Source organism: Opisthocomus hoazin, chromosome 6 (assembly GCF_030867145.1).
Source record: "Opisthocomus hoazin isolate bOpiHoa1 chromosome 6, bOpiHoa1.hap1, whole genome shotgun sequence".
NCBI classification, from domain to species: domain Eukaryota; kingdom Metazoa; phylum Chordata; class Aves; order Opisthocomiformes; family Opisthocomidae; genus Opisthocomus; species Opisthocomus hoazin.
The window spans coordinates 34,435,247-34,577,187 of NC_134419.1; the positions used below are offsets into that span (position 1 = coordinate 34,435,247).

A 141,941-nucleotide genomic window follows, 5' to 3' on the forward strand; every position below is an offset into this window, starting at 1 on the left:
TCCTCAGCACTGACAAACAGCTGAAACTTCAGGAGAATTTCAGTCATTAATTCTGACTGGTTTCATTCTAAAGAGACAAACTTATCAGAATCTCTTTTTCTGTTCTGTACCAGCTTTGAACTATAACATTTAAAGAGCTCAACACAACCCACTTCAGAATAATAATTCTTTTAAAAAGCCTAATCAGGAACAAAAAAGGACTGTTAAATCCTGCCCCCAGTTGACTCCCTTGGAGATTTAGCTGAGACATTTGATCACACTTAGAAAACAGAGATGTTCTTGCTAACTACCTTATCAAGCTCTTGTGAGGATTTAATTATATAGGTTGCAGTGTAGGTCACAAGGAGTGTGGGGGAGTGAAAGCTGCTACAGAAATATAGTTACTTCGAATGATCAGGAATAACTCGACATAGGCTAGAGTTTCCTAAAAATACGTAAAGTTTTACAGAGAGAGAAAAAAGTCCAAACCTGGACTTTGTTAATATTCCAATTATGAGAATATTAATTGTAAAACTCTAGGAAAACTTAAAACACTCCATACTGAATTACTTTAAATACTCCATATTGAATAATCTTCAATGATGTTGCTGCATCATTAATGACTGAAGTATTAATTCAAATTTCTGTCTCACCAGGTGCTCTCTGTTTGCTTTTTACTTGCACCAGATTTAATTACCCTAAGCATCCTGCTCTGCTTTTGCTATGAAGCAGTTAATGACGAGACCCATACAGGCACCACTGAATACTCCAAGCTCACAAAAGCTCTCCTAGCAAACATGAAAAGGCAGACAGGGGAAGACAAACGCTTACTTCATGTCACGACCACAGAGTGGACCGGAGACACGCCAAAGGATCCAACGTTCCTTTCTATATCTTAAATACAAACGCACCGAGTCTCGCTTCAGCTTCGGACCCTTCTCCAAGGAGCGTGAGCACGGCGGCACACCTTTACGCCGGGCCCGGTGCCACGCCGCCGCAGCCCCTTGCTCCGGCCCTGCCGCGGGCCCGGCACGTCACACGGCCTACGAATGGCAGGCACGTTGGGCTCGTCGGGAGGGTGGCCGAGAGCAAGGCTGGCCACGAGCGGCGGAGCTCCGAGGGCTCGGTGAGGGAGCAGAGCCCAGCAAGGGCCAGTCAGAGTCCATGGCGGGCACGGTGAGGGAGCAAAGCCCAGTCAGAGCCCATGGCGGGCACGGTGAGGGAGCAGAGCCCAGCAAAGGCCAGTCAGAGTCCATGGCGGGCACGGTGAGGGAGCAGAGCCCAGCCGGAGGCCATGGCGGACCCGCCGGTGCCCTTGGTTTCACGGCCTCGCTCCTCGGTGCCGCAGCGGCGCGGGAAAGGGGGCGGCAGCGCTGACAGGCGGCGTGAGGGGAGGGAGGAGGGCGCTGGGCGGCCCGGTCTCAGCAGCCCCCATCCGCGCTCCCCCCTGCCCAGCCCCGGCCATGAATATGTAACTCCCCTCTGTTTCCCGAGCTCCATTGCGGAGGCCGCTGCTCGCCATATTGCGCCGCTGGGGCTGCGGCTTCACCGCCGGCGAGAGCGGGCGGCGGGAGGCGGCGGCGCGCTGAGGCGAGGCGCGGAGCCCTGCGGGCGGTGAGCGCGGGCTGGGGGCCGGGGCCGGGGCCGGGGCCGGGGCCGGGCTGGTCGCTGCCGCCGGGTCTCTCACCCGGTACGGCCGGGGAGGCTGCGGAGCCGCCGGTTGCGGCGGGGTGCCCGGCCCGGCTGCGGGGTGTGGCGGAGGAGGGGCCGCGCCCGCCTGAGGCTGGGGGGCTCTGAGGGCAGGAGCCGGGGCTCCGCTGGCCCCGAGCCCGCTGACAGGCAGCCCCCCCCCCCCCGCCGGGCTGGGCTGGGCTGCTCGGCCCTGCTGCCGGCCCCGGGGGCTGGGGGGGTCGTGCCCGGAGCCCTGCGGGGGGCCGCGAAGCACGGAGGTGCGGGAACACGTCTCTCTCTGTGTATATGTATGTATATGTATGTGTGTGTGTATGCGGGTGTGGGAAGCGCGGGGAGAGGTGCCGTGCCCAGCTCCGTGTCACGGCCGCGCACGGCAGCACCAGCCCGGAGAGCCGGGCGCTGCCGAAAGCCTTCACTGGGAAGGGAGAGCCGGTTCACCGCCTCGCCAGCCGTTGGTGGTGGTTTAATCAGTTGCCCCTGCTTAAAATGCTCCCCTCGGTGTGGTTTGTGGCTCCGCGTTCCCAGTCTGTCGCGGCTCCCGGAGCCCGAGCGCGTCCCCATGCAGAGCAGCGTTCGCAAGGTGCGATGCACTCTTGGGCGAGCGTTGGCCTTCCCAGCGCGGCGTCGGGGAGACGGGCGCGGGCCGGGAGCTGGGGATGCGTGTCCTCCCTCCGCACTCGCTCTCGCCGCTTCCCACGGGGATTCGGCACCTATTTCTTGCCGGCTCTTACACCCCGCGGTTGCTGGCTCTGCGGAATCGTGCGCCTTCCTTGGAGCCGCCCCGCGGCATGGTGTGTGCGTGAAACGGACACTCTGAGCCATAGCCTTCTTGGGGATTTTGTGAAGCTGTTTCTTTTTCAGACCCTCTTCTATGGCAAGTGATTGGATCAAGTGCCTGATTCCGTAGAAAAGCAGCGGACAGCTGGTAGAGAGAGATGATTGCCAGTGTGATAAATCATAATCCAGTCCTCTCTGGAAGCGGTTGCAGCTCTGTGTAATAACTATGCGTTGCACGCAGGCTTTTAAGGATTAGAGGAAATTGCTTGCATTTGAGAAAATGTGACTGGTGTGCGGGTGAAATTATTTTTGCTTGGGGAAAATTCTTTAATCAAATATGTCATTCATTCAGTGACAAAGACTCGATTTGTCATAGGAGTTCCCTGCAGAGGTACTCTAGTTTGTATTCATCTATGTTTTCATTAAAAACTTTTGTAATGAGATAATTTGACATTTTTATACATCACGTCAAGCTCGGAGCTGGCATTCAGCTTGTCAGCTAAGACAGAGGCACTCACTTTGGAAGCAGCGGGTATCGATAAGCAGTACCTTTTGCATTACAAGATAGACTTGTTTGAAGGATTATCGTTTTTGGGAGGTGGGAGGGATTTTCTCCGGACAGATGTTGGCGTGAGCCGCAGTGTCAGGTCGCAGGCTTTGTGGCTGGATCTCGCTCTGTTACGGTGCGCTTCAGCGGTGATACTTCAATAAGTTTAGAACAGCTTTAGACCGTATTGACCCTGTGAGTTGTTATTTACAATGTTTAATAAATGCCTGATTATTTTCTGCGTTCAGCTTCATAGCAGTAGTGGGACACAGATTTTGTACTGGAGGAGGTTTTTAACTTCTTCAGTAGCCAAAATTTTGACCTGTGGCAGCAAAGCTTTGAAACACCAGACCCTGCCGCAGCAGCCAAGGAAAACACTGCCTGTCATGTCTTAGAGCTGAAATAATACACAGGGACCAGTGAAATATGTTGCATGGGACTCCCTTTATCAGTGCCACTTTGTGTTTTAAGAGTGATCCGTGGTAGCATGTTGAGTATAAGGACCTGGTTGGGCATCTTGGCTGATCAAAGCACAATTCTGGCATTTTCAGGGCTGTGTGATCGTTACATAGAAATATGGTTGGCACCTATAGGAAAGCTGTCAGTCTTACACGTGATGTAGATGTTGGAATAGATTAATTTCTTCAGCTTCCTTTAAATGTTTCTCTTTCCCTTGCTTAACAGGAAGAATGCAATGGGGAAGAAAAAATGCATGGGGAAAAGGGAACCTCAAAAATGAGACATAAATCTGCGACTGCTCAGTTCTGTTTTTCTTAAAAGGAGCACTGGATCTGCTGTTAGCGAAGCATCAGTTCAGAGAACATGCGTGAAAGAAGTATCCACGTAAAGGGATTCCTTCCACTTTTTTTTTTTTTTTTTGCTTTAATACCCTTATCTGTGTTTTAATGGATAGATCAGCAGTTTAATAATGATGCAAACAGAGAGGAAAAAGATTGGCGAAGGGATGTTGTTGACCCTGAACTTGGTTCTGCTTGTTGGTGAAAATAACTGGCCTTTGAAGCTGACCTTAAATTCTTAATTTTCTGAGGAATGAGCAGTGTTTGGTGTTACGGAGCTGTTTAGACTTGTTGCAGTGGAGAAATATTTTAGGAGTTATCCCCGTCTGCCTTCCCACCACTATGGGATTGCGGAGCTCCCTTGTGAACAGCTGGGAGTTAGCAGTAGTATTCTGCTAACTAATTGAAAACCTAATCTGTTCTTTACTCTTTACCACTTGGGGATAAAAATTCAACTATTTTGGATGACTGCTGGGTTTAAACTGTGTAAGTATTGCTCCTGCAGTACTGTATGCAAAATGCACAGTTTTATTTGAGAGCTAGTCCTTAAAATACAAACTGTCGTTAGCTGTCGCCCGGCTTTAGATGAAAGCTGCCTGGTTGCCAAATTAACAATTTTGTTTCTCTATATTTATTGTAGGTATTAAGTCAATTGTACGTAAGATGACTTGAGTCTTTCTTTTTGTCTCTCAAGTGTTGTGGGGGGGGGTTGTTTTCTGTTTATTAATAACCAAGCTGTCTTTTGCTTTCATTAAGAGCATTATATCACTATTGGTTGTGGCAAGTTTCATGATCATAACTGGTAAGTGGGTGAGAAATTTTTGTGGCTATCTAACATAGCTACGGGAAAAACTGAAAACTAAGGATATTTCTTGATCTGATATTTTCAGAATTTCTCCCACAATAGAAACTCATTAGAATACTACTGCTTACTGCCATTTGTATTAATAAATGTGATGGGTAGTAGGTATGTTGTATGCTTTAGAGAAGGATAACGAATGGTTTGCTTGATGTAATCCCTGTAGCCCGGGGAGAGCAGTACGCTTGATTTATAGTATATTTGGCTTGAGCTTCTATGATGGTTCTTAAAATTTGCTTAGGAGCATCTTGGATCCTGTAGCAATGCAGCCAGAGCAGCAGTCCAAGAAGCCAATGAGCAGGCTTTCGTGTTTTCTGCTGAGGAAATGAAAAGTAACAAGCCCACGTTGGTTTCCCAGTGGAAGTGGCTCTGTGCTGGCTCCTGACGCATTGCAGTTCGGGGTCTAGCGTGGTCATGGCAGCGTGCCTTCGGTTTTACACCCTCTTGGCGAGCGGGCGGCTGGCGAGCTGCCCTGCGTGGGCTCCCGAGGGGCATCTCCAGGCTGGAAGAGCCTCCGCGCTGCGGGGGGGAGCAGGAGGCGCAGCCCCAACCGCAGCTCCAACACGTTCAGCGTGAACATGGTGTGTCGGGTCTGTAGCTCCTGGTTGTTGAGATCCCGCTGAAGCTACCCGCCTGTTTGCAGCTGGACGGAGCGGAGGGTTTGATGTAGGCGTGCCTGCACCACCACAGCTGCTGGGAAGGAGCCGGGGAGCCCTGGCTACGCATACCTCCGGCAGGACGGGCTTTAATCTGGGTGAGCGCTGTGTTGTGTTGAGACTGCAGAGTCCTGAAGGTGAAGCTGAATCGCTGCGTTTCATTATCACCACCAAAAGTGGGTTGGGCTGTTGGATAAAAAACAGCTGCGTTTTCTGTTTCTGGTGTAACTGTAGCTATAGAAGTGGTTTCTACCAGCACTGTCATAAGCCAAGGACTGCATTTCTCCGCATTCCCAATGGAAACACTGAAAGGAGAAGACCAGTTTTCCAGAGACCTAAGCTTTGCTGCCAGACTAGTAACAGCATTGGTGGAGATGCAGAAGATCATTGCAGTGCAAGTACGTTCATAGGATTTCTGTTAAAATGTACGGCAAACTAAAAGGCTCACAGCAGAAAATCATCTGAGATCATCTAACTTAACCTTATTCATTGGAGTGGTCGGTGCTTCATTCGGCAGCTGTTATTTCAGGGAGACAGCAAGAAATTGGTTAGCCTCAAAAAATGTGCCGGCAGTGAAAGGCCTGTTTTGTAAGAACAAAAGCGCTGGTTCTGAAGCGTGAGTCTGTGGCGAGGGGCCGCGCTGCACAATAGCAGGGTACGGGGTATTTCGATACAGTCACACCCACTTAAATGTGGTCTTGTACTGCAGTCGGTGAGGGCCGGTGCACTGCAAACCTGCGACTGACCAAGAATTTAAAAAAGGAAGAAAAAAAAAGAAACCCCAGAGTAAGTCTGGCTAAAGATACCCTGCGGCAACGTGTAGCATTCCTGGCCCGTCTGTATGTATTTAGTTGCTGTGACAGATTCGACTTTTCTGGAGTTTGAAGGTTTACTTTTGTTTGTTCCCGAAAAATTTCAATCCTTTATCCCTCCCTACTCTGATCTGACGCAGCGCTGAAATGAATTTTAGGCAGGATTTTAGAAAGGCATTTTTGCCTTTCTCCTTCACAGTTGGTCATTAATTCTGAAGTCTAAAGTTGATTTAACTGTTAAGAGCTTAAGAACTTAATGAAGAGCTACAGTAGCATGCTTCATAATATGAGAAACTTTACATAAAATTTAACAAATAACAGAGAAAATGGCGATTCTACTCACTCCCTCACAGAGTTCTGCTTAATATTGTTGCTTCACAGGGCTAAATTATGACTTGGTAATGGCCTTTTTGCTTTTTATATGAATTGTTGGCAAAGGTCTCGGCACGTTTGAGGTCTGATCTATTGGCCCACATCAAGAGTGAAAAGGTACCGTTCCTGTAACAGTTTTGTCTTCACTCCTGGCAGAAGGAATTAATGTTGTATTGTGTTTTAATTCTCACTTTGGACAAGATATAAGTGGTGTTTAAAGGGCAAGTACCTTTTTTTTTTTAGCTTCGATGATTAAAATAATCCTACTACCTGTTGCATTGGAACAGTGGGCAATGTTTGCTTTTTTTTTTTTTTTCCCCTTGGTACCAAAAGCTGAATTATTTTTACTAATCCCCCCAAGATAAACAAAATCTAAGCTTTTCTGTTTAGGAACAGCCTGATTTTGAGATGTGATGAGTTTGAGCGTTTGTCGGCCTGACAGCTAGAGGAAGATGGGTGGATTCTGGACTCCCTGGAGACAACTGGCATTTTAGAGATGGAGCTCTCTGCAAGTGTTGTGATTACCTTGTGTAGTCCGGTTCTTGTGGCTGAGGAGATGTTGTCGTCCAGGAGGGTGTGATACAGAACTGTAAATAAGAAGTTGAACGCTGGGGACTGAGGTCGTCGAAAGCAGTGGAGGGATGCAGGAGGCAGTGTGGAAAGCCCACTGATGTCCCTAGCAGAGAATACAGAACCCATCAGAATAAACTGGAATTTGAGCGTGAGCATGTAAGAGCAATGTGCATGGACATACAGTGCTTATACGCTATTATACTGTACTGCTGTAAATATATATAAAAAAATATATAAAAATAAAGATATAAAAATAATTATAAATATAAATAAATAAATATAAATCAATGTCCAAAAGTACACAACTGTCCTTGACACTGTGATTAAACCACCTTGAGTATGATCCAGAGTTTAATTTGGTCCTTTTTTTTGTTAAAGCTCTTGACATCTGAAGCGGGGGATTATCTCTCTCTGGTTACTTCTGCTAGCGTTGCAGTCGCTGCGTTGTTCCGCAAGTGCACATGTGTGTGGCAGGCGGTTTGCGTGCGGTCACAGCACAAGCGTTTTGGGAGGGCAGGGTGAGCAGTTTGACGGCCAGATTGGAGACGCTGCCGTGCTCCACGGGTCGATTCAGCTCAGGCCCCGTGAATTGTCAGTGTCAGTTAACTGGAAGCGCCCACGTCTCCAGGCACCAGGAAAAACCACTTTCCTCCTTGGGAGAATAAATACAGTGAAGCAACTGTAGAAGGCCACGTGCTAGCGAGTGTGGGCATTTCAGAAATGCCAATATTAATTTTTACCCCCCCTATGTCAGATGTCATCTGCCCAGTAGCCTGCTGGACGCTTCACAGTGACAGCATTAGGTGTGGTTACTTGGTTTTCAAGGAAGGATTTTATTTTTTTTTTATGTTGAAGAGAAATGCCTCTTAAGGTTGTGGGCAAATGGGAGTTTGGGACTAGTTACCAGGAACACTAAAACTCAGCACTAGTGTGATTGAAAGGGACAGTCATGTTGGGAAAACACCTGTAGTGTTACCAACTGTAGGGGCTGTTAAACTGTGCCGGTGTCTCAGATTCCTCTGCATTCCTCAGTTTTATAGGCTGCTCTGGGACATTTTTGAGTCTGTGGTCTTGAATTAATTATACAACTTTTTTTTTTTTTTCCCCCCCCTTTTTTTTCCGCCTCCTGGCTGGTAGCGCTTTAGGGCAGCAGTGAGGTTGTCTCTCTTTGCTAACTGCTCCTTATAGAGTGACAAACTTTGGACTTCTCAGTTTGACCATCTGAAAATGCCAAGCTTTATAACACTTGCTCTGGGAACAAACACAGCTTCCCTAATTTTTGTGTCCTTCCAGTGTTGAGTGCCATAAGGTAACTTCTCGTGAGTCGAGTCTCCTCTAGATGAAAAGCTTTGTTATTGAAAGTCATGGGATAAGAGGAAAAAGTATGACTCTTTGTAGAGTGACCTTTACAGTGGATTTCTATGAGCATCGCATTTTGAGAAATCTAGACTCAGTTTTAAGTGGCAAATGAGAGAATCTGACAAACCGTCTTGAAGATGATGTGCTTTCAAGCAGCCTGTAGAAACGCATACTTATAACTTCTCCTGATGTGCATTCTGGTGACACAATGCTATAAAGAAAAGGAGAGGATGTTATTTTTTCGTACAGAACAGGCTGGTGTTATATTTGAAATGTAGAACTTGGCACAACCTGGAGTGTGGGGAAGATCTGGCACTCGTGTATGTACAAAAGGTTTTATTGTAGTCGTAGCTCCTTCGTTGTGCCAGTCGATCGGTTTTCTCATGTTCGGTGGGAGTTGGGTGTACGCATCTGAAAGTAAATTTTGTGTTCCATTTTAGTATTAGTTTTCTGGTTTTATTATAATTTTTTTTCTCAGCCATAGTGGGGCTATATTGATATAATTGATTGAAACATTTGAATGGTAATCTCCTTATTTACTTCTGTAAATAATGTAGGAAAATGAGATGACAAGGAACCACATACAAACGTTGTTAAAAGGGGATTGTCAGGATGGTTATCGCATTGCATCTGTCTCTCAGCTATCCTTCAAGCATAACTGAAATTGGAATGGCTTGAGGTAGGGAAAGGGTAGACCTGCCTTCAGTTGCTTCATCGCATTAAAGATGACTGTCACGTGCACCACAGTCAGATTGCTTCCATTGACATACATTATTATTATTTACGGTAATGTGTGGCCTCAGGATAGTCTCAGCCATTCTACATTTTCACAGATTTTTGTTCAGACTTAGTTTCTGTGTATTTTGTTTAGCTCAGAATCACGTTTCCAGGTTTGCTTTTTATGAACAAAATGCAGAACCCCTTAAAAATGGACCGTGGACAAAAGGAGAGAGGATCCTTAGCTGCGTGAGTGCCTCAGGATGGATTGTGAGTTGGCCTCCAAGCAGTCATAGGTGTGGTTTGTGCAGCACTACTCAGTTGTTAGGGTTGTGGTGATGCGGGTGGTTCTAGACACGTGCTACCAAAGCCCAGTTCAGGATCTGAGGATGATGCCCTGCCAAGAATCTGACTCCTTGCTTATTTCCCAGCAATGCTGCTGTCCCTGGAGCTGCTGGCGTGGTGGTTTCGTCTCTTCCACGAGGCACAGAACAACAAGCTGTAGCCAGGTCTTTTCTCCCTCGATTTTTTTCTGATCCAGTGCTTCTGTCCCACAAATATAGTCCAAGAATGTGTTTGTTTGCAAGCTTATGTATTGTAGGGGTGGAAAGCATAGTGTAAATACTCATTATTTCTTATCACATTTGACTTCTGGAGCATGTAATTGCTATTTGAAGTTTCAGCTCCATAGTTTGTATTAATTTGGCATCTTTAATAGTCTTTTAATTGGCTTTGATTGTGCTTTGCAGATGATAGACTTCCAGTTCATGTGTACAAAAGCATTTTAAACCCTGGCTTTGTGTAAGCATTGCTAACCACTCATTTTGAAAGGTAGTAGGAGCTCACTTACATTACTGTAGAGTATTAACCGACAAGGTGATTGGTAATAATTTTGACATTAGCCCATGAATGTACTTTTGGGGGTTCTGTGATAGTAGCTGAAACTATTCACTTGATAATACTCGTTTTGTAATCTATATCCGATCTTTGTGGGTTTGCAGATTGACGACTAATCTGTCACCACTTACAGCTCTATTCTAACAGCTACAAATGTTAAATTTGGGCAGGTGCCTTCAGCTCTCAAGAGGCTGCTTGTCAGGAGGTAATCAAAACCCAAGGCATTTTTGCTTGCTGTTGGTCAATTTAAATGTACGTAGGGGGGAGAGAAACTGTTCTCGGAAAATACGTGTGGTGTTTGGAGGCTTATTTGTTAATTTTCCAGTTTAGACAAAAATACCTAGTTGTGAATTATACTGCTGATTCCACACGTTTTCAGAAGGTATTTAATGAAAGTGTTCTTTTTCTTAAATATGCGGTTATATCCATCATGTGTTTACAGAGAAACTCCCACCTTGCTGGCTATTTTTAGTAACATACTAGGTGTGTGAAAGCCCAGTTCCCTTGTTGCTGTTTTCACACAGTTCAAACAAATGGATTCTACTTTATACAGAGCTCGTGGTCACTGTAGCCCCAAGAAAGCCTTCTAATGTTACTTTTGTGGGTCAGGAGGATGTTCATGTAATGACATTCAGCCACATAGATTGTAGAAGGTGTGTGCGTGCAAGCGTTGGGTAAGAGAAGGCCTTGTTCAGGGTTCTTCAGCTTTTTACTACGGCAATGATTAGTGCTAGTTGCCGTTGGCTTTTTTTGGCTTTCCTATACAGCAAAAAGAGAATGATTAGGGTTGGAAGAGACCTCCAGAGATCACCTAGTACAAACTCCCGGTGAAAGCAGATGAGCTTCTTCATGACCACATCCAGCCAAGCGTGGCTGTCTCCAGAGTGGAGATCCCGCAGCCTCTCTGAAGTGACCTTTTGTTAGTGGTTCTCTTCCTGGGGCTTGGTGCTTTCCGTACAGCATTAGTTTCCCCTGTGAATTACACTGCTCGGCACTTACTAGTGTATTCTGTCTGTCTGCATGCCTTTTGTCATGGCAAATCCTTGCTCATTTTGGCTTTGGTAGCTTTTATGTAATTTGGCTCGTGGTGTAAGTCCACAGCACAAGCTCCTAAAGATTCTTGATGAGGTTTAAGGATTGTAAGAGATTATGATGGGTACAAAATCCCACTTTAGCTCTTTGATGTCTGCAGGACTGACAACTTGAACTTTGCACACAGAGACGTTGTGTTTTGATTGCGACTCTCGACATGGATCGATGAGCTTGCATTTGTTGTTAGCATAGATCACGACTGATTGTGTCAAGAGAAGGGGACTGTAGGCATGGCTAATACAATCTTGAATTGGATTTGCCAATATAAAGAAGTGAAAGCCTTCCCAGTAAGGGACGTTGTGACATCAAAAATTGATGTTGGGAGGACAAGACCGATAGCTGAATGAACTAAAAACGCTTCAGACAGACGTTCCTCTTTCGAGTTTATCCCCTTTTGAGATCAGGATAGGATTATAACGAGCGCAGTATGAGCGTGGCGAGGGACAGTTTGAAGAGTGGTGCCAATGCGAGCAAACAAGCAGGAAGGGAAGGGGGCACGGACAGATGCAGCAACATGCTTGTTCAGAGTCATCGAGCAGTGAATTTCAGAGCTGGGAACAAGATGAGCTCCAGGCCAGAACCTGATTGGGCTGTCTCCCAGGGGGTTTGGGATCCAGAGATGGATAAAACTTCCCAAAAGAGTGAATACTAAAAGTCCTGGATTGTCATCTAGTACTAGTTGTCCCAGATTGCTTTCCGTTCGGTTGTAATCTGGCCTGCCGGTGAGCTGCAGTGAAGATTAACTCCTTCAAATGAAGTCTTTCTAGAAATTTTTTTTCCTTCAAATCAAGCTCTTAGCCAGAAAGTAAAAGCAGAAAAAAACCCTTACATTTCATAATGCTTTAATTGAATAAACTGAAATGAATGATTGAATTGAATACTTTGTCAAAACATGCAGTTTGTCCCTAACGCTAGTTACAGTCTCAGAGAGAGTAAAACATCGAACTCTAATCCTGTTAAGCTTCCAAAGCAACTGCACTGTGATACCTGTTTTGAAAAGTCCTAATCCTTTGGGGAAAAAGAAGTCAGAAGGGTTGAAGGTGCTGTTGAACTTGGCATACCAAACAGAGGTCTAACTCTCTTACTATTTTAAGTCTAAATATTTACCTTTTAAAACTTGGAACAAAAATCAGTTGATTTCTAAGGATTTAATACTGTGTAAAAATGTGGGCATAACTTTTTTTAAAAAGCCTCATGCTTTCCCCCCTCCCCCCCTCCCAAAAAAAAAGTGTTTTTTCATGAAAATATCAGAGATCAGTATGGTGTTCAGAGTTAAAGAGCAGCTGGTACGGTTATGGCCTCACCTGGGCTGGGTTTGGGGGTCGCCCGTTCCCGCTCCTTGGTGCCATCCCACCCGTTCTCGTATCTCAACGTGTGCCGACACAGCCACGTGTGCAGTTACTCTCTAGTCTTTGCCTGGGCTAAAACAGGCACTGCGAAGCATTCTGGAGAATAATTCAGGTTGTGAGGAATCTCTGGTGGCATCTGGGAGAAAGTCCACCGCTCCCTGGTTAAAGCAGGACCGCCATCAAGGTTAGTTCCAAGCCAGAGCTAATCAAGTCTTACATTTTCACAGATGACAAAGTTTGAGAAATCAGACTGAGGACGATTAGACGTTGGTGAATCTAAGGGCGGTCAGCCTCGGAAAAGGTAAAGCAGGGCAGAGCAGGAGCGGTGACGCGCTGCTGCCGAGGCCTTCCCTCGGCTGCCCTGGGGCCAGAGCAGCCAGGCTGCCGCAGCTCAGCGTGCTCTGACGCGTGCCCGTTGCCAGCTGGATTTTAATCTTACTGGGCAGTTTCAGGAATGGGATACCCCACTGCCCACCCTGCTGCGACTCGCGAGCAAGTAATTCACTACAGGAGCTTGTGAAGTGGAGGTGATGTGTGACAAGCGTGGACGTTGCTCTGCTGGAGTGTTTTCTAAGCACGCTGGAAGGGCTCTCCAGCGTAAATTTCCGGGTCGGTAAGCAGGCAGGAGATCAGAGGGGCTTTTCTGAGGGGGTCTTCCATACTGTTTTTTTTTCCTAGAGCTGTCTGCCCGTTTTCCAGCGCTTCAGGAACAAAACTTGTTTTGTTGTTATGTTTTTAAACCCCAGCCATTGTCTTCAAGTTTGTTTTGGAAAATAGTCTACAGATGGATGACCACAAAGAGCAAGATTGCATAAGCCCTGTTTTCCGAGGAAATCGGGCTCCAGTAGCAAGGCTTTCCCACGCAGTGACGCGGTGTTGCCCTGAGGCTGGCAGGCCCATCTCCCACCTCTAGCTAGGGAGCTGTTCAGCTTCTGGATGACGTTTGGTTGTATAAAATCAATGAAAAGTTTCCGAAGCTCCTTCAGAACAGCACAGGTGGGTTTTGTTTTCTTTTGTTTTTAATGTTTCTGACATTGTGGAGAACTGCGAAACATCCTGGGTAGAAAGAAATCAAACTGATGTATTCTGACAATCTTCAGCGATCTCCCTCTCGCATCTTCCAGTTTTCTTCTATGAAAGACACAAGGCAGCTAGGCCAGTTTGATGACTAAATACGAAATATTAGCTAGTTTGTCTTTTTTCAGATGCTGTTGGGAACTGGGGAGTGACAAAGCATCAAACCTAGAGAGATTTGTAGCATTTCTGGTTCTCAGATTTGTAGCGCGTTCTTTTGGCTTTACCAATCCCAGAATGTTCGGGGTTGGCAGGGACCTATGTGGGTCACCCAGCCCAACCCCCTCCCAAAGCAGGGTCACCCAGAGCAGGCTGCACAGGACCGCGTCCAGGCAGGGCTTGAATATCTCCAGAGAAGGAGACTCCACAACCTCCCTGGGCAGCCTGGGCCAGGGCTCCGTCACCCTCAGAGGGAAGAAGTTCTTCCTTGTGTTCAGCTGGAGCTTCCTCTGCTTCAGTTTGTGCCCGTTGCCCCTTGTCCTGTTGCTGGGCACCACTGAAAAGAGTCTGGCCCCATCCTCCTGACCCCGACCCTGCAGATATTTATCAGCATTTCTAAGGTCCCCTCGCAGCCTTCTCTTCTCCAGGCTGAACAAGCCCAGCTCCCTCAGCCTTTCCTCGTAGGACAGATGCTCCAGTCCCCTCATCATCCTCGTAGCCCTCCGCTGGGCTCTCTCCAGCAGCTCCTCATCTTTCTTGAGCTGGGGAGCCCAGAACTTTGGTAGGGGCAGCTCTGTGTGCACACTCGGTAATTACAGAGTTGGTGCTTCAGAGATTTACCGGGCTTGGCGACGGAGTCAGTCTGAGGGATTGCAGGTGTCCTTCTGATATTGGTTGGGGCCAGGGTGTTCTTAGTGACTGGCAGGAGTGGCCCTCTGGCTATCGCATCAGTCGTGACGAGTAGCTGTCGGCGGCTGTCAGAGAGGAGGATTTTGATCTGCCTGCAGGAATGTGGCCTCTCCACAGCGCCGGGCTGTCCTGTGACTGGTTGCTTTCCTCTGACACCCAGGGGCTACAGACAAGTCATAAAGGTGAAAACTCATCAAGAGTAGAAAGTCGTGGTGTGTTAGAAGTTGCTTCAAAAGCCTAATGATGAAAAAAGGCTCACAGGGGTGTCTGACTTCACAGTGTTCCCAGCGCTAAGACCTGCGACCTGTGAAGAAGAGATCTCATTTTTGTTTATGAAGTGGAAAAGGTCTGAAGTGTTGGATAGCTGAAAACTTCAGTAGATATTGTTGTGATGAAATCTGCTTCGTATTTTGAGTTGGAAAAACGAGCATGAGAAAATCGTTGTGTAAGACTTAAAAAAAAAAAATGCTGGAAGGGATGCAGAGGAATAGTGAACTAAGCGGAGATCCAGCTTACGAGTGTGAGATTTCAGTGGAATGAATGTCAAGACTGAAGAATAAATGTGAGGTTTTAGATTAATTCTGTATCTTTTTCAGCATGTTTGAGTTGACCACGTTTCCACTGTTCCTCAGACTTTGGCTTCGTGCGTACCAGGGGCGGAGGAGGTGTTTGCTAGCGACAAAGCGGAGTACGTGGATCTCTCAGCGTTCAGCTAGCTTGAAGGCCAGTGCCTTCCCTCTTGCAATCTGAAAGTGCTACCGCTGCAGCCCTTAGGGTGAGAATGAAGCACTCGGCACCTCAGATCAGAAGGCTTTAGAATAAAGCTGGTCAATTATTCATCACGACACTGGTACCGTGTCTTCTGCAGCGTAGCCTCGGGCTCGTGGGCGCAGTTGCAATATGAGCGATGGTGTTAACACCCTTGTTCTCCGGATTGAGAGGTGTGCTGACAGCGCGGCACCCGGGGAGCTGCCGCTCGGCATTAGCAAGGGCAGGCATGCGAGTTTAGGCAAGATGCTGCTTGTGCATGCGATGATCTCTTTACTGTGGGGCCACTTCGATGAGTGACGGAGCGGCGCGATGTTGGGAGCAGGCTTTTCTGTGCGGAGAGGCTGGGTTTACCAGGCCTTGGCTGTCCGTGTCTGCTGCAGTCTGTCTGTCTGTATGTGCTTCAGCAGGCTTCGAGCAGGCTATGGAAGATTAGCGGCTTCGTGAATTTCAGTAGTTGAAATGATAGTTAATTAAATGTGTCAGCTTTAAAAGCACTCAAGAGTAGTATCCCGTGCAAACACAGAACAGGAATGTTGGGTCTGTGTTAGACCAACCGACTGGCAGCAACACGTAAGGAAAATCCTTACCCCGGAGGGACCTGACTTTCTGTCCGCGTGGCATTACCTTCAATGACAGTGGAGATTAGAACCTAGAGAAATGCTGTTTCCTTTCTTTGCCACTGGTACTCTTTTCAGCATTGCTTCTTTGCTGAGATGTGTCACTTAATACCATCATTTAAATTCATAGCTCTGAATAATTGAAATAAAATACCCAGAATCTTGACAGGCCAGGCCAGTGCTTGGCTAGACCGGGAGCTGACAGTCTGCGCCTGGGTCGGGGAGGTAAGGTCCTGACTGGACATCTTGCTTTTCTGATCCACACAGAGGAACATGTCTCTTGCGACAAGTAAGCTGTATCAGTAGGGCAGAATATATATATCATAAAAATTGGAGTTGATGCTTTGTCATCTCCAAATTGACACCTCTTCAGACCCGTATTACTCACTAGGCAGAACAGTGGATGGGGCTGCTTGATGTCAGGCTTTCTTTCCCCCCCTTCCTGTTTTCATAAGGTGAGAAAACTTAATTTCCGTGCCTGCATGAAAGTAGATGCAATAATCTTTGCTGCACTGCTTCTCTTGCTTTTCCCTCAACAATCAATTAAAGCTTATAACGTAGCCTTGCTCTCCGGAGAGGCTGGCCCTTTTCGTATAGAACTTGATGAATTGGAAACTGGATTCTAATGTACTGGTAGATGCCAAGAGAATCTGCCTTTGGCAGCTCATTTGAAGGGTCTGGAAATACAAACCAAACCTGGATTTTATAAAAAGCCATAAAACAAAGGAAGAAAGAACTTCTGCCTTTTCCACTTAGTAGAAATGTCTGCTGCTGCCATCTTGCCTCTTACATGGTTACACTTCTTTTTTTCAAAAATACCACACAGTCTGGGATAAGTTTTCCTGCTTCAAGGCAGGCATTTTTTGAGAGATGGGGAGGATTCCCCCTCTACCCCAGGGTGAAGATACTTTCTGTTCAGAAACGGCGTTTTCTTCTCTCCTTTTGCCCCGACTTCCTTTCACATGTCTGCAGGGACCACGTGTAGTAGTTTTGCCTCATCTCCTATAATAACCCCCAAATTTTGAGGGGAAAGCATTGCAGTTTCTCGGCGGCGTTTTTTTTATTTTGGTGTTTGTTTCAGTTCTAGGTTTTTTTTACTGCAGGGGTGATGTGTGCCTTTGCCTGTAAGCGAGTTCTGCAGCAGCGGTTGCGGAGCGCATCAGCCGCCTGCGGAGCGCGGTGATTTTTATCCCTGCCTGTGTCCAGCAATGCCCCTCTGCCACCGCTGACACAAAGAACGAGCAACGCCGTGCTAGTGCAGGTATGGTGTGGGTTTCTGAAGCTCCGCAGCTGCTGGCTTCCCTGCAGGTCATTGCAGATCAGGTGTGCGTCCGCTGAAGCCTGGTGGCACTGCGCTGGAGAACGGGACCTCTTGACTGGAGTGGTCTGGGTTGGACCTGGTCTCCCAGTACTCGCTAAAATTCTGACTGGAAGCCCCGAGCGAGGTGTTTTCAGGAGGAGAAGTCCGGCATTGTAGCGTGCTGCCAGCGGGCACGTTCAGCGGGTTGTCGGTGTGCGCGTGCAGTTGGGACCTTCTGCTTGGCGGGGAAGCAGGCCCTCCGTGACCCGTCTGCGTGTTTGCAAGGGGCTGCTTCAGGAGTATTTTCCCCTCAGGTGGCATTGGCAGCTTTCGCACTGCGCAGCCCAAGTTTTACGGCCTTCAGTTCTATGTCACTTCTGTTCAACAACCTGCATTGATTGTTGCGAAGTGTTCGTGGCTGGCTGACTCCTCGATGTCTCGGGCGCGGTGCAGAGCAGGGGACTGTCCGTGTGTCACACGGCGCAGCTGGTGCTGGAGCGAACAAGCGTTCCCCTGCGCTTCTGTCTGTTCGGACCCGGGGACGTCTCCCTCCCAGCGCAGCCCGCTCGGGAGGGAGCGGGCTCCTTGTGCCGGAGAGTGAAACTGGTTTCTCTTTTTCCTCCCAGCCATGTCTCAAGCCGTGCAGACAAACGGGACGCAACCTTTAAGCAAAACGTGGGAGCTCAGCTTGTACGAACTGCAGCGAACGCCTCAGGTGAGACAGGTTAGAGAGCTGCCCTCTCTGGCAAGGCTCGTCCTAACAGAACGCGGAGCTTGGGGTTGAAGACTTTCTTTTTCCTTTAGGAGTGTTAACTGCCTATTTTAAATGATAGGGTACGTTAAAAAAATCCTCCCAAAACAACAGCTGTCTTGTAATATTAGAAAAATAAATGGATGTTGGATCTTTGTTCTTTTTTCCTTCCTTTAGCAGTATGTGTGTGTCTGATGTGGTTGTGTGTCTTGTCTTTCTACTGCGTTTCTCTTTAGAAGAGTAGAACACGCGATCTCGGTGAAGAAGATACTAAATTCTGTTAAAGAACTTTTACTGTATTTTACACTAGGAAGCAATCACTGATGGCTTGGAAATAGTGGTGTCACCCCGGAGCCTGCACAGCGAGCTGATGTGTCCCATCTGCCTGGATATGTTAAAAAACACCATGACCACCAAAGAGTGTTTGCATCGCTTCTGTGCCGACTGCATCATTACAGCCCTCAGGAGCGGGTGTGTAAACACGGTTATGGGGCTTTCACTGAAGACGCAAACGTGAGCAGGGAAATCCTTGAAGCCCTGGGTGTTGGTGTGGAACAGTTCCGTGCCCGTGCACTGCAAGCTGCTCAGTGTGTAGCAGCACACCTCACGTATTGCGTTCTCGTGTGCTCAGCCGTCTGCGGCAGACCAGAGCTGGTCCTTCTCCCCTCCCTGTCTCCCCTCCCTGTCTCCCCTCCCTTTTTCCATGCTGTGAGTAGCTATTGCTGATAATGGCAATTACCTGTGTTCAGAGCTCACACTTGAGTTGCTGTGCCTGTGTAAATTTTGAGGAATAATTAGCAAAAATACATTAGAGGGAAGCAGGAAAACCACGAGGAGTAAAGACGCCAGTGTTTCAGCTAGTGAGGCCTCTTCCTCTTACAGGAAAAAAATTGTGTGAACCTGACGTTTTAGTTAAATGAGAACAAAGTGGTAGGAAGGACAAGACTGTCTTAGTTTTCCCAATAACCGGTGCCTGAACTGTAGAATCGGTTCTCTAATCTTTGGTTTGTCCTGTGAGAGCTAGGAAGACAATGCCTTAGCATAATTTCCGCTAGACCTGGGTTTTTTCTAGGTGAAAATCCAGCCAGGGGGTTAAGGGAAGAGCCGGTTGGCAGGGTGGGACTTTTTGAACTCTGCAATCTAAATACAGTTTGCTTAAAAAAAAGAAAAAAAATGGAAAAAGCAGCAGGGAGACAGATGTTTGGGGTTTTTGTTTAAATATCTGGAACTGCCTGATCTGTCACAAGATGGAAGCCCCGCTCCAGATTTGCTGTAAACACTGAGTCTGGGCGAGCGCTTTGCCCAAGAGTTGCGGCATTAGGGCAGACCTGTGTTACTGCTGGCGAGTTAGTGGTGTTTTCTTCCTTCTCCTTCATGTCCAGCAACAAAGAGTGTCCCACGTGTCGTAAAAAGCTCGTTTCGAAAAGATCTCTGAGACCAGATCCCAATTTTGATGCTCTCATCAGTAAAATTTACCCAAGCCGAGATGAGTATGAAGCTCATCAGGAGAGAGTGCTGGCAAGAATCAGCAAGCACAATAACCAGCAAGCTTTGAGTCACAGCATTGAGGAAGGATTAAAGATTCAGGCCATGAACAGGTACGTAACCCACGTCACTTGTCCATGTGCAGCCTTGTTTGCCTTAACGCTAAAAATACACTGTCTGTCCTCACTCCCTGTGTAGGTGGAGATTCCTCGTCTCTCCTCTGAAGTCTGCCAAGATAAGTTTTAGCCTTTGGCAAAATAAGTTTTAACCTTTTGTCTGCTAACAGAAACCTGTGTACCACTCGCTACCGCTGCTGTGGCAGCCGGATGTAGACAGCAGATTCCAGCTTCGTTTTACCAAATTCTGGCCATCGTGTGTTAGATGATGAACTGCACTACCATGAATCCCATCCCAACAACCACCACTGCATGCACAGGAACGCACATGGTGCCAGGGCTTGGGTTTTAGTTGGGACTTAATTCCCAAGGCGGGAATACGCGGTGCTTACTCAGCAGTGAAACGCTGAGGGTGCATTTCCAGCCTTGCGGGCCTGTACACTGGGTGAATTCCCAGTGCGGAGCAGCCTGTGTTTCTGTCTACTTCTGACCAGGTTGCAGAGGGGCAAGAAACAGCAGATTGAGAATGGCAGCGGAGCAGAAGACAATGGGGACAGCTCACACTGCAGCAATGCCTCAACGCACAGCAATCAGGAAGCGGGGCCTAGCAACAAGAGGACCAAAACTTCGGATGATTCTGGGCTCGAGCTGGACAACACCACCACAGCGGTGGCTATTGACCCCGTAATGGATGGCGCTAGTGAAATCGAGCTGGTCTTCAGGCCTCACCCGACCCTCATGGAGAATGACGACAGCGCACAGACAAGGTATGTCTTCCGTTCCTCTTCGTGTATTCTGCTGCTGTTGCCTGCTGCTTTTGTTTTCGGTCGCTTCTTGGGGCTTTTAAAAATCCATTCGCCCTGGTGATGCCACATCCTGTTTAACCGTGTGCTCTCTTGCCCCCTTTCCACTGCAAGTCAGGTCGATGGTGCGGCTCAGCTGTTAGCAGGAGTACAGCAGCAATCTGTGTTACGCCTTTGATCACAGGTCGAGATGTTTTTACAGGTTTCTGGCATTGCAGTTCACAGTAGGTACTAGGGTGATGGTAGACTGTCAGCCCCTTTTTACTCTTTCTGAGATTCTTTGGGAATAAACAAACCTTGTGTAAGTGGCAGCAGTTTTCAGAGCAGCTCTGTGTCAGCGGGATTTGTAGGCTGGGAAACTTTTCCTGGCATTTTTTTCCTTTCATGATCCGGTCCAAGCACAGACTGCAAATTTTGGATTACAGCGATGAGCAGTCTGGAGTTCTGCAGCTCTCTTCCTGGCTTCCTCTCCTGATGGGACAGGAGTCTCTTGTAGAGCCTATAAATACATTACAGGCTTCAGCCAGCTTTTCTTTCTGGTTTGGAATTGTGAGGTTGTTCTGAGGGTTCTTCTGAAAGGCAAAAAGGCGGCGAAGCTTCTGGGAGAGGCCTCTGCAGCCTTTGTGTCAGCCTTTAATTCTCGGAGGAGGAGTTGAAGGGAAAGCAGATAGTGAGACGAGAAGGAAGAGTGACTGTAACAGGGAGCAGAGGCGCAGAGTGGTGCGTGTGTAGGCTCTTCAGCCTGTGGCTGTGCTTGGGAGATTTCAGCAGTTGTGAGCAGTCCTCACACCCCCTTGACAACCTGTTATCAGGGGTTTTATTTCGAGCAGATGACAGGGCAGGGCTGTTCTCTCCACAGCGAGCAGGAGGGCCTGTGGGAGAAGGGTCAGAAAGATGTGAGGGCACTCTCGAACAACAGAATTCAGTGAGCTGCTTGTGTGTCTTGGGTGAAAGCAATTCAGGTTCTTGTTTGTGAGCAGTCTTTGAAGGCCTTTTCCCACTTGATGCTTAATATTTGGGGCTGTTCCAGGTGTCTTTTTCCCATACCTGCAACTCAGATGTCTTTGTTTATCTTTGTGGTTGTTGCCACAGGTACATCAAGACCTCAGGCAACGCCACCGTTGATCACTTGTCCAAGTATCTCGCTGTGAGACTGGCTTTGGAGGAGCTGCGTAGCAAAGGAGAATCAAACCAGATGAACCTTGACGCGGCCAGCGAGAAGCAGTACACCATTTACATCGCCACCGCCAACGGGCAGTTCACTGTAAGCACAGCTCCTGTCCGAGGAAAGCTGCGCGTCGGTGCCCCTGTGACGCAGAGCCGAGTGAAGTGCACTCAGCTGGACGTCTCCCGGGTTGGCTTAGGGGAACAATTCGTAGCACCAGGTGGTTTATTTAGAAGCAGATCAGTTCCTTTGCGGGAAAATGTGTACGGCAAAAGCTTGGTTAGTAGAAAGGGAAGCATATAAGTTACCTGGGAAAAATCCAGTGATGCCAGCAGCTACTAGCTGACTTAAGCCACTATTTTAAAGGTAAAATTGAAGAGGAAAAATATTACTTTATCTGAGAGTCTTGTTTCCAGAGCAGATAGCTCTAGCAGCAGGAAGTGTCTGTTGTAAGGTGGTGTTTCTCCACCTCTGCACAGGCTTCTGATACGCCGCTATGAAACAGCCGCGAGCACGCTTAGGGAAGAATCCCTCCTGCCACTGGCTGCCTTCAGAACACTCAGGCACAACCACAGGGCAGTATCGCAGTTAGACTGAACTCTGAGCCTGCCCTCACGCTTGGGCATTTACTGGAACGAAGCCAGCCTTTTGGTCAAGGGACAGGCACGCGCGCTGCAAGGAGAGTCTGTTCCGAGCAGCTTTAAAGCACGACTGCAGATTGTCCCTTGGCCCAGCGCAGAGGTGCTGCTTGTATAAATACACATCTGCTACTCCCTCTGGGCAGGGAGACGAAAGACAAAAACTCCCCTGCACTTTATTGACGACTGAAGTGTTTTTCGGTGCTGCTTTAGTGAGATCTGCAGGAGCTCCAGACAGCTTGTGTGGGTGCTTTTCGATGCCGAGTGGTTAGCTAATACCTCGTTACACATTCTCAGCAGCTTCTTGACGTCGGCGCGCTCCTCTGATGTAAGGAGCTGTCTGTTGCTGCAGTAGTACCTGCGCGAGCCGTCGGATTTCATTTCTGTTCTGGTGTTCTCTTCCAGGTATTAAATGGGTCATTTTCCTTGGAACTGGTCAGTGAGAAGTACTGGAAAGTGAACAAACCCATGGAACTGTACTATGCGCCAACAAAGGAGCATAAATAAGCTGCGCTGGAAAACTGCGACGGGACGAACTCTTTTCATAGCTGTGACTTCTTTAATATTAAAAGAAGGCACCACCGTTATCTTCATGGACAATACACGTGACGCCTTCAGGCTCTCTCAGTGTACTTATTAATATGATTAGACAGTATTCTGGGTCGTATTTAATTTAGTCTTTGGTTTGGGTTTTTGGTTTTGCCCTAGGAGACTAAACGACCTTCTCCAGTGCATTCCAGTGTTTGACATGCTTTTTTGTTCCTAATGCATGAAAACTGAATGAGTGTTCCGGTTTGGAATGTCTTAATTTTTGTCCAGGTAAATCTGGATTTCCGATACCTTTGACACCGTTATAGTAGCCTCTGTGAAGTATTGAGCATTGGATGGCTCCGTCGGTCTATTCAATAGTAACATATGCCAAGGAACGTGTTAAATGTTGTAATTTGCTAACGGTTATCCATGTAAAAGGTTGGTGGAGAATTGGTTTCTGACAGTCTTGCAGCTAGAGGCCGTCCGATTCCCTAGAAAATGTTTCTGCATCATTTCCTTGTGAACAAACAGAGCTGCAGTGAGAGAACGGCACGTTAAAACCTTGCTGTTTACTTGGCGTAGAACTTCAGCGCAAGGCACTCCCTGAGATGGGTTTGCTTTTTACCGATGATTTCAGTCAAAGAAACCCCGGACGCCCCAACCTGTAACTCTTCCCCTTGCAGAACGTGCCCGTCTCGATGCACCGCGCGGCTTCCCGCCTGGCCCCTGCTGCGGTGTTACCCTGTCCTCCCGAGCTTGACCGAAGATCTTCGGGAAGCTTTACAGCCCTGCTCCGTGCCCTGTGATAACAGATTTTTATTGTGAATGTATCAGAACGTTCTGTAAAGAACTGTCCTGGAAACCTGTTTTTAAAACAACCCCCCCGATATTCCAGCCCACGGACATGACGCAACGTCGCAGTGCTTTGCTGTGCGGAGTTCGTGCCCCCCAGCTGTCAGCGTATCCGGGCTTCGGTTCCAGCAGGGAGGAATTCAACCGTATGCTGCTCGAAGATTAATTTTTTTTCTTTTTTTTTTTTTTTTTGCCATAGCTTTAACAAATGTGGCTTAGCACTTTGGAGGACAATTCTAGCACTTGACAAAGTTTACCATTTAGTGTCTTACATTTAGGTTCCAGTTCTACCACTCGGCAGTAGGCTGTTGTGTGAAGTCCAGTCGCTATGTTCATCTGTGTGTTGATCTCCTCGCCCCGGCTGGCACCGAAGGGGGGTTGCTTTACCCGGCGGCGTTGTGTCTGGAGGGAGGCGATGTTACGGTGAGGTTGCCGATGAAGCCCTCGCCTGGGTGCACCTGAAGCCAGAAGCGGAAAGCGTTGCTGGTAGGCGAGAAGCACTACGCGGTGAGCCGGGTGGCGTGGCTCCTCCTTCGTCTTGCCCGCAGCTGGCCTGGTGTTGGCCTGCGGTATGGGCGTATTCAGACGCTCGGGGATGCTCCTGGGAAGGAAGCACCCTTCCATCGCTTCTGCCTTTCCAGCCTAGCACTTGTAAATACGCGTCCGTCCGACTGCCATTTCCGATCAGCTTTATCCCAATGTGAAAGCTGCACAGGCTGCTCTGAGCAACTCAGTTATTTTGTCCGTTTTCCGTGATGCGAAACGGCAGGTTTCAGGCCCTGGAACGCAGCGGGGGGCGGTTTTTACCAAAGTGCGTTACTCCTGGCTTGCTGGTGAAATGTTGCGTTGTAGAGACTCGTAGTGCATGTCTGCTGAATATAACCGGGGGAGCAGTGGTTATAAACGCTTTAAAATCTATGGGGAAACTTCTAGATTAGCTGCAGCGCCCCTTCCCGTTGTGCTAGCGAAGGTCATGTCCCGTCCCTTAAGCAAGAGAGGTGTTTGTGAAGCTGAGCAGTCTGTCTAGGAGCTGTCTGTCTGTCTGTCACTTTGTCCCCAGTTCTTTGAAAAGCGGGGGAGAATGTGAAGCTTTTATTTTCATGTTGTAGTGAATTTACTGAATATTTATGTTCTTTAAATATTATATGTCTATATATAATGTAGCTGTTTGATTAAACCATTGATTGCACTGTGACTCTTTAGTGCTATAAACTTTTATTTTCAAATTGACTTTACTCTTCCACCTTTTAAAGGCATGTTATTTCTGAAGTACGTAATGTGGTAGGTACGGGCAAGCCTCATAGCTCTAATGTTCAACTACGGTCACACTGAAATTCTCCAGCTGACAATAAAAGTGAAAGTGTTACCAACAACCTCTTGGGAATCCCAGCGCCGCTTCCTCTGGGAGCTAAGCACAGAGAGCCTTTGGCTGGTTCGTGTGCCCACAGCGCTGTCGTGCCTGTGGCTGTGCAGGGCACGGCGGTGCAGCTGCCCTCGGCAGGTGCTGCTGCCAGGCAGGCTTGGCCCGCAGCGCTGTGACGGCCCGTTGCCACCAGCTCAGCTCCCAGAATCCCAGAATGTTTGGGGTTGGCAGGGACCTCTGTGGGTCACCCAGAGCAGGCTGCACAGCACCGCGTCCAGGTGGGGCTTGAATATCTCCAGAGAAGGAGACTCCACAACCTCCCTGGGCAGCCTGGGCCAGGGCTCTGTCACCCTCAGAGGGAAGAAGTTCTTCCTCATCTTCCGCTGGAGCTTCCTCTGCTTCAGTTTGTGCCTGTTGCCCCTTGTCCTGTCGCTGGGCACCACTGAAAAGAGTCTGGCCCCGTCCTCCTCACACCCACCCTGCAGATATTTAGAGGCATTTCTAAGGTCCCCTCGCAGCCTTCTCTTCTCCAGGCTGAACAAGCCCAGCTCCCTCAGCCTCTCCTCGTAGGAGAGATGCTCCAGTCCCCTCCTCCTCCTCGTAGCCCTCCACTGGACTCTCTCCAGTAACTCATCTTTCTTGAACTGGGGAGCCTAGCACTGGACAGCATGTAGGTGCCTTCCGAGAGATAGGCGGAGGCAGCCGGCAGTGGCAGCTCCTCCAGGGACCAGCGAGTTCCAACGAGAGCCTGCAGCCGGAGGAACGGGATGAGGGATTCGCACAGCGCTCGCGCGAAAACCCAGCAGCTCTGGCTGCACTGAATTGTATGTTAAGCAGCTTCAGCAGAAAGCAGGCTGGGATAACGAATCACTTGCGTCACGGTACATTATTAAAAAAAGAAAGCGTTCTGTTCCTTTCCTTATCTCTGCAGTTCTTACAGCTTTTATCCAGAAGGATGCTCCCTGAGGTCAGAGGGAATGCTGGTGTACAGCAGGAGTAGGGTTTCTTGAGGTGTACTGAACTTTTGAACTGTACTGGCACTCTCTGGCTCGGGAGGGAGGTCCCCTCCTGCCTGTGCCCCGCTGGGCTGACACGGACTTTCAGAGCCTCCTCTGAGCAGCTGTAGCCCCCTTTGAGCTTCCCTCCATCCCAGCTGTACAGAAAACACACAGAGAGCTTGGGGGAGCTGCTCTCCGCTCTACGCAGCGGGCAGGGCTTTGGGTCATGCTGTTGTGCGCTGAGCGTGCTGCGCTGACGTGCGTTGGTGCCGCGTTCTGAGGCGCAGCCACGCAGCCTGCTGTGCTCCCCGGTGTTGCACAATGCCTCCTGTTACTTAGGAGGAGCTGGAAAAGTAATCAAAACCATTTCCTACAACAGGCTTCAGTTAAACTCTTTTTAGCCTATTTTACTGTAATTGGAGCACTCTCCTTTGCTCCAGTTAACCAGCTTTATGACTTGCATTAACACCGAAGTGAGCAGGGTGCTCTCTGCAAGCAAAGCAGAGTCTTGCCACTTCAGAAAACAAATACTTTGTTCAGAACAACTATTTTCTTTCTCTTTATACGTATTTTCCTACTTCATCCCAAGTTATCTCTGGAAAAGAACTAGAAGCACTAAATTTTTGAAGGGAACTTTGTTGTTGTGTCACTGCAGAAGGGCAACCTATTATCCCTTTAGTGGTCTCCTCTTTTTTTAATTAGGTCAGAATGAAAATAACTCATTGCCAAAGCAGTCCTGAATTTCAGATGGTAGAAGAGGCAGTAACAGTTCTGGCCTGACAGGAGCTTGCATTATCAGGAATGCTCTTGGCTGGCACTCAGTGAGAGAAGCAACGCTGCTTGTGAGGTTTCAGAGATGGATAAATAAGAATAATAACCCCTCACCTTCTGCTCTAGGTAAACCTGAGCACCAGACCTGTGAAAAACTGGCAGGACTAGTTCAATGCTGACAGCTGTTCCCAGTTCCAGTGAAACACAGGTGGCATCTGAACAAAGTTTGGGGGAAAGAAAGGACACAGTCACGCTTCGTTTGGCTGGAATGCTGCCATGTATTTAAGGAAACCAGAACCGACTCCCACCAGACAGCATCCTGGCTAGTTCACAGAAGAGAACTTTTTGACAGCTAAGACTGTATTACTGACAAAACTCGTAGCAAACTTCACCTAGCACTTCCAACTCGCGCTGCCTTGTCACTGCACCTTTTTGCAGAGCACCGCTGAATGGAGTCCCTGAACAAACAGCTACCCAGAGCGACTAACACCGTTCACTACGGTTTGGTTACAAACTGAGGTTTCAGCAGTAGTCTTGGAACCATTCCTTTCCGTTCTCACTTGCGTTAGGTCCTTGCCTGTAGGCAGAGCTATGAGAACGGAACCAAATTACATGTGCAGTCCAGTCTGGGAGTTGGAAGCACACCCAGTCAGCACTTCCTGGCTTGCTTAAACTCCTTTATCCTATGATATTCTATCATCTTAACGTGACCTCCCTCTGAATTGCAACCAGTCAGCTTTTAGGAATGACTCATTTTAGGAATATTGCGTTTCCTATTAACCTCGTGTTCCGAAATGCTTAAGACTTCTGGCCCCATCCCCCCTTCCCCATTCTCTGCTAGCAGTAAGGCCTCAGCAAAGGCTCGGGAGCAGCCCCAGTGCCTCGCTGTGAAAGTGGATGTGAGCGTAAAAGCAGTAACTGTCTCGGAGACCTCTCACCAGTACCTTGACCAGACACACCGCGATCAGGGCTAAGTTCTGCTACGTAATCCTAAGACGCCTTTTCAAATTAAAACAGCAGGCTACTCCAATTTTTGAGTCCAGTTTGGTAAGAAGTACTGGCTCACTTGAACAGGCTGTGCTTGCGGGTCTGTACTGTCCTGATCTAGGAACAAAACGGTTTGCCATTATCAGCTGCACAGTGCGTAGGGAAGTCTCCTGTGAACACAGCGGCAGCGACTCTGGATTTATCATCTTCCAGAAACTCGGCATCTTCTGCCTTGCTGTCAGCAGCAGCCTGAGCCTGCTCTCCTGCCTGGACATCCTCGGCCAGGTGGAGGGGGCCTTCTGCCTGGCCCCCCGTGTAGGTGGGAGTGCTGTACTTCAGGAGAACAGTCTTGAACTGTGCCAAGGGCGCGTTCGTCCGCACTCCCATGGGGTCAAAGTGGGTTCGGCTTACTCTGTATCCAGCTTCAGAGAGATAGCTTAAGAACTTGTTTAACCTGAAAAACAAACCCATTTAAAAAGGAGTTAATGCTAGTGAGGCTGATTCACTGCAAGCGATCTACCCGCTGTCATCGCAGTGTAAGACAGTGAAACTTTACTTTGGCATGTTCATTCCTTTAATACTGTGTCTGTGGACATTGTAGTAAAACGCAGGGTGCTCAGCGCTGCTCTCCGATTTTTGTCGCTTGGCAGCATTTCGAATCACTTCATCACTTTTTCTTTTTCCTGGACCACAAAAAATGCCAGTGAAACCAGTGAATATTCAGTGAGACCACAAAAACCCGCCAGTGAAGCCAAAGGGAGTACGTGCAGAAAAAAGCCATAGAGCAACTACACCTTTGTGTCAGCTTTTGTAAGCTAGTATTTTGCAGGGTTAAAATCTAGCCTGAATTTCATTAATGTGCCATTTTCCGTAATAAAAAGTGAAGTCAAGTAGGCTTCACGGAGTACCTAGCATTCTGCTTTTACCAGCAAATATGATTCTGGACGAAGATGAAGTAAGATCAGTGGGGAAAAAACTCCCAAGTATCAGTATTGTTAAATATATAAAAAAATGTGAAAACTAGGTTGGCTTAGACATCACTTAAACTATAGTTTAATCTGAAACTGCTAGAGCTACATTAAAGCGATCTACTTACCGTGTACCAAGCAGGATTCTGCAGGAGCATTTCGTGTTTTAATATACACGCCACACTCTTCTAGAACACAATTAAAAGGACAAAATTAATTCTACTGTAAGACATTAAAATGGCAAAATGCCTTGGTTAAACAGAAAGAAGTAATACCACATCCTGACCTAAAGAAGGAAGTGTAGTAAGAAGCGTACATGCGGGTAACTTTTACTTACTAACGTGGTAACTTGAATTTGGAGGGGATATTCAAAATACAGTGGCATTTAACAGTAGAACAGCATTCCCGTGCAGAAAGCCCTTTTGCCTGGCCCGCTCATTGGCAATCCCTGCAGAGCACGCAGAGCATGACCGCTGGAGTCCTCTCTTCCTCACAGCGCACGCTCTCCGCTCGGGATCGGGACACCCCAGAGAGCTAGCAGACACCTAGCATTTCCACCTCCTTCAGGGAACGTGCCGCATTTCATGGCAGTCAGCCTGCCTGCTTTGCATTCATTCGGTTTAGGACCTGTCACGCTGCTTAAAGATGTCCAAAGGCGGCACTCTGCCTCTGACAGACCCTGCTCTTCCTGCGGCACCAAAGACCCCCTGACGAGCTGACGAGTCCCACACTGCATTCGGAGCAACAAACACTGTCTTGACCTTTTTACGTGCACACTGCTGTTAGCAGTAAGTTGTCAAAGAGCGGCACCTCTCTAAATCACCAGAGAGCCCGTCCGCCTTGGGAACGGCCTGCCATTTTTCTTACCTTGTTTGTTCTCATCGTAAGGACTGTGGGTGGAAAAATGCTTTGAAGTCGTGCACTCAGCTTCGCAAACTAAGGTCTTCAAAAGTGGCTGAGCTTCATCCAGACCGTACTGGACAGCCTCAAACAACATTCTTCTGAGGAATCCAGTGTTAAAGAGGGCTCCCGACCTATAAAATGCAAGACAAGTGAGAAGTTAAGACTTCTGCATGAAAACAAAGAAGTTGGTCTAAAATTCTCTCTCCCAAATCAATCAGCAACTACGTTACACTGAGGCGCTACAGCAGGCTGCCTGTGTTCTTAACCTGGTGATACTGAACTGCTTTGTTTCCAAGGACAGCAATGCTGATCTCATGTTAAGAAGATCAGGATCTCAACAGTGGTAATTTTATTTCTACCACTGACTTGCCCTACTATGTTGAGAAAGTAATTTAACCCCAGAAGAAAGGTACCGGCACTTGTCAACCAATTTTAACACTGCTTTGAAATGGTTAAAAGATTTAACAAAACTATTTATTCTGGCTTCTCACAAGAGAAAATTCTAAGTGTTCATTATCAAGCAGTGTATTATTTACTACCATCGGCACATGTAAGGATTTACTAAAATTCTCCACAAGTACCAAGTAATAAAGAGTTGCTTAACATGTGGCTGCTAGAGGAACACACAGCCAGGTCCTCCTGTGCAGGACGTGTCACAGGAATTGCACTGAATGTGAAATTTAAACCAAGTTTGTTATTATTTATTAACCAGTTTGAACTCTATGAACAAAAGCAAAAACTGAATACCCTACGAAATTCAAATCAACTAAATGTGTCTTGGATTCCTCCCAATTGCTATACTGCCTTTTGTACCACTAAAATATCCAGCAGACTTGCATTTTTACTAGATGACTGAACTGCTGACCTCCAGAGGTCCTTCCAACCCAAACGACTCTCCAGTTCTGCAGTGTGCCCTGTACTTACCAGAGGGGACCAAGAACTACTGCCGTCTTCCCGGGCATACTGCCGTGGCAATCACAAGGCAGCTGCTGATAAGGGTTTTCTACAACAGAAAAACAGGATTTAGGTTGTTTTGAAATAGTCAGCACTGCCTACGTTACTGGAGAGAGATGACAAAGGGACAATGTAGTAGCTTACTTCAGTGGAGGTATCTGGAAGGGCAAGCAACAGCAGAAGCTCATCAGCGTTCTCGCTTCTGCCAAGCAGTGCTTAGGAGAATTTAGTGATTGACGACTTGATCTTTAATTGTTGTTAAAATACTGAAGAAAAAAACCCCAAACCTAAAAAGCCACATAATTCCTACATTTCTCAGCAGACTTCAAGTAACAAGGAAATTATTGACCTTCCTACACTTACATAAGGAGCTGTCCAGGTTAACTGTAAATAACAAAAAACCGTTCCGACATCAGCCAATTACATCCTTAAAGTACAGCCCACCTACAAGTTTTCTAAGGCAGAAGTCAGCTCACTTACAAGTGAGGCATTAAGTAAACAATTAATTTACTAATTAATCTCTCTACCATAACACTGTCCTTATCGGTTACACATGGCCAGGCAGAACACACCCTCATCCGAGGGCAAGCGATACTGTTTGGTCCACTACATTTTAAGGTAACTGCATCGAACAGCAGAAAAGCAATCTGGCACGGAAATCTACGCAGCTGCCACCGCACGCAGGAACCGAACGGTAGCGCGGGCTGTCCCACTCGTCACGCCCTGCACCGAGAGGACAGATCCACGGGCGTGCTGGGCATCCCGGCAGCTGCAGCAGCCACCCCTCGGTGGAATATGTCCCGTGCAGAAACAAATCCAGTGCGTTTAGAGCAACATCCACGCAGACAACTGATCTAACCCACGACCATAAAGCAGGTATTGCTATACTATCACTACCTTCTCCATTTCATATGATACACTAGATTAAATGGAATTATTACTTTAGTAAAGGGATGTAAACATAAAGCTTAAACAAGCACAAAATGGAGACACGGTGTCCTGGGTTTGGCCAGGACAGGGTTAATTTTCACCGGAATCCAGGAAGGGGCACAGCCGGGGGGTGGGGGCTGACCCCACCTGGCCAAACAGAGCCCGGTATTCCATACCATGTGACGTCACGCTGGGTTCCGGTGGGGGGGGCGGCGCGGCGGGAACGCACTTGCGGCTTGGGGGGGCGCGGCGCCGGTGCTGTTCACAAGAGCGGCTGTCTGGGTCGTACGGTTCGTTGTTGTGTTTTTTTCTCCTTATTTGTATCGTTGTTGTTCCTGTTTCCCTCTGTTTGCTGTTCTGTTAAACTGCCCTTATCCCGACCCACCAGTTTCTGCCTCTTTCTTTTCATTCTCCTCCACACGCTGGCGGGGGGAGGGGCGGCCGCGTTGCGCTTTTGTTGCCGGCGGCAGCCGAAACCAAGACATTTAAATTGGCGCCCAAGCGTGGGGCAGGGATAACGGCAGGGCTGAGCAGTGGGTGTTAAAACTGTTTTCTTAGATTTGCTTGAATTTTGTTATACGCATTTACTGTGTTAGTTGAAGTCGCCGGTAAAAATGTTTCTGACTTTGATCAAATATCTCTGCTACGTAAATCCTTACTTGCTGTATGTGTTTGCGGCCGTGCTGTTTGTTACCTCAGGAAAAAAGATCAGCATGATGATTTTGCTGTACTGTATGATATCGACTTATGATATGATAACATCACTGTGCATGAAATTAGGCTTGTATTTGCATGCGGCACTGCGGTCATTTCCGTACCTCGGATCCTACGTCTTAGAATTTGTTAGTAATCAAACCCAATCTGTGGGGGTGGCTGCAGCAGTGGAAGAAGAACAACTGGCAGCGCAGAGGCAAACCTATCTGGGCTGCCCCATTGTGGCAAGATATTGCTGCCCGGCTGGAGCAGTTGGTTGTAAAAGTCCGTCACGTGGACGCCCACGTCCCTAAGAGTCGGGCCACTGAAGAACATCAAAACAACCACCAGGTAGATCAGGCTGCTAAGATTGAAGTGGCTCAGGTGGATCTGGACTACCAACATAAGGGTGAACTCTTCATAGCTCGGTGGGCCCATGACATCTCGGGCCACCAAGGAAGAGACGCGACATACAGATGGGCTCGTGACCGAGTGGTGGACTTGACCATGGACACCATCGCACAGGTTATTCATGAATGTGAGACATGCGCTGCAATCAAGCAAGCCAAGCGGGTAAAGCCTCAGTGGTATGGAGGACGATGGCTAAAATATAAATACGGGGAGGCTTGGCAGATTGACTACATCACACTGCCACAGACCCGCCAAGGCAAGCGCTATGTGCTCACAATGGTGGAGGCCACCACCGGATGGTTGGAAACCTACCCTGTGCCCCATGCCACCGCCCGGAATACCATCCTGGGCCTGGAAAAACCAGTCCTGTGGCGACATGGCACTCCCGAGAGAATCGAGTCGGACAACGGGACTCACTTTCGCAACAGCCTCATAGACACCTGGGCCAAAGAACACGGTATCGAGTGGGTGTATCACATCCCCTACCATGCACCAGCCTCGGGAAAAATCGAACGTTACAATGGGCTGCTAAAAACCACTTTGAGGGCAATGGGGGGGTGGGACTTTCAAAAACTGGGATACTCATTTAGCAAAGGCCACCTGGTTGGTTAACACCAGAGGGTCCACCAACCGGGCTGGTCCTGCCCAGTCAAAACCTCAGCGCCCCGTAGAAGGGGATAAAGTCCCTGTAGTGCACATGCGGAACATGTTAGGGAAGACAGTTTGGGTTAGTCCTGCCTCGGGCAAAGGCAAGCCCGTCCGGGGGATTGCTTTTGCTCAAGGACCTGGGTGTACCTGGTGGGTAATGCGGAAGGATGGGGAAGTCCGATGTGTACCTCACGGGGATTTAATTTTGGGCGAGAATAGTCCATAAATAAATTGTATAAAGTTAGTTGTTAAATAACCCTGTCACTGTCTGTTATCACTGTTATAATTGTTATATTTTGTACCAGTAGTAGCATAGTAAGAATCATACAGATTAAAGAAGGATGGACTTTTTCGATGAAAACCTAGCAGAGCACAGCAATGATGGAACTGGACCTGGTTTTTCAACAACTGGCATCCAGCAACTTCATCAAGATCAACATCTCCTGCAGACTGTGGGCACGGGCCGCACCAGATACATCAGCCGTGAGCTCCGGATGCAGCAAGTGACCGCCCATCACCACACATCACCTCCCCTGCCACGGAAGACCATTATGACAGATGAAGCCTGAAGTCATGGATTAAATGAACTCAACGGACACTTCAGAGTGATGATCCATAGACTAAGGGAATGATATGTGGAGACAGGAGAAGTGGTGGTGATCAACTGGACAATGGGGGACCGGGGCATGACGTAGATGGTATGGAATAAGGGGTGGATAATGTCCTGGGTTTGGCCAGGACAGGGTTAATTTTCACTGGAATCCAGGAAGGGGCACAGCCGGGGGGTGGGGGCTGACCCCACCTGGCCAAACAGAGCCCGGTATTCCATACCATGTGACGTCACGCTGGGTTCCAGTGGGGGGGGCGGCGCGGCGGGAACGCACTCGCGGCTTGGGGGGGCGTGGCGCTGGTGCTGTTCGCGAGAGCGGCTGTCTGGGTCGTACGGTTCGTTGTTGTGTTTTTTTCTCCTTATTTGTATCGTTGTTGTTCCTGTTTCCCTCTGTTTGCTGTTCTGTTAAACTGCCCTTATCCCGACCCACCAGTTTCTGCCTCTTTCTTTTCATTCTCCTCCGCAAGCCGGCGGGGGGAGGGGCAGCCGCATGGTGCTTTTGTTGCCGGCGGCAGCCGAAACCAAAACACACGGGAATCAGACCTTCCAGTAAGTGCCAAGGAAAAGCCACTTACCTTCTACCATATTACCCTCTTTCTGAAAAATTCTCTCTTCACACCACTGGCAATGGATGAGGTATCTGATTTTCTTGGCCGAATCATCCGCAGGAGATGGTCCCCTTAAAACTCTGACCACTACTAGAACAAAATGCTCTAGAGCTACTGCAAGTAAAACTTCAATGCCTTTGTTACAGCGAGCTGCAGCTCTGTGAAGGAAAAACATAAAACCACATTGTACTGAAATCGGCAGACTAAAATTGCCACGGACACCCGAACCTGCTGAAAGATTCTTGAGCTCATTCATTTTCTAGAAAGAGATAGCGAAGACCTGAGAAAGTAATCGGGAGAAAGTGTTGTTTCTTCAGTGCTTAGTTTTGCCTACTTCCTGTAAGGCTACGCAAATCTTGCTTTACTTCTTTTCATCACATGTAGAAACACGGGTCTGCCATCTGCATCATTTTTCTATCCAAATACCTACCTATTTGCCAGGATATCGTAACAAAAAATATAATCAAACTAAATGAAAAACTGAGAAAGCAGAAATGTAGAGGGACACGCATGATGGTAAATCATCAAATGTGAATTAAATAAGGACTTTGGGAAGGTGAGTGAGCAGTTCCTGAATAGGTAAGCATTGAGAAGGAAGAAGCAGTCTTTAGGGAGTTGCAGCATGTAACCCAGAACACACTTAAAACTCCTCTTGAGCAGCAAGCATGTCTGTATTTAAGAACATTCTGCAGGAACGACTTCACATATGCATAGAGATAGAGGAGTAAAACCGAAACATTAGTATTTGTGCTCTGGCATTCTGAAGACCTCTGTGCCCTTGATTTCCTCCCCATCTTTCCCGAGCAGCTGTCCCATCCACTGGCCTGTATCTCTTTTCCCCCAATTAGGGACCAGGTTATACGTTGTCATTTATTTAACAGACAGAATTTAGTGAGAGTATCTATATGTATATGCATATAGAGGATCCGAATGCAAATGAGGATCTGAAGTGAACATCAGCTTCCATCAGTTTCCAGTCTAACTGCCATGCTTAGCTAGAAGCCATTCAGGCAGTTTAATTAACATTTACAAAGTCCTATGCAGCACTAAAATGAGCACAAATGAGAATAAAAGAGTTTGCAGGTCGGCAAGTCTGTGTATTACTTTTTATATTACCGTCCCTCCCCACCACCAAAAGACTCCCCACCATCCCAACCCCTACCCTGCTGACGCGTTTCCACCTTGCCCAGTCTTCCAGTTTAACATTTACATTATCCCATAGCAGCACACAGAAAATACGCAACCTTAATTTTGTATTAAGAAGTCTGGCTTTTAGAATTAGGGAATGCTGGAAACTGAACATGTACAACCTACAGCAGAAGTTGTAAGTTTTGTACTGCTAATACTTCTCTAATAAATTTCTACCCCAGTTTGAGCTCATTTGTTTCGGCAGTACCTTGTCACAGCAGCAACTACTACTCTGGCTGCCAGTTCCTTGTAGTACTCTGTTCTCACAATGTTACATCCGTAGTGACGCAGGGCAACGTGCTGAGCCTTTGCGTACAGAGAACTGATGTCTGTGGACGTCAGCGACACAATTCCAAGATTTCTCACGTTTCTAAAGGCAGAATCCAGATAGTTCACAGAAGTCCCGAAGGGGTCCAAATGGCTGAGAAGAAAGTAAGTACCACTGAGTATCCACAAATGCTCAAGAGTTTAGCTTTAAACAGAGGAAAACACTATTTTATAATCACCAGTGGTCATATTTAAAACAAAAGGAGGAAAGGGGACTGAAATTTACAGCACACCTCTCAGGAATTACTCTGGAATACTTAAAGTGTCAAATAGCAAGAGCCAAGGAAGCACTGTGCTGCAAAACACACATCACCACAACGCCAGCAAGTACTTTTTTTTTTTGCATCCTGACTAACTCAAGTTACAAGAATAATGGCCTGATGCTTACTTCTAAAACCAAAAATATCTTCAAAGGTATGCATTCCAGTTTATGTGCTACATAATTAGCCTCATTTTCAGCCTGAATACCTGCTGCTTAGATCTGGATGTTAACCGATAAAAAAAACAATCTAATCACTTATTTTGATGTCTGTATAGATTTTGAATGTAGGTGTCTACAAACTCAACTTGGAATTGAAATTTTAATTGAAAATGAGCGCTGCAAAATGGATTAAAACAAAAGATGCAATAAAGTCCTACACAATGACATGCAAATGTATGAATTTTAAACTAATTAAAGGTTTTAAGAAAAAAAAAGACTAATTTGATTTTTTTTTAATCAAACAGACAATGAAGTTATAAAAATACAGTTTGGCTTAAAATTTTCATGTATTCATTCTGGATGTCAGAAAGGCTTAATATTTTTCCAGTAATTTCTAATATATTTAAGATTAAAGTTCGGTTCCCATGCCATTTCTGGGTCAACAGAATTACATTTAAAATACAAGGTTACTGTTGATTCTTTCCTTTCAACTTCCCTAAATAAGCATACACTGGGAAAGTGGGTGGGGTGGTCATTATCAAACCGGAAAATTTTAAACAGAAACATTCAACACTTACATAAAATCAAATGATCTCAAATGCATTATAACATTGGCATCCATTTTGGTCACCTCAATGGTGTCCGTATGTTCTTCTCCATCTCCCATAGCTTCATCATTGTCTTCCTCCTCAGTGCTCAGTTTCACCTTCATTTTGTTTAAATGGCAGTTTTCCCGAATCATCATCACAGAATTTTCATTACAGTCATTAATTGTAACTTTCACAGAACTTCTGAGATGCTTTGCCCATTGTAATCCCATTATACCTAAGGAAAGACAGAATTGTAACTTTGTGACAGAATAAGTGGTTGGTTTCTGTGTTGCTGAACTCGCTAAGAAAAAAAAAAAATCATCCTTTTAAATGCTTACAATGCAGGTGTGTGCGTGATGCAAATTTTGTCATGTTCCTGCAAAAATGCGTTGGTGACCTTCTGCCTCAGCACAGAGCAGCAACGGGGTACACGAAGGGACAGCCCATTTGTCACCTTCTTATATGGTAACTGGGGCTACAGACCGAAAGACCCGTGATTTTCGCAGCAAGCGGGACCCGCAATCTGCAGGAAAACCCCATGGCTTGCTTGGCTCTCCAGCGTAGCAGGCCAGCTCCGGTGACAGACCACCGGCAAACGCAAAGGCGAGCACAGGGACTGTGACGATTTTTAGGCTGCCTCCAAGCGTTTATTGCTGACTTCTTTGGCGAAGCCCATGACGACACTGCAGAAGTGCAGGACAGGATGCGCTTGTGAAGTCTGGCCTAGTTCAGAATGGTGATGAATTCATTATCAAGAATCTTTATGCAAAATACTAAGCAGTTATTGCTCTTCTCAACTATGACTTTAAGTTTACAGTAGCTGGCTGATAACAAGGCAGCAATCCAGATCTCTTTAGATTGTTGCTCCAGATGGTTAACAGATGCTGATATAACTACTTTACATTTAGTTCATGTTCAGAATTTTTGTAATCAATTAAGAGATTACTCTGAAAAAGCTTGGATTCATTGTCATTTTTAAACCACGGGTTGATTTTACAGCCAAATTCCACAGCCATGGAGTCATCAGAGATCTGTGGCCTTGGACAGAAGTTTAGCAAGATGCTATTTCATGGACATTAAGGCAACTGATTTTAAGGAGACCACTAAACTTTGATTTAATATTATTTACAGTCTTTTTTTAAAAGGCCTAATACCAGGCTCCTGACGGCTGTTTTTTTGTATAGAAGCTAATGAATGCCTGCCTAAGGAAGGAAATTATTGTGTACCTCACATTCTTTTTGAATATGTGATGTCAGTCACTACTGATTTCTGCAGCTTCATACTACTGGATATTAGCCAAACGATTAAAGAAATTAACTTTACCAGTGGCACCGAAAGCATCCAAACATTCTATCGGTTTACGTTCCTCAGCTAGAACGGCTAGTGCGCAGAATATCAATTGCCTTGAAAATAAAAAAGAATGGTCATAGTAAGTAAGTTGAGAAAGTATTTTTCCTTCCTTTTCCTTATTTATTTCCCTTGAACATAATACGAGACCATTTAAGCTAAACTCCCTTTTACACAGAAGAACTGTAAATCAAAAGCCTCAACTACCCTTGAAGTCTAATTCTACAGCAGGATATTCATAAGGTAAGCTTCCGAATCAACTTACGAGTTACTCTAACACTGGAAAAAGCGGCTAGCATTCAAAGTAAACAGTGTTTTTCTTACTTTCTGAGCACAATCCGATACTACCCTACTAACAGCTCTGTGTTTAAAAAGATGTCGACGTTACTCTAGAGCAATGAAATTCCCCTGCGTTGAGGGAAGGGCCTGAAAAACATCTGAAGCGTATACAATGAAGTTAGTTTTCAAGTGTGCTCTTTTCAAATCCCGTTCGTCTTCATAAACTACTCATTACATAAGAATGCTTAACTGCTTCAGAAATGACAATATTTCCCATATAGCATTCTTGAGTTTAAATATTATTTGTCAGCAAGAGCTTTCTGATGGAAAACTATTTCTCCAGCCCTCTGAACAAAAGTTCCGCAGGGCTTGCTTTTCAAAACACAAGAGTATTTTTCACTACAAACTCACCACCCCTCTGGAGCATCCTCCCACTCCCTGTTTTCTCACCTGTTGAGTTTCATTTTAGGGTTAAAATAGGAATCTGTTTTGTGAGGTGTGTAGTAGTTGGGAAGAACTTGCACATCTGTGGCCGACTCTTTCAGCACTTCGTGAGCAGACTTGGGAGCAGGAACTAAAAGAAAGTCATTGTGGGGGAAGGAAAGAGTTAGTGAGAACTGAAATTCACATCAGCACGTTTGATAGATTAAACTGAAGATTTGCTCCCATACGGAAAAAAGCCTGGATTATGCAGTAATCCAACTGGCACACACGGATCAGTTAACAAGTATGTGGGGGAACAAAAAGCAGGCAACAATTTATCTGCTAGTCCCAAGAGTGGCAGATAAGGAGCAATCTCTGCCATAATTTTCTTCCCATAAAACACCAGACTTGTTTCTCAGTCAGGCTCCTATGTATCCACTCAAATATAAGAAAGCAAGCCCTGAGCCTGAGGCTTAGCACATTTGTTTTGCATATAATACATTGCTAATTAATTAAAACCCTATTAACATAGTCCTGAACGTGTATCAATGAACTGCAAAAATCCCTCAAAATCCTTGATCTAATCTCTGGAAGTTATCAAACAGCCTCATGAAATGTGTATAGACAGCACAAGCTGCCATGAGCTCCACGTTCACAGCCCCCAGGTGCTGCTGAAGTGCCTCCAAAGCAGCAAACAGCTGACCTCAGAATGTCTCCTCTCCCCGTGGCGAAAAACAGCCACCCGCATTTTGTTAAGAAATGACAAATGGGTGACGATTTACTAACATCTCTGAAGGGAACCATAGAGAGATGGATATATTTCACAACACAAACTCTATTCAAAGTTAAAGGTATGGGATATGGTATGGATGGTGCTACTATCACTTCTTGGACGTACGAACTGATCCCCAGTCACTAAACTACTACTCCTAAACTGCATACTGGCAACAGAAAGAAGTGTGACCCTCCTAGCTCCCAGTCTCATCTCTATTATATTGTATCTAAATAAAATCTGCATGTCTACACAGAGACAAGAGAAAAAAAATCAGACCAATTTTAAACAGTAGTAGTCTGGGCTGTAGCAAAAATACCCTTAATTTTTACACATCAGCTACTCAATTATATGCTTTTTACTTGAAATATAAGTTGCAAAAATAAAGATTTGGCATTCCAATTATTTAAAATGCTTCCAATCTAGTTTATACAAGTTTAAAAACAAAAGTCTAATTCTGAAGAAAGTCAGACAGTATTGTCATTTACCAAAGAACTACGGACAGCTCTACTATGTCTCTCCAGGACTGAAAAAAAGTCATCCTGTTTTGTGAATCCATGCTGATGCAGTCGGGATAAAAAGCAAAGGGATTTTATATTGCAGAGATTTACTCAAGGCTGATTTACAAACTCACACAGCCAAATACATAGGCATTAAATTTTCTACGTTGATTTTGTTTCATGGATTCCATGTCCTCAGTTCTTTTGGAGAGGCAGAAGCCTACATTTACAACATTAAACTAACTGTGAGGGGAATATTATTTATCAATAAGAACAGGGTAGCTGGTCAATGCAGAGACTAAATCACAACACTGCTGCACGTTTGAGGACAAAAAGAGTTCTGAAATATTAAGGGCAGAATTCTCATTAGTAAAGCTCAATCTCTTTTGGAATTTTTCTCATGTCTCTCACCCACATATCATAGTTATTCCATGTGCTAGATAGTACAAAAACACTGAATATTTTATAGAAGTAATAGCCTACCTGTAATAAACCTTGATTCAGTTTCTCCTTTATTCACATGACGAGTAATATGACTGATCATGTCAGTTCTTCGTGTGATAGTTGCTGAACAGATGATACAATGGTAATGGGCTCCCATCTTTGAAAATGCCTATTAAAATATAGTATGTGTGGTTTCAGAATACATAAACATGGTTAAAGTAGAACTATACCTGAACATAGGCAGATGGAGAAGTCATCTGCCTGTTACCTCTAGCGCATACAAAGTACTCTGCACCTGCAGCCACAGAGACTGTAAACAACCCCAGCCAGCCCAGCCCAGCCCAGCCCAGCCCAGCCCTTCCACCACAGCACCACGGCCAGTTAAACTCTGCCAGTACTCCATAGCCTCGGCACACGGAGAAGGAACTGAGCAGCATCCATCGCCTGGCCTAACCAACTCTTCATCTCTTCCCACGAAGCGGGCTGCGCCCAGCATCGCCCTCCGAGTGGGACGCCTGGCAGAGCCCTCCAGCTCTGAAGTCCGAGGCTACCCGGGCTGAACTACAGCGATCCCTCACTCCTTGAGGCTCAACCTTCGCCCGCTGAGGAAAATCGTTTGAAGTGAGTATTTCACTGAAGTCGAGGGGAATTATTAGCAGGTACTTTTATGTATGCATATTGTCTGTGTGCGTGTGCGAATCGATTCAGATCATAATGTCCTATTATTGTGATTGAAGTGAAATATTTTTAACCACTTTGTAAATTAATTACTGCTAAATTATTGCGATTGCTACTCTCTCTCTATAACCGTGAACAAACCTTAAATTGCTGCTATACATATCCTTTAGACATAAACCGTTGTGGTCTGAGGATCCAGCCGCACCCACGCTCCTCTCTGAGTAGGGGTTTAGAAAGCAAGGGGGACCATTCCAAACGTTGTGACTCAACAGGTGGGTCTCCCTTACCCCTGACATCTTCGATCTCTGTATAAATCTTTCTACCTCAACCCTACCTCGATTTTGTATTCCATTCATTTAATAAGTAACAGAGTGAACCTCACAAAAAAAACTTTGTTAAACCACATTTTATAAATTCTTATTAAAAATCACTTCTTACAAATACCTTTGGTGGTGATTCTTCAAGCGACCTAACCCCTCATTCGCGATGATAAAACTACATTCAACTACTCAAGGGTTAGATCACACATTTACGTGGTGATATGGTTTTGGCACCCAATGCTGGATAGCAAGACATATTTTGAGACTAAGCAGATCACAAAATTCCCCTAAATCATCAATTTTCCCCACTTTGCAGCATAACACGTATTTCTGTGATTCAGCATTTTTACCTGGTCTCCAATGAGATTTGGTTTTACTGGTCGACAAGGTAAGTGGCAGATGCACATTCTGTACCCTGGAAAACAAATTCTTGTCACATCAGAGTACAGTAAGTAAACAGAATGCATATGTCCTATACCACGGACTCTGATTCAAAATTGTTCTTTATTTTTAGGGCATGGTCTCATTTCAGATTCCCAAATACTGCCACGAGACAGCAACAAGAGAACATTACCAATTACATGATAAACTCACTCACACACCTAGTTCTTTAAAAGCACACACTGCTCACTCTCTTTTCCTTCTTAAACTTCCTGTAGGGATTTTAATGCATCATACAAGCAGATCACAGAGTCTGTTAAAAAGCAGATAAGGCTACTAAATAAATATTTTAAGTATTTATCTGAAACCATGGAATCTTTATGGTAAGCCAAAAATGACTGCACATGTGTGTCTGATTATTAAAAATACAACCAAAACTTTTATTAAAGTAATTTTCATGATATACATATTGTAAATTTTATAGTATTTTTCATGGCATGCCAAGCAATTGTTGGTTTTTTTTTATGAGAAAATGCACAGCTGTAACTATTTTGGCATGTACAAGAATACAGAGCTATTTTACATTTAGATTTTACATCCCAGCTCAAAATTAATGAAGTCAAAATATGGTTCTAATTCAGAGCTGGTATCAAGATGCTTAAGTCAAGAGGAATTTAAAAAGATGAAACACAGAACGATGTCCTACGTGTTGACAGGCTCTTCAAGTATTTACTATTCAAATATGATTGCCATTACCTTCAAATTCAACAGAAACTTTCCAGTGCAAATTCTGCAGGTGCCGATGGAGTTTATGACTATAGCAAGCTCTGAATTTCTCTTCCGGACACAATGGACAAGGCTTCTTTTCATCTGAAAATACAAATAAACAAGTATGAGAAACGTATGAAATGCAGTTACCATTCCTATTAATGAGATGCAGCTAAAAGATAAAAAATGAAGGCACTATCAATGGGAGTTAAGATGAATTCCCCAGGGTACATTCTATTTCCAGCATTCACAAACTTCAAATTTACGGATTGCCTCTCTCTACTCCACAGAACACAGATGAGAACCACTATTACTTCAAAGATCATTAACTTCTACAACCTTTAGGTTTTGTTTTCTAGTATTTTCTACGCCAGCAACATGAGGCTAATGCACTTCTGAAGAGTACTGCAAAATAACAGAACTTTATATATGAAGTCTAGAGAGAGACTTGTAATGTTTCAGATATCCCCCAACTGAAGAGGTTAGAACAAGAATCTGTCTTTCCTGCTCCTGAACCTTTTAGGTAAAATAAGCACCTGGCATCTTTTTAAGCTGCAAAAAAGATAATGCACTACGTTAAAATAATTTTTCTTCTTGGAAACCCTGCATAAGGGACAAAAAAGCAAAGGCAAGATTATCTGACATCAAAGGTGTTGAAGCACTTGAATAAATAAATTAATAAAAACTAGCTATGGGGAGACACACATTGTGGAGCTGTATATAGGAATTACGTACCAGAGCATGCATACGTCTGCTGCTGGGTCGTAAGACTGCTGAGTGTCAAACAACCTCTCTCACAGAATTTAGCAGAAAACCTTCTACGTGTTAGAACAGTACAGGATGAATACTGAAACACGCCCTCCCTGGAAGTGTTCAAGGCCAGGTTGGATGCAGCTCTGGTCTAGTGGGAGAGATGTCCCTGCTCATGGCAGGGGGTTTGGAACCAGACGATCTTTAAGGTCCCTTCCAACCCAAACCATTCTGTGATTCTATGGGCATCTGTAGCCTCTTTTACTGACCGATGATTCACTGAGTATCAAATACACGAGGCGATGGTAATAAATACAAGTCAGTCCATTAACACACATGGCAGAAGAATGCAACGTCCATGGCAGAAGAAAAAAAGTTACTCAAGAACAGGCAAGGGAATAATGAGTTTCTTATCACTACCATGGATTTACAGATAACTCGGCTCAACAACAGCTACAAGTACTAGGCTAACCAGATACTTACAATCTATGTGTCACTAAAAATGGAACAAACTCTCTAAAGAAGTTTTTGGCATGTTTGTTAGTAAAATTAAGCAGACATGGAGGCAGGCTATTCTTTCCATCAGTGGCCACTCTAAAAGACTGCTAAGATGCAAGAGCCATATGATGGAGAGCACAAGTACACTCTGTTTTTCTTGGTTGGCGAATAAAAATCAGTTGCAATAGCTGACAGTGCCAGTCCTTGCAACCAAAATCAGAGAAAAACTAAAAGTTGTAATAAAAACACCTTGCAGTCTTAAGCAATCCTCCAACATACATCTGGATCAGAAATGAAGGGGGGGGGGGGAGCAGCTGAAACAGAACACATATTTCTTTAAACTGATATTTAAACACTGCAAAGACAACAGTTAGCTTCCTTGTTATCGTGGCACTTGAAGTAAAATAAAAATGAGACTCAGCTGCTGGTGTATAGCTAGAATTAACATTTTGCCGCTCCTTGCACACTGCCAACACTAGAAATGCCAAAATGCAGAGGAAAAAGATGTAAAGGAATCATCAAGGCCTTAAATTTACTGAAGGCAGTACAACATCCAATAAGCAGGAGAACAAATCATGACGCTATTTTTTATGAAACCACTGGTCTTCAAGCATTACAAATACACGTGTTAAAAACAAAAATTACAAAGAAAATACTGTATGTACCTGTAACAGGAAGATCCATGTTCTCGGATACTGCCACGGTAAACTCACCTTCTTTCAGGTCAGCTAGTTTCTCTAGATCAGCCAGATGTCTCTGAATTGAAATATGTTTCTCTAAAAAGCAGAGGTATTTAGAAGTTAAACATTCTTAGTCAAAACAATATTTTTAATTTACTGCTATTTTTCTTTCCATCACTTCAAATCTAACACTATTAGAGCATGACTATAGTACCAATTGGAATACTTGTTCGTATCCTTTAACTCCCATGGCAGAAGGAATGACTGCAAAATGAATCCCCAGACGCTTTTTCAATAAGATCCCTGTCTTTCCATGTATTTCTACTCGCCTTTTAATGCTGACACACATCAAGTTTCTCAAACTGGAAAGACCTTCATTTGAAAAAACACGCTGGAAAGACCAAGTCACATTCCATCTACTCCTGATTTTACTGCTTGGCATTGTTAGTGAATGCAAATCATGCACAAAGCAGTATAAAAACATCCCATGACTGTCTGGTGAAACTAAAATACGAGCTGGAAGTGGACCAATTGTAAGGAACAATTATTCACTATATAGCCAGGATACATTAAATTCTACCACTTTTTTCTTCCTTTTCCCCTTAGAAGACTGTTTAACCTCTTAATTCACCTCCTGATTTTTCAACCTAGCAGTCAACGGGAACAGAGGAGAATTTGCTAAAACCAAGAGAACTACCTTGTCCAAAAAATCAGCTGTTGGTTTCAGCACACAGAACATCCCACCCTACAGTCATACTGATTCTGTAGCAATTTTAAACCTTTACAATGTTTTTACAAGATTAATCTTCATGTTTTTTTATGTGAAACAAAGATAGCAATCGACCAACGTGCTCAAGAGACAGAGGGGAGTTTTAAAGCTAGGGTTAAAAGCAATACCTAGCTTTTCATTTCTGCACTTAGCTATGACAGATTTTCTCTGCTCTCTGTGGTGCTTTTAGCATCAGAGCCTGATGCAGATCATACCTCATCTAACCTTGACTTCTCTTGTGTCACTGTGTATGCGCAAATTTCTGCAGTGATTTCTAGAAATCTCAGTAGGGGAAAATGGCATCTCATATGAAAGATTTCCAAAGCCTCAGGAAAAAACTTAATATTGAGATGCATGGGAAAAAGTATGCGTACCTATTGGATGCACGGAAAATGAGATTTCACACATTGCCTTTACCTTTCTTCCCCACTATTTCTACCTTTTCTCCTTCTTTCCTCAAGCACACAACACAAATATACGTTGAGTTTATTAGCAAACCTCTTGGATAATCAGATGATACATCCAACATGTTGCTATCGGATTCCCTCGTGGATTCTTCCTCTGTTCCTTTTCCTTCAGTTTCCAATTCTGACCCGGTAACTTTCACATCCAGGTTGTTGCTTTTCACTTTTGCAGACACAACCATGCCATCTTAACAAACAAACAGTAAAAGTGTTGTTGATATAACTGAATTATACAAACATGTCCATTTGTTTCCAATAATTTGGTGCTTCTAACAGCCAAAAATGACTACAAGTGTGGAGGAGGAAAAAATACATAAACAGTACGTTAGAGAATAATATGAGATTAATTATCGCTCATCCTTGGAAACCACTGTGAAATAATGCCATCCTGGACAGACAAAACTATTCACTAATCTGTATCATCAGATGTTTAAAGTTAACAACAATATTTACATGTTATTTTCTGCCAAAATGCCGTGCTACCACGACAAAGCAGGCAAGGAGGAGGTCCAAACACTCCTAACAATATACCAACAGCTAACAAAACTTGAAAAGTTTAGAACAGTTTATCACGAGCTGGACAAGCTGAAAAGAGGAGAGTAAGGAAGGAATTTGCTGTGGGCAAGGGCAGTGGTGATGGTTAAGTGCTGGTGCCATCAGCATTTGCAAATGAATGACTTATCTGGAGTAGCGCAGAGATGGGCCTACAGGAGAATTACAGGAGTACTTAAGCTGAGTGACTGGGCAATAAAAAGACAAAAAATAGTCAAGTGGTTGACCTGGGGGGGGGGGGGGGGCGGAATCTAATTTTGATTTCACATGTGAATGGATGGACTTTGAGCTGAGCATCACCAGTCAGGACTACCACCTCGGGATGCTAAAAGACAGTTTTGATGAAAGGCAGAGGTATAAATCCTCAGAAGGGGTGGGTCCTCTCGCCACTGATGTCAGGAGGTACTAGGAAAGGCCCAGTCTGCAGACCAAATGGATCATGCCTCATCCCCCAAGCTTCAAAGGGGCATGGCAGAAGTAGGAAAATATTAAAAAGGTGTGAAAGGAAACAAAGCTACAACATCGCTTCTTAGCTATTGAGAAGCAACAGAGCAGGCTACGACTCCTCAGCCTGGATGCAGACAGATGTCTATATAATCGTTGAGATGCAGACAAAGCACAGAAGCCAACCATTCACTGTCTGTCCCAACACAAAAACCGGGAAGCACCAACTGGAGCTATCCACTGGAAATTCAGAGCAGAAGAATGTTCTCTGCACGACCTACTGTTAACGCTGCCGACCTCCCTGCCACCGGCTGCTGCGGATGCTGCAAGTCCAAAGCGAGAATTTTACAGAAGAGAAATCCGCTATGGGATTTTAAATACTCAAACACGACCTTTGGCTCAAGAAAACAAGGAGTAACAAACTGTTTCGTGTTTGAAGATCTTTCTGGAGGATGTGTTTACGTCTGGTTACTCTGTTCTGCTAGTCTTCTGTAGCCATCTACTCCTGGCCGCTACAGAAGACAAGAATAAGGGGCTAGAAAGATATTACAGCAGTTCTTACAATTCCTCTGGGGGTTTTTTTTGTTTGTTTGCTTTTAAACATTGCAGTTGGGTACAAATCTTTGCTATTATAAAAAAACAGAAAGAGGAAATGGAAGGAATACCTGAAGACAGGGGTTAGAAAAATTGTTTTGAAAGACAAGCGCAGAGTAAAATTACTCCACCTATCTTAAAATCTAGCAAGACAAGCACTGCTACTCAGAGAGCATTGCTGTATTTCTCACAGACCTATTTTTAAGCCGACAACTCACCTAAGACAGAGTTGGATTTCCTACCTGCTTCTCAATTAAAAAGTTGCAAGGTGCCTGCTGATAGCTGCCGCACGCTTTATTAACAGAAAGAAAAAGCAGGGATGAAAGGATTTTTAATAAGAAATTCGGAAGAACAATGATTATGACCACGTGGTGTGAGAAAACCGGGTAACCCCGCTACAAACCCGCAGGGTGAGAGCCCAGCAGTGCCCGGAGTGCCCCGCAGCGGGACTGTGCAGCCCCGGCGCCGCGCAGGGGCCAAGATGGATGAAGCGGAGCGTGCAGGTACGCGCCTGGCGCTCCTACGGACGGCTGCGGAGCGGCCAGCTGCGCGCCGAGCCACGGAGGAACGCGGGCTGTCGCTACAGCGAGACCGAAGGACTTCCAAAATGCTCCTCAGGAGTCACTGATCGCACGCACGTGCTTCGAAGAACCTAAACCACATATATATATATATATATATATATAATTATTATTCTTTAATTAGCAGGCCCAGTTCCCCTCACCCGTCAGGCCGCCGCAGCAGCAGCCGCCCGGCGCGGCGGGAAGCGGCACCACCGGGGGACCCTGAGGGGGAACCGGCCGCGCCCCGGGGCCGGGCCCCGCTGCGGAGCGGCACCTCCCGGGCCGCCGGCCGAGGCACACGAACCGACCGCCGGCACCCACGGCCAGGCCTCCCCGCAGGGAGGGAGGGAATGGCGGCGCAGGCCCGCGCTCCGCCGCCTCACGGAGGGCAGCGCCAGGGCCAAGCTGGGAGCACGTGCGGCCCCGCACCGTCCCGCACCAAGTCGGCGAAACGGGGGAAAACCGGGCGTCGTTCGCCTCGCCGGGGTTCCAGGAGAAAAGGGACGGCACGACGGCGGCTGGCGGGCGCCCGGCTGCAGGCTCAAACCCTCGCCGGGTTCCCTCACGGCGCTTCGCCCGCCTGCCCGCGCCGCCGCATGGCGCCCGCCCGCACGCCGCTCCCCTCAGAGCCCGCTCGCCCGCCCGCGCCGCCGCATGGCGCCCGCCCGCTCGCCCGCCCGCGCCGCCGCATGGCGCCCGCCCGCACACCGCTCCCCTCAGAGCCCGCTCGCCCGCCCGCGCCGCCGCATGGCGCCCGCCCGCACGCCGCTCCCCTCAGAGCCCGCTCGCCCGCCCGCGCCGCCGCATGGCGCCCGCCCGCACGCCGCTCCCCTCAGAGCCCGCTCGCCCGCCCGCGCCGCCGCATGGCGCCCGCCCGCACGCCGCTCCCTTCAGAGCCCGCCCGCCCGCGGCCCCCCGCGCCCGGCCCTCACTGAGCGCCGCGGTCTCGCGGCCTTCAGGGTTCTCCTCCCCGGCATCGTTCTCCCGCTCTGGCTGCTCGGGGGACAGCGCCAGCAACGAGGCCTCCTCCGCGGCCATCTTCTCCGGGGACAGCCCTGCGGCGGGCGAGGGGAGGCAGGGGAGCGCAGCGCCGGCACCGCACGCCTCTCGTCCGCGAGGGAAGGAGAAAGGGCAGGAGGAGCGGCGGCGGCCCGGCACGTAGGGCGGGAAGGGCGGGGCGGGGCGGGGAGGTGGGCCCGCACCGCCTACATTTCCCAGGGTGCCTCGGGGCGAGGAGGGGCCGCTTCGCCGCCCAGACTCCATCTCCCGGGGGGCCGGGGCCAGCCCAGCGCGCCCCGTGGCAGGGAGGAGCTGGGACACAGCAGCTGGGCGGCCTGTGCCTGTGACAGGGAAGCCCCCGGTCCGGGAGCGGGCTCTCTGCCGGCACCGCGTTCCGGAGGCAGCCTCAGCGGGAGTGTGAGGTGAGGGGGGGGGGAAGCTCTGAGGGACACCGGGGACTCGCCCTGCGCTGCCCTGCTCCTGAGGCGCGGGGCCGGGAGGCTGCGCCCCGTTCGCTCAGCCCGCCCGTGGGGACCGGGCCGGGTGTTTGCTCGGCGCTCCCCGCTCCAGGGCCGAGCCGCCTCTGGGGCTGGGCTGGGCTCTGGGGCTGGGCGGCTGAGGCGGGCGGCCGGGCTGTGCTCTGGGGATTCGCCGGGACAGCTGTCTCTCCAACCTCCGCTCGTTCGCGGCGGGCTGGCAGGACCAGTGCCTGGCGCTGTTGCGAGATGTCACGATAGTATCCGCACCCCGGGGTAGCAGGGGACCTTAAGGCGGGAGTTATTGTAGCTGGAAATGCTTTGAAACTTGAAGGCTGCGTGACTGGATGTTGAAGGGTGTGGGTCCGTGCGGGCCTGGCGTGTTTGCGGGTAGGAAACGCGTCTCTGGGGCGGGCGGGGAGGCAGCAGCCGTCGGGTTTTTTCTGTGGAGTTCTCTTAGTAGTGAGATGTGAATAACTGACCCTGTGGAAATCCGCTGTGGTTCTGTAATGAGGAAGCAAAAGAAGACCATGAGAGTGTTTTGTTTCTCTGTGCAGTTAAAATTTCTTTTTTACACCAGCTGGAAGTAAAATCTTGGATTAAATAATCATGGCAACACTGTTTTTTCTTAGGATTTGAGGATGTCTAAAAAGAAACTGAAGAAAGTGACTGGAAAGGAAGATTGTTTGGATGGCCGGGATGACAAAGTAGGAGCAGCTGTATTATTACTATTATCATTATTTTAACTCAAACCCCCACATTCAAGAGAAGAGCGTGAATTATTTAGCAGTCTTGTGATAGGAGGATGAATGAAATTTAAAGGTGGAGCTGTAAAGAACAGCAGGAGGCTTGAAACGGTCAGATGCTGCAAGTTCGAGCCAGAGAAGTAGCTTATGGTTTTCTCCAGAGGCTATGAGCAGTGTGGCTGTCAGAAAACATGAGACTTTTCTGTTTTAGTGTGTCTTCCTGGTTGAGGAAGTTGAGCTTAAAACTGTTACCAAAACCACTACTGTTTTCCTCAGTTGTTCTTTATCTTGGATCATATATCTTAATTTTCTGATAATTCACAAATTGTACTTCACAGTATTTGAGCAAACAACTGTCAAATATTTCCTCTTAACCACTGAGACATAAATCAATGATAAAAATTCTTGGAATACTCTGGTACACATTTGTATCTAGTGAATAAGCTTGCACTGAATCACTTGCAAAATGTAGGTGCTGCAGGGCTGATGGTCTTTCTGGTCATGCTTGTATGTAGCTTCCCATTCTTTTTTTATTGTTTGGATTCTCTTCTGGGAAGTTACTTCCTGCCAGTAGTGTAATACATCTCCAGTAAATCAGTAGTCTAATAAATCCACATTTAAGTTTGCTAGATTTTTTTTTCCCTTGGATTTTGTAAGGTGTATATGAAATAAGAGAGCTTTTAACTGTCCTTATTGTAAATGTCTGAAAAAATGTTTGGAAGTGTTGATAAATGAGTGCGATGTTATGGCATTATAAACTGAGCTATAGATGTAGGAAGCCTTTTGCTCATGTAGCAAATGTTGTTCACAGCCAAGTATTTGTAACTATGTTTTTTCTATTCAGTTTGCTTTTTAGCATTAACTTATCCTGAGGTGTGGTTTTGTATGTGTTTTTGGTTTTTTTCACTTCTGTAGTACAAAGGGTAAGAACTGGGCTTCAAACCTTGAACTAGTGCTGCATTGCCATTGCTAATGCCTGCACCAATTTGAAGAACAGAGTTTTAACTGTTGCATGACTTCAGCCAGTTTGAGACAGCCTAAAGTATTGCTGTATGCAGACATTGACCAGTGCAAGTAGTAGTGACAACCCAAACTATTAGTAGCAAAAAGATCAGGAAACCTGAACAGCAGCGAGTGTTTCTTCAGAGTGATCACAGGATGGGTAAGGGGTATCTTCAGTTCATGTAGGTGAGAGTAAGCCATTTAAGTAGAATGATATTTAGGCATGGTCATGTAGGGGTTTGGGGCATTTTTGTGTGGTGTAAGCATGACCACAGATTACAGAAAACTTTGTGCCGGTTGGCTTTTAGCGGTTTGGCATATAGTTCCCTAACTGTGAGTGAAAGGACACTATCACGGTGTAAATTATAACAGGTTTACACAGAGCTGTCTGGAGGAGTCGGCAGAGCTACCTCTTGGTAACATGGCCTGGGTGACACCAGGTGGTGTGACAGCTGTGGGATTGTAAACAGAGCACCTAAACCTGTCTGCTCTGTGAGGACATTTACCCCAAACTGATAATGCCAAGAGGAAAGTAACAGTAAGAAAGTTTTCTGAAGATGACCAAATTAAGTGAGAATCGGGGAATTATCAAGAGACTTTTGAGAAAAGGAGCTAGGTTGAAAAGAAATACTAAAAACGTGATGAAAACCCATGTAGTTCAGGGGTAATAGACCTTGAAGGGAGCAAGCGTCTTCCGCAGCACGAGCGCGTGTGCTGAAGTGTCCTGTGGGTGTGCGAGGTTAAAACTCTCTGGTACCAAGTCACCTGATATCATTTTGTCATTGTCTATCATTATAGTTTTTCTGCTGTATCACTGGTATTGATCTTGAGTGTGTGGTTCACTGATGCTGGTTAACTGAGTTGTTAGTAAACCAGTAAAACACTTTGAGTCCTGTTTGATGGTAATCATGTGAGTTGAACAGGTCTTCCTGTGGCAAGTTGCATCGATACAGTTCTCAGTGGCAGCAGCCTTTAACAGCCTCCTAAGTTATGATTTCGTTGGTTTTGCTGCTGCTAGAAATCCAGAACCAACCACAGTTAGAAGTTCTCAACATTTCCTGAATTCATTAGGACTCCACTGGTTTCTGCAACCCTTTTACTTTTTATTGAAGTGCTTTCTAATGTGGAAGTAAAATAGGTAAGGCCTCATAGGCCTGTGTAGGCCTCTGTAGTTAGGAAAATCTCTGCAGCAGTGACCTAATGGCCTCACTGAGTCAGCAAGACCCGATTATTGGAGGAGTGAATGATTTGTAAAAGGATGTGCTGTCTAGAGCTTCCTTATCTGAAGTAATCCATGTGTTACCATTCTCTCTTGCAAATTCTCCGCCCTGCCACAGTTTTGGGAAAACTGAGTCATGTAACCCAAAGGTGTGTAAAAATTAACTGCCTTGCTGGGCAGAGTTCCTGTCAGAGTGGAGTGTGTCGTTTTGCTGCTCTCTGCTCTCTCCCATAGCTGCAATAATAACGGCTTTCTGTTCTGACCTGATCAAAGTCACCTTCCAGTTATTCCGCACATGAATGCGACGCAGCTTGTGATATAGATATGCCAAGCAGTGATGTAGCTGCTTTCTAAAAGAGGGATGTTCAAGTTCTTTGTTTGGGGACTGTCTTTGCTCCTAACCAGGGCTACGTAACTGTAGTTTCACACTGTTCCACCTAAGTAGTAAATCCGATGGAAATTAAGAACTCTTCTGCACAAAACTTACGTAGAAATACCCTCTCTTTCGCCTTGCCTAGGGGATAGTTGGAAGCAGTCTTCAGGTAATTTTATTTTCCTTAACAATTTTTGTAAATATACAAAAATATGTAGTTTACAGACTGATTTACTTGTAGAGATTATGAAACATACGAATCCTGAATGTGTTTAGTGAGTTGAGCTTCCTCTGTTTATAACCCAGGACTGTGTGCCACTTTCAGTTTTTCCCCGTAGTGTTCTTAAGCATAACAAAATCTAAATACCAAATTGTAGCAGGGTATGTGGCTGCCTTTTTCAAGGGTTACTTATTCACAATCACATTGAATCTAATATGAAATAATAGCTTGTTCCATCTTATGAAGACTTTTTTAAACTTCAGTTGCATCTATAAACCCTTGGATTTTTTTCCTTCTTTCAGAACTCTGAAGACACAAGATCTTATAACCATACAATGAAAGGAGAGGCAGAATTTCAGAGGTAAATTCTTGCTCTGCCATTAAATGGAGCTACTACAGAAAAAAAGTCTGTGGTTGTTTTAAATACTGAATTTAAGAATTTTGTTTGACTTGTTCCCCAATTAAAATACAGTGTTTTAACTGGTGAAGTGTTGACATTGCATTAGCGAGCGGATTCTGTCTAAGCCGGGGAGTTTGAGATAGTTGAGAAGACAGGATTCAGAAAAAAATTTTTAACTCTCTGATAAGATGAATCTAGACTGTAGTAGGGCATCTGTCAAACCAATACATAGTGAGTGCAGAGAAAGCTTTTCCTCAATTTTGTAAGCTAAAATAGCTGTACAACTAGTAAAAATGTAAATACTAGAAACACTGTATCAAACTATTTTAAAGGACGGGTGTTGCTGCAAGTTCATATTTAAGAACATACCAAACTGGTTACTCATGAATACTTAGCTGTAACTGCCGAAATCAAGTGCAAGTTTGGTTTTTTTTTTCTATTACATTAACTGAGCTAGATTACATTACTTTTTTTTGTAATGTTTCTGTAGATTCAAAATAGAGAAAAATGGGCAAGAGAAGAAGCGAGACCAAAGTTCTAGTATTTGTCATGACACTGATGGAAGATCCCAAGGAAAATCTCCAAATAGAAGCGAAACTACAGATAATTCTTTAATCCAAACTGAAAAGCAAAAGAGAATAGTCATAGAATTTAAAGCCAAAGAAATTAAACATGGAAAAAGTACATGCACTCCGGATGTAGCAACTACTAGCAGGGTAAGTCATAGCAAAAGTCCTTTTGATGGAACAGAAGGGAAAAGACTCTGGCATAGCTTTGCAGTTCAGAGGGACAAGGCACGGAAGAAGAAGGCAGAGAAAGCTGAACTCTGCAAACTAAAGTTAAAAGCAGAACAAACTATGTTGGAAAAATTTAAGCCATCTACTTACGATTTACATGTACCACATAAAAAGGCAGATGGATCAAAAAAATGGAATGAAGATGTCAGAATTCCAAAAAAGCCATCTGACACCTCTGCAGGGACTGCGGATGATGATAGGCCTTTTGCTAAGAAGCCAAATACGTTATCTAGGGCTTGGGAAGAAGACTATGAAGAGGAATATAACGAGTTTTCTAAGAAAAAACGGCATGTGAGTAGACATACACCATCACGCCATTCAGCTGAAACAGCACAACAGTGGGACTTTGGTAAACGGAAAAAACGGGACACCGATTCTGATAGAGCTCCTGGTAATTCGGGGACTAAAGAAAGGGACTTGGAAGCCACACCATTATGTTTTAAGCAGGTAATAAGAACCGAATGCTTTGTGTTATGCAGGTAGATGTTTCAGGCTAGTTTCTGAATGGCAGGCAGTTTTTATATAGTCAGACTGTCGTCTTACAGGATTTCGTAGCTAGCTAGATGGATTTTTCTGATCCCAGTGTAAACCATGTTAAAATGTTTCTCTGCTAAGTGGTTAAACAAGCTAGAAGAACAAATGTCTTGCGTATTAGGACTGTGTCTGCACATACACTTTCATAGGTTTACTTTGATTCTGGGGGCATGTAATACTTCAATTTAGGTGTAAGTCAATGGAAATTTTTTGCGCTGATGTGATCGTATTAAGTTTGAAAGAATAAACTGAACCAGTGGAAACTTGCCTGCCAAACAGGTGCTCATTGCAGGCACAGGGATGCCAGGAGAACTGCTTGTAGATCTAGGACTAAATTTATACGTTTCCTGCATAGCTTCACACTTGGCTGTAATTGGTTTGTTACGAAGTGCTACCTTGTGTTTGGCTCACCTTTGTCTTGCGTGTGGTTACTTTTTTGTTGTTCTCGTTTAACATGCCTAGCATTAGTTTTTGGAGATTTGAACTCATGTTATGGTAGCGCGATCATTTTGTGCATATGCAAAGACAGTAATTACATAGAGAATCACGGAATCACTGAGGTTGGAAGGCACCTCTGCAGATCATCTAGTCCGACCCCCTTGCTCAAGCAGAGTCAGCTAGAGCAGGCTGCCCAGGACTGTGTCTGGTCAGATTTTGAGTATCTGTAATGATGCAGACTCCACAGCCTTTCTGGGCGCCCTGTTCAAGCACCTTTGCAATAAAAAAAGTGGGGATTTCATGTTCAGATAGAATTTGCTGTGTTTCAGTTTGTGCCCATTGCCTCTTGTCACTGGGCACCACTGAGAGCCTGGTTCCACCTTCTTTACACCCTCCCGTCAGCTATTTATAAACATTGATAATATTCCCCTTTTTCTTCTCCAGGCCAAACAGTCCCAGCTCTTTCAGCCTCTTGTATGATACTCTCCAGTCCTTTAATCAGTTTAGTGACCCTTTGCTCAACTCACTCCGCTAAATTCTTGTCTGTCTTCCACTGGGAAGCCTAGAGCAAGAATAACATAGTCACAAGGCCACAAGAGATTGGAAAAATAGGCTTACTGTATAAACTACTATATTTTTTTTAAAAAGCCATTCTTCTAAGCCCTTTTGAAATGATACTGTAGATGCTTCGTCGTGGATATCAAAAATATATTTTATGTTACCTTTTCATTTCACTTGGGAATATTCAGTGTTCTCTAAAAAGCATTCCAGAAGACAGATGTGTGTTCTACTTCCATTCCTGCTTGTTTGTAGAACTTTGAGGTCCCATTCACGTCTGACTCCTGCCAAGAAGGTGAGGACACAAAGTCTGTCCAAAAGGTTAGTGGTGTACTTTTTTCACACTGAAGAGCTGTATGCTGAAACCCTTGAGGTGAGGATCACTTGTTCCTCGGTCTTGCTTGATACTTTGTGTTGTTGGTATGCTTTCTTTTCAATTCTTCCTACAGAGCTTTGAAGTCTTTCCACCCCTTCAAGACAGTCAGAACCCAGAAACAGACCAAGAGGTTAGTAAAGCTTTAATTTAACACTTCTGAGTTGTATTAAAAACTCATGGCGCTGAGGTTGTGTAGCTGGACAATTCCATGACCTTTCCTAGTATTTTGCATTGTTGGCTTACAGTCTACACTTCAGAAAGTGGAGTGTTTTTTCAAACCCTAAACAAACTTGCTAAAGTACTACTAATCAGGAACTTTCTGAGATAGAAGGATTGCCTTTCTATTATTCTCTGCGATGTCGGAGGCCTTTGTAGTTGCTTACACACTCCAGCTATCTCATTTTCCATCCTCTAACTTTCAAGTTGGAAAAGAGTGACATTTTTTTTAAGAAACACCTGTCAGGAAAGCTGCAGTCTATTTAGCAAAAAATGGAACAAAGTATTAGGGTACCACGTGGAAAGGTCATAAACAAATCTTCCTTCCAGACTGTATTTTGGACGTCTTTTGTGAACTTCTCATAGTGGAGGATGTGCAGAAGTTTCTCATGGCTTTACACTTGCTCTACCACCTTAAAATTTTTCATGGGTCATTTTTCGTCAGTTTCAACACAAACTCATTAATGCAGAAGTATCATTTTTGGGAACAATTTGTAAGTAATTATTTGCCATTGATTTCATATATGTGAATTTTTTTCATTGTAGATGCAGATAGTTGAAGATTTGCATGTTGCTCGTGTTCAGAAGAGAATGGCACTGTCTGTAGTACAGACTTGTGGAGAACTTACAAGTATGGAGATAGATCTTCCAGAGCAGGATTTAAATATTTCTGCAGGTATGTCGTGATTTGATGTTCTTCGTTGTCTACTCGCAACCAGTTATTACAGTTGGTTAATGGTCTGAGTAGAGAATACACAACTGATTTTTTTCACAACTGTTTGTTTTTGTTTTTTCCCCCCCAGAGGCTTTTACTTCTGGTCTGAACATATTAGTGGTGATTGACACAAATATAATGATTAGTCACCTTGAGTTTGTCAGATCCCTGAAGTCTGAAGATATACCAGGTATGAGAATGCATGGTGATCAATAAGACATTTTAAGAAAAGACAAATGTTGTGACAACTTCAGGCTACGTGAAGCAGAACAAATCTGGGCTGCTTAACAAGGCAGCAGGTTCCATGTAGAGGCAGAAGGCTCGCCCTGAAGAGGCTGGTTCTGTGAACCCAAACAGGCTGCCCCTTGAGGAAAGGTCGCCTATGACAGTAGAACCCTCTATGTTCATACCTGTGTACCTACAGAGAATCATGGTCGATGTTCCCAGGAGTGTGCGTAAATTCGTAGCGGTAAACAACTCTTGCCTATTGTAAGAACATACTTTTGAACATTTAGTCCATTGCTAGAGGTGGTGATGTTTTCTACTCTTTTTAGCATTTTTTTTTTCCTAGAAATCTCAAAACATTTAAAACCTGATAAGCAGTCAGTGCTTTCTTTCTGTCTTGGTAAAGGCCACAGAATTCACGAGATGTGTGAGCAATTTCTCAGGAATTTAGATTGCAGACCTTGGCTTTACAATGTCGTGAAGCTTTTTAGGGATTTAACGTTAGCAGGATTAGGATTGTGGGTGTGTTGGTTGACGTATTTCGAATCTGTCAGAATACTTAGGGTGCTTGGATGCCTTCAGCTTATGAATACACTTAACGCTGGCCACCTGGAAGATAACTTTAATAAGGGCCAGAGTAATTTTCACGTGTGAGTCAGATTCTATTTCTTTTTCCCATATTAGGAATGGGGTGGCTTTGTGTACGCTGGGATGCCTTGTTTAGAATATTGCAGCTCGCAGTTTCTGGTCCTGCCAGACCCATTATGTTCAGAAGGCTCCTCATTCCTGACCTACTTACTACAATGCAGAGGGATAGTAATGTATTTTTTCAAAATTGTATTCCTATAATGTGAATGGCAAAGAAAACAGTTGAAGTATTTATCACAGGTGGACCAACAGAACAGTTGTTAAATTTCTGCTTTACTGTGTATTTCATATATATAATAGCTTTAGAGTTCAGACCGTACTTACATAGCAATAAAAGCATGGTCCAATATCCATGCTTCCTGTTCCTGGCTTAGGAATGCTGGTGCGCAATTAGCACAAACCATTGCTCCATTTGTTGATGACTGTGTTGGCACAGTGACAGTTGTGGTCATTCAGGTATTTTCAACCTGTTATTTCAGCTGCTGTCACCTTGCTTTAATGTCTTACAGGGAATGTGTGGCAAGATAATTGCTGCAAATATATTTTATAATATTGCTACACGCTTGTCAAAGTATTCTGTTGATTAAAATAGTAATATTTTTGTTTGCCTAATTTTTACAAGTAACCAATGTAGTGCCAGTTCAAGGTTAGATTAGAAAGAGGGAACTTGGCCTTTTTCAGTTGTTCGTGTTTTAATGCTAGATATTCTTGAGCATGGAATATGAAAACTACTGGCAAAAATAGAAGTGTGAACTTACATAAATATGATGTTTGAATTGAAAGTTATTTGTATATAGTTTGTGTGGTTCTTCAAAATGTCTTTATTTTTTGGTTGTGGGATTATTTTTTTTTTTTTCCTTCCAGGTGTTGGCAGACTTGCGTTAATAATTCCCTGGGTCGTTCTACAAGAGTTGGACAACTTGAAGAAGGGGAAAATGTTGCAGCATGTTCGGGACAAAGCTGTCCCTGCAGTCCAGTTCATCTACATGTGTCTCAAAAACCAAGATTCAAAATTGTGGGGGCAGTCCATGCAGCTTGCTTCTCAAAAAATATGTAATATACGTGCAATCAATTTGTTTTGGGTACTTAATCCTTGCAGTTCACCTAGTGTGAAACTTAGCACTACATTTTGAGTTTAATACGGTCTTCACGCTGCAGTTTGCTAATTAAAATTAGCTAATAGCATACAGCAGTCTTTGGAGCATATCCAAGGCTATAATGAGCAAATACCTCATTCAGATTAGTGCTTTGTTCACTATTGTGTTATCAATTGTTTCTCACTTTTAGCTACATCTGTTGGTAACAGCGGGATTACTTAGTGAAAATTCATCTAGTTTCACCTGTGAGCTAAGGATATGTTGTGTGCTTTTGCTTTTGACTCAGTCATCACAAAATCTAACTTGCTCAAATTTACGTGTTGCTCATTTGGCGTTTTCTGGCAAAACCATAGTGTTTTGGAGTGGAGTAGTACCTAAGAATTCAAAGCTCAGATTTTTGTTTGTTACAGTTCTCTGCCCTTGTTTGGGGAGCACTGGGGATTTAAAACCAGTACTGTGACTACACTGAAGTATTTCCTATGTTGAGTTACTTCTGAACATGTCAGCACTGTCTTCACTAAATTTGCAGATGGCCTGAGTGACGAGAACAACGATGATCGTGTTTTACAATGTTGTCTGCAGTATCAGAACCTCTTTCCTCAAGCCGTTGTCATACTCTGCACGTGAGTTCCTGTGTGGTTTTAGGTCTCAGGAGTTTTTCAGTTACTTTTATTACTTACTGTGTAGTAATGCCAGTTTTATGTCAACAATTAATTCTGTTCTCCTAGGGATGATAAAAATTTATGTAATAAAGCCATTGTGAGTGAGGTCAAGGCATTCTGCAAAGCTGATTTGGTTACTGCTCTACAGAACCTGAACGTAAACAGGCACCAGAACTGTGGTGAGCTGCAACAGTCTAAATGTGGTAAGTTTGTTTAAAGTGCACGTATATGGATGCTGGTTTTTGAGACGTGTAATCAGTGTAGGAGAGGGAGAAGAGTTTCTACTGCAACTTCAGTTTTCGTATGCTTTGAATCCTTTTTGGATTGCTTTTTGTTTGGGGCACTTTTTTTATTTTCAAAGCTAAGTGGTTTTCTGTAAGTTTGAGACCTTTATTAAAGCATCTGTCTGGAGTTCGAGGAGATTCAAAAATGACATATTTTTGTTCTATAGAAAAACCACAGCATTAGTTTCCTGTGCTCATAGTCATTTAGAAGGCGTTCTGAACTTTTTAGGACCGAAAAGAGGTTTTCCCAGTTAAGCCAGTTTGGGTCCCATTCTTAGTAGCTGTAAAATTCAGTATGCGAAGATCACTCCTTCCATTTTTTGCTAATTTACAGCAGGACTTGATCCTTGGGTTGTCTGTTCATTTTTCCAAAGGTACAAATACAGCTTACAGTATTAAGACTCGCTGATAAATCTGCTGGCTGTATATAATCAAAGTTACTTAAGGAAAAAAGAAATGTGCACTAAGATCGCAAATGATTAATGCTCTGGGGAAATTAATCTTCTTGATTAGTAGCTCGTAATTAAAAATACCCGCAATACAAGTGGGTATAACTAGAAATACTTGAAACCTAATTACCCAATTAGATGTAGCCCATCTGCTTTATAATGTAAATATGAAGTGTAGTCTGTTTGTGGGGAGAAGTTATTTGTGTACTATCAAGATAAATTAGATGTAGAAACAGTTGCAGTAAGTACCTTTTACTATCATTGGTTTGACAGATACAGAATTCGAGAGAACGGAAAGAGGTGATGCTAGTCTTACTGCGCCATTCCCAAACATACTTCCAGACCTTGAAAAGAACTTAGGAGAAGCTTTGTCTTGTATTTTGGAGACCGAAATGAAAATTGCATTCGGAAACCTATGGATGGAGGTGGTTTGTTATGTCTTCATGCTTGGTATTTCAAGAATTAGAGGTTTAAATGTCCTTGGTATTTTAATGATATTAGTACCTGTGCTAAGCCAGACAACTAAGTCATCTAGTTCACTAACTGAACAGTTCAGTAACTGAACAGTTCAGTGTTCAGTGTTACTGTTTCATTTGATAACAAGATTATTCTCTTTGACCAGTAACAACTGTGCAGTGTTTTAACAGTCTTTTAAGAATACGGTACCAGAGATGCTGGCTGTTCAGTGTAAGTTTTCAAACTCTTTGTATTGCATTGACTTTCTATTTTGGCTTTTCTAGTATGGTTAAATCACTGCATTGTAAATACACCCTTCAAGAAATTATTCAATCACATTTTAGATAATATTAAGGCACTGTTGTTGCAGGCACTTCTTCCCAATCAGAACAGATGTTTTTGAGTACCATGTGGATAAAATTTTTTTCAGCTAAATGATTAAAATGCAGATACAGAATTACAAGGGTGTTAATGAGAATGTCAAACACTGTCTTTCGAAAGACAGTGTTTGACAATGGCAAATAAATGCTCAGGTACAAGGCATTTTGAAATTATCCATGCTTTGGTTTAGATTCCATTTTCTAGCTGGTAAGGGTTAGTTACAAGTTTAAATTTGTTGCAGATAAGCCTTTGTGGCTTTCAAAAAAAAAAAAAATGACTTGAAAGGGATAACTTGTTCCACAAGATAGAGCTTTGATTAGCTGTTACGCTTTTAGGCACTTCTGAGTAATTTAGTTGATTTCTGTTAACATCTTTCCTAACTCTGGTTTCACTTGGTAGTAGTAAATTTCAATTGTACTGCAATATGTGTATATTACTTCATGTATATGTAGTCACAGCTAGGAAAACTCTGTTTATCTTTTACTTTTTTAACAATACTAGAAAATCAAAGGAATACTTACTGTTGTTCTGGTTTTTGTACACGAGTAATGCATTAAATCACTTTAAGAGATAATGAAAGAGTATATGGAACATTTGAGGAAAGGGGAATCAAAAATCATGAAGATGTTGAAAAATTGTTATTGTACATGGAAGGCTTCTGCATGGGCATCTTTGTGTTACCAAAATGAAATATTTTTTAATAGGTAAACTTGTTAGATCTGAGTATAGCCTTATTTCTGAGGAATCGCTGGAATTCTACTTCAGCAAGCACAAATCATAACATTATTGAAGAATAAAGCAGTTGTGAAGTGCATAGGAATATGTCTCTATGGAGGTCAGCCTTTGAATTTAGAACATACTGTCTTTCAGATACTGTATCTGAAGCCGCCGTGGACGTTGGCAAACTTGCTGAAGTGTTATAAAAAACACTGGATGGCTGTTTTTGGTTATGTTGTGCCAAGGATTTTACTTTCAAGCATTGAATGTCTCTATACACACCTTTGTACAGGTAAGAAGCTCTGAGAACGTTAATTGTAAACCTGTCAAAAACCTCGCTGTTCTGGTTTTAGTGGTCACAGAAGTCGATACTTTGAAGAGGCACGTGGTCTGCATGTTTAAATAGCAACGTGTTCCATCCTCTCCTGCTTTTTTTTCAATTTAAGATTATCCAAACGGAGCTATACCTTGGACAGTCTTATCTACTTTTGTATTGATCCACAGCCTGGGTGGGTGGCAAAATCCCAACACTGTTTTTGTAGCCTTAAAGCCAGAATTAAACTGAAATTGATGAGCTATGAATTGAATTTAAAAAAAAAAAAAAAAGAAAGAAAAAAGAAAGCTTGTGGCAAGTTCAAGTCTGTCCAGGCTCTGCTCCCTGGTGGTCTAAATATCACCTGCAAAAATCACAAATATTATTTATGAAGTGTTTCTTTGTTGTTTTTTTTCCTCGATATTTGGCTATTCTGCTGGCTTTTTTCTACTTTTTATATAAAAGACAGTAAAAGCAAATGTATGGACACTATCAGGCATGTAAGAATTTATTTCACTCATCTCTCTGTACCTGCAAAAATCAGGGGACAAACATTGTAATGAGTATATATATTAATGGTCACCAAAGTCTCTGAACTATTTCTAAAAAGCAAGTACTCTTTCTCCCTCATTGGCCACCATGTTATGTGTGGCCAAATGATACGCGTTTGCCAGATAAATTATGGAGGAGTAAAGACTTAATTTGGCAGATGGGGGCAGGGAGGTTTGTTTTCAAAAAAGCCAACAAAAAATCCCTTGAATTAATTTAAAGGTGTCTTTAAGATTTTGCTTTTAACAGGTAGACCTCTTTTGGGATATTACTGTTCTGCAGAATTATTTTAGATGTGCCAGTTGATCCTCTTTCCAGATCCTGGGATAGATTTGGAAGACTTAAGTAGTGCTAAATCTTAACCTCACAAACGTTTCTCTTGAGACTGTTTTATCTAATGCTCCTGAACCATTTTCAAGGCTTTTTACATGCTTCAGTTAATCCAGATATTTGAGTATCAAATTTACCTCCTAAGACTGGTAACTCCTAACATCTAATACTTTTTTTTTTCCCTGTTTCCCGTATTAATGTCAAAATATCAGGTAAACCAGCTGACTCCTCAACAGTGCGTGTCTTGCTCCAGGAATCCAAAAAATTACTCCATGCTTTCAGTTCAAGGTCAGACTATAATGGTGTCCTTCCCCAGGCTTATGCTGAAGTGACTAAGCTATACCAAAAGTTTACGGAGGTAAGGGGGGCTTGAGTATTTATTCACCTAACATCATCTTGAAGCTACTATGTGGTCGTATTACAAACCTGGCTTTAGATTTCTAAGTTATTCCCGTAATTTCAACAAATTATTGCAGGAAATGTTGTTACTAGAATGTTTTCAAAATTAATAGACTTGAAATTTAAGTTTTATTTTCATGTAGCAAATATCTGCCTTTATGTATAGACTTAGCAGATTTTTATTTTTTTTTTTTCTCTTTAGCCTGATATGAATGTGTTAGTGTTGGGAGGGTGACTGAAAAACATTACTTAACTGCTTTCAGGAAAAATGTCTTTATTTTCTCTTGCATTTGTAGGTGATGGAAAAGGGCCTTAAAGATTAATGTTGTTTGTACTTTTGAAGTTGTTCCAATATTACTGTTCCTAGGCTTGTTATTTCAGCTTTCGTTGTCTTGGTTGCTCTGGTGTTACACATGAAGAAATGACTCTCTTGTATCATGTGCTTTGTGATAGTTAGTGGGGGGTGTCTTGACACCTTGCGTGTTCTGAGAATTATATCTTTACTTCCAGCTCATATCTGAGTTGCTGTGGAGAAAATTTCAGTGCCTTTATTTGTGGTTGCTGTTAGTTCCATATATAATGACATAAAAAATGGAATAATGAGCATGGATGGCTTGAAATATTTCTATATATGGGAAGGAATACAAGTCAGAATATCTGTATAAAGTTCTTTTTGGTTTTGGAGAAAGCTGAAGGGGAAAGGAAGATGAAGGTAGTCAGGGAGAGGAAGGATGAGCCAGGCAGTCTTGGCTGTCTGCCATGCTGTGGCTTCTGTGTGCATTGCCGTCAGCCACGCAGCCCTGCGAACAGTGCTGCCGTAAGAAGCAGGCTTTCTGTCTGAAAACTTGTTTCCTCCTCTCCTTGTCCAGGCGTTTGGCTTCACAACAAACTGCCCTTATGCAGACTAGGTGGTGCCAAACCAGTTCCAGTTTAACCTGGGCAAGTTTTCTGAACCAGATGAATCCTTTGTGCTGTTGCAGAGGAAAATGTGCCATCAGTCGTGAGACAGGGTGTAAGAGTAAGAAGCAGTTCTTGTTTATGCCACCGTACCATGCTCGGGAAGCTTTGGCATGGGGTTTCCCTTTGCTTCCATTTCCTAGCTGTAGAAATACCAATGCATACACCTAAAAGAAAGACTCAGTGAAAGACTGAGAGACGCTTTTGATTCAGAAACTGTAATAAAGATGATTATGACTAGAAGAGCTCTGTCTTGCTTTTTCCAACTTTGCCTTTAAAAAAAAAAAAAGTGTTCAAGTTTTCGTAAGTGAGGAACCAAATACACTCACTATTTGTTTGCTAAACTGTTTTATAAGGTGAGGTCAGACAGTGAGCAGGATTTATCAGAAGACATCATGGTTCTTTCAGAAAATGCTGTATGTGAAAAAATGGAAGCGATGACACCAAATCTTCAAAACAGTGATGAAAAAAAGTTACATCCAAACTTTCACATAGCTCAAGAAAACAGGCACCAGGAAATCTGGTCAGTCCTTGAAGGTGTATGGAATACAATAAACTTGTACAGGTACCGTATGCTAAAGAAATTCAGAACTTCTACATAACCTTACATAATATTCAAACACACACATGTTAGTAATTGCTTTTTCTCCCCCTATTTTAGAGAAGAAGCTATTCGTAATTAATTAAAATTGTCAAAAAAACACACAACTTGTCACACAAAGAAGTTAGGAACATACAAATTGCTGTGTGGATGCAGTCGGTGATCTGTCCGCTGCTTTTTCTGTGCAGCGGCTGAAAGAAGTTGCCTTAGAGAATGGAGCCACAGATGTGAGACATCCATGGAAATGTCATCTTTATCACAAAAAAGAGGCATTCAAGCTCTAAATTTTCTTGTGTTATTTTCTTTCCAAATCCTGTGGCAATATACTAGCTCATGCAAAAGTTTTTACTATTTTTTTTAAACTTTAATCAGTTTGAAATATAGTAAATTTTCTTGTTAAGCAAAATTCTTTACTCTGTAAAATCCAAATGGAGAATCTAATGCTGGATTTCCTTTCTCGTATAAACTTGAAATTGCAAGAAATTAAACCCCCTTCCATCTAGTTGTTTTACCATTGTTTTTATTTGGGTTATGTTTAAAGAATTTGCTTGAAAATCACTGAGATGCCGTACATTTGGATGCTATCACAAAATCTGAATAGATACTGTGTTTTCTGTTTGTAGTCTTAATCTGAAATCTTTTCAGAGGAGAGGCTCTGAGTTACGTTGAGCACAAAGGAACTCCATTCTTGGTGGTCTGTTGAAGACTCACCTGATAAACAGTGACCGTAACTCTGCCAATGCCATTTTTACACTGGCATTTGGATGTACTGTGGCGCTGCACCAGCATACTCCTGTTGGCTTACACCAGTGCAAATTAATCTGAATTGAAGCTGGTTTGGAGTTGGCTTGGTGTGATGTTCAGGTCAGCTGAGGACCCGTGCCAGAGAACAGGCTCTTGCTGAGCAGTTCTCTTACTGGGATAGTCAGCGTGAATTTGAGGGTTTCATGTAGGCACTGAAAAACTCACTCAAGTGTATCACTTCAGAAGGAAAATGCAACTGACTGTTGGCTCTTGGCACCTGTTAAGGACCATGCTGTGAAGAGAGGATAAACTCTTAGAATCAAAGCTACTTGCCTCGTGCTTGTGGGGATAATTCTTTATGAGTGTGCTGCAGCTGATTGTCCCACTGCAACCATTGCAGGGGGGAAGGCGTCAAGCCCGTTCCAGTAAATCTGGAGAGTGCAGCTGCTTGGAAAATTGTTGGAAAGCACTTCACTTTGGTTCTTTAACTTAACAATTCTCTTCTGAGAGGGGCTTACTCGGGTGTACTCAGGTTGTGCATGAAGAGCATTCTCAAGTGAAGTTTAATGATAAATTTAAGCGAAAGGTAAAATAGTGTCATAGAATGCAGTCAAAAAGGAGAATTTTAAACAGAAAAGTACAGTTGGGGGGGCATGGTCTTTCTATTTATTCTAAGACTATTTTAGGTAACATAGTTTTAGTATAGATTTATGTTTGACCTTGGTGGTTTTTTAGTAGTCAAAATACAATGCATGCAATAGATACTGGGTTTCTCTGAATTTTGAGGGTTTTAATTAACTGCTTTTCAATGTCTCTTCTTTCCTTCTTTTTAATATTAGTATTGAAATTTTCCAAAAGTTGGACCCCAGCGCAGTAACTATGAGTGCAAAGTCTTCGTTTGAAGAAGCTTTTTTAGGTCTGCAGAAACTGTTGGCAGCTGTGAATGATATCCGCGAAGGAATTAGTAGGTAAGCATTCAAGATAGTCATAAAAGCTGGTGGTGGTAAGTCACCTAAGATCATAAAAGCCACTGAAATCTTGATGCCAAACTACAGTTTATTACGTGTGCTTAGTTACATGATTTTCAGTAAAAATCTTGATATCAAGGCTATCGAGAACCATTTTGTGGTAGCAAAAGAATAAGAAGCTGTTGCAGACATTCAGGTCTCTGGTAGTGAATTTTCTCTTTTATGACTTGGGACTTGTTTTCCGGTATGCATTGACGAGCCACTCGCCTCTGCTCAGAGTGCAGCCGAAGCCGTGACATGGTTGACTGTACATTAGCTCTGATGGCGAGAGCTTTGAATAATTCAGAACGTTTTTCAAACGTGAGGCCCACTGGAACTGGCCAATTTCCAATGTAGTGACGGACATGAAGTTTTGGGACTTCACTGTTACCAATTCTGGAGTACTCTTCATGAGTCAAAACCAGTGTTGCAGCAGTAACAATGACAGTCAGTCAGCTGGGCTCTCGGTTTAGGAAGGATAGTGTTTCCTCTGTCTTCCTTCTTTTTTTGAAGAGTGCAGAATAATAAAAACGAAGCTTCGGAAAGAATAAGGTATCTCCTGTGTAGTCTTCTCTTAGTCTCTTTTTTTATAGCAATGAAGTTTATTCACCAGCAGGAGCAGCTACAGAAGAATGCTTTACCTTGTCACTCTTACAGTTGTGGAGCTCCTCAGTTTCCCCCTGACTTTAGAGAGTGTTTGCAGGAGCTGGTTTGTAACCATGGTTCAAGGTCCAGTAGCTGCCGTGAGCATCCTCCGGTGTTACGGGCTGTGAATCTGAGTGGCTGGAGCGACTTGACTCGGGAACCCACCACCACTTGGCACACTTTTTGTGCATCGTGATGAGGCAAATAGGTTAGAGAAAAGGATGCATGCAGACGGTTGGGCTTGCCCTGTGCAGTAACAATCTGCCCCTCAAGTAGGTGTTGAGATATATTACATTTGTTGTGTAGACTGTTACAGCATTGTTAGAGATTATCTAATAAGCATGTCATTTTTTTCAAAAAGTGGTTTTTCTGTCATTCTACCATAGTAGTGAGCTTTTAACCTTGCATTATCAGTACTTAGCAATGTTTGTTACAATCTTTTCTGAAGGATCACAGCCCCTGTGCTGTAGTTATCACAGCAGTTCTGCCAAGTGTGGTTGTGTGGTTATCCCTGCTGTAGAGTGTGAGGTCTGCCCTGTCGAGGGAGCAGGCACCTGGAGCTCTGTCACTTGGGGCTTGAGCTAGTTTTCATCTGTGACTGCTAGAGTATTTCTTTTTTCAATAAAAATTATGATTGTATCATGCAAACATTTACTTCACTTGTCACCGCTCCCAAAGAAGTTTTTAGGGCTTTTTTTTCCTTGTGGTCAATAGAATATTTCTTTAATTAAAAGTGTTCCAGGACAATATATATTCTGTAAGTGCCAAACAAGCTGCAAGGTACGCTCACGTGAAGTAGTGCATTCACATGAGCATAAAAGACCATCCCTGCATCGGTAGTGTTATACCCTAAGTTATAGGTCTGATATTATTCTGTACAGCACGCTGATAGTGGGACAAATGCATTCAAAGAGTTGTTGTCTTTCTGTCAAAGATGAATGGTCTAAACATTACAAAAGTAGAAACAGAAATGTGGGTAGAAAGGGGAGCTAGAGCAGCTTGGTGGTAGTTGATGCATCTTCATTGCTGATTGTCTGGTTTAGTATTCCCAGCTGAGATTTTAGTAGTGGCAGTGACAGTTTTTTCTCTAAAGAAATTGTTTTAATAAAGCAGGTTACTGCTAAACTTGGATCTTTTCATTCCAGTCCTAAAGTTCTTGCAAAAAATCCAGTGGTGTCAGTTTATATATATGGTGGATGAGATTTGAAGGGAATATGGTGCTTCAAGATGGTTATTTCTGTGTTAGAGGTGTTTCATTAACGCTTTGTGTGGCTACAACAAAATACATTTTTTATTTATTTTAGTGAAAGCTACTTACATCCCTTATTTCCCCTTGTGGGAAAGCTCTGTAAAAATACAGAGGTCTAACAATATGAGAGAAATCTAGTTTACAAAAGATGTACTTTCTTGGCTGGAGCCATTAGAATATCTGGAGCAAAGATAAACAGGATGCTGTCACTTTCTTTGAAGTGGAGAGGCTGTTTTCTGTTCCACGTGATGACCGTCACACTCAATAACATGTATGAACGGGCTTTAAAAATTCCTTTCATACTTTTAAAATCTTCTGTTCTATGACTGAACCGAAACACGTTATTTACACAGCCGGGACGATTCCCGGAATGGAGTGAAGTTCTTGCTGGGTTGCCCCTGGCGATGCCAGCTCGGCGTTGGTTCTGCAGCTTTGCAGCAGAGGGCATCGTGGCGCAAGAAATGGGAGAGACTCTGGCACGCTCTGCTCCTTTTATTTTGCGCGTAGGTACTGCAGCTGGCCTCAGACTTCCGAGTGGGTTTCCCAGCGAGTCAGAAGACAGATTTGTGAATCATTGTAGGCTTATATATACTGCAGAGTATTAAAATAAAAAGTCTGAAATTTTCAAAAGCGAGACGGAGGCTCATTTTGTCTTGGTCACTCTGCCTTTCTAAAACTGAACTTCTGAGTATATTTATTTGTCTTGATTTTTAGAAAAATTCCTTTCAGTGACCTACAGTTAATCTATTGGTATGATTGCAGAAAAGGAGGCAGAAAAGTATAAAAAGTAATGAAAAAAATCTAGCTTGAATATTTGGAGGTAATGCAGCTTTTAGTGGTAGAAGTGGTTTCTATGTTACCTTCTGTTCCTTGCTGTCCAGAGCAAAGAGGAGAGACACTGTCGTGTGAAAATTTGGAAAGTATATGAAAAAGTGATATTGAAAGTTTAACTGCATTAAAACTTCAGGTTTTCAGATTGTTAATTAGAAAAGCACAATTCCACTTCTTGAGATAAATGCGTGTAATGAAACCCTTCCTCATAAAGAAAACACTGTGCTAGTGGCACTGTTAGTGGCACTGCTGCCGCTATTCAGACTTGGTGACCACAACATGTTTATGACAAATATAGGTATTAAAAAAGGAGGAAAAAAAAGAACTGTTTGATGGAAGAGATGCTTTTTGCGTCTTAACTCTATTTTTGTAACTTTTGTCATACCGTACAGACTTTTAGTTTTATCTTTGTTTCTTCCTCTGACAACATTGGTATTTCCGCTGCAAAACACTGCATGCCATAAGTGTTTTACAGTACTTCAGCTCTAAGATGGAGACAATAACTGGTGTGGTTAGTAACTGTGGATAACCTCCCTCCTCCTTTTGGCAGCAGGCGTGTGTTTAAACAAGTATGTGTTGGTTGTCTCATCAAACACAGTTGGTCCTCGCAGCAAGTGTTACATCGTGTGTTCTTGAGATTTACTTACTTAAAAAGCGAGCATGGAATACCCGCTTCCCACTTTTGACAGCAGAGGTTATTATATATGTCGATATACACTACATTGACTAACAATGAACAAAGATTATTAAACTTCTGAAATTTATACTTTAAGTAAAATTGTAAAAGCATGATTTTTTTTTAAAGAATTTTGGACTGAATAATATTTCCGACTATTTTCAGTGCTGATTTATATTTGTATTTATGTTGTGTATTTGGGTTGGGTATTATTTGGAACCAGTTCATTAGAGGACCTAATATAAAGTCTCTTAAATTTTTAAAATAAATTAAAATAATTATCTCTAAAAATCTTTAAAATAATTTCTTGGCTTTCAAGAAGCTCTTTGGGGCAATGGAAGTATTTCTGCAACTCGGGGTTTTCAAGTTTGTGTCAAATCTTTCATCACTTGCAGAAATTCTTCCACTGATTCAGCTGGAAGATGTTTAGGCCCTTCATCTTCGGAGAGAAGAAAGGTTGAAGTACTTACCACAGCTCATTAACTCTTACAGATCTTGTTCTAAGAAGTGCAGAATGCCTTGCAAGGTGTCACTGCGGGGGGGTGCATGCACTGCAGAGATATTTGACTCTCTGCTTCAGTGGCATCGGAACTCCCCTCCACTTTGTGCATGCAGGATGTGTTTCTCTCGTAACCCGCTGGAATTACTGCCTGCGCCAGTACCCGCAGAAGACTGGAAGTACTCGTAGGTTTTCCCGATCCATTTTCCGAAACACATCTTGTGTCTCGTTACTGTTAAACCTCCCCGTTAATGTACCGGTTGGAATTGGGATGCAGGTAGCTTTCGCACCCTTTCAAAGGCTTCAGCAGCAGCGTTTAAATGTAGCCGGTGCTTTCCCTTGGCGACCTTTTGATTCAAGGATTCGTATGCACCCCTGGGGAGTTTTACATGGGAACCCTGCTGTCTGCATGTTTCCTGCCCAAGTTACTTTCAGATAAGAAATGCTTGTAAACAGAGGAGGAAAAGAAATTTTGGTCTTTGATGGACTGATACAGTTGTTTCTAGTTGGAGTTTTTTCATCTGTCTGCCAGGAAATAATTGTTTTGTTCGCATGCCAGCTTTAAAATCACTCACAATTTACAGCACATACTCTTGGATACAGTAATCATAAAGAGTGTCAGCTGTAAAAATATTTATCTGTTACTTACTGCAGCAAGTAATCTGAATTCTGCTTTCTCTAATATTTTATCTAAATGAAATTTCTCTCAAACTCCCAATGACTTTGTTAGTTTGGAAGGCACCGATTCAGACAAGGACTCCATAAACGTTTGTGAATTAAATGTATAATTTCTTAAGATCATCTCAGTAATGTAGCAAAGCATTACTGTGTCAGACCTGATCACGGAATTGAGTGTTGTGGGATTAAGTAATTTAAAACCCGTTCTACAGTGTTACTAATCAGAATTTTACAGATGTAGACAAAGTGTTTTGTCTTTGTTTATTCAGCTAGTCAGTGGAGGAATTGAGATTCACTAGAAAATTGTCTTCCTTCCCTTAGACCACCATGGCATTTAGCAATTTCTAGCATAAAGTCTCTAGATTAAGGGCTCTACTTTTAATCTTCCTCTGCATGCCATCTCCTCCTGGAAATAAAGTGGTGATTAACTCCCAATTCAAAGAGTATCAGACTTTCCTACCACTAGTTGATTAATTTTTATTTTTTATTTTATTTAGGTGAAACCTGAAATGTTCTTGGCCCACTGAGGGAGAACAGTTAAATTACTTTAAATGTAAATTTCCAGCCTCAGGGTGCTGAGCTTTGTGCGGTAGGCAGAATTTACTACGAATGAGAAATGGGTGTTGGAAATAACCCCATTTAAACATACAACATGAGCAATGACTCCCACTTCCTGTAGTTTAATGATCATCTCTGATACAGTTGCAAATGTGCAGTGCCTGACAAAGGTTTTCTCTTAGTTGTAGTGTCTCCTTTCCTACGTGGATTCTTTGCCACCACCTACTACGGTTGAACTTACCTACAGCCTTCTCTGCTGCCAGGGTCCAGATTTGTCCTTCACCTTCTGCCTATTTTAATGAGAGTTTCAAGACCTCTGCCTGTCCCGTGCAGCTGAAACTGGCCAGCGCTTAGCAAGGCGCAGGGCAGAGGTGATGCTGTGGCAGCTGCGTGAGCCTTGCTGCCTTTAAGCCAGTCCAAAAAGCAGAGAAGTTTGAGTAAATGAGTTAGTTCTGTAAAAGCCATGCTGCTTTCTGACCTTGTAAGGATGGACAACAGGCGTCAAGACAAAGCGGCCTCACGATCTGACATCTGAGGTCCTCCCACAATAGCAGGAGGCATGAGCTTGACTTTGTTTTGGGAAAAATCCCCGTAATTTCCCAAAAGGTTGAACAGAGCTCTGACATGTATTGATCGCGGTAACACCAGTTTGTGTCCCATATTGCGGTGCAGTGTAGTGAGGAGTTGCTAATAAGCCACATATAGAATTTTTGTTCTTCCAGTTCTCGTCTGTTTTGCTTCCCTGATCTTCTGACAATGCGGTGAATTGGGGCTGTTAATGGGTTGACTTTTATACAAGTAAGCCATACACCTTTTTGCTTAGCAGCACAGATTTATTGAATTGCTTAATGCTTTATGACAGTTTTATCAGTCGTGTGCCACAGCCGATTGCACAGAACTGTTAAAGAGGAGTGGCTTGGTGCAATGAGTGCGGAGGTGCAGAGGCTTGGCCAGACCAGGCAGGGATTGCGGCATAGTCTGCTGTGACTGCTGTCCGTGTACTTGACTGGTCCTTGCCTGGGGTTGGAGTGTTAGGGAGCAGCCACCGGCTGGCCTGCTTTCACTGCCAGATGGTTTGGTGCTTTGGGTTTGTTCCCTTCTGTGTGAGAAGTTAATTTTCTGATCCTTTCCAAAGAGGCGTTGCTTGTTTCCCCGGTCTTCTTTATGCATAAGTGAGGAACCACACCGTGAGCTATTTCCTATCCGTTTCCGTTCTTAGCGTGCCTTACGCTCTGCGCCTGCGTTTGGCGTCAGGTGAGTGACAGGACAGTAGGTAAAGAAATGCTCTGAGTGCTGTGGGAAGCCCTGTTGCTTACGAGAGAGAAATCGCGAAGTCTGACGCGCTCCTTTCTCCCTCCGGCCCCGAGAACAGTGTCTCACCTCCATTTTGTACCTGTACCCATGGTCACTTCTTGCGTCTTTCTGCGACACGCTTTTCTCTTCTCCCAGACTAAATATTTTCAGAAAACTGCACAGAATCGTACCATAGTTTTTTAGCTTGATCAACAGATTGTATTTTAGTGGAAATTCTGCTTTCCTGTGAGCCAGCATCCTTGCCAGCACCTGCTCAGAGCATGACATTTGGATTAATTAAAAGTTGAAGTACGTACCATGGGGACGTTTGTAGTTTGGTTTTGCGTGGCTGTGCTGGTAGGAAAGGCAAAGCGGTTCAGCAGCTTTCCACCCGCCGCTTTGGAAAAGCGTTTGATCTCACATGGAGAGAGGAGAAAAAAGAATGGTTAAATACTGCAGTGGTCGCAACACTGAGATGCAGATTGCTTGTTGGAGGGCTTGCGGAAGAGCCCGTTTGCTTTGTGTGTTATTAATTTAGAGGGTGTTCTCTAGACACAGTTCTGTAGCTGAGGCAGACTTTGTTCACTGAGAAACTTTGATGGAAATCAGGTCAACTTGATGTAATGAAGTGATAGATGCAGAGTCGATGTGCCTGCAGACATGTCCAGATTTCCCAGTGTACATCATCTCTGGAAATTTCTATTTTCTGTAACACAGAACGGTGGCTACAGGAGATGAAATGAGCAGGTAATGATTGAAACCAGCAGACAGCAGCGGTGGCATGAAATCATTGCCCTGCAGCCAGGAATGTGCTGCAGTTTTCTACAGAAAAATGTATTCCGAGACTGGAGCTTGTATTCCAGTTCCTGTTTGGTTGAAAACAGCAAGAAGCATGTTTTATGAATGCTGACCTGTGAAGAATTTGTGGGGGAAGTTTCTGTGCAGGCTTTTCTCTCACCAGCTTCGTTTCAGCGCTCCGTGTGTGGCAGTGGTTCTTCCTTGAGAACAACAGATGTCTTTTATTTGAAGGTACTGTAAAGCTTTCAGCCAAATATCGGCCTTCTCGTTTCGTGTTACAAACCCGGAAGCAATTGCTGTCACAATCCAAGCAAGCGCCACAAGAGAAATTACAGGATTTAATGTGGAGTTACTTATATGCTTATTTACACATTTTACTTCGGTTTTTTTTCCAAAGATTGGAAGCACAGCCAGTTTGTACATCCACCTGAGGTCTGGTGACTTACAACGAGCGAAGCCAATACTGTTAGCTGCTTGCTGGCACGCTTTGGTCACCAGTGCGGAAAGAAGTAGGTTTTCCAATTGGGTGTCCTGACGAGAAATGAATGTGCAGAGTGGTGAGGGTTGCCTTGCAGAGTGGCTGCTGCGTAGTCTGGGAAGCATCAAGGGAGTAATCTCGAAGTCTGCAGCATCCCCACTGGTGTCGAGGTTCAGATTCTCTCTAGTAATTGCTGGAGAGTGCTCCCTTCGGTGAGAGAAGATCAAATACGGTGAGCGTGATGCTTCCATGGCGTCACCGGTGTGAAGGGAAATGAATGTGGCTGGTGCGTGGGCTGCTTTCCTGCTCACAGCACAGCTAAAGGTCTGTGCAGAACCAGGGCTCTGAACATGGCCTTGGAATTGGTCTAATATTGCTTTGAAAAGGACTTACGAACGGGATTTCTTTGAACGTAGCCTTGCTGCAGCGGCAGAGCGAAGCTCGAAGTGTCTAGCCACCCCTCTGCCCGGGGGAGGCAGGGGTCAGGTGAGCAGAAACAGCCGTGCAGGGACACTGTGCGGGCCAAGGGAGCGGCAGCGCCGTTGAATCCTGCCTTCCCCTCGGCTCTCGGTCCCTTCCTCCCCCTGCTCGCAGCTTGTGCATGTGTTTTTCTTCCCCAGACTCCAGAAGCCTATCGTTAATACGGGCCTTTCTCTTTGCCTGGCTGGGTTTCCCATGGGCAGCGCAGCTGTGGCAGCAGCCTTGCGTGTCCTGCACCCTGCCACACGGCCACACGCGTCCTCGGCACCGCAGGGAGAGCGCAGCGGCGAGCGTGGCTTGCCCCACCGTACCCTGTGGCCTTCAGGTGAAGCTGTTTGTGATATCATACTTATCATGTTCTGTATGGTTCGGCATTCGGCTTTGTGAAAACAAATGCGCACGCTTTCCTCCTCCTTGTGTGAAATAGAAGGCAGAATGGTACAAAACCCATCAGCAACAGCGATCTCGCTTTCCCAGGCCGGGGAACGCGCTGCTACTTGCACTGCAGGAGGCTGACGGGGCTGCTGGCTGGAGCCGGCTGGTGGGAATCGCCGCGGCGAGGCTGCCCGCGCTGCCAAGCTTCCCAGCGCTCCCTGGGACGGCTGGCACAGCCTCTCTGCCGGGGTCTGGCGCCGTCAGAGCTGGCAGCTTGCTCGCCGAGGGAGCAGGCGAAGGCTTTGAGGCATTTTTAGGGAAAATAGGCCAGTTGGGTCTCTCGCTGACTGGTAGTTGGCAGGTGAAGTGTTTCGGTTTAAGGAAAAAATTCTGGGTGCATCTTCCTAGGAAGGGGGAAAGAATGTGTGACTGATTTTTTGTAATGGTGATAATTCCGATGTGAAATCGTGAGGAAAATAAGCAGCAGCTCTACTAGTTGCGATAAATCCTGTGGCATGTCACGGTCTTCCAGCCTGTTCAAAATGCAGTGTCTCTAACCTGGGATTTTTAAGTTTTCTGTTTTTTTTTTCAGTTCCTAATTAATTCATTTATAAAGCCTTACAGCTTACGAGGGGAGGGAGGGAGGGGAGAATTTGGGCACTTTCCCATGGGAAAGTAAGTAGAGCTTCCCCAAAAGAAGATTTTTTGTTTTTTCAATTCTTTTTTTTTTCCAAATCTGGTCATTTTCTTCATCATTACTTGCATACCTAAAACTTGATGTAAGGCAGAATTTTATCAGTATTTCTTAATATATGAAAAGAGTTATGTGGTTTTTAATGTAGATTTTAATGTACATTTTGAATGTTTAAGAGGGTTCAGTTTTTTCCTAGTGAATGCAAATGAAGTTATACTGAGGTAGAACTGGATGACATCTGCTTAAACAGATGAGGAGAATTAAATTTTGCAAGAACCCCTTCCTCGCAGGGTCACTTCTGGAGCCTCGCGGCAAAGGGTGCACATCTCCCGGCACCTGGTACACTTTGCAGAGAGCGCAGCACTGACGCGTTCCACGGCGGGCGGCTTCTCCGCTCGCCAGGCCGTGGGCACGGACGAGATCCCTGGGAAGGACGCAGCGGCACGGCTGCCGTGGGCGTTCGCGGCCGAGGGAAGAGCTGGTGTTTCACCTGATCCACAGTTCTTCTTCGTAAAAACGCCTCTCTCCAGCTGTCAAACCCGATTTTCACTTCTCAGCGTTGGGTGGGAATTGGTCATGACTCGAGCTAGCAAACGTGGTGTCCGAATTGTAACATTTGAGCTGCACGTTGGAATGCTGGAGGGAAGGAGTTAAAGCCGTGGCTGGTGTGGGAAAGTTTGGTGTTGCGTGTCGCTTTGCTGTTGCTCCACGCCAGTACAGCAGGCTTTGCTTCTAGGAAACAAAAGGCTTTTAATTACCGCTGGTTCTCTTCCCGTCTATACAGAGAAATGGCCCATAAGAACATCAGCTGAATTTTTAATTAGGGAAAACCTTCATAAAAAGTCCTTACAGAAAAAATAAGCTCATTTAATTCTTTTAGGGGAGTGGAAAGGGATGGGTGGAAGGGAAAATTCTTCAAAGATCAGAATTTTCTTTTTGTTTAAAGAAAGTGATTAGATTTTTTTTTCGTGAAGCACTTCTATTTAACTCTTCCATAGAATCCTTTTCTGTTTGCTTAAAAAAATCCCCGAACTTTTCTCTTTCAGAATTTTGACCCCCACCAGTAGTTTCCAGGATATCTGGACCCTCTATAACTTCCTGATAAGCAACGAGGTATGGAGTCTAATGTTTTGTCAGATACCCTTCTGTTACAGGTTTTTATTTAAAGTAGTTACGCGGCTAGCTGTCCCCTCATTGTGTTTCCACTAAGCTGGAATTTTGAAGACTTGCTCTTATGTATTAGGCGTTGGACATAAAAATATATTTTTGATGGGCCCCTACCAAAACTGATTTGAAATGGTACCAGTATTTGAGTTGCCTGTGTGGCGTTCTGGGCGCTCATTCGTGGTGCATGACTCGCTGTCGAGAGGAAGAAGCCTTGAACCCTTGTTTCGTCAGCGAAACATCCCTGCCCTAGTTGTCTGGAGAAGAGGGTGAGTACCTTGCTGAGGTGGTTGTGTGGGGAATAGTGGCTGCAGGTCAGAGACACAACGGGAAATTGAAGTTACCGGCTGTTCATGAAGCTTGAACTGATTTGTGCTGAAAGGGTTGAAGAAGAGAAATTGAAACGAATGTTTGTGGTATTTATATATATATATATGTGTGTGTGTGTGTGTGTGTTTTTGCACTTAGTATGTTACCTATTTCAGATTTGCAGTCCTCTTCTATACTTCAAGACAGATCTGGGGTTGGGGCCTGTACGTGTGTAGGGTGACTGTATTTCTGGAATTAACACAAGTCAGAACTTACTTCATTTGCTACAGAACCATGGGGTAAATTAAGAGGGGAAGAAGTATTATTTAAGGTCTTCCAGGTCTGCGCAGAAATGGTTACAAAATGGAGCTGGGGTGATCCCTTTCACTCCTGGTACATACAGTCATGACTGTCGATTTGTAGTGTTTGCTTTCATAACACACAGCGCGACTTCCTTACGTGCTGTCTCGGCTGGGAGCCGGGGAGGTCATGCATTAACCGATCCGTTGTGCCAGCTGGGTGATTTTAATTGATATGTGAAGCTGGGTAAATAACTATGTTCATTTGTTGTTCTTTGTTTTAGATAAATACCAGCATACAGTTCACTGCTGAGGAGCTTTATGAATGCGTTTCGCGAGAGAGATATCGGTAAGCCAGTTGCTGACCACGACAGAGGGGTTTTGAGGCACCATTTTAGCAGGTGCTGTATGAACCAAAGTGCCGTAAGAGAGATTGTTGGGATAAATGACAGTTGACCATTGTAGGAGGGGCACAGGGAAGGGGAGTGGGGATGCTTTTTTTTTTTTTTTTTTTTTTAGCCTTTTTTTTTTTGTGTAATGACTTACTATTACAACTGAGTGGGAGAGCACAGCAACTGAATGAGAGGTGAGCCGTTAGCATCTAACGGTGATCTTCCAGTTCTGGAGCCATGGCTTAGTGGCAGACAGAGCCAGTGTAGGTTGGCCTTCGTTGTAAGATGGGTTAGAGCGTGGGACTGCACAAACATGACTTTGGCTATAACTGAGGTTCTGTTTTGGTGAGGTACTTCTTGTAACAGATCTTGCTATTATGAGAACTCCGCTTAAATCAGCGGAGGACAAACCCTGCGATCCTCAAGGCGATTCAAGGGGTTGACCTGTCCTGTGAAACCTGGGCATATCTGCAGTTGCTATGCTGCGTGTCGCTGTCGTTAGTAAAGTCGTAAAGGAAGCCATTGTATGTTGCTAAGCCATTTGTAAGCACAGTTAGGAAAAAAGGAGAGGCTCCCTTTGGGGCTGAGAAGGCTGAACTGACGTTTGCGGTGTGGCTCTTGGGTTGTTCCTTGTTAAAGGTCTCACTGCAGGGCACAGCTGGGAGCACATAATGGTCACCCAGCTCTCTACTAAGCTTGGTCTTCTGCTGTAAAGATAAAAACAGCTGGGGACTTCCCGAGGTACTGAGTATTCTCTGCTTTTTGACTGTCAAAGCTTGGCATTAGAATCCCTTTGAATACTGTTTTAAGGGAATACAGGGGAAGATTCCTGCCCGCAACGTGCGTGCGTAGTGTCCTGATAACCTCTGCTGCCTTCTCTTCCCAGGGAACGGCTGGAAGTTGGCTGTTTGCAGCTGGCCCAGCTGGAGCACGCCGTGAAGCAGTGTCACACCTCGGCTCAGAGAGAAGCCGAGCACAGGGGCTGGCTGTGACCTCTGGTCAGGGGCGGGAGCTGCGGGGCTCACCCCTGCGCTGCCCTCGTCCGAGCGAAGTTGAACGGCTCCTCTGCGGTGCGCAAGAGAGAGATTTGAGGAACCAGAAATCTGCTGGCTCTCTTCTCAACGGTGCTGATGTGTTTGAAGGAAAAAAACAACTAGTTGTGTACGCACGTGGAATGCCAGGAGTAGGGGGAAGCTGATGGAGCCGTCTGTCTGGGGTGAGGGGCTGTGGACGGGCACGGCTGGCAGGGTGCACAGCAGCCGTGCAGGGTGGCTGCGCAGGCTCCAGGCGCTGGCGTTGAGGGGCCGGGGCTGCTGACAGCGGGCACAGCTTCTGGTGGTGCCGGAGAAGGGAGCGAGAGCACCGCCGTGCCCAGGGTCGGGAAGGAGAGCGGCTGCACACAGAGCCCGGGAGCCGCGCTGCTGGCTGCCCCAGCAGACGCATGGGGCTGACACCCAAAGTGTGTGCGCTGCGGGCGCCCTGAGAGGATATGGTAATGGGGAGGTGAAGGGATCGAGGCTCATCTAAAAACAAATACCAAAACAACCGCCCCACCCTCACGCAGGCATGTTTGCCCTGGACCCCTGTCCACTTCATACAGTGGAAACCTGCGAGCAGCTTTCTTCTGGAAAACTCATCCTTTGGCCATCAGCTCTCATAAAGGCAGGAGCAGTTCTCCCTCTGTGGGTTATACTCCCTGTCTTGTCCCTGCTCTCCAGGTGGCATCGTCTCTGCGTGAACGCACTGTTTGTTGCTTGCCAGAACGGCTTGGAATCCATGAAACTTTCTAAAAGCCATTTTCAATGCTGCAGTGGCCTTTAAAGCTACCTCTTTGGTGTGTGTATTTGTACAGAGATGACTGGCAAAGTTCTGGAAGTGTCTATTTTGATATTAACTTTTGGATGTATTTGTAAAATCTTTATTGTAAAAACCTGATTTACTGTTACAGTAAAGGGCAGTTCATTCTATGTGGCAGTGTTGCTGTGAACAGCCCGACTGCAGCAGGTGCCAGCTTCCTGCAGGGCGGCCCCCGGGGGCAGAGCAGTGGGGTAGCCGTCACTGCCAAGCTGTGGAGCAAAACTCACTTGCAGGGCTCTTTCCCTTGGCGTTGTTCCCCCACAGCAGGTTATGCTCGGGGAAGCGTGTGCTGGCAATTCATAGCGCCAGGCGTGCCTCCTGCTGGTACCTTAGGGGAAGGCAGCTGCCGGCGTGAGCCAGCTACTGCGCCCTTACTCCTGCTGCCTCCCCTGTACAGCTTGGAATTGCTCTGAGGTTTGCTTCTCCAGTGCAGCAGTCTGCTCCTGCCCCACCCCGGCATGCCATGGACTAATCTGTTCCTAGCGCTGGGATCAGACGGCTGGAGCTCCTGGAGACCTGAACTGCAGCAGTAAACGGAGACTGGGGTGGGCAGGGGTGGGTTAATTTCCTAAAGTGACTTGATTAAGGCTGAGCACCACAGCCGCAGGAGCAGAGGGAGTTCCTTACAGCAGTGCTGGTGTTTCCTGGCACCACAGTGTAAACACACCATGCCTGTGGAGCACCAAGCTTCAGCTTCTGCAGAGCTTTTTGTACCCTGACCCTGTGAGGAGCCTGGCCGTCAGTCCCATCACACCAGGACAGCTGCGGAGGTGCTCGCCCTAGGAGCCAACTGCTGGCTGCATGCTCTGAAGCCCTTACAGAGGGTAACAGGCCAGAACATCTTCAGTTTCTGCTCAAGGGGAGGCTCAGGTAAACAAGGTAGGATGTTTAACTCCACACCCTTGAAATGTCTGTTTTAACACTGCAACCTTCGGTTTGTCTTGTTAGAGAGGAGGACACAAAGAGACAGGGCAGCCAGGCTGGGGTGCAGGGATTTCCCAAACGGTACCTTTAATGGGTTTGCATCAGCAGCGAGCGCTCGGGGCTGGCTTTGGCACCAGGAGTGAGATGGGCAGCGCTACACGACAAACACCAAGTCAGCCAAACCAGCGTTTTATCCGTAGGAACAGAGGAAGTGAACTAAAACAGAGCACTATCAGCACACACAATCAGGTTATTTGTGTTCTATCACACTTCAGCTTGTGATGTTAGAAAAATAAGACAGTTACTACATGAATACATTTTCATTGCCAACCGACAAGAGTTTAAAATCCATGAGAAAACCCCCACACTGAAGTTTTTGTTTTACAAATGTTAGCTCACCCCTAGTAACAAAACTGCTGTACAGCAAGCATCCTCTGCCTTTCTGGCAAAACACATGGAGCCAAAGTACTTTTCCCAGCAGCTGTTGCGTTCAGAAACTCGGTTCAGCCCTAACGAAGGCGGCGCGCACTACGCTGCAGTACTGGAGCAGAGGCAAAAACTCAGAAGCTGACGCAGGGTGGTAAAGTTGTTCTCCCACTCAGTCTCCATCAGCTCCCAGGCTGGCTCTTTGCATCAATAACCATTTATCTGCCATTTTCACATCAACAGATAAAATACTCTGCTGACTATATAAAAACTGTTATAAAAAGGCAATCATAAAAGATAAGGTAGTGGCAGGCATGTCAGGTTGTTTAATAAAAAAAATAGCCATCGTATCTATTTAAATAAGGCTTCTTGTTACAGGTTGTTCCAGTTACTGAAGGAAAAACAAGGCCTGATGAACAAAATGGTCCCCCATAAACCTTACACTTCCTGCCCCAAGAACACATCCTACAGGGAAAGTCACTTAATGAGCAAAGTGACAACACAAACTCCAGGGGAAGCTCCCGAAATGATATGCCTGGTCTAGTTTCTCTCGCATTATCTTCAAAAATCTTAGGAAAAAAAAAACAAACCCTAAACCAAAGTTCTAAAATACACAAAAAAACCCTTCATCTTGATATTCTTTCCAAAACAAATATGTACAGCACATTAATATGCAATATGCAAAAACTCCGTGTTGCTCTTGGCAACGTCTATGCCCTCCCCAACCCTATTCACATCTGTACCTCTACTGAAACACAATTACATCACTAAGCCTGTTAGTTTGAAAGGGGGATTTAATTCACTTAAAACTTGTAAATTTTTGTGTAGGGGCTCCACTCGTTTGACTCCGGATTGTAGACTTCAACTGTGTTCAGGAATTCATTGCCATCAAATCCCCCAACTGCATAAATCGTGTTTGCCACCGTGGTAATGCCAGCGTTGCTCCTCGGAGTCGTCATGCTTCCCATCAGCTTCCACTCGTTCTTGGCCGGGTCGTACATCTCCACGCAGCTCACCGCGTGCGAGCCATCGAAGCCTCCGCCAACAAAGAGTTTTCCTAGCAAAGGGAACAGAGTGAGTTTTCCGCGGCCCAGCACCAGCTGCGGCGCCAGTCCTAGCCTCCTCTCCGGCGAGACAACCCCAGCCAAAAGGAAGCAACTCCACGTTCTCTGTCAGATGCCTCTGCCCTATTCAAGGTCTGAAGTTGCGGCATCCACCTGCCCTGGGGCTCTGGGTCACTAGGGCTAGCAGGAAACTGTTTCAGGGTAAGTGCAAAGCCCAGATTCAAGCAGCTGCAGTTGTTGAAGCTGCATGGTGATGTTTTGAAAAGAAAGGGGTGGGGCGAATATCCCAAAACAAGTTTGGTTTTTTTCTGGTCACAGGTTTTAATTAAGTCAGAGGCACAGCCAGGCTCTTACTGCATTGTTCTCCCCGAGCAGGAGCCCAGCTCTGTGCTCGACTCGCACTGCAGCGTAACACGACACGTTCACCAAGCACGCGAGGTTGCCGCAGCCCGTGGATGCCTACCGTCACGGACAGCCACTCCAGCCCCTCGCCGAGCCACGTTCATGGGTGCCATCAGCGTCCAGGTGTTGTTCTCCGGATTGTAGCGCTCCACGCTGTTCAGGCAGTTCCACGACTCCGCTCCTCCGATGATGTACAGATACCCGCCCAGCTCACACACTGCTGACTGATGCCTCCCTGCAATCAAATGCCAGGAGCTGCAGCCCAGCACACGGGTCACGCACTACCAGTAAGCAACGGCAGCTCACATTTAAACAGGGGTTTGGTTTGGTTTTAAACCTGCAGTTCTGCAGTTGCCCCATTCCCCCTGCCCTCCCACACCACACGGCAAACTTACGGATATTAAGGGGAGCACAGCTCGTCCAAGATTTTGTTACGGGATCAAACACGTCACAGTTCTTCAGTCCCTTTTGGCCATAAGGATCTGAACCGCCGACGATGTAGAGTTTTCCATTCAGGGCACATACTCCTGTGCACACAGGAAACAACAGTGAGCAAGCTAACGAAAGGCAGGCAAAGCCAGACGGTCACTCCCGCGCAGGTGTGTTACCAGCATTGCAGCGATTGGTTCTCAGCTCCGGAACAGGAGTCCAGTCATCTATTTCTGGCTCATACATTTCTCCGCAGCTCAAGTCATCCGAGTGACCATTTGACCCGCCCACCACGTACAGCTGCCCCTAAACAGAACAAATAAACACCCGCTTCACATACAGCTACAGGACAATTCCAACCATTATCACTTTAGCAACTGTGTAGCTACAGTTGGGCAACTGCTGCTACGGTTTTGTAGCGTTTCCCCCATTTGTCCCACTGACGGGTACAACATGTGGCATTCCACCGGCTCTCCACCCACCATCAGAACCGCCATCTGGAATCGAGCCCTGGGTGTTCTCATCGGTGCAATGAAAGTCCAAGTGTCCTTCTGCGGGTCGTAGCACTCCACCGTGCGCAAACACTCCTCTCTGTTGTACCCACCTGAAAGCAGAAGGTCAGATGACACTGCATTTCCAGCCACCGCTGGCTTTGAGGTGACGAACACCGACTCTAGCAGAGTCGAGCAGCCCCTGGGGCCCCCCCAAACGAGCAAGCTGTTCAAAGAATCACGACCGTTTCTCTTACCCGCGGCGATCAGCTTGCCATTCAGTTCAGCTGTGCCCAGCCCAGACCGAGCGTACTGCATGGGCGACATGGGCTTCTCTATGATATCATTCGGCTGCAGTTCGAAACTCAGACTCTTCAGCAGTCGCGGCGTGCTCGTGGGAGAGCTCTGCGGGCTGTTACGGCCGTGCAGGAATATCACGCACAGCACACCGTCCAGCACAGCGAGACACAGGTAGGTGTTACCTGTCGGCAGGAGGAAAGGGGAAACCACCACTGTAACACGATTCTAAGCAAACTGAAGCGAATGCCACCTAGGGTCTTCTGACTACGGTTCTCCCCTTGCAAGTGTGAAAACTTTGGTTTTTCTGGTTACTGGTTCCAAGTGTTAGCCTAGTTACCAAAACCCACGAGTTTTACATGATTAGTACAGTGCTAAAAGGCGGTAAGAGAGCCATCTAGAGATGGGCTAGGAGAGTCTCCTCGCACACACACAGCAAATAGCTCTGTCAACTCATCAGAGGTTGCCTAGCTCCTTAGGACTTTCCTGGTAAATTATGCACACCGTGGGATCTGGGATGGCCCTCGCAGTATGGAATCAAAATGTTAGTGATCCCAGTTTGGCCCCAGGTAAGTTAGAAACATCCCACAAATTACTGGGCTTGAGGCATCACACAGAGAAAGCACTCCTGCCCCTCTCGCAGATGCCGAGGGGAATCCCTAGGGAGCGAGGCAGTAGGCATACAATGGCAGACGCATCTTCTAGACAAACCCTGCCCCGGTTACTCACTTGAAGTTTTCTCTGAAGCAATGATTTTCCACTCGTGCTTAGGACTCTGAACAGTAGCATTTGGAGAAAGACTTCCAGAGGAGCTGCTACTACTCTGCTTGTGATCATTCTCACGTGGTGGCTTCTTCTGCAAAACCAAAAGGCAGCTACAGAAACCTAGCCAGAGACCACGCCTCCTCCTACCTTTGCTTCTCTGAGCTAATGCACAGCTATACGAGAGAACGCTTCATCTACCACCTCCGCAGTTTTCAACAGAACATCCTGCCTACTCAGCAACAGTGGCCAAAACCCACCCTACATCTTGTCTTGGTGCTCATTTCGTCCCGTGCCTGCACCTGTATACTGCCGGTGTCTGACTGGAAACCATCCCAAACTCCGGGAAGAGACTACGCGTTACTAGCAGGATTTTCAAATCTACAGAAAAGCCGACCGCCGTTTGGAGAGAGCTGATCTACAAACCAGAAGCCTCGCTCGCAAGCTCTGCTTCTGGCACTTGAGTTCATTATACAGTGCTCTTTGGAACTGAATTAACTGTTCTCCTCATTCCCTGAAGACAAATTAATTTTGCCTCAGTTCCTCTCTGTGCTCAGATTAGCTGTTTCTTGGATTTTACTCCACTGATACGTCCCACTAACAGGAGCTTTCTGCTTTCTTTTCTTCTTCAATTACATTTATACTGTAGCTTACATTATTTTGCTCAATTAAGAAAAACCCCAAAATTTCACACTTCAGACGACACTGCCCACTTGCTTGGGTTGTTCAGGCGTTTCCCGAATCGTAGAACCAAACACAAGAAATTTACATTCTGTCTATCCCGTTTAGCAGCAAAGTTTCTGACCACGGTACCGAGCCTGCAATGCGTGCACAGTTCCCTGGAGTCCGATCTCTATGGGAACTGTCGCAAGAGTTCAGAAATCATCTGACTCAGCCTCACACGGAAGGGCCTGATTGCTGTTACGCAGCTCACCACAGAAATCAGTGCATTTGTGTGAGTTCTGGATCTTCACCCAATTAACAGCTTATTCCCTTTTCCTTCAATTGCCTCAGCACTTACAGAAATTACAAACTTTTGTAATTCAAAACCATAAAAGTTATAATTTTTCCATGACTGTTATCTATGGGTTTTCTGGTGTTAGTTCTCTCAACTGTTAAGAATGTCTGAAGTTGGCAGTTCTAATTATCAGAAAGGATTTTAACAGAAAAATTTGAGAACTCTTGGCCTTATTTCTGAAAATGAACTTTTTGAACATTCACCTCTCAGCTTCTGAGTATTACAAGGAACAGTATCCAAAGGTGGTGAAGTCTGTGAAGCCTTACTAAAAACAATTAAGAAACTGGAAAATTAGCTGGCTTTTCATTTTCCTCGCTTTTCACTTTAAAATCCATGTTCTAGGACGGAGAGTGTTTTACACAAACACTAGCTAAAAATTTCAAGAAGTACCCTTTTGTATCACTGTTCTGAGTTCAAATATTACAGTGTATTTGCTTCTAACTCAGTCAATTTAAACAACCTTAATTTGTATAAAGCAACTGGTAATTTACATCTGTTAGCCCTTGTTTATTCTTTGTTTCTTGAACAGCCTCCGTTGTGCTAAGCTCTGCTTTTTTCAGGAGTTGAGAATTACTGTATCTGGCTAGAATGAAAAAAATACTCATCTTAAAAAGCACCAGACTGATTGGTACCCAGTCAAAGCTACCTCTAGATCATAAGTTACCTGCCGCTGCTTTTTCAAATCGCTCTTGCACATTACCAGTGCAGCTGAACAAAAGAAACGGACGCTGGCAGCTGAAGGATTAGAGCTTATATCTGGAATCCTTTTCTGCGCCAAAATTTAACAGATGCACAGGCCATTCTCCACCACAAGCCACGCAGTCTGGGATTCTTTACACTCTCTCGAGCATCTCTACAAAGCCACAGCTGACTGCTTTTCTACCTCTTCTTTCTTCTAACAGCCTCAGCTTTTTTTTTTTAAGTCAAACCTAAAGCACTCCGTTTTGCAAAGGCTTGGAGTCAGCCTGCCGAAGAACCAGCAGCAGAGTCTAAATCACTGCCTCCCGCAGTTTCGAGACAGACACATGGCGAGGAAGCGTTTCTCTGTTCCAGCTACTGCTGCTTTCTCTGCTGCAGTACACAAGACGTCAGGTGCGCTGCAAACTGCTCCAGCCTGTCTGGGGTTACCTGCAACTGTCTGCAGTCTGTACCTGCACAAACTGAATGTGGTCATCCTCACTGCCATACACCTCAGCCTGTCCATCTAGCAGATTTCCATCAAGCAGCTTGTGATCAGCTGAGTAGTACAGCGTTTGAACCTGCAAAAACAACAACAGAATACCCATGTGGCTACCATCTCCAGCGCTACTTAGCTACAGGCAGATTACAAAAGGCAGTCGCCAGCATACTTCTCGTCATCTCATCTCAATCTAGCAGAACGACAAAACTAAAAGGAAGCAGATGTCATGGTGGCAATCTTCCAACAGGGGATGAAGGCTCCTTACTTTCTCAGCTTGAGAGAAATCTTCGTTTTCCAAGGACTTCCGCTGTTTTTCCAGCACAGAAACATTAGACAATCAAGATGCACATTAATTCGCAGAATTACACACATTCACAAATCTCATGCAAGCATTTTCGTTATCCCCGCAAAAAGTTTTTCTGCTTTGAAAAATACAGATATTTGTCTCCATCAAAAAAAAGTTAAAGAGAAGCTAACAGTGGACTCTCAGAGAAAGGTCTGGGGATGAGGGAAGACAACACAAATTTAAGTTCTGAAGGAAACTGTTGTCCACAACTAAACATCAGATGCAACTGCTTCAGTGAAATGCATCTGAATTTCAACACGATCAAAGCTTTTAAAATGAGTTTTTCCAAGAGGCAATATACACTTGAGAATATACGACACTATCAACATGTACTTTTACCTACACAAGCGTTGCTGAAGATCTATCGTGCTTGTAATAATAAACTGGGAAAATTTTGATGCTTCATGGGTTTTTGTAAAGTCCATATTCTCCAGCCAATGAAAAAATTACGATTCCCCGCTCATTTTTCCATTAAAAACTGCCCAGGCTACATCTAGCATTGGTACTCATGAGTAAAGCCATTAAACAACACACAACTTAAAAGAATGTATCCTGTAAAGGAGCAAGTAAACACCATTAAATCATCATCATCGTTCTCTGCCCACAGCGGATTTTCTTAGGAGAACTGGGGCAGGACTGCTGCTTCTGTACGTGTCAATACACTTGAGGTTTCTTCTTGGTTCTTCAGCCTTGGTATCCTAGTTTTGTTAATAAACCTATGGGGAGATAAACCAACGGGGAGGAACAACCATTAGAAGCTTTTACCTACTGTGCTTTTACAAGCAAAACCTGCAAAGGAAAACATCAAGAATCTACGGCAAGTTTCAGTACCACCTCCCCAGTTCTAAAGCAAGGTACATGCCACTCTGAGGTTACTATACAGCACATAGTGAGCAAAAAAGGAAAGCGGAAGACCAGACTGAACAGTTCATTCAGCTCACCTGAACACCCCCCCAGTTTCTCAGCTTAGGGGTACCTACAGTAAAATTTAAATTCTTTAGGGTCATAGTCAAAAAAGTGAAAAAATAAAAATTAAAGAAAAAGGGATCATCCTTCATAATGACTTTTTTTTAAAAAAAAAAATGTTTAATCCCATTTTCTTAAAGACTAACCTCTTCCATTAGATCTTCCAGGCTGTCTCCGTTCTCCCAGATGCTGCGCTGTACCCAGTTGATTACCTTTGTGTACAATTTGCCGTTGCTGGGTAGACCAACATTGTCTTCCAGCATTACTTCAAGCTTCAATTAGAAGAGGAAAGGATTATGGATTCTACAGGTATTACCCTTGTATTTGTAGCATACTGTACATAGTAAGCACTACTCTTACTTTACTGCAGAGCCAACACCATGTACAAGGAGCTTTCAGCCTATGCCACTGAAACTAGGAAGCACATTTAAGCACAACCACAGTTATCTTTTAGGCTTAGAAAGGATGAGAGTACATATTCTCTGCAGTTCAGGTTCAGAGTAGTATGAGTATTACACAGATCCAGCACTGTCACATTGTTGGTAAAGGTCAGTACACCAAGTTCCCCTGCTCCCAAAGAGGAAGCCGTAACAGTTGCTCCTTGGGTTGCTTTTTGGCATTCATAGAAGACTACAAACTTCAGCTCACCTTTAACCGTGGAAGTTTGAGAAATTCCTCCTGTTCTGAAATCTGTAAAAGATGTTCCTGAATGTAGCCATCGATCTTGTTCAGCAAACGCGGGTCTCCCATACAGCTTGCAAAGTTTCGGTAAGAGATGCAGCTCTGAACATCCATCTTGGAGAGCAAGTAGTCACCACAAACCTTTTAAGAAAAAAGGCTGCATTTTAGTTTACAAGTAGAAAAGATTTTTATGTGTTTAAACTATCCACCCCAACACACAGCAACAGCTGTTTTCTAACTGCAGAACAGGGACTGTCTGTTGTCATCCCCCCACCCCGTGCTAGAGCTGTAAACGAAATGTTGCCTTCCATAGGAATATGCATATATTAAAATAAAAAAGTCGTACGCATTCGAAAGCTGCTCACATACACACTGACCCCATGCTCTTCTACTGAATGCCTACTCCAAACTGCTTATCTGCAGTCCAGTGCAGATAAGAAACCAAATTCCCTTGTCAAAGGTACTCCCATCTGCAGCAAGAGTAAGTTCTAAAGTCAACCTCTACCCAACTCATGTTCAGGAGTGTGGGGATTATTCTTTTTTCACATATCACTGCCACAGATTTAGAGGTTTAATTATGCGCCCCAGCACAACCAAGCACATCGTTGGTTCCACAAACCTGAAGGTAAGTGAGCAGCTAGGATTCAGAAGCCGTTTTGCTTACACGGGTGCACAAATACGAAATTTCCCTTCAGAGCACAGAGATAAGGCAAGGGGAACCAACACATACCGATGTCACTCAAATCAATACACTGCTAACGAATATCGGAAGAAACTTATCCGCTGAGCACTTTTCCACAGAATCACCATTTTTTTGTCTCATGAACGCCAAAAAGCATAATGCTGTCAGCCTGAGAAAGCAGAACGGGCTTCCAGAAGAGCCGAGAACTGTACCTGCTTAACTCTCTCCATCTTCAGCTTCTTTGCTGCAGAGTACACATCTTTCACCAGTTCTTTATCAGCTCTTAACCTAGTAAAGAAATAAATTTATCTTCATTATTTTGTCTTTTAAACTGAAATCTACACTCTCTAGTTTCTGTGAAAACTACTTACTGAGCAGTATAGGCATAATTCAACAGAACTTCAACAGCTTCTGGATTGAGGTCATCAAATTTAACATGGGAAATTCCATGGGAGTCACTATCGCTATTGAAGATTTCAAACAGGTAGGGACTGCAGCAAGCTAGCACGGCTCGGTGCGCCAACATCTCATGTCCGCATACCTTTATTTAAAACACAAGGAACAAACCCACACACTGGTAAGAATTTGGTTAAAGGACACTTGTACTGTAATAGTATAAAGGCCTACCCAAGTAAATGTCACAGTTCAAATCCATTTTTCAAATCAATAACCTCCAATTTACATCAGCTGAAAAAAACATCACTGTTGCTTCTCTCAAAGTCTGGGGTTTTTTTAGTATGCATTTTTCAGAAAAACCAGATTCTAAAACCTCGTGCCTCACAGAGGCACATCGCATTACACACTGTAACAAAAAACCCACCGCCTTCAACCATCATACTCCGACAGAAAAGCTACCTGGAGACGGACATCGCAGAACTGACCACTCTTACGTAAGGCATTTAGTTTGGCAACAGAGGACTCGATGAAGTTTTCATCTTCAAACATCAAATATCCATTAGGGATCATTTTGGTGTTGGTCGGGCTGAAAAGAGAATGTATGAAGTTTAAGAGACAATCGTTTGCTTCACTACAGAAGTACTATTAGCACATTGTTTGCAAGCAAATATTCATGGGGAATTACGAAATTCATCTCAAACAAAAGCGTAGGAGAGTACTACTGCTGATGAGTACGTCGCCAACGACCCTCTGGATTGAGCGGATTCATGATTTTCACAGAGTGAAGCAACAACGTTTCACTTACCCACATCCCTTCAGTAGGTACCAACTCCAAAATTACACACTGCACCTGTGCTAGCAAGTTGGAAACCACGGGATTACCCAGTAAGCTTTATTCCCCTCTGTGTTTGGTAGATTCATCATTATTTTCTGCTCACTGCATGGAATCTGTCATACTGGTCAGCTTCATTTTTTGCACAGACCCAAAACCCAGCTACATTGAAAAATAAGATAGCAGAAACTGAAGTAACTAGTGAAGTAGAAAAACAGCTACAGAAATTTTTTTTTGTTTACTTTTATGAGTAATGACTTAATTAAATAATTTAGTGTAGCTGGAAGTCATGAAAGAGCATTAGCACCAACAAACTAGACAGAATTAAACACATGCTGAACAATGAACATGTATTTTAAGTCATCACGAAGCTAAAACAACTTCCCCTGGAGATCTTGCCCATATACAGACATACCACCTCACGTAAATTGGACCAAGACTGGAAAAATAACTTCAGGAAACTAACTTCTGAATCTGGAAGCTATTTTATAGGTCATTTAACTGATTCTTTTTTTAGCTAGGCACTTTTAGGAAAAGTCCACTTTACAAATAGGAAGCTAATTAAGAACAGGAAAATATGACCCTGCAGTGACCTAATGAATTTGAAATAATAATATTAAAAAAAATGTGTAAGTTTGAGCTGCTAACATGAGTATGCTAGCAGTATAAAAGTATACTTTCCTCAACAATTTTAGAGGAAAGCATGTGGGATGCTACCAATGTTACCAGCAACAACTTCTATCTCCATCTGAAGTTTAAGAAAATTCTGAAAATCAGACTAAACAGAACCCCCAAAACAGAAAACGTGGATAGCAAAAAAAAAAAAGTAATAAAAATAGCACGCCCCACACAAAATAATTCTAATGTTAATCCATTTATTTAAAATTCACTTACTACTGAAAGCATTTGACCCTAAACCAACAACAATAATCTTACTTACAAATACCATTACTCATTTGCATACACTTTAATGTGCTGTGTTTTACTAAGGAATGGACAACAAGGTGTTAAAGCTATGGAATTTCAGCAAAACTATTAACTATCATATACACAGCTAACAGTATTGACTTACCTAACAAATATATTACTGTAAATTTTTAACTGGGAAATCTTAAAATAATCCAATGGTGTCACTGTGCTATAACAGAGCACTTTCAGGATCTTCTGGCAGGGAAGATGTTTGTTGAAACGCAAAGACAGATGTGTCTTTGCAGCTGCAATATGGATTCCAAAACTATCAGGCTTGAAGATGATGTAACGAAGTCCTTAAGAGCTATAGACATGAATTTCTTCTGTGATAATCATGCATCATAACCTGCAATAAAGGAGACGTCACCAAATAAGGACAACAGATCGTACTACCATGTATGTCAGACGAAACTTTCGCAGTGTCTTAAAGTACCAGTGCCTGACCCAAACGAACACGTTTTTCTTCACAACAAAGTAACAGCCTGAAAACTTCCCCATTGACACCAATAGATGCTCATGCCTAATCAGAAGTCAACCATATCAATTTTTATACCCACAGAGACAAGAAAGTGGCTAAATCAGTGCTCAGAGAAAAAGTCAGAACATCCAAATCTCATTTTTAGACAAGTCCTTACCAAATCTAGCCTTCAGCCCCTCCTGTATCCAGATCATTATTGCTTGCTTATACAAGTAGAGAACTCCTAAGTGACACAACAAAGATGACTAAATTTAAAAAAAGCCAACAGTCCACATGCCTGTTGCTTTTCCTGTACTCACCTACTTATATCCTTCTTCTGCTGAATGCCTAAAATGGACTCTAGATGGATTAAGGACACATCTGAAGTGACTGGGCATGTCTCCAGCACTTCCAAAAAAATTATAAAGTTAAAAATCGCTGCTTCAATGGCAACTTTCTTTGATAAAAAGTCTCTTTGCTCCCCTGCAAACACAATCTGTGAAGTTCTGGCCAAGGTCTGCACTGGGAGTGCAGACTGGGGCAGCTTTGTTGGGATTCTGCATGCGGGTGGGCTGTTTATGCCCAGCTTTTTCAGGGAGGGGAGAAGAGGAGGAGCAGCAGCGGGGCGGGAACAGGCGACGAACATCCAACTCTGGAACTTTCCGTGACCCTGATGCCACCCCAGGAAAACATCGATCACTTCATTCACTTGAGCAGTTCCAAAACTATATTTGTATCTACAGATTAAATGCCACACTAGGAATCAGGTTCCCTAAAAATAGGTGCAGCTCGTTTCTGCTCGTCCAAAATTAGGAGTCACCTATGTTGTAGGCAAGGGAGCCTCGCAGCCCCGCTGCCGGGCTTGTTTTGCCAGCAGGACCCATACCTGCCACGGGCTGGAAGCAGCGCAGCACCGGGCTGATTCCCCAGAGCGGCAGGGGCACTGCCCCGCAGCACATCGGCACCACAGCCACCCTGCTGCCGTCCGCAACAGCCGCTGGCAACCCCCAGCACAGAGCATTTCAGCCAGCAGACAACCAGGGAGAAGCAATTACTGTTAATAACATTTGGCTACCAGCATAGACACGAACACACACGTCAGGCACGAAACAAGTGCTCCCGAGCTGCAGCGGCATCTGCCTGTAACACGGTACCCCCTGATGCAGGCAGGGCTTCGGGAACAGGACCCCGGGGACTGCACCTTCCTCCAGCGTACTCCAACGTCCACCATGCTGCTAGGTAAAAATCTCCATAGAGTAAACATATGTTTGTTTTATAATCCTGCAGGCAAGTTATGAAACTGAAACCAAGCTCTATTTACCAAATATTATTTAACTAAGCATTTGGAAGTCAACACTTCTTCTCTTGTTGGTACAACTGGGGTAAGCATTTCAGTTTCTAAAGCAAACAAAAACATTTCACTTCTCAAAAGCAGAAGCAAACACTCTGATGTCCACACTCTCCTCAAAGATTCACCTCAGCTGAAACATGCTGTTGTCCAAAGACCTAGAGGTATTACTTCAGCACAAGTGTTGTACTGAGTTAGCTTAGAAAGTTGTCACAATCTGCTGGAAGTGATGCTTCACCAAGACCATCCACGAATGCCCAAGGGAACTGCCACCAAGAGACCTCCGATTTTATCATCTCAGATTTTAAACCTTCCATTTCTGTTGTAGGGACTATCCAGACACAATGGCCACAATTACCTAGCCAAATGCAAACGACAGCAGGCAGCCAAATAGGGAAGCCACGGGAGACAAGCCCTGCGTTCCAGGAGTCGCACCGGGTGCTCGGCACGGCGTCCGACCATTTAGGTGAGCAGGCTTGGACCAACCCAGCCACCACCTGCTTGATTCCAAGCAGAAGGCGACACATCACACATCAGATTATCCACCTTGTTCATGCCAGTTTTAACCCAGCTTCTTCTCGACTGCCAGATCTCTCAATGTTCTGCTGCCAACTGAGCAGAAGTCCATCATTACCGAAGGAAATTCAGTGTATACTGGTACCACAGTTCAGACCAACAGACTGCCGGTCTGCTCGCGCATCACATGATGCATTCCTCCATTTAATATGCATTGGGATTGCTGTGAACTAACAGTCCTGAGGCTTCGGTGAGATCTGGAGTTACAGGACAACCACCCAAACAATTTCAACTAAACTCCAGACTCATCCTTGCTCCGTTTACATCTCCAGGCATGTTTTGCCAGTTCTGCTGTAACAGAATAACTTCAAGTGCAGTGTTTTAACTTTGCCTGATGTACTTGCTTACGACCTTGAAGACCTATAAAGGACATCCAAAATAATTCTGGATTGAAATGGAAGATTTGTCTTTTGAAGTCCTGTGTTGTACATGAGGTCAAACCCACACATTTTGCATTTACGCACCCAATACTATTGTCCAATCGAATTTAAGCATCTAAATAACTTTGTTATTACCCTCCCCCTCTCCGTGCTTACACTCCCTTCTAGCTCACCACATCAAAAAACGTCAGCGGCTTTTTTTATAATTTTCCAGGATTTTGAATTTTTTAAACCAAGTGTGATGTTCAGAGATCACTGTCAACTAGCTAAAGTACAAAGTCCGATGCCTCTGAAATTATTATTTTTTCAAGCGCCATCAAAATGCAATTATTTAATCACGTTAAAGCTACAGAATCAGTATTCCAGAACGGGAGCAACACATTTCCTTTGAGAAAATTCTTACCTGAGAGCAGGCCTATTTCCTGCACTTCTTTTTAAAATGAAGCAAAAAGTAAGTGATACATGAAGTCTGGATTTCCATTCTAGTTTTAATATTAAATACTGATACTGGTGTTGAGCCTGGAGGCTCCTCCTTCAATCAAGAGTCAACGACGCTAGGTGTAACACGGCGGAGGACCGAGATAGGTCAGACACCACGAAGCATTCACGTGGTGCGTTCTGATGACATGCTGTACCCAAGGAGATGGGTGCCAGTACTCAGATGTCTGCCCAGTTGCTTGATTTAAACATAATTGTGTTTCCTAAACACTTACAGTTACGCACAGACTGCGATTTTCATTTGCTACATATACATACCACTGGACCATGAAATATTCACGGCTCATAATATACTCAGTGATAAATTCGCTGCACATAACTGACTCCAGAAGAGAAATCTCCCCCTTTTAAACTCATCTTTCCATTTCACTGTATATACTTTTAAAGGTGCATTTTAGAAGACTCACCTAAATAACAACAATACTAAGTCTTCTCATCCTTCACTACACTATCCTCTTACCTCTATCTAGCAAATGCTACTGAAATATGATTAGCTCAGTTACAAGAGCAAATAGATGTCATAATTAATACACTTTAAATTGTTTATTGTGTTTAGAATTTAGCATCTGTCCATCCCATTTTTTTTAAACAGCTGTTCACCACAGAAAACATTCCAACATTTAACAAACCTGCTGCATGATGATGGCTGCCAAATTTCTCCGAGACCTAAAAGCGCTGCCGTGCCCTGGGAGGCTGCATGGCAGAGCTCCCTTCAGCAGAGGTACGAGCTGGGGCCTCTGGCGAGGTACCATGGCGACACGTCTCACAGCCACATTCAGAGGCAAAGGCCACCTTGCCCATGACCTAACACCACAGGTACTATCTAGTTTTCACCCCACCTCAGAGCTCTCATCTTTCGTACAGCCCATTTTTACTGCCCATGTGCAGGATTTCATTTAAAGAAGTACGCAAAGCCCTTGCCTTGTGCCAATTTTGCACAAACTTTCTTTGTCAGACTGAGGTACTACCTCTTCAACTCACAAGTAAAACACTAACTTGGGGGAGATACTTTCTAATCTTTTTAATAAAAGTCAATACATGCTGATGTAAAGATGGACACTTGATTGACACTTGTTGATCCAGTGACACACAAACGGAATTGAACACCACAGTTGGTGTTTTTTAATTGTGGTGGGCTTTCTGGCTTTTCACAGCCCAGTTCAGAAGAAATGTAAGTCACACCTACGACTACTCATAGTCCATTATCTGTATCAGAAGATACCAGATGCCCTCAAAACTTCTCTTTCATACATTAGCATTTAGTTATGGTAAAAACACACAACCTTTTTACGTCTAATTTTGCATTTGGGCAAAGCATCATGGACCAAGACATATACCAACATACTTTACACCACTAAACAGGCTCAACTTCTTTACACCAGTGCTTTAAAATAAGACTCATAGAATTTATATCAATTTTGGTTTTGCATATTCACTTTACAGCTGTTTTCCACTAAAGATTTAGTCTTATTGATAACCATGACTTGTAAACAAAATTGTTCTGTTCTACTGCAAATCAACCTCAGTTGTGCTCCCACCCCAGCAGCGAGGGGAGAGGGAGAGAACATTTGCTATCACCGGTTAGAAACTGAAGGGCAAGGAAAAAGTACTATGGACGTCTTCCAAAACCTTCTGCGTGCAGTCCAGGAAGATGCAATACTTGGACTGTCCTCTACAGAGAGCAAGCCTAGCGAGCTTTTTCAGACACACATACATGCACGCAGACTTAAAAAATTTACGAGAAGCAGGTTTCATACTTGAGTGTTACTGCTTCTCTGCTGCAACACACCAGCTGCTCATTTCCCCCCGTGCTTCCGATACACAGTTTCACAGACTCTTAGCCCTGATGATTAGGTTCCCTTTCCATACTGGTTCTGTGTTGCCTCCTCTCCTTTTCCATGTTATACTTTTGTTGTTGTTGTCATAGTCTTTATCCACATCTCTTTTTCTGCCTTCTGCCTCACCCGCTCTCTCAAAATCTGAGCTCTTTCCTTCCCCCCCCCACCCCCCCCACATGGGTTTCTTTTTTCTAACACGCACTTCCCACTGTTCTTCAAACATCTGTCACACAAACAGCAAACTGGTGGCTTTTTTGTTTGTGTGTTGTAGTTGTCTCCCATCCCCCATCCTGGGCAGTTTTTGCCTTTCTTACCATCTCCTGCTCCTTAAGAATTGAAGCCGAGGAGAACAAAATCAGACCTATTTACAGTAGCTGAAGTACCACTTCCTAGCTGGAAACCATTCCCCGGCTGTTGCATCCTGTGCTCCAGGAGTTAGGTCCGTGGCTACAAAATCCGCTTTCTAAAATTAAACCAGTCTCATCCTCAAAGCACCACATCCTGCTTGGTTTCTTATTTTGTAGATCCCTGACAGCAGAGAACAAACGCTATGTCTACACACCCATCACTTTAAACAGCAAAAATCCTCCCCTCCACAAACAGCGGCAATAAGGAGAGTGAGATGGTACTGAATTTCCACCCGTCTATCACCGCTCGGTCTCGCTATCCTTCTCCTCAGTAAGGAACTCGGACGCCTTGTCTTTCACTTCATCAACTTTTTCCCACCTCGCGTGGCACTGCAACCAATTCTGGTTTTATCTCGACGGGAATCCTGCGAGTAACAATCAAGGTTATTTTCTACCTTGAAGCACCTCTGAAAAATCCCGAATAGCTGCTGGAGATTTGTGCCTGCAAGCAGCAAAGGCTGTAACGCTCCCCTCCCCACCGAAAAATATGTCCGTTCTGGTCACTCACACCCACCCGCTCCCTCCAGCAGCGCGAACGCGGACTGACCGCCGCGGGCCTTGCTGCTCTATCGCCCGTTTCCTCCACCGGCACCGACGACAGGGGAGTGTCGCGACACGGGCAGGCAGCTGCCAGATCCCGGCCTCGCCCCCCCGCCCCCCACCCCGCAGGCCGCCCTCTGCCATGGCAGCGCCCGGCCCGGGGCGATGCCCACGGCGTTGCCGCGGCAGGGGCCACGCCTGATTCCCGCCCACGGGAACCGGCCTCGGGGCAACTCCGGTCGGGAAACCGCGCCCGCGAAGCCGCGGGGTCCCGCTCCCCCAGCGCAGGGCCGGGCCGCAGCCACGCAGCCCCCCCGCCCCCGCCAGCGCCGAACAAAGAGCGGCGGGGCCCCGCGTCGCTCCCCGCCCCCCCCGGCCGGGCCCGCCGCCGCCCACCTGGTGCCTCTCAGCGCAGACGATGCCGTTCATATTGGGAGCCTCCAGGCTGAGGGGGAAGCCGACACGAAGACGCAGCCGCAGCCCGCCGGGAGAGAGGGAGCGGAGGGCTCGGGGAGAGCGGAGCGGGGCGAGGCGCTGCGAGGGAGGGAGGCGGAGGCGGACGAAGCCGGAGCGGGAGCGCGCTCCTCTGTCGGGAGCCGGCCGAGCCCTCAGAGCGCCTGCGCGGGCGCGGCACAGCGCGCGCAACCCTCCGCGGGGCGGGGCGGGGCGGGGCGGAGGGCGGCGCTGAGGCGACCGCAGCGCATCGCGTCGCATCGCTCCGCCGAGAAACGAGTCCGGCCGCCCCGCTGTGCCCTCGCCCCTTCCCGCCTGGGGCGGCCGCGCCCATGGAGGCCGCGCTGGGCTGAGGTGGCTGCGAGGGCCCCTCGGGCGCAGGCCCTCCCGGCTCAGGGCGGTGATTTCTGGAAGCCGGCGTTGCCTTTTCCCCTCAGCGATGGCCTCCTCACGTCGCGCAGGTCTGTGCGTCGAGGCGGCATGTCCGCTGAACTGAACCTGCCATGTGTCATGGCGGCAGGCTGCCCTGTGGGCAAGGGGCCAGGCCGCGCTCTTTCCCGCCACTCGCTCCCGCGCCCTGAACCCCTCGAAAGGCTGCTTCCCACCGGGGCGAGGAGCGTCCCGAAACCCTGTCTGGCTGGCGCAGCGGGTGTGGAACATGGCTGCTGACAGGAGAGGGGTGTTGGGGCCTAGCGTAAGGGGTGTCTGAGCCATGGCTAGGGCCCCAGCACGGCTCCGATGAAAGAAATACAACATGGGGCCGGATGAAGTCTGAGCTTCCTCGCTTGCTTTTGGATTTAAAACACCAGGGTCGCTTGGAAGGCAGCGGTACGCTTACCCCCTCCAGCTTTCTCCTGGTTTGGAGGCCACCTTTGTCGGGAATGGAGAAACCCATGGGAGGCTGTGTTAGACACAGCTTTGGAGTATCCAACGTGTGTGACCTGCACCGTAACATTCACCCACTTTTTCGACATTCCTTCAGAATGGGGGTGGTGAAGCACATTTCAAAACACTGGAGTTGGACGATTCTGAGGTTTCAAGAAGAAAGCACCTCAAAATACTGAAAATAGTGGCCTTGTCTCATCAGAAGGGAGCAGAGCCGTCAGGCCGTAGGTACGTTCCTCACCATCGCAGACCCCTCCATCTCTGGAGACGTATACATACAGATGCTGTGGCTGGGCACCCCCTCCAGCTTCTCATTTTGCTGGTGGCACAGCGGCATCTCGACTTCTCACCTCTCTGATGCATTTCCAATCGCTCCTTTCAGTTTTTAAATCACCAGCCACACCTCAGCGCCTGCCTTCCCACCCTCTGCTTTCTTTTCGCATGAAGCTTCTTACTAGGGCCGTGCTAATCAAAGGCGTTTGTGGTAAAGCTGGGAGGGAGAGGGAGGTGAAGACAAGAGCCAGGAACTGTGATCAAATGAAGCAGTGCTGAGGATGTTCCTTCATTAAGTAAACCTCAGGATTATGCAAACTGCTGTTGCAGTGTTCCTCGGAAAGGAGATGTCTTTATGAATCACCATTAATGTTCATTATTAGCCACAGCTAGTGACGTCGAAGAGCAAGCGTGGCATCTTCCCGGCAGCACAGATTTAGCTGATGGGTGTTCCCAGTTCTTTGCACGTCGATCCCCATGACGGGAGCACGTTTGGGATTTTGTGAACCATGGCTAGGCTGGGAGCTCAGGCAGAGTCTTCTTTGGGCCAGTTGCATTCTGATCGCCCAAACTCATCTCCCCCTGAAAAAAAGGGGGGTTTTCCCTGCTGCTTGCTTTGTGATCAACGTGAAATTAGTTTACATCACTGAAACACCATTGTTCCAGCTGAGATGTGACTGTATTTCCTATGAAAAGACTTCTGTAACATGCAAACAACTTTATTTCAGTTGCTAGATACTTTGCAGTCCTTCCCGGTGAAACTTACGCTAACTCTTAATTGATTTGTAGAGGAGAACACTGTATTGAAAGAGGCCAGTGGGATCGAGTTGGTACCAGGGGATTGAGTCACTGGGAGCTGAGCCAGCAGAACTAGTTAACACACATTAGTTACACATTAGTACACCAGCTGAGCAAGGTACGCTACCAGTCAAGGATCTGCTCTGTGGTTTTCTTTTAGCAAGAGAATTGTTTTTATGAATGAACAAATGTTTTATGAAACTGAATACAATTTAGTGAAACATCAGTTATTATGTATATATTTAAAATATATTTAGATACATATTGCAATTGAAGGTCACTTGTATTCTCCGTAATTATCACATATACCAGTCTACTTGTTCCATAACTTTCCTTTGCTGCACTTTGGAAGGGTTCTCAGTAATTCCTGATAGTTGCAGAAATCCTTGTGTAGAGCACGTTTGGTTGGTGTCCTGGCTCCCAAAGTCCCTAGCAGTGACATTTGAGTGATGTTTGGGGTGTAGGGGCTGTGTGGGAATGAATGATCTGCATTGAACTGTTTGCTGTAAATTCTGGCCCGTCGTTTGCTGTCTGGCTGGCTGAGAACAGCTACTGCTGGGAGGGCAGCGCATCTGCTTTCCTTCTCTATTCTGAGGCAAAGCAAGGAGCGTCTTAGATGAATTCTGTACTTAGTGCAAAGACTGTAGGAAATGTAGGTGCAGTATGAAAGACCGTTAGAAGGCCCAGTTTTAATAGCAGTTGCCTTAAATTTTAAAGGCAGGTTCGCTTATCAAGTCTCCGTTCATCTTTTTTAAACAGTGTAAACAACTTTCCTTCTTCATTTCAGGAGACACCATTCTTCCACCACAGTGACCTTCCTTGAGTTCACATAGTTTTGTGTTGGATGAAAAACCAGAGACTCTCTTCCACACCAAGGTTATAAATTATGTCTTGTCTCATTTCCATTAAACAAACAGAAGTCTTTGTAATTAATTACATTGGGTTAAGTCCATAGGAGACACACAGAGGATTCTGACAGAGCCATTAGTTAATGTCTTAAAAAATATCCCTGTTCTTCTGACTACCTGTCCTTGAAGGATCAATCCTGCGATCTCAAAGCCACAGCTTTTAAGATGAAGGGAGCTCCCAGCTGCAAATATGTCTTGGCTGGAGAAAATACCTACAATTTTTGAAAAATTGTAGATTTACAGCTCTTTCAAGACACTTCTCACCATGCAACTGCCAGCAGATCCATTCTGTGCAAGGAGGTACTACCTTTATTTATGTTGCAAGTTACTTTTACTTGGCCTGCGACAGTTGTAACAGGAATCCAGATGTAACACCGATTTGAAAATACGGAGGTGTGAATGCACGGACGTATGCATAATAGTGTTCACAAAGCAGTGTCTGTCTTGTCATCGTTCTCTGAGCAAACAAATCTGAATTCAATATTCAGATTCCCCAGCAAATGTGGTGGGACATTTGAAGGAGACTTGCTGAAAATCTGATCCCTTGGACTATGCATGCTCAAGAGCTTCTGGTCAGGAATCAGCCTGTAAAAAAATCTCTAGTTTGTGGGTTTCCTGTAGAACTTGAGATTTTGTTATTGGTTCTTTAGGACTGGAAGCCTGGTTAAAATTAAAGGAACTTTCCCATGCTTTCCAGCTGTATTAATTTACGTTTGCTGGGTGGTGATATTTGCAAATACATTCTATTTGTTCATTATAAAAACACTGACTTGTTCCATACACCTGTACGGCTTTCCTGCTTCTAGAAGGACAATAGTTTCTTTGGCTGAAACATCCTGTTCAGAGTGTTACAATAAAAGGCTGTAAAGCAGTTTGCTCTTAAATTGTTTGCCTTCATGACCCTTAAGCCTCCTGCCAGCTTCTGACTGTGCGTGCAAGAGCTTTGTACTATTTGTCCTTGGTGTTGCAGTCACAAAATGTGTTGGTTGGCTCTGCTGCAGTCTGGTAGCTCCCCGTTTGCTTTTACTTCTTTTTTTTTCTCTCCTTGAAACGACATCGATTTCACTTATGGTCATGATGAAAAAATTTAAAGACAAATAATTTAGAATTTTTCAATTATAAGAATGTGTCTTCAACTATTAAGAATGGTAGTGCTTGGAAATCTCTGGAAGACAAACAAACACCTAATTGCCTCTACCCCAGCAAAAAGCTCTGTCAGTGTGGGGTCGCAGAGGCGGACAAAAAGGGGGACGTGGAAGTCCCAGCCGCTGCCTCTTGCGCCAAAGAATCGTTGACTCCTGCTCTGCCACCTCAACTGGAAAAGGCTGCTTCTTGCCAGTGGTGTGTCACTTTTGGGTCTGCAGACTTTCACATCCCTAATGTGGTCATTAAGTGATGACTGTAATTAGAAACACTAGGCTACAGCGTTGGTAGCAGGCACAGTGCCATCCTAGCAGATAGGGAGATCACGTCTGCGCGCCAAGACAGGCCGTTTTCATTCCTGTGGCCGTGAGGAATACACTACCTGTCATCTCCATCGCTGAGACAGGTTAGCTTTTAAAACAACACGAAGGCTGGGAACGCAGGAATGAGCAGGTAGTGATTTATCTGCTTTTGAAAGAGAATGAAACATCCTGTTCTGTCATGAGCTCAGAAAATGTTCCAGCAATGACCAAAGATTTGTACTAGTAGATCCAAACCTCCTCTTTCCATGTTTTTTTTTTTTCCAAGCAAAGCTCTTTTTTCAGCTTTTACAGAAGAACCCAGTGTCCTTCAGTTTTGTGTTTGTTGTTTTTAATTAATGCTAATATCTAAAGCTAGTGAGAATCAAATTGATTGAAGAGTTGCGCTATGCATTTGTAATCTCTGCACAAGCAGAAGAGTAGCATTATTTCTAAGGTCACTTTAACTCTGCTTATATGTTTTAGCTACAATAATGCTATGACTAACTTCATTTCAAAAAAGGAAGAAAAATGTAGAAAAACCTTTATGTCCTGTGAAAGGAAAGCTTTTCCCATTGCATATCCGTGCTAGCAGGGGGGCAGAAGGTTAATGAGAAAGCCTCCTTTAAGGTTGTTTTTCAGATGTGCGCAGGGACAAGCCAAACATGAGCTATATTATTTCTTAATCAAAAGCAATAAATTAATCTTAAAAACTCATAATTTATTCCAAAGAACACAGAAATTTCCTGTAGCCCTGTCCTCACTCTGTATTATAGTGCAGCTTGACAGTGTCTCCAAAAATAACTCTCTCCTATGTAGATCCTGTTTGATTTCATCAATGTTAGGAGTTTTTTGTTTAACATTTGGGACAAGTCTCTTTTATGGGTATGATTTGTTTCCAAAAATGTTGAGGAGTGCTACAGCTGGCCTGCTGTAGATTAGGGATTTCGGTAGGGCTGAGGAACACTTCCACGGAAATGAGATCTCTTTGAACCTAAGGTAGAGTCTAGCCGGCAGAGTTTGTGTGGAAATGCTTTCCTTCACATGAGTCATGATACTTTGCAATTCTGTAACGCTTTCTGTTGCAGACCTCAGAACTGTAGGCAAATTATTTCAGCAGCATAGAAATGCATAGGAAGAGATAACTATTTTATATTTATGCTTTGCTTTTTGTTGCGTCTTTTGTTTGTTTTCACAGAGGAGTGGACTGCATGAAGAGAACAGCCTGATTCGCCCGAGATCACCAAAGTGCAAGAACTGGCAGCACTGACACAAACTAACTTTCCCAACTCATGAATCTAGAGAGAACACAGCAAGGTGAAAATCGGGGCAGCCTGCACTCATCAGAATTGTTGTGGGACTTCTGCAAGAGCAGCATATGGCGGGTGTTGGATGTGTGGCGCACTGTTTGAGGGGTGATGTGAAGTACCTGGGAGGGAATAGTGCAAAGGAGCTGCAGCAGAAAGCCAGTGATGGGAATGATGCTTGAGGGCAGGTCAGAGAACAGCAGCTGGCTGTGCTGAGCCGCACTGAACTGCTTCCAGCGCCGCCCTGCCTGCAGCACTGGTAATTCCAGTGTGCCAACCCAAGGCTCCCTCCTGAGATCTGCGTGGGGGCCGGATCTTTGCTGCCCAGACCTCCTCTGTTCTGCGAGGAGGTAAGTACCCGTGTCTTGAGGGGTGCCCTCCTCTCCTTGGAGCCTCGAAGAGGCTGGGGCGCACTGGAGGGGATGTGGGGTCAGGGAATAATACAAGGAATGTAATATAAAGAATGCCACAGTGGCTTGGTGCTGCAAGGACTTTGTTATACTCGTCATCGCAGAGGATTCACTGTAAGGGTTGAGCTAAAAGGATAACCGAGGCAGCTGAGGCCCCTCTGCTTGCGTGCTGCCTTTGGAAACTGAGCAGGTCACTGTTTCCAGCTTTTTTTTTTTTCGTACTCAGCTGGTTGCTTCTGTTTGCAATGCTAATACGAGCAAACCTCTGTCAATTTAAATGGAAGTTGTTCATATTTAATGTCTGTAGTGTGATCGGTTTATACTTAAGGAAATTGTCCCATTAAATGTAAGTAACTACAAGTTTCTCCTTAACAAGAATATTCAGTTTAAATAGAAATAAACAGGAGCGGAGTGGTCTTATTTTAGAGCTAGTCAGCCTACATATTGATTTAATGAGGAATCAGTTCATGCACAGAAGCAACCTCAGGTTGCCAACACCTTGTAATGCATTCACAGAAAACCTTCATAATCAAAATACCGTGCGCTTGGAGACAAGCAGACAAGTGTAAATAGGACGAGCACCGAAAGGTTTGTCCAAGATGGAGCAGCACAGGGGGAAGTTGTAAAGGAGCACATTTGGAGCAAGAAACTACCTTTCCTGCAGCACCAATGTCCCTTCAAGAATCTGAATTACCACACAGTCTTGTGAGGAGACAAAAAGGCTGCAGAGATTTAAAATTCCTGCATGATGGCTGCTGATGGGAATGAGCTAAATGCAGCAAGGGTGTGTAACGTACAGTCAGTGTCACGTGTATCTGCTCTCTCAAGGACTGCAAATTCCATTGCAAGGTCGTGCATCTCACTCTTTGGCTCCATCCTTTTAGCACAGAGAATGATAACTGCTACAGGCTGCCTGGTGTTACACTAGAGTATTAATAGTGCTGTTATCTGGCCAAACGCTGCGGTGAAATGACTAACATATTTCTTTAAATATATATATAAATACATGCATTGCATAGTGCCATTCTTATGTGTTGTATATTAACAGACTAGGATACTCAGGAGAGGAAGTTAAAGAATAAACTCAATTTTTATAAAGGCGAAATACCGTATTTTGGCCCTCACATTGAGGACTCAGTTACTTTATTATCATACCGAAGATGAAGAGTTTGTAACATGCTGATATATAAATGTTTATGGTGCCAAGATAATTCCTGATGTGTGATAGCCGTATGTATTTTGTTCCAGCTCCAAAGCTCTTCAGCCATCCCTGCCAGTCAACACCAAGTTCCTACTCCTGTTATAGTTAAAAGCATGTTCATATTTGCCTTTGAACTCTGTGGGAACAAGAAGTGGCCCCTTGGGTAATGGTGTGAAATGACAGACTTTAGTACCATTTACTTCGCTCATCCAGTCAGCCCTGTGAGTTGATCTGAAGCGAATTACTCAAGTAATTGCAGCACGGTTTACTTATAGTTTTACATTTTTAATTATCTTGCAAGTCTCGTAACAGTAGGAACAACACGTGTTTAGGAAAAAGAGGGAAAGGTATTAGCGGTTTTCTACAAGCAGTGTTCAGATAATGCACACGGACTGAACAAAACTTACAGCCGCTCCAAAATATACGGTGTGTGTTCGGCTCTTGGGGATTCTAGTAGTTACTAGAGCAAACAAAGCAGGTGCTGGGTTTATATCAGTCCGAAGAAACATTTTCACTTTGTATTGCTGAGGCCTGACGTTCTGAAAAGAAACTGGGAACGGTGTCTTGCAGTTCCCCAAAAGAAGTTAACTGATAATTTAATCTCTTAATTTTTGCCTCTCGTCCATTTCTCTGGTTTTGTTTATTTATTGCCTGTCTTTTGAATATCCGTCCCTCAGTAATTTTCATTATCTGCTTTTATGTCACTTGGCAAAACCCAGGGTGATAAATTACAGACTCCTCATTAGAGAGAACAATCACCAGTGGCTTTACTCTTGTGGTGCTTTTATGGGATGCCTCATCTTCTCTCGCCTATAAGTGACTGAGATCTGAAACATGTTTGGTGGGAAAGGGGAAGTGGCATAACCATGTATAAAGTCACAGCCACGAAGTTGAGAAGGAAAACACATTTAAAATCTGTAAGTGAAAGCTGGATCCCTTTCGGGTTTGTAGTCGTTCCCTTTTTATGAGCGAATCAGGATGATGCCCTGTCGTTATCTGGAATTCTACTATAGTTACTTTTCATGAAGTTTTCCTCACTGTAATATCTGATCCCATCACCGAGATTAATGATTGTAGTCTCACAACAACTCTGAGAGGTTTATAGACCTCATTTCACAGTTTAAGAAACTGAGACTCAAAACGACAAAGTCATTGGTTCAAGCTACAAAGGAAGAACGTAGTAAAATTGTGAGTTAAATTTGGATCACCCAAGTCCTCTATCAACACGTTCACCCTGAAGCTATTGTTCTGTTGCGATGCAGAGAATAATGTATGTCACTTATGCATGTCTGCTTCTTTTTCTCTTTTATATACCCACTTAGAAGAGGACCACCTTACGACTGCGAATAACCCAGCATGATCTTAAGGAGGAAATAACATTTGGATAAGATTAAAAACTTGCCGTTTTTTAAGTCAGAAGTGAAGCCTGATGGCCAAAATAACTGGCTATCTGCAGGTATTGCTGTAGTATCTTCTCACAGTTCCTAGCTGCCTCTTTGAAAAATGAAGTGTTGGGACTGGGAAACTGCACATTTGGTGCGAGAATGGGTAATGACCCGATCTTAGTGAAAAGTCTGGTGGAGGAAATAAAAGAAGGAAACACTCTCAAACTTTCCAGGACTTCTGAATTTCAGAATAAAAAAAACCCCAAACAACAAAAACAAGAAGGAGATACTATTTGACACTTTATGACCTCTTGCCTTTCAGCTGTAGCCCTCACACGATTTTCCTTTACGCTTCTCCACCTACAGACGCAATTCATCTTCATCCACAAACTAGCTGTCTTGACGAATTCGACTTTGCCGGTCCCGACCCCTCCTTACCTTAGGACTTGCTTAGCTCGTTGTCATCCACAGCCGTTTTTTCCAGGCTCCGTTCGCATTCCCAGGCACACTCCTAACTCCACTGCCTGAAACCCTTCAATTATTACCAAACCTCTCCACACCACTCACTGCTGAACTCTCTCTCCGTGCTCCCAAGCTCCTTGCTGTCTCCCTCCCTTACTCAGAGTTTAGGTCGGAGAAGCAGCTGGGGGAGTTCGGTGTTATTCCTCCACAAACCCCTGCCAGATGCAGAAACGCTTGCTCTCTTATATCAGACTGCCTGCGCTGTGCATGCAGCTGCTGCCATATCAGAGGAACAGGAGATCAGGTGGCAAGAAAACCATTCCCAGATATGGAAAACATGTGTCCCGAGTCTGCGTGGTTGAAGAAAGTTGGCTCTGCGGAAAAATACTGCATCCTTCGCCTTCTGCCTCATCTTTGGGCTGTGGGACTGGGCGTACTGGGTGAGGCTCAGGTGCACTGCGGATTTCAGAGACTAGCATGGCATTGCCGTGTGCTTTTGGATAGGTGGTGCGCTTCACTCGTGGGGGATTGTAATTTCAGTGGTGGATGCATGATTCAAATGGATGAAATACATAAAATGAGCTAAAGAGGAAGAGATACAAGCTGCAGCACCAATGCAAACTTTCCCTTCAGGAGAATGGGAAAGGGTGAGAATATCAGCTGTCACAAGAAGGGATCCCCTTCTTGCTGCCGTACCAGCCTCTCCTGAACAACAGTGGAGATAATCTACAATAGTTTATTATGCAGCCTGTTGGATTCCTTGGAATGACTTTTTATTTTTCAGGCACAAATCCAAAAACTGCAGTAAATTTGAGAGATTTCTTAGGACAAGCACTTCAGCACATAGCCCCGTTAGACACAGAGTTAGAGGATTCTGAAAATCGGGATTAGAAGGTGGTTGTTCCCAAGTGATCCCATCTACTGCAAGCACATCGCTCATCCTTTTCTCTGGACGTGACAAGAAGCGAGATATTTTGAGGGACAAAGAAACCCCACTTAATGATAAAAGAGGAGACAGCTTCTATTATTTCTAAAATTTTGGGTCGAATTCCTTTCTGTCTCAGTACATTTGCTGCATATTGATTTTCCTCAAGTTACATAAGGCCTAAAACCAGCCCATTGTCACCAAAAGCAGTACAGCTGTTTCCAGGGCCATGAGTCATGTGTATGACTTCTCTTTTTAACTTCCCACTGGCTTTTTAAAAATATGCTCTAAATCAGTTTTGCTCTTCAACACCAAAGAGAAACAGCAGTGAATTCTCCCAAGAACTGGAGATTTGGGCAAAACATGAAGTTTTCATACGCTAAGAAGGTTTTGTTGCAAAGTTGTTTTAAACTCTGACATTCACACAATGTTATAACATGCCGGAGATGTAATACATATGATTATATACATCTAAAATTCAGATTGGAAGTACAAGAATTGTCGTATTTTAGCAATAGTGGAACGGAGCTGCTGAGGGGCTGCTGGAGCCGTTTCAGGTAACCAGGCAGTCTAGACCTTCTCTGACCGAGTTAGGTGTTGGAGTGGTTAAAATGTTGGTTGCTAGAACACCGCGTAGAAGGAAATTAATGTTAGCAGCAGTGGGAAAAATTGAGACATTTAGGCTACACTCCCACTTTTGTGGCAATGTGTTCCTATAGAGTTAATTAAGTATTGAAGCCTGTGAAGGTGGGTAGGCTGAAAAAACAGCGAACACAGGTACAGGGTGAGACTGAAATTCTCATTGAAGTATCTTGTGTAATCCCATCTGGATTAGCAAAACAACCACTGATGATTCAAACCAGCTTTTCTTTGTCCTCCTCATGTAGTGTTTCAAACAGAGGTATAACAACCTGGTCTTTGTGTATTTGCTTTTGAATCTTGTTTTGTTTTGCTCCAACTTTTGTGCCAGGGATCGAAGCTGACCTGGAGGTACCTCCAAAGGGAACTCTTCACGCCCTGCTGAAGCAATCTCATTCCCCTTCTGGGTCCCTGGGGTCGCGCGCAAGGGCTCATTTGGACAAGACTGTGGCCACAGTGCCCCGAACTTCTCCAGTGGCACAAAGAAGCTGCAGTCCTCTCGGCTGCTCACTTAGTCTCTTTTTTTTTATAAAAATAACAGGGAAAGAGAGCGCGGCTTGTTTTCATAATTACCTTGTTCCTTGTCAGACATTGTGGCTACACTTGAAAACGTTCAGCTCCCTGTCAATTAATACTGGTGACTGTGTGATTTGCCACAAGGTTGCAGACGGTGGTGGAGGAAAGAGAGAGCGCAGTGGTCTGAGAACAGTTACTTACACGTGTCTCGTCTGTAGCCCTGCCATGATCCCAAGATGGGGCGGTCTGGCATGCGTGTGTCGCCCCGTTTGTTGTCACAGCATCTCCCGGGTGCCTGCAGAGCCGAGCCAGAGCACTGTGTTGTACACACGAGGAAAACACGATGTGCATGCACTATGCGACTCCTCCCAAGTCACCCGGCAGTCCGTCCCACACCCAGGGAGTTTTATGTTTTAGCTTTGTGGGGTGCAGTCCAGCCTATTTACCGCAAGGCTCACGAGTGAGGGATTTATGGCACCTCTCCTCAATCTAACTCCCTCTTACGGGTTTAAAAAAGCCACTGCAGTGCTTTGACTGCTTCCCAGGTGCTGTGCCAGCACCCAGATACTCAGCTTGCCTCTGAGGAGCAATACCAAGAATTAGGTAAAGTGTGTAAAGCGCGCTGAAGGCTGCGAGCACGCCAGTCCGAGGTACTACGCGGGAACTGTGGCTTTGCAGCAGCCTAGATTGGGCTGGCTGAAGTCACGCCGCTTGCACATCTGAAATTATATGATATCCTCATATCATATTATATTCGTTTAATAAATGTATGAAATCTATATATTTGCACTTATTTCCTCGAAAGCTTTTGGTCTGTTTTACGAGCTGAGGAGACAGCATGCATCCTCCTGACTGCTGTGTTCAAGATCAAATGTAAAAATTCAGGGAAGGATTATGGAGCGAAATCTCCAATGTTTTTACAGCTTCATGCATCTTGCACACTTGCAAAAATGTCAACAAATGAGTAATTTTTAGTAAAAAATAATGGCAGGGGCATGACAATGCAAGAAAGGCTGAGACATTACTGGAGAGTTCTTGTATATGTTATGAACCTCCCTGCTTTGTTTCAAAGCTTTTCGCTTTTGTGTTTGAAGTCTGGTGAGAAACTCAAAAAACACAAACCCGATGCAAGGTTTTTACAATGGATTTTTCCAGGGCAAAAATCAGTGGACCAGCCTCATACCACCACCACCATTTAGGGAATTATTAATTCATTTAAGAGGACAGATACTAGGTTTGAGGTCAAGTTGTGCCAATGCACCCAGAAATACATACAAGAACACAAACATCATTTCTTTTTATCTCTGTACGTGTGTATGTACATACACATGTACACACCTGGGTGGGTTATACAGAGACATGTGTTAGTGCCTGGGTGGGAGGTATGTAGAAGTTACCTGCTTCCCGTTCCTTAGGCATAAGCCCATGGATAACCACGTGCACGAGTCAGTGCAGGATCAGGCCCTGGCTCTGCCTGCTAAAAGGCAATGCTGCTGCTTAGCAACCATTTTCTGCCAGCATGAAAGCAGAAACCGTGCAAATCATAAACATACGTAGGCCCATGCAGAGGCCAAGTTAAAGAAACTGGTGTCCTTTACCCTAACTCTGTCTGCTCCTCTTTTTTCATGATAAAAATTTCCATGAAAAATAAGAGGAAGTGTAGGACATAGAGCTTTAAAGAAGGTGTTTAAGAAATAAATGCATAGGAAATAAATGTGATGTACAAGAAGATTTCAGCCATTCTGGAAAATTAGAAAAGACCTCCAGAAGAGATAAATATAAATTAATTCAGGCTTTAAAATTCAAAATTTAAAGTAGATTTTAAATTTTCCTTTTTTTCACCAACAAGTAATAGTTAGAAATAGGTGTTATTTCTTCCATAGAAATTAACGTGGAATGGGGAAGACAAGGAGTTACTTTTGCTATCTTTATTTACAGTTGTTTTTAATCACGTCAACCGGACGTACTCGTGCACTGAAGTTTCATTAATGCCCAGGGCTGACTGGGTGAGCTTCAAAAAGAGAGCCACAGCCAGCAGACTGTAGAGCTGGTGCTCTTGATTTTGTTCACTGGCATAGGACATGCGCTCTGGCAGATTGCTGAGAGTCCAATTTAGTCCAATTTTCAGAGATCTTTGTGTCCCTAGAAATGCAGCTAGCATCCAGATATCGCATTTTCAAAAGAAAATCTAATGAAAGGAATATTAGGTGCCTAAATATCAGGGCAACTCGATGCTTCATCTATTAAGGCAATTTTGAAAATTGCTTTGTAACGTGGAAGCTTTACAGTCTGCAAGGGAAAAAGCTGCTCTGTACTAATGCTGCCCTCACATCTCGCTTCCCGGTCTGGCTGTGGAGTAAATCCCTATGGACTGGTCTCTGTGTGCAGCTCTGCATGCACCTCTATACTTTTTAACTGCAATACATCTAATCATGGCCCAACATCTGCCTAAAAAAGCCTGATTTCTCCCCAAATGATGAACGAGACAGGCAAGGCCCACGCACCTGAAGATTTTCCTTTCCTTCAAAGCTTAAATACTTCCAAACACCTGGTATTAAGGGTTTAATGTTAAACAACTTTGAATACTGAAATTGTGGCCTTACTTTGAAAAACCAATCAATAGGGAATGGATTAGTTTGCTATACAATTCCAGTAACAAAAAACCACCAAAAAAACAAAAACGGGGGAAATGTAATTTTTTTTCCCTCAGAAATGCCTCAGTGCCGGTTTGCCATATGGTTTGCTCACAGATGGCCTGCAGACACTGAGCCCGGTGCTGCAAGGTGCCCAGAGATCTTAGGTCCCGTAGCAGGAGGAACTGGGCAGAGTTGGCCTAGCAGTAGTTAGTGAGCAGAGAGATGAGATCAGAGAACGGAATGCCCAAGTTTTCTTCATGCTCTGTGACTCTGTCTGTTCCCTGGCAGGTTCCGTTGTCTGATTGCCTCTCCACGGTCTTGCTCACGCAAACTAAAGGCATCCAGGTTGGCTCCTGCAGCTACAGCGAGAAAGGAAAACAGGAATACTGCCTGGCAAATGGAGGGGAACAAGACTGGAAAGTTTGGCAGAGAAGGTTTTGCAAATTGCTGAAGCCCAGGAACCTTTAGGAGCACGGTGACAAGTTTCCCCAAAAACAGAAGGGAATGGAAAACTTTGAAACGCTTAATATCATGACAATACTTTTTAACTTACACTAAGAATAGAGTGACACGCTCATATGTTCAGGACGTATTTAGTGTAACATTTCAAACCTTACAAACCAACACCACATTTTGGCCCTGGAGGCTGCTTTTGTAGAAATCGATGTTGACATACTCACTAATCTTTGGAGGGCTTTGAGCAAGGAAATAATGTGTAAGCTGGAGGCAAGCCTGCGGAAAGCATTCTGTGTACGTAATGCTGTCATAAATAAAGTTAAGCGTTAGAAAAATGTGTTTATATTTTCTGGTTATCGTCCTGTTTTGAAGTCTCAATATCAAATGTTGTAAAACCCTTCAGGAATGTAGCAATTGGTGCTGTTATTTTTAAGTGAGTGAAGCTGGTATCGTTGCTAAACATTAGTGACAGATCAGTGCTATCAGTTCTGTTTAGGAGAGGTGAAATACCGCCAGGCTTCGTGGTGATGCTCCTGATACCACCGCTCTGAGAGAGAAACAGAACCTCTAAAAAATACCTTTCAAAAGCATACTCCTAGCTATTCCTGGTTAAAACAGAGCTAGAAAGAACCGTTTTCTGGGAAGGATCTTTTCAGGAGGAAGTTACAGGGCTGCGTGAAAGGGAAGGAGGTCTTCGTGATTGCTAACAGTGACAACAGCTTTCATTTTTATAAGGTTTTCTGCTACAAGATTAATGCTGTCCTAGAGTATGAAAATGGCTGGCAGAAGACTTCTGGGCGGCTGGAGGAGATTGTCCCAGAAATGCCTGTGGGAAGATGTTGTGGTTAGCAGGGAGCCTGCTTTCTCAGGCAGAACAAGTCTTTCTCTGAGACAACAGATCCTTGGCGTGTGCAAACAGAGGAAAACCGAGAGCAGCAGCACTCAGAATGAAAAAGGGAAATTGTGTCAATTAACTTTTGTTGCGTTTTCGTCAATGTTTATCAAGGGAAATTACTCCAGGGTGAAAGAAAACATCAAGCTTAGCCAGTCGCCATTGAAGCTGAATATTTATGAAAGTTTAATAGGACTTGTAGATTATAACTGCTGACTTTCAAGGCTGACTACTGAGGAATATACAGAGAAGTCATGTGATGGGAAATAAAGTTTACAACCCCAGTCCATGTGAGTTGGTTAAGGCCAGATAACAAAATTTAGTCTGTCGGCCTTCTTGTGTATTATACTCTAATTGCAGTTAGTAGCTCTGTGTACATGAAATCTCCCAGCAATTAACTTGGTCTGCCTAAGCTTGGAGTCAGGAATGTAATTCAGATATAACTGTTAAGATGGAAAAGCCTGCAAGTCCAAAAGCAATCTGAGAATAAACAAACACACCTCCTTTGCTGAAAACAACATGCCTGTAAAGTCTTCTGCAAATACTTCCTGAGAATGAACATAAAAACCAAAAATTCTGTTAAGCCCTAAACATGTCACACTGGCAGGACCTTCACCTTCAGGGCTGACGACTGAGCAAAGTCATCCATAAGAGCAAACCTCAGACAGAGTGGTCTGCCTCACTTGTGAGTTGTATCATTCAGTGCGAAAGCTGAACTTAAGGGAGCTACTTAATCTGGCACCACGTTACCCTCTGCAGTGGAGGTTTCGATGTTGAAATGCTCAGCTACATGCTGCTCATTTTACCTCCATGTCCGCGTCAGTCAGTGGGTCAACAGGCTAAAGCCCAACCACCCTAGCTTCAGGCTGTGAAACATGAGCCTTACACTGGTCAGGAGAAAGAACAAAGTCTTCCTCACCTCACAGGATCAATGTCCTTCATTTAAACATTATAAAGAGAGAAGACTTGCCCTGTCTTTGTGTGAAGGAGGCAGGTAGTATCGATCTCATCTTAGGAGTGCTGGCATCTTGGAGAGATGTGAGGTAACTTGACCAGCTGGGCTGGATTTAATCAGTAGCTAACATCCTCAAGATAAGATGATATTAGTGTTAAATATGAACACTTCAAAATATGAAACCTGTCTCCAGCTGAAAAATAAGTTGTTTAATGAAGGAATAAATACAACGATTCCCTTTGAAATGCAAAATTGTCTTCGGTTGTAGCAGAGTAAATATTAAAAGCACTTATTAATAAACCTCAGATATTCACTACCCAAAGCAGGATGAACAGCAGCTGATGGGCTCAGTACAACACAAGCAAAATATAATGTGTAATAATACGTGCAGTGTCCCCCAGAAGGGTACTGTAACCCCCTACTCCAGATCTGTTTGCCTCTGTACAAAGGTCTTTTTATTTCTTTGTGGACCATCCACAACAGAAGACAAGCTGGTTTTTGCTGGTGAGTTAATTTTGTGTGACGTTGACATCTTTCCTCAAGGTAGTGAGGAGTTACTTCTGTAATATTTTAAATTTGAAATTTATATTTTAATGTGGCAATAGTACTTAAGATACAAGAAGGCATTAAAATAGGGACTGAAAATGTGAATTATTATGAGTAGTGTTTTGTAGAAAGGCATTATTCACTTGTTCGCTTCATTCCAATATTTATAATTTTAAATGTCAGCACAGTGGGGTTCAACTGCCTCTCTCATAATTTAGATAATTTTGCTTTTTTTCAGGATTTCCTCTTATTTCACAGTAATAACACATATCGCCACTTTTATAAACAGCTATTATCTCTTTCCCTTGGCAAATAATTCTCGTATAGCAGAATATATGGAGAATTTGCAAATGGGAGAATATGGCTTCAAATGTTTCATGTTAACTTGTACCTTGTCCCTCTTTATCTTTTAACAGCTCATTTGCGGGTTGGGTCTTCAGCTAACTGGCAGCAAGCCGTTGCTAAAGAGGGATGGCAGATGCTTGGGGCTGCACAGAGTCAGCAGTGTCAGGCTGGCCACCCTTCTTCCCTTGAAGGGGGGAAAGACAGAGCACAGCTGGGGAGCACCAGCACAGTCCCCGGCTCCACCACGCACAACATCCACCGGCAGAAAATTCATTACTGGCCTAATGCGAGTGGGAGAACTCAGAGCAATTCGCCTTTGCTTTGGGTTTTGCTGAGATTGGGATGCTGAGGGTTGGGCAGCAGCAAATCTTTCCTGTCACTGCTGCTCTCCGTAACGTCCCGGCCATATAGAGCTGTAAAACCTGGTAGAGGGCTTGAGTCACGGTTTTGGTACTCGCTTTCTCACCTACAGAAAAGTGGTAAACGCACTGTTTCAGTGGATGGCAGACAGACCTGAGAGCAATTACACTCCCCAGTACAAAACCTCTTGCATTAATAAGGCTCCATTTAGCGCTGGGGATTCAGTGGGAAGCTGTGTCTGACTCCAGTGGGCTGTGGAACAGATGCTAAATACAAAACATTACCTTACCTTAACTTTGCTTTTTATAATAGGCTGTTGATACCGAGAATTTGATAAATGAATACAGAAATTTACTGTTCCACATTATGGATAGCTGCCCCATGGTGAACATGTATTTGTATTAGAGAAGCAGAATGTGATTAAGGTTACCTAGTGCTGGGGAACTTAACGTTACTTGGGTTATTTTGTTATTGCTAATGTATTAATTAAATCCATCTCAGCTATGTTATTCACTGCTTTTGCTAATAATGTCTCATTTGCCTTTCTTCTAAAATTAATATTTATATTCCATGCTTGATGCGTAGCCTTTTTAATGAAGAATCTCAAAGTTGAAATGAACACGTGATTTACTTCTCTCTGTGTAGTTCCCAGCTATGGGAACTGTCCCTCCAAAGAACAACTGAGCTTAACATCCGATACAATTTTTCACTTGCAAAACCAGATCTATTAACTAGAGAAAGCATATCACCTGACTGTAGGCTCAGCAACTTTATTGCCTCTAATGGTGGCTACTAGTCTTTAAGCATGATTTTCCAAAAATCCAGATTTTGGGCAAGTTTACTGCTCTGTCCTTTGTAAGCATAAAAGTATTTGAAGCTGTAATAGATTCTGCTTCAGCATTTCATTGGTGATGATTATTCACATTCTAAGGACCAGCTTTGTTACAGGGTTGATCTGGATACACAGTAATTATCCTATCAGAGATCAATGCTGCAGAGAGTTTTAGAAAAGGAGGAAACAAATGGGTGCCACCTCATTTCACACTCACCGAGTGGTGACAGCTTCCATCTGGTCTGTGCTACGTGGAAGCTGTCAGAAAGGGGTTCATAGCTAATTACAGGTAGCCCAAAATGCCCAATCACACACAGTCTTCACAGCACACAACAATTCAACTTTTTCAGCTGCTATGCTTCCCTCTGGACAATCCAAGGGAGCAAAAGCATGCCAGAATCTTCAGGAAGACTGTTTTGTTCAACGTACTGTATGCGGAGTGCAGGAAGACCTCTGGACCTCTGCTGAGGTGGCCAAGGTTTATTTTCAGGGAACTCTTTATCCCTACCTAAAGTACTCTTTGCAAAAGATGAAAGCTGTAGCATACGAGTTAAAAAAAAGCGCCAGCTTATAGCCCTGATGCAGTGCTCCATAGGGAGTGAAACCTATACTCTCCAAGGAGAATCCGTAATAGCTCACAAAGTCCCTAAGCACAGAGTATCGCAGATTTATGGCTGCTGAGAAAACAAGGGTAGGAAAGCTAGATGAGATCAGAAATGCAAGTACAAAATGAAAACGATGAAAATGCTGAGCTAAATGTATGTTCTTATGTTCATAAATGCAGCAGAGTCCCTACCATGCAAAACATTTCCGTGTCTGGATTTTAACCTCAGGCTGTAACAGCTACTGTGGTTTTGCATCATTTGTCGGAATGGCATGATTCATCTGAAAGCTTTTATATCAGTTCATCTTTGCTGACTTCACTGGTATCATGTCTTTATCTCTCTCCTTCTCTCTAATAAGAGATTCCCGAATTTTCATTCTCACCCTAAACACTGAAAGAAATACCATAATCTCCTTGCTGTTCCTATAAAAAGAGTCCTACCTTTTAGGGTCAAATCCAATTTTCATTAAGTCAACACAATGTTTTAAATTTATTTCTACAGGAACTGGAGCAGACCTTCATAGCATAAACTAAATTAGGTATGACCTCATAGTATATACATTGTAAATTTTCAGGAGACTTCATGCATTCAGCCAGTTTGAAAGGTGAAAATAACATAAACCATATTTAGTAGATGGAGTAAGGGCTTCTTACTTAAAATCCGTTAAAGTAATTTCATGTGAAAATGGCCTGACTCCAAATGATATCCAGGACATTTCAAAAACTTAGTGATACACAGTCAGATCTCACATGACACCATGGGAGAGAGGGGGAAAAAATGGAAGGTAAAAAAAAGTTGCAAATATTTTCAAGACTGTGATTGTTCAAGATGTAAGAAGCATTAGCTGTTACCACAGTCAGTGGGAAGCATTATCGGCAGTGAGCAAGTGTTATTTTCTGGATGTGCTTGTCTGAAAGAATTCTGCCTCTACATCTCTCCAGGATATATTGGATAGCTTATGAATCTACTCTGCAACAGTAATTAACGGGGGACACTTAAACCCAGGAAATCCCTGGTGTGAGATAAGGTTTATTCAATTCAAAAAAAGAAAAAAAAACTTGGTAGGCTTTAGATCCCTCTTGGGCAGTGGCAATTATTCATGACACTGCATTTATGAAACTAAGAGCTCGTACAAATATGTGAAAGTACCACTAACCTCCTGAGACCAAATTCATAAGTATAAATTGAAAAATAAACTGCTATAGTGTGTAAAGAATGAGTGATGAAGCATTACTGAATATGCAGAAATATTTTCTGATCATTGACTGCCATAAAAAGAATTGCTTAAATCGCTATAGCTCCACTGAACACAGTGAAATACAGATATTTATGGGGCATCATTTCTGGAAGGTCTTCTTTTTTACATGACCCATTTTCAACTACACATCCATTTTTATAATGACAATGATGAAAAGATAACTAACACAGAGATGAAGAGGTCTTAGATTTTTGAAGCAAGCAGGATGTTATGTGGTACTTATAATTTAGCTCTCATGGTGAGAGAACAGAGGTATCTAATTGTTAATGGCATTATATATTGAAAAAACAGATCTGCGATAGGCTGAAGGGTCCAGATTCCAGGACAAACAGAAATCAGTAATGTAGCTCGGGTTGCAAAAGTTTTAGTTGAGTAGAACTGTCTCATACTGATGAAGCAATAGAAACTTGCTGTCCTTCTATCAGAAAAAGAACTTCTATCTTATTACTACAACCTTTTCATTTGTCAATGCAGAGCGCTTTGACGAAGCTACGTTACAAAACAGCCACTGTCTGTGGCAAACTCAGGGTAAACTGGAGTCTTCCCTGTTTTACACACACGAGTGTAAAGTGGCCTCCTACCGAGGAGGTCAAGTGGCTTCACCTGAAGATGAAGAGCAGGGAAATAAAAGTACTTGATCTCAATGTCTGCTTCCCACAGAGATCTCTTCGCTGACCTGTGGCTTTTTAGGCAAACTATATGGCATCTCTGAATGAAGAAAGCCTATGATTAGCTTTGTCTCTTTGTGCTCATCAGTTTCTAAGTTCATAAGCCTGTCAATACAGTAATTTGCTTGTTTCTTACAACATGCATACTGGCTGGGCTGGGAGACCTCATGACTGTCAGGACAGCGGAGTTTAGGAGAGCCATTTTTATCTGGAAAGATGTGATAAATCCCTATCCTGTGAACTTCCTCTAGAGATCGCTTAAGATTAATGAACCAGAGCAAAACCAGTGCAGAGAGATGTTTAATAGAAAAACGTTGCCCAGTAGGATGTGATTAAATGTGACTGGACAAAAGAGTTTGAAATTTAACTTAAATGTTTAGCTTAAGATATTTACCTAGTGACAGAGTTTTCAGAAAGTTTTCCCTCCAAGTATAATTAATCTTGAATGTAAATGCTACCCATGTATTTGGGAGGCAGCAGATCTGAGAAGTGTACTAGTCCTCCTGTATTTACTCTGCTTTATTTCAGCTGTAGCTCTCAAGTAAGTAATTTTTTTTCTCTGAAGTAACATAATACTTTTTTTTAATCTACAAAGGTACATGTTTTTTAGCTGGTTTGGAAATTCTTGTACTGTAACATGGAAGATTTCTGTGGTTTTGACTTGTAAAACAGCAAAGTCACAGAGCAGCGCTGGTACTTACAACCTGAAATTGCCAAGGGCAGACATATGCAAAGCACAATGATTTAATTCTATTCCGTAGTTGAAAATGTAATGTTCAATGGTAAAGAATCGTTGGTTTGAAGGATGAGATTTTATTACTTTCATCTATAAAGTTGTCAGTTCTCACTCAGGTTGGCATGGGCTAAGAAATGTGTGATTTGTGCTGGCCAGGTAGAAATGTGATTTCTGTTCTATTCCAGTTTTTCTACTCCCAAATCGTCCAGTGAAAAAGACCAGGATTGAAGACATTGAAGACTGAACTCTTCCTTTCTTTCCATGGCCCCTCGGTCAGCTTCTTACATCGAGGCTGTGGCTGGCAGACAGCTCTCCGCAAGTACTGAGTAAGTACTGCTCGGTTCTACCCGGCTGCTTCTCTTCTGGGGTCAGAGAAATGACAACGTGAATGGTACCTAATCTGATGCCTGTGAAAAAATAAAAGTGTCGCAGAGATTGTGTTTTGAAGAAGGAGACTGTCGTAGGAAGTTGTTTAAGAAAACAAAGCATAAATCATAACACCTACTTGCATGGTAAGGGAGAAGCGTACTCAGTTATGCTATTGTGGATAAACAGAGTGAGGAGCTGAAAATAGTAGGAGTGTCTGTCTGAATAGTGAGAGGGTTGGATATACAGACAAACCAGACTATTCAGGAGCAATGAAAAGAGATTTCAAAGTGGATTTGTTTTCTCTTGCCATGTCCAACATGCAGACAGTGAAAGTAATAATGGGAAATGCAAACTGTGTTGCCAGATCTGTTCTTCATTTTTATTCTGCTTGATGTTTTGAGAGAAGGGAACATCTTGCACATTCCTGGATGGCTCAGCTCCAGTTTCAGTGCCAGTTTTTAAACTGTCCTTCCTGAAAAACAATGTCACCTCAGTAAAAGGAGGTGAGCAAGATACAGGAGCATTAAAAGCAAAATATCAGAGCTGAACAGCAGTATGATTATCTGAATTAAAAGTGATTTCTAGGTAGTCAGTGCATGAGTAATAAATGAGAATGCAAGTGACACTGTACCAGATCTGACATGCAAACATCCACCCCACCTCTTTCTGAATTTCAAGATCAGATTCAGATGTGTGGCTAGTCAAGGTTTTTCTGTGCAGGCTTACATCTGGTGTAAGCATGGAGAGGTGACGGCCAGCACAACTGCCTGCGAATGTGGTATCATTGTATGATCTTCTGTATTTAGGGAAAATTGAGTCATTTAAAAAAAACTCACAACCCCTAAAACCCACATACAAATTCAAACAAGAAAGAAGCACCATAAACAAGGTGTCTAGACAGAAAACAAGACACAGTACCCTCCCCTCTGGCTTTATCTAAGGCTTCTTTTGCCTTTGTTCTGCTCTAGCTCTGGCACATCTAGGCCAGCATCTACTAATTACCAGGGAATGGAAAATGTTTGCTGAATAGTGTTAAAGCCTATGTTGATCCAACATGCTCCAGAAAAAGAGCTTACTCAGAAGAACTTTAAGAAAACAAGAAAATATTGCATTACTAGATAATTGGAGCTCAGGCTGGGTGCATTATATAACAGCACTTAGCAGTCTGGCTGCGTTTTACCTACTTACCCACCCCTCCGAGCACAAGACACAGTAATTGTTACCACACCTTAGAAACTTTCCACGGAAAGGTGCGGTCTATTGTTGTCAGAATTGCATCAGATCTCGAACTTGCATCCACAGTGAGGAAGTAGTTAGAACCTGCCTGTAGCTACAGTAGAGAGAAAGAAGAAATATGGAAGAAGAAAGTAGAAGAAAAACTGCTGAAAGCTTACCATAAATAACCCCCTTTTTTGTCTTTTTTCATGGGATCATTTAGGTTGGAAAAGACCCTTAAGATCATTTTCAGGTTATTAAAAAGCATTTGTGTAAAGGTTTGTTTGGAGAACTGGAAATAGGTGAGGAGAAGGGTGCTGGCATACCATCAGCTATTAACAGTATGCAGAATATGCGTCTAAAAGTAAGATTTAGTAATGCTTCAGGCAAAGCCATAAAGGACAGGAAGGCGTCTGGGAGCCAGCAGAACTCATGTGACTGGCAGTGGTATGCAGTCTGCTGAAAGCTGGTCACCAGTTTAAGTGCTGGCCAGTGTGTTGCCAGCAAAGCTGGCAGTTGATTTGGGGACGATACTATTAGGTGAACATTTGATAAGGCATGCACAGAACTTTAATTTCAATTCTCTAGCTGACAGATTCAGCCCAAATAAATGAATTAGCATCGTCGGTTCATGTCTGTTTTCTGAGGTGCTTGTCAGATTAGGAAATGTTGGATGCACTGGAAAAAAGTTGTTTTCCTGAAGCAACTTCTAATAAGATTTGACACGAGAAGTCCTAGGAGTATATTCACATTTTCTAGAGGGGAAAAAAATCACTAAGTAGTCTGCAGAAGTTATTGTAGTGCTAGTTTTATCAGTAGATTTGCAATAAATCCACAGGCTTATATATAGAAACAGAACAGTATTAACATTCTGTGAGAAAAAGGCTATTTTGGTCTGTTCATGCACTAAGGAGATAAAGCAGACTGTTATGTCAGCCTTGACAGCAACTCGGAGTTTTCCTGGATATGTCTAAGAAAAGGGTTTTATAACGATCACCATATGGAGTATAGCATGTGATGCAGCCTAAAGCTATTTCCTTTGAAAGCAGAGCTCCAGATTCCTGTAATGAAGCCACGGATGGAAAAGCCTGTTGTTAATTTGACAAAACAAGGTATCTGATGTGGTTAAATTACAGCACAGTTCACCAGAATAAATTTGCAATTTCCTATTAGTGACTGCAGTGGGGTATAGAATAACCGTACATTTTAATTTACCTGTGATTTTGTTTGGCTGAGGACCTCTAAGAAGGGCTTTAGGTAGCTCTGGTCCTGTGGTAGCTGGTTAGTCCGGAGCCCCGTGGGACTTACCAACCCGAGCAGACACTGAGGCTGTGAGACTATCTGAAGCCTTACTGGGGCGAGAAAGGACAGAGGTCTGCGAGAGTGTCTAAATCAGACAGTATTTGTTGAGTCCGCTGGGTTTTGCTGAGCAGAAGAGTGTGGTGTGCTGTGCTGCCCTGGAGCTCTGCCGGCTGCTCCAGGCGGAGGGATTTTTCAGACAGAGGGGCTATGATACAGAGCGCAGAGTTTCTGTTTCCTTTGTGCTAGCACCCATTAAATCAATATGTAAAGATGAAGTTGGTGGTTTTAATGGAGAAGACATCTACTCTCCTCTTCTCCAAATGTTGCTCCTATGGGGGACAGGCACGTGCAGAAACATCTCCACTGCTTCTTGTTGCCCTACCTTTGTCCCTCCCGCCGGGAAGCACGCTGCTCTGTGAAGTCCGCGCTGCTGCTTTCTGTCCGGGGCTGCCTGAGCGGGGACGCTGCAGCACGAGGGTGTATGTTTTACCGTGCGCGTGCTTTTGTCCTTTCCGTACAATCCTGCACGCGGTGTGTAGAGCAACAGGCACCCACCAGCACGGGTGAACTCCCTCTCTGGTTTAACTTGGGAGCAGAAGGGAAAATATTCATAAAAGCAATCATTAAACCAGACTGTTGGAAAGTATGGTGATTGTTATAGGTTACAACAAGACCAAGAATCTTAGTTACTACATGTTCTACCCAGATCTCTGTGTTTGGTTAAAATAATATGCATTTATACTTCATCTGAATAAAAGACCATAACCATAGTGGTATTTAATGTGAGCAGGTGTACATGTCAGGGCTTACATTCAGTGAAGAATGTGAGTAAAATAATTGTTGGCTCTCTTTCTTGACCAGGAGTAGCTATCTTATTACCTGTGGGACACAGGTTTGCACAAGATGTTGTCCTGAATAATAGTGGAGGTAATCATTGACATCATGCAAAATAATGCCGTAGTTTTAATGAGTAGATTTTTTTAATTAACAGTCTCTAGGGGATAAGAATCATGGCCATAACTTTGAAGGCATTTGCAAATGTACTGTATATAACCAAAGAAAATCTGCTCAACCTCTGGAGCACAGCAGGGAGAAAGAAGTGTCAGGAACTCAGTCTGAGGAGCTGGGACACTACTGTGAGAGGGTAAGCGTCCTCAAGGGGATTGCCATTTCCATCGCCACCTCTGAAAAATCACAAATGTCAGATCACCATACAACAGTCAGCAGGTCAGCACCGCTTTATCAGACAAAGCTATTGCCACGAAGATGCCAGCTGTTTGGCCCAGGCTTTCTGCAGCGCTGGATGGAAGAACTTTGATGGAGCACCAGTTCTTGTGATTATTTGGACCTGCCTCTTTGTCTCCGCAAAATGCCGGTGCTTTTAAACTTCTCCAGAGTGTGAATCCTTTGCCTGGCCGCCATGACGCTGGGGATGTTTTCCCCTTCTCTGGGGGAGCTGGTTCTCCATCACGCGGCGCTGGGGCCATGGCTCCCCACAGCCCCTGCCTGGGTGGCCAGGCCTGCGGAGGGAGGGGCAATGCGGCCGCCCTCGCGGGGCTGCTGAGGGGGCCTCCTCCTCAGACTGGGAGGAGATCTGGGTTAGGAGGGGCACCTGAAAGGTGCCATTTTAAAGCATGAAGTCTCTCTCCATCTCCCTCCAGGCTGCGGTCCCTGGTCGCTCCCCACCAGGCACTAAACAGCCCTTCATCAGCCGTCACTCCCATCCTTTCTGGCTTAGGAGATGTTTTTCCTCATCTGTTTTTAGCCCCCCTCAGGGTCTGCACAACGGCAGAGCTCCTTCCTCCCCCAGCACGGGCTGCTGCATGGCGGTGCCATCCCTCCTCTCTGCCTGGGGCAGTTTCCCCACAGCCCCTCTGGCGTCCGTGTTCTCCTCAGCCTCAGAGGGCTGGCGCCATCTTGGCTGCCCGGGGCCAGAGCCTGGCAGCTCACCGGCTGCGGCAGGCACAGATGCCTGAGGGAAGAAAACGGATAATGGAGGGACAACTGCACGCCCAGGTCGCCGAGGCAAGGCAAATTTGGGGCACATCTGCAGTGCGGTTGACACTGGACAAGAGAAATGCAGAACCAGGGCAGGCAGGGAGTTGGAGGTGGGTTTAGCTGCTGCGTGGGGGCTGCAGCGCTGGTTTCGGGCAGCCCCCCACCCAAGAACAGCCTGTCGTTAAATTTTGGCTAAATTAATCATCATCACTGGGCTTTTGTCATGGGAGCTCATGTAGCTGAAGTCCAGCCATGTGTTCTTGCTGCAGGTGTGTGAGAAGAGGTGGCACTGCAATGGCCGTTCGTCTCTCCGTTACAGCAGGGGGGATAAAAATCGGAGGGCAGAGCAAACCCACAATTTTCCTTTTAATGTTTCAATTTATACTTTCAACTTCTAGGACAAAGGGAACAGCAACATGAGAGGAAGGGCGGTGTTTGCGACTCATGCATCTATACGTCTCATGCCGACACTGCAGGCGTACCCGCAACAGTGTGAATAGTCATTTTGCTTAGACCAGGCCTGCAGAGGTGTGGAGGGCAGCCACGCAGCCGTGCTTCACTGAGCTGGGACCCTGGCAAACTCTGCCTGAGCTTCTGCTCACAAATAAAAGGCCTTTGGATGTCAAAACTGAGACAGGAGAGGCAAGTCCTGACTTCAAGCAAACTTTCTGTTACGTGCAGCAGAAAGAAGGCATTTCAGACCTAAAAATGTTTAGTCTTAACAGTTCCAGCCTGATCCAAAGCCCGACAAAATTGGTTTCAGCCTAATCCCAGTTCAGTGACGATCTTTACATCTCAAGGTATTATTTGGAATAGAGCAGAGTGAGGAAGAAAGTCAATCTGAGCTAAAAACTTCCATGTAATGTGAAAACGGATAATAAAAGCTGTCCTGGCACACTAAACCTTCCCCCTATTTGTAACTGCTTTACCTTTTTGTCTTCTAGTATCCCTGTTCGAGAGTATGCTTAAAATGAACTATGCTGTATATAGTCAGGAGCCGTAATTCACAGGAGCGGGTGGAAAGTTGTGTTTGTTTGCCTTCTCCTTTGTAGAAGGAATGAGAGGCCAGAGCCCAGGCATTGCGGTGGGTCCAGTTAAAGTAGGGCGTACAACAAAGAGGGAATACACAACGTGTATAAACGTGTGGAGGGATAGGAGAGCACTTTGGAAATCATATACATCCAGAAATATAAATGTAACCTAAACCCTAATACTGGAAGCTGGTCATACCAGTTGCAGTCTTGCCAAATTTTCCATTATACCAACATGTTTTCACCTGCTTCGTTTTTGGGCAAAAGTCCTGCATGACCTGTTGCTGCTTGAAGACTAGTGATAGAAAACCTGAGCAAAAATTTCTGTGCTCCTTCCTAAGAGCATTGCAGGAAAGTAGAATAAATATACACTTCTGCTATTGTAAAAACACTTTGGTTATGCTCCCTAAAATGCTAATGCAAAAAAGTGAGAAAACAACAGACAGAAAAGATAAAACTGGAAATGTGAATGACTCTTTCAGGATCCCAGCCATAACCAGAGAAGGCTTATAGTTTCTTTTGAAATCGCTCATTCAGTACCTGGAAATGTTTATTTAAAATCTTCACCCTGCAAACATCTGAAAGTATTAATTTCATACTTTTGAATGGTTATTAAATTCAGTTGTTGTGACATCACACTCTAAATTCTGCTAAATTACTTCATCTTTTGGTTACTAAAGCTGGCAGATCTAGGGTTGTCTGGTTGAGAGAGTTTACCTCAGGAATATTATAAGCCTATCAATCAAAGCATTTGCAAAAAGATTGAAATACAACTGCTTTCACACCTGGGGGTGGCAGACTGCCCGTTTTTGCTGAACAGATTTTGTCACAATTAAACAGATCTGATGCTGCGTTGTTTAAAATCACTCCTCCAGAAAACGGTTTCTGATATATAAATATAATAGTCAAATCATTTCTTTGTTAGGCATAGCTTTTCTGCAAGGACAGCAGGAACATTGCCTCTGAATAATCATCCTGCTTACATATAGATGCTTCCTAGATTTCTGTCTGTAGCAGAAGCACTGTGCTCCGCAGAAGGAGCTAAAATGTTTTCTGGTTTACCATAGAGGAGCTGCATCAGTAGCAAAGAGGCTTCTTCTAATCTTTTTTTTTCCCTGAATATTAGCTTCTCTAAGTGACAAACAAGTGACAAATGTTACCATCTCTTACAGGATGTTAAATGCCCACCAGATGACACCTGTGTTGGCTGGAAGCATGTAGTCATCCTGCCTTCCCCGAGGGACAGTGGGAAGTGAAAAGTAAAAGCCTGTCAGTTGTTCAGTTGGATTCGCAGTCACGTGGTGAAAAGGTCAGTGTAAGTTGGGCATGGGCTTTATAATGAGTTTCCAGAGATTAGCGATATGCTAATGACCCCAATTCCAAGAGTTGTTCTTAATGCACACAGAGGGCATGCAGGTGTATTGGATTCATAGTCTCAGCAGTATAATAGGAAGTACAAAGTCTAGAATGAAAGAAAACAGTTAAAGCTATTTTAAAAGATATTCTAGTTTTGAAACTTGAAAAGGGAATATATTAAAAGAGGAAAATTAAAAAAATCGGACAGCGTGGAAGACACAAAATAGCCTAAGTAAACTAAAAAGTGACAAACCGAATTTTACACCTGTATTAACTTCTGCCTCACATATAATCACTTAAAATACTGAGTTTTCCTCTGATCAGAAAAGCTCTTTCCCAGTCATTTGTACCTACCATATGAATGCAGCTGGGCAGATTACCGGGGCAATGCCTGGTGGGTACCTGTAACCTTGTCGCTGAAATGGAGCACAGTGTTGCGCTGCTGTCTATCAGCTCAGCACCACAAGCCTTCTCCTCCCTCCCCTTCCAAAAGGCATGGAGGGGGCAGAGAGGAAAGAAGTCCCAAAGGATTAGATCAGTGTCAGAGGATTAACACTTAGCTGATGACAACTGTAAGGATTAATTCAAGCTGGTTAAATCCTTCTTAGCTAGAATAGGAACCAGCAAACCATCTGGTGGAAAGAGCAGTGTGACAGGGCTAAAAGGAAATACTGTCTGAGTAGTCAAAGGAAAAATAAACCTTTACGCAGACTTTTGGGAACTGCTGTGTTTCCTAAGCGTCTGACCACAGCAAGTGACAGTTTTAATTATAGTAGTTTAAATAAATAGCGTGGCAAAATACTGTGTTTGCAGCTCAGAAAAAAACAGATTTTAAGCTTTTAAATTTGCTATAATAACACACAACACTTTCATAAAAAAGCTACGTAAAAAATCATGGATTCTGTGAAAAAATGTTACACCAGACAATCTGTTTTCCTGCTAATGTTTGTTCTGTTGCCAGACCACATTATTCTATTTCTTCGTTACTGAATGATCTTTACAGGTAAATCTCTCTTTCCCCCCGCTGTTCTCAGTAGCCCTTTCCTACTTCCATCCTTTGAGAGAGGTGCTGTTGGTCTCCATGCACACTTTGCTTGTCCGTGAAGCAGAATAAATAACTTCAGAATAAGTAACACAAAGTACTAGTGACCCAAATTTACAGATAAGGTTAGTATCATAGCTCTTGGGGCTAGTAAAGATGGCTGGCCTACAAAGACAAGGTGATCAGCCTCGTAAACTGCTTTGAGGTTACCTCTCCAGGAATTAAGAGTGTTTGTCTCTGGAGAAGATCAGACAATGTAAATTGGATTTGCGGTGGAGTCTCTCCTCTGCGATGTCACTTGCTGATGTTTATCTTAGAAATAATGTCTTGCTTCTGATGCGTTTAAGCTTGGTTCACTTGTTTTCATCTCCTTGTAAATAAAGGAATCTGACGAAACCTTGCAAGAATTTAATTTACAGCCTCTATTTTATGAGGTCCATGCTGCTACCATTGACTTGTATGTAATGGCAATTGGCTCACTGTGAGTGACTGGTGGTGACTCCGTGTCCAGTCTCACAGGAAGGAAGTTTCCAAAGGGCATTCAGTAAATATATTTTCTGTTCAATTTGTTCTGTCAGTTGTTCCCTTTTTCAGTCTAGAAATTCTCTTGTTTATCACAGTCTTGAAACGTAGAAGTGTTTGTGCCGGTTATGTTGCTGTTCCATGGCAAGGTTTTACTAACTTCCTGATTATAGAGAGCTTGTTTGTCAATGGAAAGTTTTCATCCTGCTGCTCCCCAAATATTGCCATGCGGAGGAATTTATAAATGCAGCAAACTGGCGTGTAAGCTAATGTAGCAAATGGCCTTGCAGATATAAGAACTGAGCAAAAGTGTTTGATTTCCTGATAGAAAAACACTGAAGCATTGGTTCACACTCCTCTTTTGAATGTGGAAATTCTTGGTGTGAAAATGGCCAAGTAAATCTGAGCAGGAGAGTCCTAAGATCTGTAAGGTCTGGTCCTTAAAATGAACCTGTCCTGGGCAGGGCGAGGGGCAAAAAAGGTCAACAGGCTTTGAGCCTATATTGCTACGGTGCTGAACCATGTTTTCTTTAAAAATGCTGGCAAGGGCAGTAGTCCTCTTCTTGATCCCAAGCTTGCCCTCTGAATGCTGCTGGGTTTGCAAAAATGTGTTCAGAATACAACGTTTCATCACTGTTTCATGGATTTTGAAAGATTGTTTTCTCTCAGTGGAACCTAAAATAAAGATAAAATGGGAATTTTTGGATCCAGATTTGAAATAAGAGGATCAAAGGAACCAAAATATCAGCAAAGATAAAAGAATTTGTTTGCCAGTGTCAGGTCTTGCTCCTGATACGGAGGGCTCTTCCGAACCCTGGCAATATCAAGCAGGAAGCATCTGTGGGTGCTTATCAGCTTTTTTACAACACAACATCACACATTCCTGGCCTTTGCTTTATCAAAGATAGGGAGTAAGATGTCTCTTAACAATGTCTGTGTGTCAGGATATTGGACATACCCCAAAATCTGGAGTGACTTGGTTTGTGTCTTTTAGATCAGTTTATGGGCAGTTTGCCTAAGAACGTTAAAACTGTGTGAAAGGGTGAAACTGTCCAGCCCTTTTGCTTTGATCTTGGTGATAATCCATCAGTCTGGTCGAGTGTTCTCACAAAACAGCTGTGCCCTTAGCACAAAGAATAAATAGCAGGAATGAGTCATCACGGCAAACTTACAGGAGTCCTGAAGGAAAAAAATATCCTGGAAAACTGAGTCATGAGAATGCACCTTCACAAAACATCTTGATAATCATAAACTGTACAGCGAGATTCCCAATGCTATCCAAATTCTTTACCAATTACTAATTACTAGCTCTGACTTAGCACGGTGCTCCAAGCATATCAGCTCAAGACAGAACAGTAAATGCTATACATTTTTTTGGGGTAAATGCATATTGAATACATTTTTAAAAATTTGACTCTGATTTAGCCGTCATCAGAACGGACATGCTTATTCAGACCAAGGGTTCGCATGGCCCACTACTTTGACTCCAATATTGACCAGAATTGGATGGATGCCAAGAAAAAAGTAAAAATATGGTAAGTGTATGTGATGCCTTTCCCTCTCCTACTCTTCCTCTGCCTGTTCTCACCTCGCAGCCACTTTCAGGCAAGGCTGATGGGATTTGTTAATTTTGCTGTCCCAACTGCAGCTCTTTCCTAAGCATTTGTCCAGTTGCCTTGCGATCTCTTGTAAGCTTTTTGCTTATTAAAAATGGAAAAGACAACAAAGGAAAAGGGCAACAAAGGTACAGAATGACATCTGTGAGGGTCAATTGAGTAGAACTTCACAGCCACAACACGAAAGGAGACAGTTCGTTACACAGCTTGTGGTAGACCTGTACAACTGTTCACCAAAGGATGCTGTAGCTGCACAAAATTTACATTAGCCTGAAAGGCGTTTGAAGAAGTGCTTTGGAAAGAACAACCAGCCTTGGTTTCTTCTGAACCTGACTTGCGCTAGCTTCACTTTCTCTTCCAGCGCAAGAAGCAGTGCATGAGATGAATAGTTGATTCTTATTCACCTCCTCCAGGCTATTCAAGAGTACATAAACATCTAAAATATCTAGTCTTTGCCTCGTATGGAAGTTGTTTCATACATTGAATCATCCTCATTGCTCTCTTACGAGCCTTTTCCATTCTTAATGTTTTATGTTTGACTGAAGCTTCACACGTACTTGGTGTAAGAGAACCATGGATGTATGTAATGGCATCATGTTATTTTCTGTTTCATGCTCTATTGCTTTTGTAATAATTCCTGAGACTTGGCTACCCTCAGCTGCCAACCACTGAGTTGATTTTATGAAAGTCTTCATCTAAACCCTAGTTCTTACTGTGCCCATTTTCCTGTAGCTGTTCAAAAAGTTGATGTAATAATTCCCAAATTAATGAATAATATTTTTCATTACAACTATTTACAAGATCACACTTGCATATGCGTGCTGAATTTAATTAGCTTTAATAGTTTGAATGATTTCAATCTGCATCTTTAGGCATCTTAATTTCTTTTTTACATTTGGCCTGAAATTAATGTTAAATATCTTGTTGTGGCAGTTTGGGGTCACTATAATCATCGTTGTGTAACACAGAATATGTGAAACAGAGCTGTGCCATCTGCAATTACACATGCTTTGTAATGGATAATTAACGAGATACTTCAAGTTATTGAAAATACGTTAATACGCTTATGATTAATCATAGAAATCTGAAACTGAAAAGCAATATTAGTGTTTCTTTTTTTGTCATTCTGTCACTACAGGATTGATCATAACTTCCTTTGCCTTCAGTCTAAACTTCTAAGGTCTGGGTCTCTTCTTTCCATAGCAAAAACTTGCTTAGTGGTCTCGGGGCAGCAGCTTTTGCCTTTGGCAAGGCCTGAAGTCAAAAGAGATGTTCAGTTTTCAGTGTTTGCAATATGCATTTAGAGAATGAGGTAGCCCAATGCGAACAGTCCAGAGGCAAGTGATGAGAGTTATCAGGGATACGAGAAATACGGTGTATGAGGCAATCGGAATGCATTATGTGAAAGCTGAGGGATGTGCTGATTGTGGGAAGTTCCTTGCAACTGGAAAGGCTGGGTGCCCATACATAGCACCTGAAGGAACTCAGTGGAAATGATGGCTCTAGGACTGTTGCTGCTGCTGCTCCAGGTGAAGCTCTCACTCTAAAAGAGCTTTGGTGTGCTCTTCTTCGTGAGAGAGGGACAATTTTAAAATGTATTTGATATTATGGCATGCTTCTGCAGACTTTCAATATCAAATGTTAGGTGAAGGTGGTCTGATTTTGAGTATGAGAGTGTACCTTCTTAGATCCTTCCCAGCTCTACCTATAGCTGGCAAAAGTAGTCCAATGATAGTTTGCAAAGACATTATGGAGAGAAAAAAGCAATTACGTATCGGGACTTACTGTCTGGTAGGAAAATCACTATTTTGGGAAGGTTTTTTTCACTTTATTCTTTGCATTATAATTCATTTATTTCAAATTAATCTAATTCCCTGAACTTTTATTCTACAAATCTTGTGGTAGTTTGTTCTTTACCAGCTTGATATTGTTAAACCCGCTAGCAAAATCTCTTGAGAAGCTGGAAAAAAATGCAGGGCAAGCCAGCTCAAATTAATTTCACTGTCTGGAGCACAGTGTTCTTAGGGATGTAAATAATCTAATGCTTAGAATATCTTTGAAATCTTCACAGTTTGTCAGCCTCTATTAAACTACTCTCATGAACAAGTTCTCAAGAATTTAATAGGGATGAAACAACTGCAATTTCTGTGATAATCAAAGCAGTTAAAGGAGTTTAATGGACAGTGATGTGTTTTTTAATGGGCTCTTTAATGAACCCAACTAATTCCATAGCAGATAGACATGCCAGAAAACGTACGGCAGTAAATATCAGTTTCTGGTAGGCTGTAATAATGAAAAGACTTGTGCACATGTTAATTTGATGTCTTGCTGCCATGAATGTAAAAATATATGCATAAATCTTAAAACAACCTTCTCTGAAATGCAGACTAAAAAAAGGAAAATACTGTAAGAAACTGTGTAAGTTCCACAAAGTTCTTCCATTTCTCAGCTCTTACATTAGTTGCTCAAATGAGATCTTTGTGAAATTTGTGCGGGTGGTGCAGCCAGCAAGACTTTTCCAAAAGTGTAAGTGGATGCACGATGACAATATGCAGCCTAATTACAAACAGCAGGACCTGTAAGGAATCTGATCTTTTTGATACTTATTTTGAGGACCATGTTTTGATATTTTAGGATGTTCATTTTCACATCTTTACTGAAGACCAGAGAAGTAACAATTTTTTGGAGTTGTAGGGTTGATTCTAATTACTTCCAGCATTTGTACACACAGGCATCCCATAAAATTCTTTGGGACTATTGAACAGAAGAAAACTAAAGGAAAAATATACAGCAGCTTCTGTTTTGATGTTTTCTGCTGGCCAGCGTACCTGCCTGAGTTATACACTGAACGCTGGTGCAGCATTGCCACAGGGCATAGGATATGAGGTCCTTTCTTGAGTAGCCTTTTTTCGTTCCAAAAAACAGAATTAAAGAAACTACAAAAAACCCTAAAGTTTGATGGGCAAGAATTTTGATGCAGCTGAGGAAATGGGAGGATGAGTTACTACAAAAGGAGAATGCCACAGCTTGATGGGAGGTTGTAATGCTGGTCTTGCGACTCACAGAATACGCAGGCAAGGGCTGTTGGTCACCTTGGAAGGCATCAGAACAGCAGTAGATACCTGTGCTACAGGTAGGGAAGCCTTCAAAAAATTTGGAGGAAGTCCCTAAGAATGGGTCAGGGCACAATTATTTGAAGTGTATGGAGGAAATATTATGACTACAGGAACATACTGGGCCAGTATGAGGTGTGGTTAGAAAAGTCGTATGTGAGGGGAAGGCTGGCAGTGGCAGAAGCTGTCAGCAGTGATGGCAGCTGGTGCAGGGAGTGTTGCGAGGTGGAAAAAAGGTGCTTCTTGTGGGGATTTCAGCAAGGACAGAAGCTGTGGGGAATTCGTCTCAAGTCCTGAAAGGTGCAGCAACACAGAAAGAGAAGTCATGCTGGTGGGCCAGGCACTATCCGAGGATGCTGACGGCCCTTTTACCCTACAGCTGCTTGCTGAAAGAAAGAGAAGGGGCTACAGCAAGCAAAGAATCTCATCCTTCTTGTTGTGTTGGCTGCTTGAGCTTGCACACAAAGAGCTTCCTCCTGTCAGCATGGATGAGAAAATGAGCCTATTTTGGTCTCCTGAAAAGTTGTTTGGCGAGCTCGTTAGCACTGCGGGCAGGAAGGCTTCCTAATTTCACCATTCTGTTTCTGAATCTTTTCAGTGTCTCTAATTGCCCTTATTTGGAAGAGCTATGTCTTCCCGTATTAAATGATCACAGATATCAAATACTGGATTCCCTTCTCCCTTCCTGTTTGTGCTTTTTGAGCTCTTACCTTACTTTCTGTGCAAGTATCGGCACCAGAGATTCAGTCGCAGTCATAGTATGGTTTTGTGGCAAAAACTAGAAAATTGGTGAGTTTTCTTCCTACTACTGGCCTAAACTTGTATGAAGTTGTCAGCTGAAGTCATAGTTAAAATGCTTTGTAGAGGATGGGACAGGATCATGGCTTGTCTGTGGTGCTTCAGTGTGGGTAAACTTTAGTACTTACTGCTGCTTTTGTTTTCCACATTTGTAATGCATGATGAGTAACGCTCCTTACTGCTCACAGGATTATTGCGTGTGTTATCTCATGTGTATGTCAAGCAGTCTGAAGAGCTAAAACATTGTCTACCTGTTAAGTACAAGGGATTTTCTGATAGCTGGTCATGACATTGATTTAAATTCCTGATTCTGATCTTGTGCTTTGTGTGAGTCATCTACAGTCCTCCAGAAGTCGGTGGCATTAAAGAGCTACCACCAGGGTAATTTTTATTAGTACAATATCAGAATCAGGCTCTAGCATTGCTTTCTAGATAGTGTGATTCTATATTTGATTTCTAAATAACCATTACTGTAATTTCTTGAAAATGCTAATATTGCCAAGAAATTGGTGCTTTATGCTTAAAGTATCTCCGCAAGGTAATTAAGGAAATAGAATTTGCCAGCTTTTGTTTGAGGCAAAGTTCTGACAGTGGCTGCAACTGCAACAGCTACAAAGAAAGGCAAGCTGGCATGTTTAACACACCTCAGAGCAGTGGAAGGGATCAGCAGCGCTTCCAGTTTGAAGAAAAACAGTTGGAATAAAAAGATGAATTACAGCATGAAAACTTCATTTCTTAGCAGTAAGATCTTTTAACCAACAGCCTTGCAGCAGAGAGAAATTTTTTATAGCTTTTTTTTCTTCTTCTTTCTAAGATTCTTTCAGTGTGGTTAAATGGTTAAATATGGTATTTATTTTCCATAGTCATGTGGCTAAAATCTGTTGCTGAATGCTTGCTTTAAAACCATGCTTCAAAGTAGCAATAGTATTCCTTGCAAGGTTGGAAAAAGAGCTGCCCTTTAATAAATGCTTTAGAAGTGCTTCATCCCATGCTATTTCTTCATGACAAAAGGCTGTAGTACACCTGATGTATCATACCTTACTCGCTGTGCTTGAGGTGAAATGTGGCCAGTGCTGTAAGACTCGTGGATGGATGAGTCAGAATGGATGTCAGTAGAAGTGCACCTCCCACTGGGGGGGCAAAACTACTGGAAAATATGAGGGGGAAGTCATTAAAAGAATGCTTTAAAAAAAAGGCAGGATTCAGCTTCCTGATAGAACTCCTCTACAAGGTGAAAAGCACAGCTTGCTCCAGATGTAGAATGGAAAATCACATGTCTTGTCTGAGACCTTTTGCGTCTCTAAAGAATGAAGACCGCCTATACCCAAGTCCACAGAAACCAAGAGCACTTTATGTATCAGGTTCAAGAAGTTCATTGCAGTTCAAATTTCTGCTTAGATTAAAACCTTTGTGGCTCTCTACAAGAGCAAAACCCAGCCTTTGTGCTCCCTACTCTCTGCTGCAGCTGCCTGGTGAGCATCTCTTCCATGTTTACATTAGGTGTAAACTAGTTTGCCTGTATGGTTGATCAAATAAATTGTATGGCAACTGATGTGTTCCTGCTAATTTCCGTACCAGCAGGGGATAGTGCACAGCGCTGTTGTATGTAACTCTTTCAGTGCCTGTTTTCAAACACCTCACCTGCTTTCAGCAACACGCTGGCTGCAGCTCGTCAGTTGTTCCCCACAGTCTGTGAGGTAGTGGCAGTGACTCTTCCAGACTCCACTTGCTGGCCTGCATGTTGAGGTATTTTTTTAAATATCTCTTACCATCACTATCTATAACAGCAAATCACCACTTCTGCTCTTGGCTTTTCCCTAATACCTGGCCATATGACTGTCTTAATGACAGTTTGGCATGATTTTTGATCAATGAGAGTTCACTTGGTAGACAAAATTAATTGATAGTCTCTCTGCACTGGTCATAAAGCTTGTTCCTCACATAATGATGAATCTAAAATTTTCATCTGTGTATGCATCTCCTGTTGTGCCATTTTTAATTAGGAATGTTAGCCTCTTCTTATCCAAAAACACATTTGTAAACTCAGTACTTCTTTAAAGCTTTTTTTGCCAGTCCTCTCAAAGAAAATACCTCTTATACCATACACAGCCACTTAGAAGTGCCATTTTTATTGACAGCAAAATTGGTGAACGACTCTACCTTTGGTAAGCGCAATAAGGGAACACATAGTCAAAACAGAGTTTACATTTGAAAATATTGTGGAAGGTGATGAAAGCTCTTCTCCTAAGATTAATTTTGGAGCATGTATTTGTTATTTTTTCTCCAGAAGTTGCTCAACCCTATGCCCAGACTATTCTTCAGCTAGTCTCTAGGCTTGTTCCATGTTCTAAGTGTGTTAAGGTTGGCTTTGTGCTGTGCTGCACATGTAGCTAGGATGTAATATTCTTGGTATCTCTGCTCCCATGGACATTTTGGGAAACAAACAAAGAAAAAAATGCATTTAGAGCTCTACACTAATGCTACTATCTGGTCTGTTTATGCAGCAGGGTCAATAAAACCTAACTGAGATTGGCTTTTTGTGGCCCCAGTTCTCTTATTTTTCCGATGTGTCCCTTGCCAGATGTAGGTTACATTCATCTCCAGCTGTCAATGCTGGTTTGCCACTGCTGCCTCTAAATCAATAAAAATGCACTGATATTTTCTGTGTCTGTATTTCCTGGGGCACTGTAGGGCTTGGAGATATCATCATGCCAGTAGCTATATTGGGAGATAGCGCAAAGAGTGGGGCATGGGCACTAATGAGCTATGTTCAGTGTATGAACATCATCCTGTAGTAAGATTGTTTCACAAAGTACCTAATACCATTCGTAAAATATTTATTTGTGTGTCCTAGTTGCGTAAAATGGAGCACTTTTACCCTGTGTGCCATTGCAGTTCAATACCCGTTACAATTAAATGGATGTCACAGAAGTGTAGGGATTTTGTTACATTCATATTTAAAAATCAGAGAATCATTTGATTCCATTTAGTCACCTCACATTGGTTTTCATTTTTTTATTTATTTATGAATCTAGAGTACAATATTTCCTAGTGACAGGTTAAGCAGCTTCCCAGTTGCCTTGCTTCACTTAAACTCTGCTTGAATGCTCTTAAGACACAAGACTGAAGAGTAAGAAGTGAACACATAGGTGTCTACATAACTGTTATTTCCCACTGAATTATCATTTGTTACATCAGAAATGGTCAACATGGATGAATCTTTACTTGGAATAAGATCTCCTACTGCTTAACATTAAACGGTTAAAAATAGTTAACTGACTTTGAACTTTTTGAGCTCCACTGCTGTGCTTAAGGCCTGCATTTTACAAGACTGCAGGACTAGCTTTGCAGCAGAGTTTGTTTGTTTGCCCTGCTTCTTTTAGTTCTTCCAGGTGTCCCTCACCAGATACAGGTTACATACACTTCTTAACGTAAATGCTCATCTATATACTACTGTGCCCAAAATAATAGCAAAGTGTTTGTATTTTGTTTCTGTTTTCCCTGTGCATTCTGTAGCCCTACAGAGGCTAAATCTCAGTGATTTTCCTCTTGCCTCTTTTTCCTTTTTAGTCCTCAGTTTTTAACATGGACATATAATAATGGATTTGGTGAGTCATCATTACAAATCCTAATGCTAGCCATGAAATTAAAGATGTGAGCTTTGGGACAAATTCAGTTTCAGTGCCAATTTTTGGTTAACTCTACTGATTGAAATGGCATTGGGCATGCTCGGTGCAAATTCTGATCTTCTGTGTGCTGTTTTATGGGCAACTGATGTAGATGCTCATCTTATTCACAGTTGTTTCTCTGTAGCCTTCTGCACTGAGCAGACAACCTACAAATCCTTTTTAGGCAAGTTGACGAAAGTCAGATAATAGATATCATGGTTTCTGAAATGCGCATTTTGGAAGGAGTCTTAAGCTGTTGCTCCATCATGCTTACTAAACTGGTAATGTAGAAAAAGCTTTTGTTTGCAGCTACTTGACTAACTAGAAATATTGGCCTTTTCCAGGTCTTTCTTTCTGCTCCAAATAGAAATATAGTCAGTGCCATCCATAAATTGCTTTCACGTGCTGGGTCAGATTCAGTGTCCAATTCAAAGTCAACCCAGTGTGAAAATCTGTGGAGTTTAAGATCAAATGCTGGTTTTTCCAATTAGTCATGTTCGTAAGGTTATTAACAGGAAGGAAAGGGCAGGGCAAAAGGCAAGTGAAATAGCAGACGAAAAAAAATGCTTGCTGGATCAAGCAGTTGAAAATTGCCAAGTGCATTCTTTCCCCAAAACTTCTGAAGATTTGGATGTGCATATTGATCTTTTTTCTGTGCTAGTGTTTTAAGCATGGATGAAGCATAGCAATGGAAGAATCATATCTGTAGCACCTACTGATAGCAACTATTTTGATGAGATGAAAGCGAGCTTTCAGTTTCAGTGGAGCAGAACACTTGCAGCTGTAATATAGTATAAGTATATAAGGGAGAGGAGATCAATGGTCTGGTTAAGAAAATTAATTTTTGCCTGTGTTTCCAAGGCAACCCACATAAGGAAAGTAGTGCAATGCTTAGAAAATGGGTTCATCATATTCAAGGGGAAAATTGCTCTAGTAAAATCAAAAAGATTCTCTAGCAAAAAAAGAGATACCTCTAGCAAAAGAGATACCAGTTATCTTTTTAAACCCCACTGAAACTGCCCACACGAAGAAGAGTAAACATAGTGAAACCTAGGACTTGCCCAGGTGGGAAAGCTGCTCTGAAGTAAGTCAAATAATTTACTGTGTGGATACTCTTAATCATGTCTGAAGTAATTTACTTCTAACACAGAGGGAAGTGTCTCATATTTACTATGAACAAGGATTGTGTCCTCATGGGAATTTAGATGCACGTAGCAGAATATCAGTTTTTTTCTCTGAGTATCTTCTTAAACAATTAAAATTTCTACCTAAACTATTTGTCTTTTGCCAGGTACACAGTATTTTAAGATTTAACTGAAAAAAAGCACTACCAAAAAGATGGGGAAGATCTTCCCGTTGTAGCTTAATCCTTACCTCAGTAATAAGGGTCTGCTAAGACTACTTATTTATACATAAATATATGTATACTTAAATATACATATATATGTATATTTGCAAATCCTGATCAGCAGATGGATTTTCATACTCAGAAGGGTGTATTTGGAAGAAGTTGCATTGCTGCTAACATCAGCTCACTGGTTTGGTTAAGAGGAAGTTAGTAGAAATACCAAAAGCTGCTATAAATATTTCCATTGATGCAGTGGAACTTCTGTAAGAATTTCACCACTTCAAATCACACCAGCAAGGTCTCGCTGATCTGTATTTTAAGATAAGCTCATGGGTTTTCCGTGTTTGACTTTTTTAACCTTTCCTAGCCCTTTTTTTTTTTTTAATGACTATTCCTAGACAAAGATCAGCTTCTGTTCTTATTTTTCTTCTAAAAAAAGATGTATTCCAAAGCAGTATCATAAAATAGGTGAAAACAGGATCCAATGCCTAAAAACTGAAGTAGAAGTGAAAGATCTGGAGAGGGATTTGCTGTAAATCTACTCCTAGATTTGCACTTTCACACTGCTCTCCCAAATCTCCCTAGTTTCTTAAACTAGAAAGAAAGATAAAGAAAACAAGTAGTGGTTGTTGCCTGTTGATTGAAGATTGCGTAATCGAACACTAGCAATAGCAGTGATGCATGGTTTGGAAGCTTTCAAGAAAAAAATCTGAACTTCTCTTGTATCCGATGGAGTAAGGTGAGAGGATATGACAGGCTTTATTCTATGTACTCTTTTCTTGGGCATAGCGGTTCGTGACTAAGGGACCCTGAAAAATCAATTTTCTTCTGCTGAAGTATGAATGAAGAATTCTTGGTGGAAACTTTTACTCTCCTGTGTGAATTTTCATGATAAAACAACTGTCTGAAGTGAATTGGATAGTCTTACATTTGTAAATTAATATTTTTTAAAAATTATTTTTCTTGCATTCTTCATTCTTCCTTGCCTTTGCTCTAATTTTTTCTCTTTTGGATGAGGCTCACACAATGACATTTAGGTCTCTTACATGTTTTTCTTTGCATGTTTTCCTTTTGACATCATTACTTTTACAGATCTGAAAAGACAGCTGGAAAAGGTTTTTTTTTGGGAAAAGAGAGGGAGGTGAAGTGACAAACTGACAGTTTCATTATATTTGAGGGCAAGAAAAGATTTAAATAGAAATCCGATTATCTTTCAGTTTTTGCTAAAATCTTATTTGATGCAAACCTCAGTGTATTTTGAAGCGTCTGGAAGCCTGCTTTTCTGTTGGGAAGCTTCCAGCTGCAGAACCTTCAGAAGCTCTTTCTGTGATTTATATTGCCTATTTTTTTCTCCACTTTGGCAACTGGAGAGAGTTCAAATTCATACGGACACTTTCGCATGATTTTCCATCTGCTAAGTCAGTAGTGACCTAGTGTGAGATGTCAGTCCAGTGGAGCTCAACAGTGGATTACTAGAAGGCTGATCTTAGTCCAGCCTTCCTTCTCCTGCGCGATTAGCACTCCCGATAGTGCTCTCACTGACAAATTATTAGTCACCTCGAGATGACAGCAGCTGAATTGCTCTTTTACCTACAAAAGGTTGGACCATAACAACAGGCCAATGTGGAAATGCTTATGTTTATATGTCACCCTGCTATAGATACATATAGGATCAGAGTCTTGTGTGGTCGAATTTGCACAGCATCTTTAATAACTTATACAGATGTTAAGCAGGAGTAGTGGTAGGTGACGGTGTGACTTGGGGGCAGAGGTGTAGTGTTGTTTTGCGGCCTTGTTGATTTCCAATTGAATAGAAATCCCATCTGTAATGGGATTATAGTATTTGCCAGGAACACCTGTGGGCTTTTAAAGCATTGACTTTTTGACATCCCTGAAAATGGGGAATGGGATGCTTGCCTGCGGGGGCTCATGGAACATCAGTCTGAGTAATTGATTCTTTAACATTCTAGGCTAATTATTGTTAACTGTGGCTGGTAAGGTATATGGTGGACATGGGCAGGGCATGTGCATGTACAAGAAGGAAGAGAGAAAGAGGAAGAGAGAGTGAAAGAGAATAGAGGGGGAAAAAAGAAATGGGAGTACAAGAAAGGAAGACCAAACAAAGGGGAAAAAATTAATCATCTTGTGCATTCCCTTAGATGGTTAAGGCCTGGGCAAAGGGAGGAAATCTATCAGCCAGCGCAGTGCAATGCCTAAGAAGGAGCCTCCCAAACAATGCTCTTTGAAACAGCAGCAAGGTAACAGATCTACGGATTCAGATTACCTGGCTTGACCCGGGTGATGCGGCTGTTTTGCCAAAGCTGAGCGCTTAGGGATCAAAGGAGATGCTAGCTGCACAAAGGCCTTCCTGAAAGACCGGAGGGGAGTGGTTGTTGACTGCGCTGAGATGACATGTACTGATTGGATCAAGTGCCTTGATAAGCAGGGCGTCACTTTGACTCAAAAAACGAGCAGGATTAGTCAGATTTGTGCAGGTGCTTGGAGGAAACGTCACACACAAGGAAGGTGCTAGCAGTGTGCATCTTGGTGGGTCTGCACTGTCTTTGATTTT

The 141,941-nt window shown here is 44.0% G+C and overlaps 4 protein-coding genes across 10 annotated transcripts; 2 read left to right on the top strand and 2 right to left on the bottom strand.

The window, feature by feature from the left end:
* Nucleotides 1–1,367: 1,367 nt before the first annotated feature.
* Nucleotides 1,368–24,660, top strand: RNF2 (ring finger protein 2). Of its 5 annotated transcripts, none has more exons than XM_075422718.1 (7): nucleotides 1,368–1,593; nucleotides 17,716–17,804; nucleotides 18,151–18,311; nucleotides 19,223–19,438; nucleotides 19,936–20,208; nucleotides 21,337–21,508; nucleotides 22,453–24,660. In XM_075422718.1, exons 2-7 carry the CDS (start codon nucleotides 17,718–17,720, stop codon nucleotides 22,552–22,554), a joined length of 1,011 nt encoding a protein of 336 aa, XP_075278833.1. In that variant the 5' UTR covers nucleotides 1,368–1,593; nucleotides 17,716–17,717; the 3' UTR covers nucleotides 22,555–24,660. The 5 variants fall into 5 exon arrangements, with proteins under 5 accessions (XP_075278833.1, XP_075278834.1, XP_075278835.1 ...); XM_075422719.1 differs by lacking the exon at nucleotides 1,368–1,593 and adding an exon at nucleotides 1,771–1,958; XM_075422720.1 differs by lacking the exon at nucleotides 1,368–1,593 and adding an exon at nucleotides 1,771–1,928.
* Nucleotides 24,661–26,843: 2,183 nt separating this feature from the next.
* Nucleotides 26,844–49,195, bottom strand: TRMT1L (tRNA methyltransferase 1L). 2 transcript variants are annotated; one of them, XM_075422717.1, is made up of 16 exons: nucleotides 48,959–49,195; nucleotides 45,908–46,060; nucleotides 44,674–44,736; nucleotides 42,701–42,814; nucleotides 41,914–41,978; nucleotides 40,605–40,734; nucleotides 38,877–39,000; nucleotides 38,124–38,203; nucleotides 36,789–37,035; nucleotides 35,671–35,883; nucleotides 34,242–34,432; nucleotides 30,345–30,423; nucleotides 29,385–29,551; nucleotides 28,646–28,705; nucleotides 28,106–28,232; nucleotides 26,844–28,003 (listed from the first exon to the last, which is right to left on the bottom strand). In XM_075422717.1, the coding sequence occupies exons 1-16, from the start codon at nucleotides 49,062–49,064 to the stop codon at nucleotides 27,667–27,669; spliced, it is 2,256 nt and encodes a 751-aa protein (XP_075278832.1). In that variant the 5' UTR covers nucleotides 49,065–49,195; the 3' UTR covers nucleotides 26,844–27,666. The 2 variants fall into 2 exon arrangements, with proteins under 2 accessions (XP_075278832.1, XP_075278831.1); XM_075422716.1 differs by having other exon boundaries at nucleotides 44,626–44,736.
* A 70-nt stretch (nucleotides 49,196–49,265) lies between these two features.
* SWT1 (SWT1 RNA endoribonuclease homolog) lies at nucleotides 49,266–80,299 on the top strand. Of its 2 annotated transcripts, none has more exons than XM_075422723.1 (19): nucleotides 49,266–49,447; nucleotides 50,134–50,208; nucleotides 53,364–53,422; nucleotides 53,952–54,705; nucleotides 56,044–56,109; nucleotides 56,238–56,294; nucleotides 56,927–57,056; nucleotides 57,184–57,285; nucleotides 58,833–59,021; nucleotides 59,595–59,688; nucleotides 59,794–59,930; nucleotides 60,734–60,888; nucleotides 62,168–62,306; nucleotides 63,419–63,564; nucleotides 64,919–65,127; nucleotides 66,747–66,875; nucleotides 77,215–77,281; nucleotides 78,225–78,289; nucleotides 79,219–80,299. In XM_075422723.1, exons 2-19 carry the CDS (start codon nucleotides 50,143–50,145, stop codon nucleotides 79,322–79,324), a joined length of 2,670 nt encoding a protein of 889 aa, XP_075278838.1. In that variant the 5' UTR covers nucleotides 49,266–49,447; nucleotides 50,134–50,142; the 3' UTR covers nucleotides 79,325–80,299. The 2 variants fall into 2 exon arrangements, with proteins under 2 accessions (XP_075278838.1, XP_075278839.1); XM_075422724.1 differs by having other exon boundaries at nucleotides 60,734–60,885.
* Nucleotides 80,300–81,163: 864 nt separating this feature from the next.
* On the bottom strand, nucleotides 81,164–92,351 carry IVNS1ABP (influenza virus NS1A binding protein). The gene is made up of 14 exons (XM_009940852.2): nucleotides 92,158–92,351; nucleotides 90,713–90,839; nucleotides 90,229–90,398; nucleotides 90,070–90,145; nucleotides 89,143–89,316; nucleotides 88,641–88,766; nucleotides 87,154–87,261; nucleotides 84,952–85,078; nucleotides 84,183–84,407; nucleotides 83,917–84,038; nucleotides 83,614–83,740; nucleotides 83,401–83,532; nucleotides 83,067–83,240; nucleotides 81,164–82,596 (listed from the first exon to the last, which is right to left on the bottom strand). The coding sequence occupies exons 2-14, from the start codon at nucleotides 90,821–90,823 to the stop codon at nucleotides 82,343–82,345; spliced, it is 1,926 nt and encodes a 641-aa protein (XP_009939154.1). The 5' UTR covers nucleotides 90,824–90,839; nucleotides 92,158–92,351; the 3' UTR covers nucleotides 81,164–82,342.
* Nucleotides 92,352–141,941: the final 49,590 nt, after the last annotated feature.

Excerpts from the sequence above, each read along its gene's own strand:
- SWT1 (XM_075422723.1), top strand. The coding sequence starts at position 50,143 with ATGTCTAAAAAGAAACTGAAGAAAGTGACTGGAAAGGAAGATTGTTTG. Across the intron at positions 63,565-64,918 it reads TATACCAAAAGTTTACGGAG|GTGAGGTCAGACAGTGAGCA; the intron begins GTAAGGGGGGCT and ends CTGTTTTATAAG. Across the intron at positions 78,290-79,218 it reads GTTTCGCGAGAGAGATATCG|GGAACGGCTGGAAGTTGGCT; the intron begins GTAAGCCAGTTG and ends TTCTCTTCCCAG.
- TRMT1L (XM_075422716.1), bottom strand. The coding sequence starts at position 49,064 with ATGGCCGCGGAGGAGGCCTCGTTGCTGGCGCTGTCCCCCGAGCAGCCA. Across the intron at positions 41,979-42,700 it reads AGTTTCTGTTGAATTTGAAG|GGTACAGAATGTGCATCTGC; the intron begins GTAATGGCAATC and ends TTTGTTTTCCAG. Across the intron at positions 35,884-36,788 it reads TTGAGATCATTTGATTTTAT|CCATTTGGACCCCTTCGGGA; the intron begins GTAAGTGTTGAA and ends CTTTCTTCTCAG.
- IVNS1ABP (XM_009940852.2), bottom strand. The coding sequence starts at position 90,823 with ATGATCCCTAATGGATATTTGATGTTTGAAGATGAAAACTTCATCGAG. Across the intron at positions 89,317-90,069 it reads AGATGGAGAGAGTTAAGCAG|GTTTGTGGTGACTACTTGCT; the intron begins GTACAGTTCTCG and ends TTTTCTTAAAAG. Across the intron at positions 83,533-83,613 it reads AACCAATCGCTGCAATGCTG|GAGTATGTGCCCTGAATGGA; the intron begins GTAACACACCTG and ends CTGTGTGCACAG.
- RNF2 (XM_075422718.1), top strand. The coding sequence starts at position 17,718 with ATGTCTCAAGCCGTGCAGACAAACGGGACGCAACCTTTAAGCAAAACG. Across the intron at positions 19,439-19,935 it reads AAGATTCAGGCCATGAACAG|GTTGCAGAGGGGCAAGAAAC; the intron begins GTACGTAACCCA and ends ACTTCTGACCAG. Across the intron at positions 20,209-21,336 it reads GACGACAGCGCACAGACAAG|GTACATCAAGACCTCAGGCA; the intron begins GTATGTCTTCCG and ends TTGTTGCCACAG.